The sequence below is a fragment of the Pinus tabuliformis genome, chromosome 1_1, assembly GCF_031772625.1.
Source record: "Pinus tabuliformis cultivar Carrire ecotype Pingquan chromosome 1_1, CPIR1, whole genome shotgun sequence".
NCBI classification, from domain to species: Eukaryota; Viridiplantae; Streptophyta; class Pinopsida; order Pinales; family Pinaceae; genus Pinus; species Pinus tabuliformis.
In genome coordinates this window covers 55021577-55165755 of record NC_142297.1, presented here as the reverse complement: position 1 = coordinate 55165755, position 144179 = coordinate 55021577, and positions in this window count along the sequence as shown.

Sequence of the window (144179 nt, the reverse complement as noted above, 5' to 3'; positions counted from 1 at the left end):
TCGCCTTCGATTTTTAATGAGCCTGAAGTGACAAGTGCTCAGATGGACCTTTTCCATTAAGGAGTCTGAAAAGGAACAAAAGGGACTGCTCTGGAAATCTAGACAGAGGTATTACCAAACCAATCGAAAAACTACAGAATACTTTTTATGGTACAGCATTGAATCTTCCCGAATGCTGTGTTCAGTGCATTGCGATCAATAGGGCAGCAGACACGGCTTCCTATGGATAAATGATAAAGCCTATTGTGGTCTCCCAATATATACTCGACAGTACGTGGGAGCACAAGTCCATATTTGCACTTGTCGTCTCAAAGTGGAGGAATCACCAAACCAACAATGAAAGCGATAGTTACCATGTTTTACGACGCCGGAACACGTCTCTAGCCTAGACTTCTAGATGTTGTACGTTAGGTTACAAAGCATTTTTAGAGTGATGAAATTTATTTTATAGTTGATATTGCTTACAAAATTTTCCTTTCAGGTTCACCGCGTGATGTTGATGTACAATTCCTAAAATGCAATCTAAGATGATAAACATTCGTTTAATATTCTTTTAGCAAATGAAAATTCTAGCTACTAAGGAAAGAGAGATAGCGTTCTTTCAACAAAGAGCAAAGAGCACACACTATATGCACTGTACTAAATCAAACCAATCAAACAGTCTAACTGAAAATGCACATGCATGTATTGTTTTTCAGCTTCCTTAATGTATCTGAAAGTAAGAAAGCTAAGTGCAAATCTGAATTATTTTTAAAGCGACAGCACTTAACAAATTTCTTTTCAAAACGAAGTGAGGGTAAGAGAGACACTTAGCGATTTTGAAATTAAATATTGCTTTTCGACACTTTAAAACTCACAAATTCAAATCATATGAAATAGTAGCTCATATAATCGACTACCAAAACAAGGGGATTGTCTTCTATGGCTGAAAACGACAGCTACGACACTTTAAGATTAAAGAACGACAACTCGATTATGTTACTTTTTGCAAAAGAGAACTGAAAATGACAATAAAATACACTAAAACATTTACAGTTCTTTGCACAATGGAGGAGGAATAATAGCAAGGAAGGGGGTTTCAACAGAGGTGTATTGATTACAGGCAGCAAAACTCTTGAATAGATCTAAAAAGAGTGATCACAGAAACCAAAATTTAGGAACAAGGCATAATCTGATCAGCGCACATGTAACACAGTGAAACTGAAGTGCAGCGCACCTGCTACACTCGGGAAGTGCGATGCATTTGAGATTCACAGAATAGAGAGTGCGATGGACGAAGGACGAGACTTTGAATGGGTTTCGGGTCACAGTTTGCAGTTCAGTTCAGGGGTTTAGGCCGAGCAAATGGTAATCAGTAAATCAATCACAGGGGTAGATACAAAGAGGATGTCAGAGCTACCACAACGGCAATTAGGGAGCTTGTAGATCAATTTTTCAATTCATAAACGAACCCGAAGATTGACTGCAGCAGCATTGATCTACTTTATATTCGTAAAACAAATGCAGTTCGAAGGCTAGCTGGCTTGGCTTTAGGCTCCGTCTGTAAGTTTATAAAGTAAACAAATGTAGATAAAAAAACAACATATTTGCTCCCCAGCGGAGTCACCATTTTGTTATCAGGAAAACTAATGTCTATACAGAACTGCTAGTCCCACTAAGGGTGATAGCTACCTTAGAAACAAACACACTAAGTCTACTTTTGTTTTCCTTTATGAGAGATAGATGAGAGAAGAATAAAGGAGACCAACCTCTATCTTGCGCTCAGTTCCTTACTCGGTTCTTCTCCCTTCTGATAGTCCTTTGCTACTTGCTTCCTTGTATACCTAGCTTCAAATAATACTTGTAGAATCAAGGCAGCATAACACTATACGAGAACATAGATCTATTATCATAAGCAATATAGGATCAGATGTATATTGTTAGGCCCCTATACTACTAGTGTAACCCCTTATTGTTATTAGTACAACACCCTTATTATATTGATGTACCCATGTAGTGCCCATATTGTTACTCTTGTGCCCCATAGAAGCCCACTATTGTTATTATTGTGCCCTTACATTATTATTGTTATGTCGGCTCTGATTATGTTATGCCCCCTTAGACTCCTATATATAGAAAGGAGGTATTTTCATTTGTATCATCCAATAATTGTTCATTTATGTAATGAAAAGGAGGTTTCCCCCTTGAAGAGGCTAAATTCTAAGGCGTTGATCTATCTTTTCTATCTTTTCTTGAGCTGGTTTCATAACATTTGGTATCAGAGCCTTGGATTCTAGGGTTTCACTGCTCCAAACAGGTCATCGTGGCATTTTCGCTATAACTATTTTCTGTGATGTTTCAAAAGTCGCAAAAAAACCCATTTGAGAAGAAATCGCGCTGAACCTCGGATCAGAATTTCAGAGCTTTTCGCGCGATATTTGTGGAGATATGATCTGAGGAAGTTGGTCTTTTTGCAGACTCCTAAATTACATTCAAAACAGGTGACCTGGGGAAAATCGTCATAACTTTCTCTCTGAGCATCAGATTGAAATTTCGTAAAAAGGTATAGAAAGAGGACGGACTGTAGTTTCTTTTATAGATTTTTTAGAACCAAAGGTCGAAAAATTGACACGTGGCACTTCATACAAGTTCACTCTTCTAGAAAGGTCTATAATCAGGTCATCTTGGGAGATTGTGCATAACGCTTTCTTGGATAATCCAATTTGGATCAAACTGGTGGCATTGGAAAGAGGACATAGAGGGCTACTATAGATAGCAATTTTAGAACTTAAATATCCGAAATAACAGAGTTATCGTCGTTTCAAGATCGAGGTCCTAAAATCAAGAAAAAACAAGATGATGAAGTTTAATGGCAAGGATCCGGTAAATTGGATGCTTTAGATGGAGCAATATTTTGATCTACATGGTGTACCATTGTTACAAAAGGTATGTATTGCATCTTCATATTTAGAACCAGATCAATTTTTATGGTATAAAGGGCTTTGTTCTCGTAAACAACTTGTTATGTGGTCAATTCTCACGGAGGACATGATAGCACATTATGAGAATACAAAGAGCAAAACCTTGTTTAGAGCAACAACACAACAATTGGAAAGAGTAAAAGGGCTTTGTGACATATTGGAAAGTAAAATTATGGAAACAAGGAAGTCTACCCCTCACAACTATAAATATGGAAGTGTTGTTTCTCCTAGCCTTCCACAACCTACAAGGGTTACACCACAACAATTGGAAGAAAAAAGAGAAAAAGGACTTTGTTACAATTGTGATAGCAAATGCACTAAAGGTCATAAGTGTGTTGAGAAGAAATTATTTTACATAGAGTATGAAGAGGAGGAAGAAAAGGATCAAGAAATATCAAAGGAAGAGGATATATGCTAGGACCCAATCCAAGAGAAAGAAGAAATGAATCAGACCATATCTTGTAAACTATTGGCAAGAATGACCACTCCTCAAACTCTCAAGATAGAAGGACATATCAAGAAGAAAAAGGTGAAAGAAGTGAAAAATCACATCAAGAAATAAGAAATGAATCCAACCATATATTTCAATTCATTGGTTGGAATTACCACTCCTCAAACTATCAAAATAGAAGGACATATCAAGAAGAAAAGTGTTCAAGAATTGAAAGATCACATCGAGCGTCAAGAAATGGATCCGACCATATCTTGTAAAGGATTGGAAGAAATTACCACTCCTCAAACTCTAAAGATAGAAGGACATATCAAGAAGAAAAAGGTTCAAGCAGTGAAAGATCACATCGAGCATCAACAACAAGTTCTCCAACTTTTAAAGGATAACGTCCCTTCGATGAAAAATCAAATGAAACAACAAATAAATCAACATCATAGTGAAAAATGTTTTGATGTAAGTGATTGGATATTTTTACTACTACATCTAAAGCAAGCTACTTATGAGAAGGAAATGTTGGCAATATTACATGCACTTAAAAAATGGTGACCTTACCGAATGGGAAGACTCTTCAAGGATGAGGATGTGGAAGCATTGTTTTGTGCTATTTTTATTATCCAACCAGATTGGATAAACAAAGCAAGGGATGAATGGAAGAAGGACAAAGAAGTATGGCCACTTATTCAAAAGTTGCAAAAGATTTCAATGCAAACAATATTACCCGAAATTGAAGAGGAAGGAAAAATCATATTGGAACCTGGAGTAGTCACAGAAACAAGAACCTGACAACTACAAAATCGATCAATTTCAGAGTATCTCATCAGGTGGAAGAACTTACCTACTGAAGATTCCACATGGGAGGAAAAGAATTTTATACAGAAGCATCAAGAACTACTCAAGCGTTGAGGACAACACTTTTTGAAGGAGAGGGGCATGTTAGGCCCCTATACTACTAGTGTAACCCCTTATTGTTATTAGTACAACCCCCTTATTATATTGATGTACCCATGTAGTGCCCATATTGTTACTCTTGTGCCCCATAGAAGCCCACTATTCTTATTATTGTGCCCTTACATTATTATTGTTATGTCGGCTATGATTATGTTATGCCCCCTTAGACTCATATATATAGAAAGGAGGTATTTTCATTTGTATCATCCAAGAATTGTTCATTTATGTAATGTAAAGGAGGTTGCCCCCTTGAAGAGGTTGAATTCTAAGGCGTTGATCTATCTTTTCTATCTTTTCTTGAGCTGGTTTCATAACATATATTAACCACATAAATGCATAAAACAACAATTACACAAGCATATGGAGGAAAACTTGAATAGCTTTATTAATAATCTAGAAAGAGAAAAGACGATTACAACCAATTGTTCTGACCTAGCATCATCCTCTCAGCAAGAATCCCTTCTTCACCTCATGAAAAGCTTAGACCACCCAACACTATGATATTGCACCAAGAAACCAACAACACTTCCTTACAAGATACAAAATTCCAACCTCTGGATATTTGGGATGAGGGATCCATATATAGATGTTTGCAAGGGGGGTGAGCCAGCTTTTGAGTTTTGATTAGTGTCTTCTCTCTGATAGTTCTTGATTCCACTTGGAGATTGATGATCTCTTACTCATCCCTAGTCGAATTCAGAGAGCCAAGTGTCACAAGAGAGGTTTCTGGAAGATTCCATGCTCCTCCACCTTGCGGATTGACCTTGCCATTTGTCTCTTCTCGCCCATCACACCTACTAAATGTATTTAGGTGGGATGCAGTGCACTTTGCCTATGGAGCAGGTGAAATGGTCCAGTTTTGACCAGTTCTAAGTGGTTTTTCATGGAGAACTTCTGGGAGAAGATCTAATCAGTGTACCTTGTTCTTTTAGGGGCCAGAACAACACTTTTAGGGAGTTAAGAGCCCTTAGTTTATGGACATTTATGATTTGGGTTGCAGTGCCCAAAATGTTTATAACAATGCCCCATATATCAAATGGGCCAATAGTAATCACTGGGTGTAAGGGTGCTAGTGGGGCGCACTATTTGTGGTTTTAGGTTTGACATTCATGGAATTTTTGAACAACTACAATACAATACTTAAAAATGGAATGCCAGAAATAATCAACTTAGAAGATTTTTTGAGAAGTGGCATATCGTGATATTCAACCACCACATGCCATAGAGTGGTAGTCATTCAATACTCATTCAACCTATTCAAGTGTTAGACATATGTGAAGAACAAATTCAACACCTACTTGGTATAATGTATTACCAAGAATCTGATAGGGGTGAGACTGATGCCGAATGCGGCATCAGTCGGATTGATACAAATCATATCAAAAGGTATGGGTATGAATATAAATGATGACATATCCATACCACAGGTCCAGAGAGCCAATGAGAAACAAAGTTTCATAAGGAATCTTCTAAATAAAATTGGTGGAAGTGTTTGTGGAAGGAAGGGCACAAAGAAATTCGACCAAAACAAGTGATTTCTTTGATTTCGCGGCAGTAAATTCCAAATCAAAGTCTTGTAGGATGAAAATCCATTTAGATTATTTTCCCCCAAGTAATTGATGGGTGAAAATATAAGTCATGGAGTTGTAGTCAGAAATCACTGTGGTTTTTTGTAAAAGAATATAATGATAAAAGCTTTGAACAACATGGATGGCTTCCAAGGCAAGTTTCTCGACATGAGCCTCAGTTTTTAGAGGACCAGTTCGAATGCCTTCTCAAGATGCAACAAAATCCAAAAGGTGAATAGATTCAACACAAAACACACTCTTATGTGGATTAAGATGAATGTTATAATCTCGACAGCGTAGAAAAATGGATCGAAGGTGGTCTAGAAAGTAATGACACTTAGTAAAATGGGTTGGTAAGTCATCAATAACTCATATTTATAACTCAAGGGGACCAACACAAGACAGAGCAGAAGGACCAATAAAGAATCCAAGATCTGTGAATGTACGAAATATAACTCCTACTAATCGAAGATTTGCGATTGTACTAAATTTAACTCTCGAATGACTATATTTATATAATATGCGTATGAATATTGAGCCTCTTTTGAAAAAGATTGGGCAAGTCGACTCAAATAGAAAGTACATAGACTTTATTAAAAAAAATATAATATTATAAATAAATGAAAAGAATTTGCCATTAGAGTTTTTCGTGTGTTTTTTTTTAATTTTCAAAAATTGAAAAATCTATTAAATATAATATAACATAATGCTATAAGAGAATCAATAATATTTTGTGATACTTTTTTTATAGGTGAGAAGTAAGTACTTACTATTTAATAACAATGTTGATATCTATTTTCTCAAATAGCTATAAACTAAGATATATAAGATATAAATCTTGCAAATATGAATAATCGCTGAGACGAGTGAACAATATGACCAAAACCTATCTTGATGCAGCAAAGACCAGTGAACAATATGAAAATAGTAAGAAAAGACATAAAGCTGACCACCAAGTAAATCATACTCAATTTTCTCCAAGGATGAATATCAATAGAACCCACAACCAACCTTAGGTAAATCATACTCAATTTTCTCCAAAGATGAATATCAATAGAAACTAGAATCAATAAGTAAATAGATTCGATAGTCGCAAAAGCTTCTTTAATGGGCAATGTTTTTCATGTCATAATTTTGGGCACAAAGCTACTCAATTTGTTGGTTATAAAACCATCATGACTAGAGAAGCATGAAATCAAATAAATGTAATAGGGATAAAGAGAAGTTCCTCTAATAACTTTTCTCCTCTTGAAAATGAAATAGAATGCTCAATTTGTACCAAATTTGGTCATAAAGAATGTCAATGCAGGAGAAAATTTCGGCAAATACCTCAAAAGGAGAAAACACCATTAAATCCCAAAATATGGAGAAGGAAAGAAACTCAAATAGAAAAATGTGGTATATCCTTGTATGCAGAAGGACAAGAAAATCAGTGGTACATCGATAGTGGATGCTCCAAACATATGACAGGTGACAAAGAGAAACTTCATTCATATATTGCCTTAGAAAAGGGAAAAGAATGTCTCATTTGGAAATGACACTCCAAATATCATAAAAGGTAAAGGTTATGTTTTCTTGAAAGAAAAGGTTAAAGATGGAAATTTTATGTATGTAGATGGTTTAAAGCATAACCTATTGAGTGTCAGTCAAATGTGTGATCAAGAAAATGAAGTGGTGTTTCGATCAAACATAGGTTTTGTTCGTGAGATTGACAAAGTAAAGATTGTGATCAAAGGTACAAGAAGTCCAAACAACTTATACATACTCAAAGGAGGACAACAACAGTGATATCTAAGAAAAAAGGATGAAAACTAGCTATGCCATAGAAGATTGGCACATCTAAGCTTTTCTCAAATAATAAAAACATGCAAATTCAAGGTTGTTCGTGATCTTCCAGATATCAACATCCAAGAAAATAAAATATGCAAACCTTGCCAAATCAGTAAGAAAATTAGAGTTCACTTCACGGTAAAAGAAGAGTTAGCTACTAAGCCCTTGAACTTATCCATACTTATTTATGTGGACCAACAAGTAAAAAGTCACCTCATGGAGAAGAATACTTTATTTTGTTCATTGATTATTTTTCCAAAATGTGTTGGATAGGTCTTCTAAAGCATAAAGATGAAGAATTTGCAAATTTCCATGCCTTCAAAGATTTGGTCGAAAATGAATCGGATCAAAAAATAAAATTCCTTTGATCTGATCGAGGAGGGGAATTTATACTGGATGAATTCTTTGACTTTTGTGAACAACATGGAATAAAAAGGGAATTATCCATTACAAGAACACCTCAGCAAAATGGTGTAGTAGAAAGGATGAACACAACAGTTCAAAAAATGGCTCGAGCCATGCTATATGAATATGGAACTCCTGCAACCTTCTTGGGTGAAGCCGCATTCGCTGCCATGGCTATTCTCAACAAAGAAAATGTTCAGCTAAATAGCACTCAAACTCCACATGAACTTTGGTATGGTAAGACATCTACAGTAAATTACTTTAAAGTTTTTGAAAGAAAATGTTTTATCAAAAGGACTAATGAAAAGCTTGGTAAGTTTGAGCCCAGAGTATATGAAGGGATTCTTCTTGGTTTTTCTTCCAAAAGTAAAGGATATAAATGTTATAGTAAAAGACTTTGGAAAATTGTTGAAAGCATTCATGTTGTAGTTGATAAAGTATGCAGAACTCCAAAATAGATCAAATCAATAGAAGATTATGACAATGAAGAACACGAGGATTACTTTCCCACATCAAATCAAAATTGTTTGAAGAAGAAACCAATGAAGCACCAAAAGTAAATATATTGGTAAAAGAAAAGACTTCGTCCAAGTATGTTCAGTAAAATCATCCAGAAACTCAAATTTTAGGAGAAAGGGAGGCTGGTGTATAGACAAGAAGAGTTATTACAGGGACCTCAAGCTATCTAGCATTACTATCCTCCACCGAACCTAAAAATGTAAATGAAGCATGCAAAGATGAATGTTGGGTCAAGGTCATGGATGAAGAACTTGAGAAAACTGAAAAAAAAAAATGACACTTGGGAATTAGTTCCTAGACTTCATGATAAAAATATTATAGAAACTAAATGGATATTCAAGAACAAGCTGAATGAAAATGGAGAAGTCATTAGAAGCAAGGCTATACTTGTTTGTAAAGGCAATTCTCAACAAGAAGGTATAGATTTTGAAGAAACTTTTGTACCTATTTCCAAACTTGAAGCCATAAGAATGTTTCTTGCTCTTTCCAATTTTCAGAAATTCAAAGTATACCAAATGGATGTAAAATCATCCTTAATGGAGATTTATAGGAATAAGTTTATACTGAACATCTAGAAGGATTCGTTGTTGGAAATGATGAAAAAATTGTATGCAGAAACAAAAAGGATCTCTATGGTCTGAAATAGGCTCCAAGGGCTTGGTATTACCATCTTGACAAAAATTTACACCAACATGGTTTTACAAAAGGTTCTGTAGATAGCAATTTATATACAAAGATTGAAAATGATAAATTGATAATTATTATTGTTTATGTTGATGACATCATTTTTGGTATCAATGAAGAATCCATGAGTCATAATTTTGCTTCAGTAATGCAGCAAGAATTTGAAATGTCCTTGCTTGTTGAACTTACCTATTGTCTTGCTCTACAAGTTTAGCAATCTAAAGAATTTATTTTCTTTCACAAATCAAATATCTCAAGAAGATCTTGAAAGGTATGGAATGGAAGATTCTAAACTTGTATGTACTCCAATGGTAACAGGATGGAGTCTCAGCTCAAATAATGAATTAGTAGTAGTACATCAAATAACTTACAAATCCATGATTGGAAGTCTACTTTATCTATTAGGTAACTGGCCTGACATCATACATGCAGTAGGAATAGTTGGAAGATCCTAAGAAAATCCAAAGGAATCACACCTTCAGGAAGTCAAAATAATTTTCAAATATCTTCAAGGAACTCAAGACTTTGGACTATGGTATCATAGAGATGCAGATCTTACTCTTCATGCATATACATATGAATATTGGGCAGGAAGTGTTGATGATAGAAAAAGCACTAGTGGTGATTGTCGAGCCATAAAAAGGGTCTTTTTCACCTCTAATTACCTCACATTAACTTGTCAATCTAGGAACGATTTGTTATCTCAAAGAGTGTACTCAGTTTGAGGCAGTCATTTGTCAGAGTAATGCTAGTAGTATAGGTCAAGAAAATACAAGAGTAAACAGATGCTTGAAACAAGATCTACTTACAGAAAAATACTTTGAAAACTAAATCATGCACTCGGAAAACTAAGCAATATATCAGTCAATGGTCCAGTAACAATAACTCGTCCCTTTGGAAACTGATGTAACTAAAGGTAATCAAGGAACATATCTTCAATATGGGGACTAGACAACAAATGCCAACACCCACTATAGTTTCAGATCGTTCTGCACACCAAAGCGACAATAACGCAGATAACAGGAAATGGAATAACAACTAAGAAATGTAACAACAACTAAGTCTGATGAACAACAACACCTTAATCTATAGGAACAAGTGCAACAATCTTATCCTACAGAAATCAGATGGAAACCTTTACTTAAAGGATAAATCAGACAACAAATAGAAATGGAACAACAACCAATTACCAATGAAATATAGAACAATGCTTCAAGCCAATTGTGAATATATAGTACGGAAATAAATAACACACACAACACATGAATATATTAAGATAAATAGTAATCTGAGTCTGATACCAAAAATATTGATCTCAGTTAAAAAGGATAGCGATCGCAATTCATAATGGAATAGCAATGTCCTTTAAACAACAATTGTAATGAAGTATAAACCATATATGAATACAGTAATACCAACTTAAGAATATTACAACTTAGTTACTCTACAATTGAACAATAATAACATGTTGTAAAGAACAATAGTGTTATATTAATGACTTAAAGGAAAAACAATACGTTATAAGGTCAGATTGAACAATACAACTTTCCTGTTGTAGAGAACGGTATTGTAAATATAACAGAGCTGTGATATAAAATAACAAAACACACCAGATTACCGATCAAAGTTGATAACAAAAGCCACACACGAACTAAAGACAATGATATAGGAGCAAGTGTTCCACCAGGGCCGGGCCCTTAGCCTCCAGGGACACACCGCTTGAAATTATTCCAGGATCAAAGATGGAACAACAACCAGATTTATATTAAATCATTAAAACAGAGTTAAAGTGGATCACTTATCAATGAGAGTCAATGATCAAAGTTTCAAATACACAGCAAAATTACATAAAAATTAGCAGTCTCCCCCCTAGGCTAGCAGTGCTACCCCTACTTATAACAGCTGAAGTAGAGATATCAAGGATGCGAAAATAGTTAAAGTAGCAATCCCTCAAGATCAAAGGATCCTGAGGGATTCGCCAAGCTGTTAATCCTCAGTTATCTGGTTTTTTTCTTGTGCCGAGTCGATATCTCCTTTTCCTTTCCTTGGCTAAGATGTTCTGATTTAGATTGTCTTGTTTTCCTATGGTTCCCCGCCAAAGGGACAACGGTTAGCTTGGTCTTGTCTTTTCCTTTTGAGTGGAAATCTTTAGTTTTCCCCTTTTCCTACATAAGAAATGGAAATTATTAGCGTTTTCATGCTGCATATAAATCTTATAGATTTGTCATGATTTCCCATTATCTACCTAGTTCATGATGCAAAGATGTTATGACTTCTAAAGAAAATATGACAAAATAGTCAATAAAAACATACCCTCTTCAGTACTCCACAGTAGTGCATTCTATATCAGTTCTAGGTTAGTGTCTTGGTTCAGCAAGAAACAAAGTTCAATTTCTTTATCTATAGTTGAAGCAGAATATGTGGCTGTTGCATCTTACTGCACATAACTACTTTGGATGATGCAAACTATGCAAGACATTCATATCACATGTACTCCACCCATCTCCATCCTATGCGATAATACAAGTTCCATCAATATTTCAAAGAATCAATTCATGCACTCCAAGACCAAGCACATACTCATGAAGTACCATTTCCTATGAGAACAAGTGCATGAAAAAAATGTCAAATTGGAGTATGTTCCCTCCAAAGAATAGGTTGCTGATATATTCCCTAAACCACTACCCAGAGAAACATTTGAATATCTCATACAAAAGTTGGGAGTAGTTGCTGCATCATCCTACTATTAAATCTATTTTTTTAAAAGGAAGGTTATTATACACAGTTTTCATGAAGTATACTCATGTATACACGCGGGTTTCTGTGGACGAAGAAGCGTGTAGGATTTTCTGATAGGAAAAACAATGGGTCAGACTCTGATATGCGTGTTTTGTCTAATATTGATGATTACAGTCTAACGATATGCTTTGTTCATTATTTTTTTTCTGATTGACAAAGATGCCTTGATTAATGACTTGTTAACAATGCTAAGGTAGCACAGGTTCAGGGGGAGAATTAGCCTTCACACAAATCCTGCATTGTTGGAATTATGGTTGCTGAGTCCGTCTATGGCTTCAAATATTTATACCATTTGTTGCTTAAGTCATGTAAAAGTCGAGAGTGTGGTATGACTTCTCATACATTTGAATGAGTCCTATTGGACAAATGATGTAATTTGTATCCCCACTTTACATGGGATGGATGATGTAATATTTATTGTATTTTTGTCATGTATAAACAATTGGTATATCCCCACTTGGTTGGGTGGATAAGTCAAATTTGGTATATCCCCACTTGATTGGGGGATTGATGTATGTATGAGTCATTGGTGATAGGAAGGTCAAACTCACATAGTTGAGTTATAGAGTCATGTTATTCCTTTATAAAATATATTTGTAGACTCTACATGTGCTCATGGGGAGCATGGATGGTATAGTGCATCTCAACTTGTACAAAGGGGCAGTTTAATTAGAGAATTCAGCACGTACCTAGGGGGGGACATGATCAATGTTCATATTTAGCTGTTCAGATATGAAAGTGTTCATTTTGGTCATCCCTTTACCCTTGATATTAAAAGGGGGAGATTATATTGGTTCGCCCTTTGCCCCTAATGTCAAAGGGGGAGAGTATTTTGGTGTTGCTTGTTATCTGTAACAGTTTATACATCTTGCAGTAATCAACACCAACATGGCTACCATCAAGTCCAAAGGGGGAGATTATTAGCATTATGATACATTTGTTGTACTTGATGGAAACCCACTTGTAGTAGAACAACTCACTTGTATATGGTAACTAGATGGATCTACATAACTAGCTGAATCTACAGGAGAGATATCAGATGTGACAGAGTGCATGGCAATTTTGTTTACAGATGTTACAAAATGCAAGGAATTTCAAAGGAATAAGTTTAGAAGTAATGTACAATGGAAAATCACATTATAATAGGTCTATTCAAAGGGAACAAAGTAATGATACAAAAGAATATGATGAAGGAACAAAAGACTACATATCAGAATCAAGAAGTTGAAGAAAAAGGACATTTTCAGGTATGTTAAGTTGTATACGTGGGTTTACTGTACAAAAAGAGTGTGTACATGCATGTCCATAGAACCAAAAGAGCGTATATGTATACACACACTCCCACAGGAAGAAAAGCATGTACATGTTGGAAAACCAAGGTTTTGGCCCGAGGTATTTGGTCCAAGGTTTTCTTCCAAGGTATTTGTTTCAAGGTATTTCATCCGAGGTGTTGACCCTAGGTAATTGGTCCAAGGTATTGATCCTAAGTGGTTTTTGGGATGAGGTATTGATAAAGGATTAAAGTATATAAGGAGGAGAAGATCAAAGGGATAAGGATATAGGTAATGAATATCTTATGAAGTGTTAGATCAAAAGAAAATATGCATGTTATGGGTTTCTGATGCTTTACTTGACCTAGAATAAATATGCACCTGAGCGTTTGATGATGGATGAGATCTAATTAGGATCATAATGAATTATCATTATGTGATATGATAATGGATGGGCTAGATCTGATTGCTAACACATGTTTTATCCTTTATATGTGATGATCTGGGTATGTCTGAAGTTGGGAATTGCAGCAAAGTTATAAGTAAGTATTTACAGATCTATACGTTGGTTCACTTTAGTGAAGGTGTGTATACACTTTGCTTTGGCCCTTCCAAGTAGCTTATGCAAAATAAAAGCTTGATGTTCAAGGATGATTGATCTATCAGATCAGTGTGCTAGTTTATTGTTGTCTGTCAATGAAGTCTTCTTAGATCTAAATATAAATCTGAATGCATACGGAGGTTGGTATGTGATTGATTGATTGTATAAGTGAAAAGAAGTGATCTCTAATGCTGCCTATGTAAAGCTCTGTAAGTTGACAGTAGATGTTCAGTATATTGCTGGTTGGTACAGACTTGATTTAGAAGTTGTATGTTTCAATAGTTTTGAAGGTATAGGCAGGTTTGATTAACATAAGTAGTGTATACATGCAATTTGGGTTCAGCAAAGTAGCGTATACATTCTGATGCATGATTTTTGAGGTTATAGTTGGTTCTGAATGATGATGTAGGTTTTTGGATTCAACACAGTGTTATGGTGTCAGTGATCTGATTGTTTAGATTAACTGAATGCTGGTTGATGTAGTTTAAGTTTAAAAGTTTTGATGGGTCCAGTATGATAATTGGATGAAACATGGCCTTCAGATTGTGGTGTTGTGTTCCAGGAGTATCTAGTCTGAAAATTTATGAAACATTGTCCCTGGTGGAAGAAAGAACGTCGTAGCCTTCTGTAGGTTGGTGCCTACGTACTAGTAAGCACATTAGCTAGTACAAGAGATAGGGAGTTGCAACTCCCTTCTAGTAGAAGCTCGAAAATGAGAGAAGCTTTTAGCCTTCTACGAGTGGGTGCCTACGTATTGGTATGAGTCTACACAGTACAAGACTGTAAACATATTTTATAATTATTAAAAAAAGATAGAGACGACAATAGCAAGTGGTTTTCATCCACATTTGGTTTCCACCTTAAATCTTGGTGTTCAGATGTGTTGCTAATGTGTGATGTTTTATTCTTCTTTTACTGCACTTTCTAATAAGTTACTGATGTACTAGTTTAAGATCAACAAATGATAAATTGTCTAAATCACAAGTTCTCTGGATATACACTGGTTTCTCTAATCACAATTCATGTTCATGGTAGTTCACTTCACTGAAATAGTGTATATAAATCTGTTTGGGAAATAAAATTATTGACCTGATAATACTGATTCACCCTCCCTCTCAGTATTATTTCCAATAGATACGTCCTCAGCCTGGGGTGTTTGGCTTAGAGTTGATCTTGGATCTACCTTACAACTAGCTCAGAAAATAGCAACAAGAAATGTTAAATATAGAAGTGCCAAAAATAGCACTACCATAAATAGCATTTCGGGATACCTTCCTATTTTAGTTAGTCCCTGACCTAAAATAGAAAAGTAAAATTCGAATGATCTTAGAATTTGTTTGTAAAATAATTAATTAATTCACCTTGAGTTAATTGTCTGTAGAAAATCAAACATGAAGTCTATGTGAGGACATGCAATAGTTATCCCATTAATTGAGGAATTTTTCCCTTAGTCAAAGAGATAAGGATGAGTTGTAAGTTGAGTTGTAATTAGTTAGCTCAACTAACTGAGTTAACTCTAGTTAGACTAGTTCAAATAGTTTGTTGAACTAATTGTCAGTTTAGTTAGTTAATGCATGCATGCATGTAATTGTTGCACTTTAGATGTCTAAATATTCTCTCATATTCAATTAAGCTTCCACAGGTTTGTTTTAGAAGTAGATATTGTATTTTGATTTAGTATATTGCATAATCTATTGATCTACAGTGGGAAATTCTACATGGTATCAAAGAAAAGGCGATTAAAGGAGAGAATAGTATACAACAAGGGAGAAGTTTGATGTTTAAGGTTGCTGAATATAGAAATCGAGTTCTTATCACATCTCAATTTTACCAATGGCGTTCAATAGTTTAAGACTCAAGTATGCCCTTGATGGCAACTCGAATTATATTGCCTGCAAGGATCACGTGGAAGCAGTATTAGAGGATAATGGTCCAAATGACTTCATTAATCAAGAAGTCCCCAAGCCAATAGTGGTAATGCTACAGAATTGGCGGAATGGAAGAAATGTGTGGCTAGAGCAAGGAGAATCCTTCTGGAGGGAGTTTGAGACCACATAGTCTCGAGTCTCCATGGGAAGGAGACACCATTTTTGATGTGGAAAACATTGAAAGATCTATATCAGAATAGCAATAAATAGAGTAAGTCGGCACTAAAAGACAAGCTTCAAAAAATCAAGTGTGAAAAGGACGACACAACCTCTACATATTTGAACAAGCTTACCACATGTAGGGATTAGTTTGGATGTTTAGGGATCACGACAACTAATGATGACATGGTGAGTCTTGCACTCCTCAGTCTTCCTAAGAGATAATATAGCTACCAGGACTCGGTAAATGGAAGAGAAAAACTGCGAGATTGGGAATCACTTTGGTCAGATCTGATGCAGTAGGAGATAAGAAGAAGCACCAAAGATGGATCCTCATCAAAGCAAGATGACGAGGAAAATCTAGCCTTAGCCTACCAGTTAGAGGACAATGGTACTCAAAGATCTGAAGTTTGTTGAGCAGAAAGCCATGCAAGTATAACTTGAGAGGGAGCTCAAGTTCATACAGAGGAGGAACTTTCAGTTCCTAAGGAGGAGGAGCCTCAGATTGATGTGGAGTAGCCACATGCAGAGGATCCAGGAGTGAAGACATGCACTCAGGCTGAGTCTTCCAGAGATGGGTGGAAATGCTCAAGGGAAGTTGACAGACTGATGTTTGATGCATGGGAGAATGTGGGGTATCCATCTTCTCACTGCACATAGAAGAGGCCACCCAAGCAGTACATTGTTACATGGCCCTAGTTGGGCAGTGTGTAGAGTTCAAGCCTTCTTCATTTGAGGAAGCAGTGTAGCAACCAGTCTGGGTTGATGCAATGGTAGAAGAGTATGACTCTATCATTCAGAACAGTGTGTGGGATGTTGTCCTAAGACCTCAGGACAAGTCAGTGGTGAGTTCCAGATGGCTTTACAAGGTAAAGCAGGTAGCTGATGGGAGTGTTGCGAAGCATAAGGTGAGGTTTGTTTGCCGTGGTTTTTCACAAGTCAAGACGATCGACTACGATGAGACCTTTGCTCCTGTAATAAAGTACTCATCTATCATATTGATGTTGGCACTATCAGCTCAGATGGGTTGGAAGATCAATCAGATAGACATGAAGACATCATTCCTAAATGGGAAGATTGAGGAGGAGGTGTACAATGAGTAGCTAGAGGGTTTTGAGACCTTCTATCTTGAGTCACATGTGTGCCAACTCAACAGGGCTTTTTATGGGCTGAAGCAAGCACCCCGTGCTTGGTACACCAGGATTGACAACTATTTCACTGGGTTGGGCTTCACCAAGAGTGAAGCAAATGTGAACCTTTACCACATCATGGTGGAAGGTAAGCCATTGATCATTGTTCTTTATGTCAATGATCTGATTTTGACAGGTGATGATCGGTTGGTCCAATCTGGCAAGGAGGACCTTGCAAGAGAGTTTGAAATTAAAGAAATGGGTCTTTTGCACTACTTTCTAGGCATGGAGGTGTGGCAGAAAGATGATGAAGTATTTGTGTCTAAAGGCAAGTATGCCAATGAGATACTGAGGCACTTTCACATGTAGAAGTTCAAGCCCATGTAGACTCCTATAGCTTGGAACTAGAGGAAGGAGGATGCTACCTCAGGTGAGGTAGTAGCTGCTACTCTTTATCAGTAGCTTGTGGGTTCACTTATGTATCTAGTGAACACATGACTAGACTTATACTTTGCGGTGAACCAGCAAAGTCAAGCTATGGTTCAACCTACCAAGTTGTTTTGGAAGGCAGCGAAGCATGTGCTGAGATACCTCAGAGGCACATCTCAGTATGGATTCTGGTGCAGATGGACAAAGGGACAGAAGCTTTACGGCTTCATAGATACAGATTGGATAGCGAGTCCATCAGATCAAAAGAGCACTTCTGGAGGAATCTTCAACCTTGGTTCAGTTGCGGTTTCCTGGTACAACAGGAAACATAGATCAATAACACTTAGCTCAGCAGAGGCTGAACACATGGCTGCTAGTCAGGCTGCATGTGAGGCCATTTGGATGCGGAAGATTCTAGTGGGATTGTTTTGTCATAGGATGGATATAACTGTGATCTACTACGATAATCAGAGTTGTATCAAACTCTTTGAGAATCCAGTTTTTCATGACATGTCCAAGCAAATTGATATCCGGTATCACCATCTTCGATACTGTGTTGTCAAGAGGATCATGTTTTTGTTGTATGTTTTGACCGAGGAACACTATGCAGATATTTTGACTAAGGCATTGTCAAAATGCAAGTTTGAGTTCCACAGAGACAGGATTGGGTTTACTGATAATCCCTTTCTGTTGAGAGGGAGTGTTGAAAATAGCAACAAGAAATGCTAAATATAGAAGTGCTAAAAATAACACTGCGATAAATATCATTTTGAGATACCTTCCTATTTTAGCTAGCCCCTGAACTAAAATAGAGAAGTAAAATTTGAATTTGATCTTAGCACTTGTTTGTAGAATAATTAATTAATTCATCTTGAGATAATTAGTTGTATAAAATTAAACATGAAGTCTATGTGAGGACATGCAATAGTTATCCCATTAATTGAGGAATTTATCCCTTAGTTAAAGAGATAAGGATGAGTTGTAGTTTGAGTTTTAATTAGTTAGCTCAGTTAACTAAGTTAAGTCTAGTTAGATTAGTTCAAATAGTTTGTTGAAATAATTGTGAGTTCAGTTAGTTAATGCATCCGTGCATGTAACTACTGCACTTCAGATAACTAAATATTCTCTCATAAATAAATCATGCATGTCAGTTCAGAAAAAGACCCAGTTGAGATCAGATGATGGGACAATGTACTATCAGTTGTAGGAATATTCCTTGGAGGATATCTCTTGCATGCAGAAGGAATTCATTCCTTGGATATTGCATAGTTATTTTTGGGTTTGGTGAGTGTGTGATGAGGCCAATTCACACAGGTGGTAGCATTGGACCCCAAGAGAAATTGTGCAAGGAAATAGGAGGCTTGGAGGGGTGAGGGAAGGCATATCTATGTCTATTTAGCCTGTGAGATGTATTGTTCCATTGTGCAGAGAGCATGATAGCTTGTGAACTGATTCTTTGTGTAATTTGAACATATTTCCACTTGTATGATAATGCAGAGATCGAGTTTTTTAGCTGAGGCTTTCCCCAGAGTATTATTTTGTGTTCATGTGTGATTATTTCTCATTCTTAGTTATGTGTGTTTATTTGTTCTTGCTCATATTCTATTAAGCTTCCACAAGTTTGTTGCACAATTAGATCTTGTATTTTTCTTTAGTATATTGCATAATCTATTGATCTACAGTGGGAAATTATAACAATTCATGTTCATGCTAGTTCACTTCACTAAAGTAGTGTATATAAATATGTTTGGGAAATAAACTTATTGATCAGATAATACTGATTCACCCCACCTCTCAGTATTATTTCCAGCATATACGTCCTCAGCCTGGGGTCTTTGGCTTGGAATTGATCTCGGATCTTCCTTACAACTAGATCAGAGTATCCGTAGACCAATAGGAATTAAATGTTCATATTTCTTGCCCTTTGTAACTTAAGGAGCAATGCTTCATACTCCGCCACATTGTTGGTCGCCTCAAATTTGAGCTTGAATGAGAGGGGTATCATGCTACCTTCCAGAGATACCAAGAATATTCCAACTCCATTCCCATGTTTTGAGTTTGCTCCGATGAAGTAAAATTTCAATATTTTATTTTTATTTTCTCACAAGTGATTTGATTTCCCTATTAGGTGTGCTGATGTTTCTTCTAAGAAAGCCTCATCCTCTTCTAGGAAGAGATAGGAGATGTCGTTATCCTTCCCATGCACTGGGAAGTTTTATGAGCCTTTAGCCATGGTCACAATTTTCATAAACCTGGATTCTCTGTACAACCTCCTTTTCCCACCTCCAAAAGTGGGAATGGTGACATAAGTCAAGTCTAGCTTGATAGAACCACCCACCTTGGAACCCCAAGATCTGGATAAGAGCATTCCAAAATGAGGAGGTATATTAGCCACCACTATATCCGTTACCAAACTTTTCACTTGGATCTGAGCTAGGCTTGCCACCAAACCATTTATCATTCCTAATCATTTGTCTCTCTTGGAGTCAAAAGAGTATAGGTCCTTGTATGGTCTTGTGATCTCCAAACCCAATTGTTCCATTACTGATAATGGTATGAAGCTGTGTGAGTCCTTGGAATCTAACACGAAATTATGTAACAAAAGGTAACGGATTACCAAAGCCACATAGAAAGGTGTAGTAGAAGGGTCAAACTCTTCCACATGTAGCCTAAAAACAACCATGGGCCTCTCATCTTGGAGGTTCAAACTATCTTGGGTTGGTTCTGAGGTAATTGGATGCATGAATTAAAAATTGGGCTCTGTAATTGGGCTACTTTAGAAGCTCAATCAGAGGAACAATAATTTTTACCTTTTATATCTCCTTCTAGAGGTTGAACATAGGTTGGGCCTGTTCCATCAATATCTCCAAATATGAAGTGTTCCAAGACACATGGCTTTCAAAGCCTTCAACATGTGCAAAAAACACTAGAAAGGCTATACACCCACATGATGCTCGTGACAAAACAAGATTGCTCTAATTTCTTAGACTAATAATCAACGTAGTCTTGTGGATACTCCCACTATGTGCCTCTTGTATCACAGTGGCACCTCATCTATGGTGGCATATTTTGGAAGCCCTTGGGTGATCACATGTAGATTATGCTCCATCTCTACTAAAGGGTCCTCTCCTTCCTCATAACCAACATCTACTATCTGTTGGGCTACTCGTCATGCTATCGGTGGCATGCTAGGCAGTATTTTTAGTACAACATCTACACATGTATCACAAGTTAAGTATCAGCTACACTTTCACAAAATAATTCATAAAACGTAAAAAAATCCAAAAAGAAAAAACAATTTTTATCTACATCAGTTCATTGGGAGATCTGAATCCCATCTTAAATCCATGCTAGCATAAGCATAGTCATGTATGACGAGTAATTGGCAATGCAAGCAAATGAAAAACTATGGAGGGAAATGCATCTGTTGTCCCCCTCCTCCTCGGGGCATGAGTTTGTTCCATTGGACTAACCTCAGATCTTGTGGGGAAGGATCTTCTACCTCCGCCCACCGATACCAAAATAATGGCACACACTCTAAAAAGAAAGTAGTAGTATTGAACCAAAACCAAATTATTTCAAGTTCCCTCACTTACCCTTTGTCACATGCCTTTTCATATTTTCCACTAATACCCCACATGAGTTGAATATTGTTGGAGTAAGACAATCTACTGCATATTGGAATTGTGATTTTGAAGTCTCATGTAGAGCTTGCATCCTAGATATGAAAGATATATTGTATATGGATCATTGTGTCCATACTATGGATTCATGTTTTGATATTAGATATGTATATGTATATATGCATCCTTGATTTGCAGGTCTCTTGACAATGGTTTTTCTCGACCTTGCAAAATCTCATAAAGCATCTCATCCACCAGTCTCTGTTCTACCTTCATGTTTTAAGGGGCATTTGTTACACAGTGTTCTGTCACAACTCTCGCACTACCCTGTGACATACCCTAAAGTGCCTAAAACAAAACCATCATACAATGTACTCATCCGATATACAACTCATATCCTCCCTTACATTCAAGGCTTCACGAAGAGAAGAGCTCAATGAATCAGGACAAATTTCAGAAGGAGAGGACGAAGCAAACTTTGTCAAGAACATCCAACAGGGTTCTGGAAGATTCAAAGGTAAACTACCTTTCAAATGATTTGCTTGTGGAAGAGTTGGTCATTATGTAGCCAAATGTCCTCATAAAGGTAATCTTGATAAAGGTAAGGAATTGGGAAAATGGAATAGAAAACAAAATGCAAGTAGGTGCTTCTAGAATTTCACTATTGGATGCGTTTTCAGGTTTTTAATCAGATTTTGGTTCATCCTAATGACCAAGAAAATACCGCATTTACAACACCATGGGGTACCTTCAAATATGTTAAAATTCCATTTGGACTTAAGAATGCAGGGGCAACCTTTCAACAAGCAATGGACATAGCTTTTGCAAAAGAAATTCACGATTTTCTGGTTGTATATTTAGATGACCTCAATTTTTTTTCTAGATCAGATCAACAACATTTAGATTAGTTGATACAAGTGTTTTTAAAATGCAGAGAGTATGGTATTTCATTAAATCCCAAAAAGTCTTTGTTTGGTCTAGAAGAAGGCAAACTCTTAGGCCATATCATCTCCAAAGATGGAATCAGAATTGATCCTACTAGAATAGAAACTATTCTGCAAATACCCCACCCCAGAAATTTCAAAGAACTTCAAGCTTTCTTAGGGAAGATCAACTTTTTGAGAAGATTCATATCTAATCTGGCTGAATTAATTAGATTGTTGAACAATATGTTAAAAAGGGATTCAAAGGTTAAATAGACAGCAGAAGCCAAACAAGCATTTAAAGAAATTAAAATGGCTTTGACCAAAACACCAGTCCTCACAAGTATAAAGTTTGATAGAGACTTCACAATTTTCTCATTTGCATCAGAACACACTATAGTAGTTGTTTTACTGCAAAAGGATGACCAAGGATGTGAAAAACCCATAGCCTTTTTCACTAAAACACTTAGAGATGCACCTCTGAAATAAAAAATCATGGAAAAGTAGGCTGATGCTCTTGTGAAAGCCATTCAAGAATTTAGAGTCTATATACTATACTCCCATGTAGTAGCTTTTGTACCAAATGTTATTGTTAAAGACATCCTAACTTAGGATGGAATTGAAGGCAAACGAGGTAAATGGATAGCTAAAATATTGGAGTATGACATTGAAATAAAACCTGCAAAGATTATAAAAGGACAGGGATTAGCAAAACTCATTACTGAAACAAACTTTCAAGCCCTGGATATTAATGAACTGGATAACAAACAGGAGATGGTGACTCCACAAATCGGCCAGGCCTTCTTAGAATCACCTTTGTATGCTGATATAATTCATGTATTTTTAAACCTGCAGGCTCCTACAGGGTTATCTAGAACAAAGAAAATGTTTTTAAAGATGAAAGCTTCAAAATTCTGTATTTTAGATGGTGCTCTTCTTTGGAAAAATCATGAATGTATTCTATTGAATTGTTTAATGAAAGAATAAGCTGACAAAGTTCTTAAAGAATTTCATGCAGGGGAATGCGGTGGACACCTGTACTGGAAATCAACTGCAGACAAAAACCTAAGGGTTGGATTCTACCGGCCAACCCTGTTCACTAACGTAAGGAAGTTTGTCACTACCTACCACAAATGCCAGATTTTTTAAGGCAAATGGAAATTGTTACCCTTACCCTTGAGACTAATTGCCACTAAAAAACCCTTTCAACAATGGGGTTTGGACTTCATTAGAGAAATACATCCTCCCTCTTCTCGCCAACACAAATGGATTCTTACTACCACAGACTATTTCACCAAATGGATAGAAGCCATTCCTTCTAGAGAATCCAATGATATAGTGATTATAGGATTCTTAGAAACCAACATCTTTTCTAGATTTGGTTGTCCTCAAAAGATCATAACCGATAATGCTGCTGCCTTCAAGTCCAAGAAAATGATAAATTTCTGCGACAAATACCATATCACTTTAGACCATTCCACAGCCTATTACCCTCAAGGTAATGGTCTAGCTGAATCCTCAAATTAAAGTTTGATCAATATTATTAAGAAATTATTGGAAGAGAACAAGAAAAACAGGCACAAGAAACTCATAAATGCACTATGGGCAGATGGACTTACTACAAAGAGATCTATTGGAACTAGCCCTTATGAGCTAGTTTATGGCATGGAGGCTGTGTTTCTTTCATCTCTAGTATTTTCTGTGATGAAATAACTGCAGGAATATCAGGTGGAACCAAATGAAACTCAAAGAAGAATAAATCAGACCATCCATTTGCAGTGGACCAGATAAGAAGTGCACCAAAGATCCCAAGTGTTAGAAGAAAAATTCAAGAAAATATTTGATAAAAGGACCAAAGAAAAAGACTTCTACCTTGGAGACAAAGTTCTAAGATCAGATTCCAGGAGAGAAGACAAAGGAAAACATGGGATGTTTGACATCCTATGGAAAGGGCCATTCATCATTCAGGGATTGCAAGGGAACAATACTGACTTTCTGAAGAGCTTTGACATATATTTTTGATGCAGCTCAAGCGAGGTAGATTACATAACTAACTCCCCTTCATACTTTTCCCTAATCATTTGCTAATTCCCCCCAAAAGGTATTAAGATTTGCTTAATATCCTTGAACCACTCATTTCATTTCAAAGTGATTGCCTAAGTAAAAATATGCTTTACTTAGGGAATAGTCATATTTCTTATATAAAACCATGTTTCCCTTTTAAAGCCTAAGTTTTAAACCATATGACTTAGCATTGTCACTTTCATTTATTATTTCATATTAACTCTTAACACTATTATATAACTCCCATACTGTATTTCCCAATCCCGTATTATATATAAAAATACAATAAAAATCCCCAAATATTAATATTCTTGCCCTCGGTTAACTATAACCATAGTCACTATATAAAGCAAGGGATTAATAGGTTTATTTGGAACCTATTAATAACCTCCCCGCGCGCTCAAAGGATTAATTAACCCCTCGTTGATTAATAACTAAACCAACCCCGCAACCAATAAAATCACACCCGATACCATTAGAAACCTTGGTTTATTGCACCGAGCCCGCTGCTTAAACTCTCCACCATCTCCACAGTGCGTCTGCTATCTGATCAATCCTTGACCATCCGACGGTCTGCATCCATTTCTTGACCCCCCTAACCACCGTTTTTTAACATGTGGGAACAGGTGGTTTTTCCACCGTACTCCCGCCACGCGTAACGCTCTTGCCATGCTCGGTCCCTCCCTACTCGAAACCACCCAACCCTAAAAGTGGTGCAGGAAAAACCGCTTACGACCGTCCTCCTTTTGACGTCATCCTCTGACATCACCCCTCGCTAACATCATCCGTGCGTCACTGCCACGTCAATTGTCCCGTACTCCCACTAACGTCATCCTCCAGGTTGAATCAAATTTTCCCGCCAAAGCTTCGTTTGTCAAATAAAAAGGGAAAAAGGTAATTTTGTTACATTTTTGCATACAGTGCCCCACGCTATCTTAATTAATAAGGTCGTTTGCGGTCACATTTCCACTACCTGACCAGAAAAAGCTCCATCAACGAGCTCGCAGACTCTGCCAACCGACCATTTTACAGCTTCTTCCTCTACAAACACAGTTGAAACCAAACTGAGGGACTTCTAAGCTCACAGAAAAAAGAAAACGGAGATGTACAGGGATATTTTGTTACCCTAACCAATGAAACACCAGATATATGAATTTCCAGAGAAAATTAGTGCGAAGACATGTTCACGATTTTTTTTTACCAGAACATCAGACAGCGGTGAATAGGAGTCAAAGCACAGTTAAAGAGGATCAGATGAGCATTAAAGTGTATTTGATTGACACTAAAACAAGTCAAAGAGTATCGAACGAGAGTTAAAGTGTATTAGAGCATAATTAAAGACAACATATAAGAATTAAAGACAATCATATCATAATTAATGCATCAATTAAGATAGATAGTCGGCGCAAAGCTACATCAGAAGACAGGTGCAAGATGAACCCTAAAGACCTCCCTCCAGCACAACATTAGTTATCTTTCTCGAGATGCTTCTATGTTGTCTGTAAATTATTTTAGGTTAAAACTAGATATTATCTCTCAACTATTATGAGATATTGTTTGTACATATTTTGTTGTGTAAATACCCCCTCCATGAGAGGATTGGAAAGTCGGTGGTGTGTGAATTTCCTAGACTCTGCTATAATACTGAATATTTTGGAATACAAAGCTGTTGGAACCAACTATTGTTTGGCCTACTAGATGAAGAATTGAAGCAGAGGACATGTCACAGAATTCTTGAATCAACCTCTGGATCAATAAGTCCCCTATATCTTGTGTTTTATAGCTTTTTGGTTTATTATATCATCTGTGTTTCATAGTCTAAATGATAAAGAAAATGGTTAATGTAGAATTTGCGTGACTGTACTCTGTATTCAGTCTTTATTATTCTCTTTGTTTTCTTCAGAATTAGAATAAACAGCGAATTCTTAATTGCTCCTATTTCCTGATTCTTTCATGTTGATTATTTGGTAAAGAATTCTTAACTGCTCCTTATCAGTAATCATTCATTTTCTCTCTTTCAATATGTTGAAGGATTCTTAATTGCCCTTCACCCATTTGAGCCCATTCCTTCTACTTCAAGTCTTTTATTTGTTCTCTATTTGACTACCTTGCACTGTGAAGCCATCCTTTGTTAAGAAACGAAATCTAGAAAGCCATATTCATTGACTCCATAGCCAAATGGACTAAACTATTATGTCTTACTTCACTGTTCTATTGGATCTCACCAGCCAAACTCAAAACAAAACCCTTGAACTTCATAACTAGCCTAATACCTTTAAAAAGAAAAGATAAATCATAAAGAGAGAGCCCTGTCTGGATACAAATTAGCTAGATTTTGTATCTAAAAGATTGGTCTGTGGTTACCTCAGCAGTATTCCCTTTCTTACAACTTTTGGGAAAAACCTAAGTGATAAAAGACTTTTCTAGTTTCATGTGAATAAAACTTTGCATAGACATGCTTCATTAGAAGGCTCTGACAAATATAAAGTCTATAGGTAAACTTAGTCAACAAATTTTAGTTAACCAAACAAAGGAATGAGGAAATGAACACTAAGCACTAAAATGCTAGAGCTTATGTACTTAATAAAAATAGAAGTCTAGATATAAAAGATAAGTAACTTATCAAATTAATATTTGACATATCGACACATTAAAATTGATCACATTAATTACAATCCATCTTACTTTTGGTTCTCATCATATTAATATTAGTTATATTTAACATATTTATCCTGGATGCGAGTGTACACAAAGAGTTACCTAATGGCAATGACACAGGACGACAAATGGCATAGCTACATTGCCACCTGTAACATCGCACATAGAGCAATAAAACATTTCACAATAGTAGTAAATTCCATTCAATGCAGCACCCAAACCAATTCACCAGCTCCATCCCGCCTCGGCTCTGCATCACGGAGCCCTCCGGTAACATTCGACCCACTTCCTCTGTTTCTACTCCTCCACCCTTGAGCTGCAAGTGCCCCTTGGCTGTAGTGGAGCCGAGCACACACACTGCAATAGGCAAGCGATGAAATATTCTCTGTTGCATAGACTTTGTAAAGAGCAACCATTACTCTCAGAGCTTGATCTACAACCTGACTTTCGATTTTGAGCCTTCTAAGCCTTCTACCTTAGAGCTCCGCTCAGTGCTGACCTCTCACAAGTAGTCTCTTCATCCCCACGCCATCATGCCTCGACTGTGATGACAAATGCGTAGCAAGAGGGGTAGCAGCAGAGGGAGACTGCCCCATTCTCCGCCCTCAACAGTCTCCGACTCCTTTTCCCCCTCGTCAAATTATGTATTAGCTCATTATCCTGATACTCACAGTGGTAGAGGTTGCACTCGCGCTGTCCACTCCCAGCCTATGTAAACCTCCATTCCAGTGACTAATGTCCCTTCCATCTCTCGACAATCCAACCATTCTGCCCAATTCATTTACCATTTCTCTCTGAATCGACCACTGATCAAGGCTGCCATCACAGTTACCTTTCAAGAGGAGCCTTCCAACGATGAAGGATGCCCCACTCACGAAATGGAGAAGAGTGATAATGCTCAGGGCAAGCCTTCTGCAGCAGAGCAAAATCGAGAACCTCTAGCGAAGGATGACACGAGCACACTGCCGAAAGGTGTGGATGACCCCAAAGCCTACAGGTGTCTAATTATCGAAGAACACTCGTCAGCACCAAATGACAGCTATTTCAACACGCGTCTTCAGGTTTCAGGTTATCGGCAACTAAGTCTATGGGTTTACTTTTGAATTTTTGAGTAAAATAGTTATTCTTGAAAATGAATTCAATAGAATATTGCACCATGTCCATATGTTGGTTTACCCTGCATGGGCAACAAATTTATTTTGGATTGGACTAGTTTCGCACTTTTGAGCAGCCTTAATTTTGTTTTTGCTGCATTATGCCATGAGCCTTGGCTCAGAACTACAGAGGCCAGAGCCTCCTTGTATCATTTTGTTGCAGTAATAGATCTTAGACTTATTTAGAAAAAATATATATATTTAACATATTTAAAATAATGAGGGTATTCATATTTTCACAAAAATTCTAATTAGTGCACATGACAGAAAACAACCTAGATCCATCTTAACCTAGGATCAATTAAGCACCAAGAGGAATCAAATCCCTCAAGGTGCAAGCCTTTCATCAAGAATCCAAGATTTGTGAATGTACAAAATATGACTCCAACTAATCCAAGATTTGCGAATGTACTAAATATAACTCTCCAACGACTACATATATATAATACACGTATCAAGATTGAGCCTCTTTCGAAAAAAATAGGCCAAGTCGGCTCAGATAGAAAGTACGTAGATTTTATTAGAAAAATATAATATTATAAACAAATGAAAAGAATTTACCCGGTAGAGTTTTTTCGTGTAATTTTCAAAAATTGAAAAATTTGTTGCAGAACATATAATATAATATAATATTATAAGAGAATAAATAATATTTTTGTGATACTCTTTTTTTTTATATAGGTGACAAGTAAGTACTTACTTTTTAATGTTAAGGTTGATATTTGTCTTCTCAAATAGCTCTAAACATAAGACATATAAGATATAAGCCTTGCAAATATGAATAATAACTGAGATCATCATCTCTAACATCTTATTCACAAAATCAAACCTTATCATCTCACAGGGACAACTGTGAGGTTAAAGAAACAAAAATAACTAGACACTTAAACACTCGCCTATGTGGCCTTGTATAAAAGTAATTGGAAATAGAAGATCAAAAAGCATAACCATTCTGCAATCAAGGTGAGGAATCTAAATATGATCTTGCAGCCTAGATGGGTGCTTTCGGGTCCTCTCGCTTTACTTACCTCATTAAAGGAATGCCAAGTCATTGTTCAATCTGTTGAAAATGATTGTTATTGATGTCAAATGTTGTCCAAATCCAAGAGGATACTACATGGTGATCAAATATGAAATTTTGAGACCTTTCCAAAGCTATATGGAACTCTCTCTAATTCCATAAGAATAAGGATATATGAAATATATTTTCAAGATGAACCAACTAAAATACAAGTAGCCCCCATTTGGAAACATTATCTTTAAAGATTTTTTTACTCCAATTACCTAGCTCAAATGGGAGCAAATGATATATTGTTCGAAAGCTTATTCTACGACCTTTCAAATGGTGTAGGGTATGCCTTTTAACTTTCCATAAATGAGCACAAATGAATTTTATAATGTTAATTATACATTGATCCAATTGGACTAGTGAAGTCATCCATAATTTATGAAGATGGACACTGGTTGAAACAAAATATGGCACTTCGACTTACAAATTCTATATTTTAATTAAAAGGACATATATTTTATATATTATTTAATGAGCAAAATATAATTTTATATAATATTCTAAAAACACAAATAAATAATTTTAGATGATAGTATTTTAGGTGACTTGGCAATGACTAAAAAATTCCAAAGGGGATAGTCAATTGCTCATAAAGAGCTTTTCACAAACACATTAAAATATATGGAGGTCAAATCTCAGCAATACAAGATGGTTACAAGGCACTGTGGTGTCGACATACACTAATAGGACTTAATATGATTCTAACCATACTCAACCGGACATAATGGTCACTCATGTTTGATGCTCTGAATAAGCGTAAGTCAATGGTGATGTCACTCAAAAAACTAAGTACAAGTGATACAAGGCCCTCTTGGGGTAAACCAAGAGGTAAGAAGAGGGAGAAGTTTGGGGGGACATGGGTTGTCAACAAGAAAATGAGAAATGCAAGTGATGTTGGCTCTGGTATGAAGACGAATTGGACTCCCATAGTGGAGGAGATGAAATGGCATGGGCACCAAAATGCATAGGGTAATGGTGCTAGAGTGCCCATGTTAAGAAGGCTCTAACACTCGATAGGTGGAAAATGGAAGATATGGATGGGTTGATCCACCTACCAAAGTGTGGGGGTCCCTAAGGAGATATCCATGGAATGATATTAAATTTCAATGAATGGAATGGTGTTAATAATATGTCAATGCCATGGGGAATGGGCCTAAAGGAGATGATATAAATATGAGTAAATAGTGGTTACTCATGAGAAATTATTTACTCATAAGAGTAAATAGTGGTTACTCATGGGATGGATTTCTATTTTTAATATCTGGGGTGATCATCACAGGTTTTCTCGGACCTACGATGATTTCTTCCAAGCCTAAAAGCCCATGCAATATCATCGCGTGTTAATTAAAGATATACACAATGATCCTAAGGTGGAATTTTCTGAAGGAAATCTCTCTTTTGAAGAAAAATGTTTGAGTTTTGATCCATGAAAAAGAATTTAACTTATTTTTAATGATGTTTCGCAGGAGATTTTGGCCAACATAGTCCTATAATGGAAAGAAATAGGCCAAGAAGAAGAAGACTATCAGGTAGCTCAAGTTCCAGAATGTATAAATGCTTTGAGGAACTGTGGATTGCTGAAGTTCTTTGGGACTATAGGACTAAGAGCTAAAATGGATATGTTGCCTTGATTAGTTTACAGGATGCTTATTGGGAAATATTCTTAATTAAATACCAGGAGTTGGAATTGGAAGAAATATACATTTACTTCCTCACTAGATTTTCAAGAAGAGGAGAAAGAATCCAAATCTTTGAATCTCATCTAGGAGGTGAGAGTACCAATACTCTAGTCAGGAGGCATTTCCTAGGTGTTGAGATGACAACTGGTTTGGAGGTAGAGATAGAATCAATCAACAATATTCCCTTGAGAATGATCCTATACACCATATCTTGCATATCTAGGATGCAAGCTCTACATGAGACTTCAAAATCACAATTAAAATATGCAGTAGATTGTCTTACTCCAACAATATTCAACTCGTGTGGGGTATTAGGGGAAAATATGAAAAGGCATGTGACAAAGGGTAAGTGAGGGAACTTGAAATAATTTGGTTTTGGTTCAATACTGCTACTTTCGTTTTAGAGTGTGTGCCATTATTTTTGTATCAGTGGGCAGAGGTAGAAGATCCTTCCCCACAAGATTTGAGGTTAGTCCAATGGAACGAACTCATGCCTCGAGGAGGAGGGGGAGAATAGATGCATTTCCCTCCATAGTTTTTCATTTGGCTGCATCGCCAATTACTCGTCATGCATGACTATGCTTATGGTGGCATGGATTTAAGATGGGATCCAGATCTCCCAATGAACTGATGTAGATAAAAATTGTTTTTTCTTTTTGGATTTTTTCAAATTTTATGAATTCTTTTGTAAAAGTGTAGCTGATACTTAACTTGTGATACATGTGTAGATGTTGGACTAAAAATACTGCCTAGCATGCCACCGATAGCATGACGAGTAGCCCAACAAATAGTAGATGTTGGTTATGAGGAAGGAGAGGACCCTTTAGTAGAGATGGAGCATAATCTACATGTGATCACCAAAGGGCTTCCAAAATATGCCACCATAGACGGGGTGCCATTGCGATACGAGAGGCACATAGTGGGAGTATCCACAAGACTACGTCGATTATTAGTCTAAGCAATTAGAGAAGTCTTGTTTTGTCACGAGCATCACGTGGGCATATAGACTTTCTAGTGTTTTTTGCACATGTTGAAGGATTTGAAAACCATGTGTCTTGGAACACTTCATATTTGGAGATATTGATGTAATTAATCCAACAAACACAATATATATATATATATATATATACATGTTTTATTTTCTACTTATGTGTCCATGTACCATGATGATATGTTTATTTTATAAATGACACAAATGTCTATTAAGAACATAATTTTCAAATGCATCTCTTAATGTATTCAAATTATGTGGAATGTGTTGATATGTGACAAAATCAAAATTTATTTCTAGTAATCGAACACGTAGCTACATACACAAAATTTATGGATTTCTTGTTGAGTAATGATTGTTTAATAGTAACGCAATGATTTGTGAATCTAACTTAATAGCTAAATCTCTAATTCCAAGAGAAACTGCTTCTGACAATAGTTCAATCACTGCATTGTATTCAACAATGTTATTAGTTGTCTATCCGAGAAAAATACCTTATTAATCAACCAACTTGCCATTAGGGGAAAAGAGTGCCCAAGCTACGGAAGACAAGTTCTTTGTGCTATGACAAGCACCATAAACAAAACTAATGTAATGATTTGACAACATCTGAAAACCAAGTGGAACACAAGGTAAGCATAAAAACACATGTCTCCAAATCAAACAAGCACACCAAAAATCAAAAGCACACACAAATGAATTCACACACCAATGTACAAAATGTAATCATACGAATTTCACACGTAACACTTTTTCAAATACAACTGTTGCGAGGCTGTGACAATCCATTTTCTTCATAATCAACTATCTCATAGGAACCCTTTCGTAAGACACGTTTTACGATATATGACACATGCCACATCAATTCGAACTTTCATGCTCCAAACTTATCATTGTCTTGATCATAAAGGAGGACCAGGTCACCTTCAACAAAAGTGTGTGGAGAAACCATTTGATAAAAATGAGATTTGACACATTTCTTTTGGGATTCAATTCATAGCAACAAGTCTCATCAAGCCTCTCAAAATCGAGTAACCACTTCTCTTTAGACTAGGTATTAATAAGAAGTTCAATAGCTAGTTCTAACGAAGGGAGTTAGCATTCAATCGAGAGCGTTACCTCTAAACCATAAACCATCTCAAATGGAGTAAATTGAGTGGTTGTCTTAGTTGAAGTTTGGTAAGCCCAAAGAGTTGAGAAAATAATAAGGTTCCAATCCTTTTCATGCTTCCCAATGGTGCGTTGGAGCATACTAATCAACACTTTATTAACTGCTTCAACTTGCCCATTGGCCTATGGACAGTAAGCAGTCGAGCTATCATGGTGAAGCCCCAATTGAGTAGTTAGCTCTGCCATCATATACTGATGAATATGTGATCCATGGTCAATGAAAATGGCTTTAGGGACACCAAAAATTACTGTGACATGGTTGAATAGGAACTGAGTAGCAGTGATAACGCTAGCATTATATGTCATCATCATCTTGGCCCATTTATTGATGTAGTCGACAACATTGATAATATAGGTATGCCCCCTAGCTGAGCGAGGGTTACATGTCATGAATACTATGCCCCATATATAAAATGGGAAAACAATAATCACTGGGTGTAAGGGTGCTAGTGGGGCGCACTACTTGTGGTTTTAGGTTTGACATTCATGGAATTTGTGAACAACTACAATACAATACTTAAAAATGGAAGGCCAAAAATAATCAGCTTGGAAGATTTACTGAGAAGTGGCATATCATGACATGCAACCACCACATGCCATAGAGTGGTAGTCACTCAATACTCGTTCAACCTATTCAAGTGTTAGACATCTGTGAAGAACAAATTCAACACCTACTTGGTATAATGTATTACCAAGAATCCGATAGGGTTGAGACTGATGCCAAATGTGGCATCAATCAGATTGATACAAAGCATATCAGAAGGTATGGTTATGAATATAAATGATGACATATCCATACCACAGGTCGAGAGAGCCAATGAGAAACAAATTTTCATAACGAATCTTCTAAATAAAATTGGTGGAAGTGTTTGTGGAAGGAAGGGCACAAAGAAATTCGACAAAAACAAGTGATTTCTTTGATTTGGCGACAGTAAATTCAAAATCAAAGTCTTGTAGGATGAAAATCCATTTAGAGTATTTTCCCAGAAGTAATTGATGGGTGAAAATATAAGTCATGGGGTTATAGTAAAAAATCACAGTGGTTTTTTGTAAAAGAATATAATGATGAAAGCTTTGAACAACATGGATGGCCTCCCAGGCAAGTTTATCGACATGAGCCTCAACTTTTAGAGGACTAGTTCGGATGCCTTCTCAAGACACAACAAAATCTAAAAGGTGAATAGTTTCAACGCAAAATACACACTTATGTGGATTAAGATAAATGTTATAATGTTGACAGCATAGAAAAATGGATCGAAGGTGGTCTAGATGGTAATGACACTTAGTAGAATGGGTTGGTAAGTCGTCAATAACTCATATTTATAACTCAAGGGGACCAACACAAGACAGATCAGAAGGACCAATAAAGAATCCAAGATCTCTGAATGTACGAAATATAACTCCTACTAATCGAAGATTTGTGAATGTACTAAATATAACTCTCGAATGACTATATATATATATATATATATATATATATATATATATATATATATATATATATATATATATATATATATATATATATATATATATATATTTATATTTATATATATATATATATATATATATATATATATATATCTATATATATACATATATATATATATATATAGATATATAGATATATAGATATATATATATATATATATATATATATATATATATATATATATATATAGATATATATATATATATATATATATATATATAATATATATATATATATAGAGAGAGAGAGAGAGAGAGAGAGAGAGAGAGAGAGAGATATAATATACGTGTATGAAGATCGAGCCTCTTTTGAAAAAAAATTGGGCAAGTCGACTCAAATAGAAAGTACATAGACTTTATTAAAAAAATATAATATTATAAATAAATGAAAAGAATTTGCCAGTAGAGTTTTTCGTGTGTTTTTTTAATTTTAAAAAATTGAAAAATCTATTGAATATAATATAATATAATGTTATAAGAGAATCAATAATATTTTGTGATACTTTTTTTATATGTGAGAAGTAAGTACTTACTATTTAATAACAATGTTGATATCTATTTTCTCAAATAGCTATAAACCTAAGATATATAGGATATAAGTCTTGCAAATATGAATAATCGTTGAGACCAGTGAACAATATGACAAAACGAAAATATGACCAAAATCTATCTTGATGCAGCAAAGACTAGTGAACAATATGAAAATAGTAAGAAAAGACATAAAGCTGACCACCAAGTAAATCATACTCAGTTTTCTCCAAGGATGAATATCAATAGAACCGACAACCAACCTCAGGTAAATCATACTCAATTTTCTCCAAAGATGAATATCAATAGAATCTACAATCAACAGGTAAATAAATTCGATAGTGGCAGAAACTTCTTTAATGGGCAATGTTTTTCATGTCATAATTTTGGGCACAAAGCTACTCAATGTGTTGGTTACAAAACCATCATGACTAGAGAAGCATGAAATCAAAGAAATTTAATAGGGATAAAGAGAAGTTCCTCTAATAACTTTTCTCCTCTTGAAAATGAAATAAAATTCTCATTTTTACCAAATTTGGTCATAAAGAATCTCAATGCAGGAGAAAATCTCGGCAAATACCTCAAAAGGAGAAAACACCATTAAACCCCAAAATATGGAGAAGGAAAGAATCTCAAACAGAAAAATGTGGTATATCCTTGTATGCAGAAGGACAAGAAAATCAGTGATACATCGATAGTGGATGCTCCAAGTATATGGCAGGTGAAAAAGAGAAACTCCATTCATATATTGCCTTAGAAAAGGAAAAGAATGTCTCATTTGGAAATGACACTCCAACTATCATAAAAGGTAAAGGTTATGTTTTCTTGAAAGAAAAGGTTAAAGATGGAAATGCTATGTATGTAGATGGTTTAAAGCATAACCTGTTGAGTGTCAGTCAAATGTGTGATCAAGAAAATGAAGTGGTGTTTCGATCAAACAGAGGTGTTGTTCATGAGATTGATACAGTAAAGATTGTGATCAAAGGTACAAGAACTCCAAACAACTTATACATACTCAAAGGAGGACAACAACAGTGATATCTACGAAAAAAAGATGAAAACTAGTTGTGGCATAGAAGATTGGCACATCTAAGCTTTTCTCCAATAATAAAAACATGCAAATTCAAGGTTGTTCATGATCTTCCAGATATCAACATCCAAGAAAATAAAATATGCAAACCATGCCAAACCAGTAAGAAAACTAGAGTTCACTTCATGGAAAAAGAAGGGTTACCTACTAAGACCTTGACTTATCCATACTTATTTATGTGGACCAACAAGTAAAAAGTCACCTCGTGGAGACGAATACTTTATTTTGTTCATTGATTATTTTTCCAAAATGTGTTGGATAGGTCTTCTAAAGCATAAAGATGAAGCATTTGCAAATTTCCATGCCTTCAAAGATTTGGTTGAAAATGAATCGGATCGAAAAATAAAATGCCTTAGATCAGATCGAGGAGGGGAATTTATATTGGATGAATTCTTTGACTTCTGTGAACAACATGGAATAAAAAGGGAATTATCCATTGCAAGAACACCTCAGCAAAACAATGTAGTAGAAAGGATGAACACAATAATTCAAAAAATGGCTCGAGCCATGCTATATGAATATGGAACTCCTGCAACCTTCTCGGGTGAAGCCGCATTCGCTGCCATGACTATTCTCAACAAAGAAAATGTTTAGGTAAATAGCACTCAAACTCCACATGAACTTTGTTATGGTAAGACATCTACTGTAAATTACTTTAAAGCTTTTGAAAGAAAATGTTTTATCAAAAGGACTGATGAAAAACTTGGTAAGTTTGAACCCAGATTAGATGAAGGGATTCTTCTTGGTTATTCTTCCAAAAGTAAAGGATATAAATGTTATAATAAAAGACTTCAGAAAATTGTTGAAGGCATTGATGTTGTAGTTGATAAAGTATGCAAAACTCCAAAATAGATAATCAATAGAAGATTATGACAATGAGGAACATGGAGATTACTTTCCCACATCAAATCAAAATTATTTTGAAGAAGAAACCAATGAAGCACCAAAACTAGATATATTGATAGAAGAAAAGACTTCGTCGAGGTATGTTCAGTAAAATCATCCAGAAACTCAAATTTTAGGAGAAAGGGAGGCTGGTGTATAGACAAGAAGAGCTATTACAGGGACCTAAAGCTATCTAGCATTACTATCCTCCACCGAACCTAAAAAGGTAAATGAAGCATGCAAAGATGAATGTTGGGTCAATGCCATGGATGAAGAACTTGAGCAAACTAAAAAAATCACACTTGGGAATTAGTTCCTAGACTTCATGATAAAAATATTATAGAAACTAAATGGATATTCAAGAACAAGCTCAATGAAAATGGAGAAGTCATTAGAAGCAAGGCTAGACATGTTTGTAAAGGATATTCTCAACAAGAAGGTATAGATTTTGAAGAAACTTTTGTACCTATTGCCAAACTTGAAGCCATAAGAATGTTTCTTGCTCTTTCTAATTTTCAGAAATTCAAAGTATACCAAATCGATGTAAAATCATCCTTCTTTAATGGAGATTCATAGGAATAGGTTTGTACTGAACATCTAGAAGGATTCATTCTTGGAAATGATGAAAAACTTTTATGCAGACACAAAAAGGCTCTCTATGGTCTGAAATAGGCTCCAAGGGCTTGGTATTACCATCTTCACAAAAATCCACACCAACATGGTTTTACAAAAGGTTTTGCAGATAGCAATTTATATACAAAGATTAAAAATGATAAATTGATAATTATTATTTTATGTTGATGACATCATTTTTGGTATCAATGAAGAATACATGAGTCATAATTTTGCTTCAGTATTGCCGCGAGAATTTCAAATGTCCTTGCTTGTTGAACTTACCTATTGTCTTGGTCTACAAGTTCAGCAAACTAAAGAATTTATTTTCTTTCACAAATCAAATATCTCAAGAAGATCTTGAAAAGGTACGGAATGGAAGATTCTAAACTTGTATGTACTCCAATGGTAACAGGATGCAGTCTCAGCTCAAATCATGAATCAGTAGCAGTACATCAACTAACTGTTGGCATTATGATGCATGTGTTGTACTTGATGGCAACCCTCTCATAGAAGAACATCTCACTTATGTATAACTGGATGAATCTTCAGAAGAGATGTCAGATGTGACTGATGGAGGACAGCTCAAAGGAATCAGACTCACCTATGTATAACTGGATGAATCTTCAGAAGAGATGTCAGATGTGACTGATGGAGGACAGCTCAACGGAATCAGACTCACCTATGTATAACTGGATGAATCTTCAGAAAAGATGTCAGATGTGACTGATGGAGGATAGCTGAAAGGAATCAGATGATAGTTCTAAGTGTAACAAGTTAGCTTTGCCATCAAGTCCAAAGGGGGAGATTGTTGGCATTATGAGACAAGTGTTGTCCTTGATGGCAAATCACACTGATGACAAATCATAGTGCAGAAGGATAGCAGCAAGGAATTGATGATCAGACTACAAGTATGAAGAGAAAATATATACACGCTGGTTCACTATATACCAAGTCGCGTATACAAGCAGGTTCACTATATACCAAGTCGCGTATACGCAGGTTCACTATATACCAAGTCACGTGTGCACGCAGGTTGGCTTCAGTAAAAGAACATGTATGTGGAAAACTTATCTTTGGTCCGTGGCGGTTATTCCTTGGAAGTTGTGCCTATGGTTTTGGACCATGGTGTCTCGACGGACGTGTTGATCCCTAGTTTTGAAGTTGATGGTATTGGATTTCTATGGTTTTGGCCTGTGGTATTGAGCAAGGCCTAAGGCTATATAAGGAGAAGAAGATCATTAGGCAAATGTATTTGAAAATTCTTGAACATCTGATGAAGTATTAGAGCCAGTATGCAGGTTATGGGTTGATGATGCATTGCTTGATCTGAGCTAAGGAGAGATCTCACCGGTTGATGGAGAACAAGATCTAAGGAGATATCGGGATCAAATGGTTTGAAATGAACTATCTTTATATGGTTGAATATGCTTATTCTAGATCTGCATACTGACGCAAATATTAGTCTATAAGTGTTATAGTATGATTGATGTCTGGTACAACTACAAATTTATAAGAAATAATTTTAGATCTGTACGCGGGTTGTCCTTGGAAAAAGGGCGTATACATGCAGGTTGGGTTCATCCAAGTAGCGTGTACACTGTAAAGCATGATATTTGAAGTTGCAGATGGGACTGATGGTGATTGCAGAGTTCTCTGTCTGCTCTGTGCTCTGGTGACTGTGTTGTTGACAGAGTTTCAGTGTTTCAATGCTTCAGTAATTGATGATGCAGGTTTTACTACAATGGTGATTGTCTTATGGATCCAGTATGAAAATGTATGAAACGTGGTCCCAAGTAGATCGTAGGCCGGCACCTATGTACTGGTAAACATATCAGCCAGTACAAGAGCAAGGGGGTTGTAGCTCCCTTCCAGGAGTAGTTGAAGAACGAGTAAAGGTTGGAGCATTCTGTAGGCAGGCACCTACGTACTAGTAAATGTATCGGCTAGTACAAGAGCTAAGAGGGTTGTAGCCCTCTGCAGGTTGTAGCCTGCGTGGTGGTAAAGGACTGCACCAGTACATTGTAAAAGAACTTTCTTATTAAAGGAAGATAGAAACAAATTGCAGCAGGTGGTTTTCACCCACATTGGGTTTCCACCTTATATCATGGTGTTCATGTGTGTGCCTTATGTGTGATGATCTGTTCTGTTATACTGCACCTGTTTACTGTTAATATGGGTAATAATGTTCTGATGCATTTACTGAAGATAAGCTAACTGAATCATAAGATTACTGCATGTATGCTAGTTGCCCTTAACAAAGTCGCGTGTATACGCTGATATCCTTAACTGAAGCTGCGTGTATGAATCTGAGTATGAAATCGAAAAGTTTTATCTGATTTGATAATACTGATTCACCCCCCCCCCCTCTCAGTATTATTTCCAACACTAACTTACAGATCCATGATTGGAAGTTTGCTTTATCTAATAGGTACCCGACCTGACATCATACATGCAGTAGGAATAGTTGGAAGATTATAAGAAAATCTAAAGGAATCACACCTTCAAGCAGTCAAAATAATTTTCAAATATCTTGAAGGAACTTAGGACTTTGGACTATGGTATCCTAGAGATACAGATCTTACTCTTCATGCATATACAAATGCAGATTGGGTAGGAAGTGTTGATGATAGAAAAAGCACTAGTGGTGGTTGTCAAGCCGTAAAAAGGTTCTTTTTCAGCTCTAATTACCTCACATTAACTTGTCAATCCAAGAATGATTTGTTATCTCAAAGAGTATACTCAGATTGAGGTAGTCATTTGTCAGAGTAATGCTAGTAGTATAGCTCATGAAAATACAAGAGTAAACATATGCTTGAAACAAGATCTACTTACAACAAAATACTTTGAAAACTAAATCATGCACTCGGAAAACTAAGCAATTTATCAGTCAATGGTCCAGTAACAATAACTCATCCCTTTGGAAACTGATGTAAATAAAGGTAATCAAGGAACAGATCTTCAATAGGGGACTACACAAAAAATGCCAACACCCACTACAGTTTCAGATCGTTCTGCACGCCAAAGTGACAATAGCGTAGATAATAGGAAATGGAATAGCAACTAATAAATGTAACAAAAACTAAGTTTGATGAACAACAACACCTTAATCTACAGGAACAAGTGCAGCAATCTTATCCTACAGAAATCAGATGGCAACCTTTACTTAAAGGATAAATCGGACAAAAAATAGAAATGGAACAACAACCAATTACCAATGAAATATAGAACAATGCTTAGAGCCAATTGTGAAAATACAGTAACGAAATAAATAACACACACAACACACGAAGATATTAAGAGAAATAGTAATCTGAGTCTGATACCACAAATATTGATCTCAGTTAAAAAGGATAACGATTGCAATTCATAATGGAACAACAATGTCAATTAAACAACAATTGTAATGAAGTATAAACCATAGATGAATACATCAATACCAACTTAAGAATATTACAACTCGATTACTCTACAATTCTACAACAATAGCATGTTGTAAAGAACAGTAATGTTACATTAATGACTTAAAGGAACAACAATACGTTATAAGGTCAGAATGAACAATACAACTTTCCTGTTGCAGAGAACGATATTGTAAATATAATAGAGCTATGATATAAAATAATGAAACACACCAGATTACCGATCAAAGCTAATAACAAAAGCCACACACGAACTAAATATAATGATATAGGAGCAAGTGTTCCACCAGGGCCGGGCCCTTAGCCTCCAGGGACACACTGCTTGAAATTATTCCAGGATCAAAGATGGAACAACAACCAGATTTATATTAAATCATTAAAACAGAGTTAAAGTGGATCACTTCTCAATGAGAGTCGATGATCAAAGTTTCAAATACAGAGCAAAGTTACATAAAAATTAGCAGACTTCCCCCTAGGCTAGCAGTGCTACCCCTACTTATAACAGCTGAAGCAGAGATATCAAGATGCGAAAATAGTTAAAGTAGCGATCCCTCAAGATCAAAGGATCCTAAGGGATTCGCCAAGCCATTAATCCTTAGTTATCTGGTTGTTTTCTTGCGCCAAGTTGTTAATCCTCAGTTATCTAGTTTTCTTGCGCCAAGCTATTAATCCTCAGTTATCTCCTTTTTCTTTCCTTGGCTGAGATGTTTTAATTTAGATTGTCTTGTTTGCATATGGTTACCCGCCAAAGGGACAACGGTTAGCTTGGCCCTGTCTTTTTCTTTGGAGCGGAAATCTTTAGTTTTTCCCTTTTCCTGCATAAGAAATGCCAATTATTAGCATTTTCATGTTGCATATAAATCTTATAGATTTGTCATTATTTCCCATTATCTACCTAGTTCATGATGCAAATATGTTACGAGTTCTAAAGAAAATACGACAAAATAGTCAATAAAAACATACCTTCTTCAGTACTCCACAGTGGTGCATTCTATATCAGTTCCAGGTTAGTGTCTTGGTTCAGCAAGAAACAAAGTTCAATTTCTTTATCTATAGTTGAAGAAAAATATGTGGTTGTTGCATCTTACTGCACACAACTACTTTGGATGATGCAAACTATGCAAGACATTCCTATCACATGTACTCCACCCATCTCCATCCTATGCGATAATACAAGTGCCATCAATATTTCAAAGAATCAAGTCATGCACTCCAAGACCAAGCACATACTCATCAAGTACCATTTCCTATGAGAACAAGTGCATGAACAAAAGGTAAAATTGGAGTATGTTCCCTCCAAAGAATAGGTTGTTGATATATTCACTAAATCACTGCCCAGAGAAACATTTGAATATCTCAGACAAAAGTTGGGAGTAGTTGATGAATCATCCTGCTATTAAATCTATTTTTTTAAAGGAAGGTTATTATACGCAGTTTTCATGGAGTATACTCACGTATACACGCAGGTTTCTGTGGACGAAGAAGCGTATATGATTTTTTAACAAGAAAAACAATGGGTCGGACTCTGATATGCGTGTTTTTTCTAATGTTGATGATTACAGTCTAACGATATGCTTTGTTCCTTTTTTGTTTCTGACTGAAAAAGATGCCTTGATTAATGACTTGTTAACAATGCACAGGTAGCACAGGTTCAGGGGGAGAATTAGCCTTCACATGACTTCTGCGTTGTTGGAATTATGGTTGTTGAGTCCATCTATGGCTTCATATATTTATACCATTTATTGCCTAAGTCATGTAAAAGTCGAGAGTGTGATATGAATTCTCATACATTTGAATGAGTCCTATTGGAAAAATGATGTAATTTGTATCCCCACTTTACATGGGATTGATGATGTAATATTTATTGTATTTCTGTCATGTATAAACAATTGATATATCTCCACTTGGTTGGGTGGATAAGTCAAATTTGGTATATCCCCACTTGATTGGGGGATTGATGTATGTATGAGTCATTGGTGATAGGAAGGTCAAACTCACATAGTTGAGTTATAGATTCATGTTATTCCTTTATAAAATATATTTGTAGACTCTACATGTGCTCATGGGGAGCATGGACGGTATACTGCATCTCAACTTGTATAAAGGGGGGGTTTAACTAGAGAATTCAGCACGTGCCTAGGGGGGGCATGATCACTGTTCATATTTAGCTGTTCAGGTATGAAAGTATTCATTTTGATCATCCCTTTAGCCTTGATATTAAAAGGGCGAGATTATATTGGTTCACCCTTTGCCCCAAATGTCAAAGGGGGAGAGTATTTTAGTGTTGCTTGTTATCTGTAACAGTTTATACATCTTGCAGTAATCAACACCAACATGGTTACCCTCAAGTCCAAAAGGGGAGATTGTTGGAATTATGATACATTTTTTGTACTTGATGGAAACCCACTTGTAGTAGAACAACTCACATGCATATGGTAACTAGATGAATCTACATAACTAGCTGAATCTACAGGAGAGATATCAGATGTGACGGAGTGCATGGTAATTGTGTTTATAGATGTGACAAAATGCAGGGAATTTCAAAGGAATAAGTTTAGAAGTAATGTACAATGCAAAATCACATTATAATAGGTCTATTCAAAGGGAACAAAGTAATGGTACAAAAGAATATGATGAAGGAACAAAAGACTACATATCAGAATCGAGAAGTTGAAGAAAAAGGACATTTTCAGGTATGTTAAGTTGTATACGTGGGTTTACTATACAAAAAGAGTGTGTACATGCATGTCCATAGAACCAAAAGAGCGTATATGTATACACACACTCCCACAGGAAGAAAAGTGCATACGTGTTGGAAAACCAAGGTTTTGGCCCAAGGTATTTGGTCCAAGGTTTTCATCCAAGGTATTTGTTTCAAGGTATTTCATCCGAGGTATTGACCTTAGGTAATTGGTCCAAGGTATTGATCCTAAGTGGTTTTTGGGCCGAGTTATTGATAAAGGATCAAATTATATAAGGAGGAGAAGATCAAAGGGATAATGATATAGGTAATGAATATCTTTTGAAGTGTTAGATCAAAATAAAATATGCATGTTATGGGTTTCTGATGCTTTACTTGATCTAGAATAAATATGCACCTGAGCATTTGATTAAGGATGAGATCTAATCAGGATCATAATGAATTATCATTATGTGATATGATAATGGATGGGCTAGATCTGATTGCTAACACATGTTTTATCCTTTATATGTGATGATCTAGGTATTTATGAAGTTGGGAATTACGGCGAATTTATAAGTAAGTATTTACATATCTATACGTTGGTTCACTTTGGTGAAGGTGTATATGCACTCTGCTTCGGCTCTTCCAAGTAGCTTATGAAAAATAAAAGCTTGATGTTCAAGGATGATTGATCTATCAAATCAGTGTGCCATTTTATTTTTGTCTGTCAATGAACTATTCTTAGATCTGAATATAAATCTGAATGCATAAGGAGGTTGGTATGTGATTGATTGATTGTATAAGTGAAAAGAAGTGATCTCTATTGCTGCCTATGCAAAGCTATGTAAGTTGACAGTAGATGTTGAGTATATTGCTGGTTGGTACAAACTTGATTCAGAAGTTGTATGTTTGAATAGTTTTGAAGGTATAGGCAGGTTTGATTAACATAAGTAGTGTATACACGCAATTTGGGTTCAGCAAAGTAGCGTATACATTCTGATGCATGATTTTTGAGGTTATAGTTGGTTCTGAATGATGATGCAAGTTTTTGGGTTCAGCACAATGTTCTGGTGTCAGTGATCTGATTGTTTAGATTAATTGAATGTTGGTTGATGTAGTTTAAGTTTAAAAGTCTTGATGGGTCCAGTATGAAAATTGGATGAAACATGGCCTTCAGATTGTGGTGTTGTGTTCCAAGAGTATCTAGTCTGAAAATTTATGAAACGTGGTCCCTAGTGGAAGAAAGAAGGTCGTAGCCTTCTGTAGGTTGGCGCCTACATACTAGTAAGCACATTGGCTAGTACAAGAGCTAGGGAGTTGCAACTCCCTTCTAGTAGAAGCTTGAAAACGAGAGAAGCTTTTAGCCTTCTACGAGTGGGTATCTGCGTACTGGTATGAGTCTACATTGTAAAAGACTGTAAATATATTTTATAATTATTAAAAGAAGACAGAGACGACAATAGCAAGTGGTTTTCACCCACATTTGGTTTCCACCTTAAATCTTGGTGTTCATGTGTGTTGCTAATGTGTGATGATTTATTCTTCTTTTACTGCACTCTCTAATAAGTTACTGATGTACTAGTTTAAGATCAGCACATCATAAATTGTCTAAATCACAAGTTCTCTGGATATACACTGGTTTCTCTAATCACAATTCATGTTCATGGTAGTTCACATAACTGAAGTAATGTATATAAATCTGTTTTGGAAATAAAATTATTGACCTGATAATACTTATTCACCCTCCCTCTCGGTACTATTTCCAATAGATACGTCCTCAGCCTGGGGTGTTTGGCTTGGAATTGATCTTGGATCTACCTTACGACTAGCTCAGAAAATAGCAACAAGAAATGTTAAATATAGAAGTGCCAAAAATAGCACTGCCATAAATAGCATTTTGGGATACCTTCCTATTTTAGTTAGTCCCTGAACTAAAATAGAAAATTAAAATTCGAATGATCTTAGCATTTGTTTGTAAAATAATTAATTAATTCACCTTGAATTAATTGTCTGTAGAAAATCAAACATGAAGTCTATGTGAGGACATGCAATAGTTATCCCGTTAATTGAGGAATTTTTCCCTTAGTTAAAGAGATAAGGATGAGTTGTAATTAGTTAGATCAACTAACTGAGTTAAGTCTAGTTAGACTAGTTCAAATAGTTTGTTGAACTAATTGTGAGTTCGGTTAGTTAATGCATGCATGCATGTAATTGTTGCACTTTAGATATCTAAATATTCTCTCATATTCGATTAAGCTTCCACAAGTTTGTTGTAGAAGTAGATATTGTATTTTGATTTAGTATATTGCATAATCTGTTGATCTACAGTGGGAAATTCTACATGGTATCGGAGCAAAGGCGATCAAAGGAGAGAACAATATACAAGAAGGGAGAAGTTTGATGTTTGAGGTTGCTGAATATAGAAATCGAGTTCTTATCACATCTCAATTTTACCAATGGCGTTCAACGTTTAAGACTCGAGTATGCCCTTGATGGAAACTCGAATTATATAGCCTGCAAGGATCACATGGAAGCAGTATTACAGGATAATGGTCCAAAGGACTTCATTAACCAAGAAGTCCCCAAGCCAACAGTGGCTAATGCTATAGAATTGGCGGAATGGAAGAAATGTGTGGCTAGAGCAAGGAGAATCCTTCTAGAGGGATTTTGAGACCACATAGTCTCGAGTCTCCATGGGAAGCAGACACCATTTTTTATGTGGAAAGCATTGAAAGATCTATATCAGAATAGAAATGAATAGAGTAAGTTGGCACTGAAAGACAAGCTTCGAAAAATCAAGTGCGAAAAGGGCGACACAACCTCTACATATTTGAACAAGCTCACCACATGTAGGGATGAGTTTGGATGTTTAGGGATCATGACAACTAATGATGACATGGTGAGTCTTGCACTCCTCACTCTTCCTAAGAGCTAGGATAGCTACCAAGACTCGGTAAATGGAAGAGAAAAACCGCGAGATTGGGAATGACTTTGGTCAGATCTGATGCAGAAGGAGATAAGAAGAAGCACCAAAGATGGATCCTCATCAAAGCAAGATGACGAGGAAAATCTAACCTTGGCGAGTAAGGTGAGGAAGGGGAAAAGGAAGGTATCCCATTCTAGATCCAATTCTTCCCGTGGTGGGAAGAAGTTTGACAAATCGAAAGTGTGATGCTTTCATTGTCATGAAGTGGACCATTGTGCTACAAATTGTCCACAGAAGAAGTCCAAGAAGGGATCCTCGAAGGGATCTGATGGTGAGGCACTAGCCTCACAATTTGAGTTGGATTTATCTCTTATCGCATGCATGGTTTCATCCATGGTGGGATGTGTGTGGTACCTGGACAGCGGAGCTTCATTCCACATGTTAGGTGACAAGAATCTTTTTAGGACCTTGGAGGAGAAGTATCTCTAGATGTGGATCAAGATGGGCGACGATGGAAAGTATCGTGTTTCAGGTGAAGTTATGGTTGTGTTTCAGAGGGAGCATGGAGCTCCTCTCACCTTGATTGATGTAAAGTATATACCAGGTCTGAAGAAGAATCTTGTGTTCATTGCTATGCTAGAAGATAAAGGCTATGATGTACTAGTCTTTAGTAAAGGAAAGGTATTCTTGAGGAATATCGGCACTAGACAGACCAAGCGATTCAGGATTCAAGTAAAGAATCTCTGCAAGCGAGAGGGAGATGACTGTGCTACATTGAGTTCCAAAGCTGCGATGGTGTAGAGCCAAGATGTGGGCGAGCTATGGCATAGAATATTGGGCCACTTGCACCATGGAGCCCTGAATATCATGCAGGAGATTTCTACCAAACTTCTCAAGGAAAAACTAGAGAAGATGAATACATGCAAAGGTTGTACCTTGGGTAAGTATGCGAAACCTTCCTTTCCAGATCATGACAGTAGAGTTGGAGCAATCCTGGAGCAAGTTCACTTAGATGTTTATGGACCTTTCTCTACAACCTCCACCACTAAAAAAAGGTACTATGTTATTTTATTGATGATTTTTCTCGTAGATGCAGGATCTATTTTATGCAAAAGAAGGATCAGACCTTCTTGAGGTTTTGTCCTTAGCGAAGAAATAATCTGGAAAGAAAATAAAATCCTTGTGTAGCGACAATTGTGAAGAGTATGTCTCCCAATAGATTAAGGACTTATTCACTAGAGAAGGAATTAAACGGGAGTTCACAACACCCCATAACCCACAAAAGAATGGGGTGGCTGAAAGGAAGAATAGATCGATTGTGGGAGCAGATCGAGCGACGTTGCATGACCAAAGCCTACCACTGCATTTTTGGGCTGAGGCATGCAATACACTAGTATACTTGCAGAACAGAATCCCATACAGTATACTGGGAATGAAGACACCTATAGAAGCCTATTCCAGCAAGCGACTAGATGTGAGTCGCTTTTGAATCTTTGAATCATCGGTTTACTACCATGTGACCAAAGATGCCCAGAAGAAGCTAGACCCAACAGCTGAGTTGGGAATACTTGTGGGGTACACTGATACACCCCACAACTATCAGGTGTACCTACCTACCAGTTAGAGGACAATGGTACTTAGAGATCTGAAGTTCGCTGAGCAGAAATCCATGCAAGTATAACTTGAGAGGGAGCTCAAGTTCATACAGAGGAGGAACTTTCAGTTCCTAAGGAGGAGGAGCCTTAGATTGATGTGGAGTAGCCGCATGCAGAGGATCCAGGAGTGGAGACATCCACTCATGCTGAGTCTTCCACAGATGGGCGGAAATGCTCAAGGGAAGTTGAAAGGTTGATGTTGGATGCACGAGAGAATGTGGGGTAACCATCTTCTCAGTGCATATAGAGGAGGCCACCCAAGCGGTACAATGTTACATGGACCTAGTTGGGGAGTGTGTCGAGTTCGAGCCTTATTCATTTGAGGAAGCAGTGTAGCAACCAGTCTGGGTTGATGCAATGGTAGAGGAGTATGACTCTATCATTCTGAACAGTGTGTGTGATGTTGTCCTAAGACCTCAAGACAAGTCAGTGGTGAGTTCTAGATGGCTTTACAAGGTAAAACATGCAGCTGCTGGGAGTGTTGAGAAACATAAGGTGAGGTTTGTTTATCGTGGTTTCTCACAGGTCAAGACGACTGACTACGATGAGACCTTTGCTCTTGTAATAAGGTGCTCATCTATCATATTGATGTTGGCACTATCAGCTCAGATGGGTTGGAAGATCCGTCAGATAGACATGAAGACAACATTCCTAAATGGGAAGATTGAGGAGGAGGTGTACATTGAGTAGCTAGAGGGTTTTGAGACCTTCGATCCTGAGTCACATGTGTGCCGACTCAACATGGATTTTTATGGGCTAAAGCAAGCACCCCATGCCTGGTACACCAGGATCGACAACTATTTCACTAGGTTGGGCTTAATCAAGAGTGAAGGAAATGCAAACGTTAACCACATCATGGTGGAAGGTAAGCCATTGATCATTTTTCCTTATGTCGATGATCTGATTTTGACAGGTGATGATCGGTTGATCCAGTCTGACAAGGAGGACCTTGTAAGAGAGTTCGAAATTAAAGACATGGGTCTTTTGCACTACTTTCTAGGCATGGAGGTGTGGAAGAAAGATGATGAAGTATTTGTGTCTAAAGGAAAGTATGCCAATGAGATACTCAGGCACTTTCACATGTAGAGTGCAAGCCGAAGCAGAATCCTATAGCTAGGAACTACAAGAAGGAGGATGCTACCTCAGGTGAGGTAGTAGCTGCTACTCTTTATCAGCAGCTTGTGGGTTCACTGATGTATCTGGTGAACACATGACTAGACTACTTTGCGGTGAACCAACAAAGTCAAGCTATGGTTCAACCTACCAAGTTGTTTTGGAAGGCAACGAAGCATGTGATGAGATACCTCAAAGGCACATCTCAGTATGGATTGTGGTACAGATGGACAAAGGGAGTGAAGCTTTAGGGATTCACAGATGCAGATTGGATGGGGAGTCCATCACATCGGAAGAGCACTTCTGGAAGAATCTTCAACCTTGTTCCAGCTGCAGTTTCCAGGTACAACATGAAACAGAGATCAATTGCACTTATCTCAGCAGAGGTTGAACACATGGCTGCTATTCAGGCTGCATGTGAGGCCATTTGGATGCGGAAGATTCTAGTGGGATTGTTTGGTCATAGGATGGATACAATTGTGATCTACTAGGATAATAAGAGTTGTATCAAACTCTTTGAGAATCCAATTTTTCATGACATGTCCAAGCACATTGATATCTGGTATCACCATCTTCAATACTGTGTGGTCAAGAGGATCATGTTGTTGCTTTTTGTTTTGACCGAGGAACAGGATGCAGATATTTTGACTAAGGCATTGTCAAAATCCAAGTTTGAGTTCCACAAAGACAGGATTGGTGTTACTAATAATCCCTTTCTACTTGAGAGGGAGTGTTGAAAATAACAACAAGAAATGCTAAATATATAAGTGCTAAAAATAACACTGCGATAAATATCATTTCGAGATACCTTCCTATTTTAGCTAGTCCCTGAACTAAAATAGAGAAGTAAAATTTGAATTTGATCTTAGCACCTGTTTGTAGAATAATTAATTAATTCATCTTGAGTTAATTAGTTGTATAAAATCAAACATGAAGCCTATGTGAGGACATGCAATAGTTATCCCATTAATTGAGGAATTTGTCCCTTAGTTAAAGAGATAAAGATGAGTTGTAATTAGTTAGCTCAGTTAACTGAGTTAAGTCTAGTTAGATTAGTTCAAATAGTTTGTGGAACTAATTGTGAGTTCAGTTAGTTAATGCATGCATGCATGTAACTACTGCACTTCAGATAACTAAATATTCTCTCATAAATAAATCATGCATGTCAATTTAGAAAAAGACCCAGTTGAGATCAGATGATGGGACAATGTACTATCAGTTGTAGGAATATTCCTTGGAGGATATCTCTTGCATGCAGAAGGAATTCATTCCTTGGAGATTGCATAGTTATATTTGGGTTTGGTGAGTGTGTTATGAGGCCAATTCACACAGGTGGCAGCATTGGACCCCAAGAGAAACTGCGCAAGGAAATATGAGGCTTGGAGGGGTGAGGAAAGGCATATTTGTGTCTATTCAGCCTGTGAGATGTATTGTTCCATTGTGCAAAGAGCAGGATAGCTTTTGAACGTATTCTTTGTGTAATTTGAACATATTTCCACTTGTATGATAATGCAGAGATTGAGGTTTTTAGTTGAGGCTTTCCCCAGAGTATTTTTTTGTGTTCATGTGTGATTGATTTCTCATTCTTAGTTATATGTGTTCTATTTTTTCTTGCTCATATTCGATTAAGCTTCCGCAAGTTTGTTGTAGAAGTAGATCTTGTATTTTTCTTTAGTATATTGTATAATCTGTTGATCTACAATGGGGAATTCTAAAAATTCGTGTTCATGCTAGTTCACTTCACTAAAGTAGTGTATATAAATATGTTTGGGAAATAAAATTATTGATCTAATAATACTGATTCACCCCCCCTAGTATTATTTCCAACAGATACGTCCTCAGCCTCAGGTCTTTGGCTTGGAATTGATCTCGGATCTTCCTTACGACTAGCTCAGAGTATCCGTAGACCGATAGGAATTAAATGTTAATATTTCTTTCCCTTTTTAACTCAAGGAGAAATTCCTCATACTCCACCACATTGTTGGTCGCCTTAAATTCGAGCTTGAATGAGAGGGGTATCATGCTACCTTCCAGAGATACCAAGAATATTCCAACTCCATTCCCATCTTTTGAGTTTTCTCCAACGAAGTAAAATTTCAATATTTTATTTTCATTTGCTCACAAGTGATTTGATTTCCCTATTAGGTGTGCTGATGTTTCCTCTAAGAAAGCCTCATCCTCTTCTAGGAAGAGATAGGAGATGTCGTTATTCTTCCCATGCACTGGGAAGTTTTATGAGCCTTTAACCATGGTCACAATTTTCATAAACCTGGATTCTCTTTACAACCTCCTTTTCTCACCTTGATCCGGATTTAAACAGGAAAGCAACAAATTATAGAGATAACCATATACACAAAGATGCAGCGGAAATAATACTTCATTTCATTAATGGAAAATACTGAAATATGCTTACAAACAGAAATGGAAATAAACTAGCTAGGGCGATGGTAACTTATCTCTGAGAAGAGATGTGATGGCTACGTGCCTCTGAATTGTGTTACAATGAGGCTCGAAGTCCTATTTATTGTTGAGAAACAATGGAAAAACCCTTAACATTCCAAAACCTAACCCTAGGAGATGAAACGCCAGACTGTGGGCCCCGTTTGGGGGTAAGTTGGTACATCAACTTCCCGGGGTCGTAACTTTGGCATATGATCTCCATTTGACGCGTACAATAGCTCATTAGAAATATCTATCCGAGCACTATCATTGTTGGAACGGGCAACACCAGTCCATTCCATGGACTCGTGTTGCCCCTGGATTCCCCAAAAAACGTCGTTTAGGGCCTCAAAACGGCTCCGGAAGTTCAGGACCCGAAAAACTGCTAAAAATAGTATTTTGTGCTACAATTAAGGAAACTGAAAATGCTGAGAAAGACAATGGTGGGGGTCCAGGTGGACTTGGCAGGTGGCCACCAATCTCCACCTGGATCACACCTCCAAAAGTGGGAATGGTGACATAAGTGAGGTCTAGCTTGATAGAGCCACCCACCTTGGAACCCCAAGATCTGGATAAGATAATTCCAAAATGAGGAGGTATATTAGCCACCACTATATCCATTACCAAACTTTCCACTTGGATCGGAGCTAGGCTTACCACCAAACCATTTATCATTCCTAATCACTTGACTCTCTTGGAGTCAAAAGAGTATAGGTCCTTGTATGGTCTTGTGATCTCCAAACCCAACTGTTCCATTACTAATAATGGTATGAAGCTGTGTGAGTCCTTGGAATCCGACATGAAATTATGTAACAAAAGGTCACGGATTACCAAAGCCACATAGAAAGGCGTAGTAGAAGGGTCAAACTCTTCCACATGTGGCCTAAAAACAACCATGGGCCTCTCATCTTCGAGGTTCAAACTATCTTGGGTTGGTGCTGAGGTGACTGGATGCATGAATTGAGAATTGGGCTCTGTAATTAGGCTACTTTAGAAGCTCAATCAAAGGAACAAGAATTTTTACCTTTTCCATCTCCTTCTAGAGATTGAACGTTGGTTGGGCCTTTTCTATGTCTCCTGGCTCTACTATTTCTCCCTTCCCACTTATAGTTTTATGAAAAACATGTTCCTCCTTTTCTGTGTCTCCCTTAGGACCATTTCTTTCCTTATCTACACAAACTCTTGTCTTGGGTGGGTCAAGATGGAGCTTACCTTTCCCCTTGTCTGGTGCTGTAGGAACCACTTCGGGAGAAGCTTCCCCTTGTTGTTCTCATTCTCTCATCCTCTTCTTTGAATATCTTAGATTATACTTATGTTGGGGTTGTGCTTACATGAACTCTGTAAACTATTTGCAATAATAATCCATATCTTCCCCATCGCCTGATGCCACTCCATCATGACTAGCCTCCTAGTGAGCCATATTCTCATGTTCTTCTTCGGAAAAAGAGTAATGCATATTTCCCTGCATCTCCTCTGTATCCAATGATTTTTCATCGGGACCATCTTCCAAGTATAAAGGATGATGGATCTGATCAAGTTGATCGTTTCTTTCCCTTGGAAGTTGTTGCAGTGGAGACCTTCTATATTGTGCGTTATAGCCTCGATTGTTTCCCTGATCATTTTGTCAGGAGAGTTTCTTGTTATCAATTTCCAACTTTCCAAACTTTTGTGATCGACTCCTTATCAGTCTATCTAGATTGCCCCACTTCAGTTCCCATGACTCTCTATCTTTACTAGATGAGGATGCCTCCTCTTTCCCTCTTTTGGATTTAGTAGGGTCTTGCTTTACCCTTGACTTCCCAGCCGAGGCCCAATTTACTTCTACTTCGAGAGCATCGATCTGAAGTTGTTCCAAAGTGAGATACTTATTATCCCTTAGGGAAAAACCAACATCAGACTCAAAGGCTCCCAATAAAACCACACGAGCTGCAACTGGAGGGGGACTTATGTTAGCTAGCAGGTTCTTGTACTGCTTATCGACTATTTTGATAAATTCTAAAGTATCCTCCTTTAGTATTTTTCTTATGGCATTGAACTCAATGAGGAGGTACACATGATTCCTCTTTTCCTCCCATTTCTAGGTGAAAGCATTTTCCAGCTCCTCCCAGGTAGTGATCGATGCATTTGGTAGGCCTTTGAACCACGTTCTCACCTCTCCATTAAGGGACTGTACAAAACGTCTCATGACTACATCCAACTATTCAACATTTATGATCTTATCAAAAGAACCGATGGTTTCAATGTGAATTTGTGTCATGTTATCATCTTCCCCATTGAACCTAGGAAGATGATTTAGGTAGTCCTGGGGCATTGCACTTAGATTGAGGTAAATTAAGAGGAGCATATTTATTTAGCGAAAATCCTGGAAGAGCCATCTAGAATAGTGTAAGGGGGTTAAAATTTGGTTGAGGAACTAGGGTCAATACCATAGTGTTTGGATGGGAAAGAGGGTATGTCAGGGCCTTTGGAGTAAGTCCCAAATAATGAGCAGCAACAGCCTGAGAACGAGATGAGGGAACTTGAAAGGTTGGTGAGATGGTAAAATACTCACGAGGAGTTTTTCTCTTTCCAGATTTTCTTGGAAGTTATTTTTTCATCATCATATACAAATGGGGCTTTCTACTGGGATGTACTTGACTGAGTATGAAGCCTTTTGAAAGTCAGGTTTATGAATGAAATCAAAATGGACTTCGCTCACCTACACAAAGGGTGCTCAATTTGTTGTATCATAGGCGAAAGATCCTTCAATTAGCTCCCCGACAACGATGCAAAAAGATGTTGTAGCTCCCAAAGCCAACCTTGGATTTATTACAAGACCAATTCCTTGGCACATCTTTATTTGCTATAGATACATATATTGATAGGAGCTAGGTTGGTTCATTTATCCAAAGAAATAACACATGGATTTCTGGTACTTCTTCACACGTTCAGATCTCAGAAATATGCGTACAAATAATGGAGGCTAAGTATTTGAAGGGCTTACAACTTAATAATATTTTGCAAGGCTAATGAGAGAGGACAAAGAGAAGGAGCAACCCATCACATAGAGCAAAGGCTTTAATAATTCTACACTTAACACATAGAGTTTGAGGCATTACATATTTATATACTTATTTGAGTTACAACAAAAAATACTAGATGAAGGAGGAGCTTAATGCTATGATTCAGGGGTTTTCAATATAAATATATGATTTCAATAGTGCACACGGGTATATGCATCAACAATATTGAAACAACTGAATCTGTGATATCATTACAAGCACTTGCATTCACATGTCAATACAAATAAATCTATGAGCAAGATTGAAATATTTCTAGTAGCTGTAATTGCAGGAATACATAGAAGAAATATGAACACAAAATGGGTTTTAACAAACGGAACACATACAGTAATTCTTGAAGAGGGAATCACCACCATTTCCTTGATATTTTGAAAATTCTATGTTACAAAGAGATACAGTCTGAAAAAAACATGTAGTGTTTTATATAGAATTTATGAAACTTTTCTAAGTATTGCTTTCCCCTATTTATTGAGAGAGAGGAGAAAGAACATTCATTACAAAAAAATATCTATTTTCTAGATTTAGTTTTTGGGTTGAGCGGCTATATCATTCATAAATTCTATGTAGCCTAAAAATATTACAGAATTAAATGCCTCCTTGGAAAGAAGGCAAATTTGTTGGCATTATGACACAGATGTGGCACTATGACATAGGTTTTGTCCTTGATGGCAACTCACTCAGATGACAGATCATAGTTCAAGCTCATAGAATGAAATAAAAATAGGTATACGTAGGTTCCCCTTGACCAAGCCGCGTATACATGCAGGTTCATAGACCAAAAGGCATGTATGCATATACACGCACTTTCACGCAAGGAAAAGCATGTACATGTTGTAAAACTTCGTTTTGTTCCGTGGTATTTGGTCCTTGGTATCTTGACCCATGGTATTGGTCCAATTTATCTTGTCCAAAGTGTTGACCCCAGGTATTTGGTCCAATGTATTGATTCTAAGTGGTTTTGGACTATGGTATTGAGTAAGGCCTAAGACTATAAAAGGAGGAGGAGATCATTAGGCAAAGGAACTTATGTATTGAATATCTAATGAAGAGAATGATCTAGAATATTGGTCATTGGGTTATGGTGCATAGCTGGATCTAAGTCAAGGAGGAACCTAAGCGCTTGAAGAAGTATAAGTTCTATTGATGGGTCAAGATCATAAGGCTTGAAGAGAAGTATCTTTATGTGGTTTTTCTCTTTTGTCTGAATAATTGGCGCATGTCATAATCTATAAATCTGATGATCTAGGTATAACTATTGTCTTAATAGTTGTAAAGGTTAAATAATCTTTTACATATATGTACATAGGTTCATTATAGAAGAGGCACGTATACATGCTGGTTTGGCATTTCAAAACAACGTATATGCAGGTTCACCTTGCGAAGAATGTGTATGCACGTAGGTTCGGCACAACGAAGTAGCATACACCTCATAAAAATATGTTTTAGCTACTTCTGTTTGTTGTTGTAGTGCTTTGGCTTCTGGTTACTGTTACTCTATTCTAGTGAGAGCATTCAGAGAAGTGATTCTTTGATTCAGTTTTGGTTGATGCAACGGAGATTGATTAATGCAGATATATTTTGATGTTTTATTGATGTCATTTATGGGTCCAGTCTGAAAATATTATGAAACATGGTCCCTGGAAGAAAGTAGAAGGTTGTAGCCTTCTGTAGGTCAGCACCTACATACTAGTAAACACATCAGCTAGTACAACAGCTAAGGGGGTTGAAGCTCCCTTCCAAGAGAAGCTAGAGAACGAGAGAAGGTTGTAGCCTTCTACAAGTAGAAGCATGCATACTGGTATAAGACTGCACAAGTACAAAATTTGTAAAAGGAATTTTCTTATTAAGAAAGTTAGAGATGATTACAGCAGGTGGTTTTCACCCACATTGGATTTCCACCTTATATCTTGGGTTGATGTGTTGATTTACTATTATGCTTACTAAATTTGGTTACTGTTTATATTGGTCTAACACCCAGATTAAAGATCAACTAACTAAATTATAAGTTTGCAAGGTATACGCTGGTTGCTCTATACACAGTTGCGTATACACGCAAGTTGCATTAACAGAAGTAGCATATATAAATCTATTTATGGAAATGAAATATTTTTAAATTTCTATTACCATTTCAACGCCCCTCCCCCACCTCTCAGTATTATTTACAACAATTGGTATCAGAGCAGGTCCTTTAGGAGAAGCTTGATCACTTGAAGGAATATCTATCATCATGCGCAACTATGAAAGAGAGGGATCCATTAGACCACCAATCTTTGATGGGAGAAACTTCGTCTATTGGAAGGTAAGAACCACAGCCTATCTCCAATCTCTTGGAACAGATGTTGGGGAAACCATGGAACGAGGACATACATTTCCATCAGCAATTCTTATAGATATGGTAGATAAAAAGCAGTATGAAAAAAATGCCAAGGCTGTCAATACACTATTTGGGAGTTTGTCACAATCCGAATTTGTAAAGGTTATGTAGCTCAAAATTGCCAAAGAAATATGGGACAAGATATTTCTAAGCTATGAAGGAAAAAATCAGGTAAAACGTGCAAAACTACAAACTCTTAGAATTCAATATGAAACTCTCAAAATGTACAATGATGAAAGTATAGCTCATTACTTCCTACATATAGATGATATTGTTAATCGCATGAAAAACTTGGGTGAAGAGATAAAAGAGGTTACTTTAGTTGAAAAGGTTTTAAGATCCTTGTCTTCTAAGTTTGAATCGAAAGTTTCTACCATAGAAGAAAAGTAGGATCTTTAGAGTATGACTATGACACAACTGCACAGAATCCTAACTATTGTTGAAATGAGAAAAGGAGGTCCATTAGATATGAGAGAAGTTACATTCAAGGCTTCATGAAGAGAAGATCTCAATGAATCAGGACAAATTTCAGAAGGAGAGGAAGAAGCAAACTTTGTCAAGAACCTTCAACTGGGTTCTGGAAGATTCAAAGGTAAACTACCTTTCAAATGATTTTCTTGTGGAAGAGTTGGTCATTATGCAGCCAAATGTACCCATAGAGATAATATTGATAAAGGTAAGGAACTGGCAAAATGGAATAGAAAACACAATGTAAGTAAGAAGAGCTACTATACGCATGAAGATAGAGATGGTTTATCAAATAGTGATGAGAATGAATATGGTAATGATTATAGTATTTTGATGACTTTTGAAGATGATAATTTTTTGGATTCTTTAGATGAAGATGGTCTCTATGACGAAATCTCTAAACTTGAAATCTATTTAGAATAAAAGAGTATGATTATAGATACTGTGACATTCCAAATTGCTAAAAGGGAAAAACACAATGAAAAGTTAGAATGTGAAATTGTGGGTCTAAAAACATCCTAGAAGAGACTATTAAAGTTGTATTGTCGAACCTACTCCAACAAAAAACCAAAAACATACCTATAAATTGGCTTCTGAAAGGATACGTTACGCCAGATCACATCCTGACCCTAATTCCCCACCCGTGTTTGAAAATCCTAATTGGATTCCTAGGATTTTTAGAATTCAAGAGAGCCAAGGAAATTTTGCTAGTTCACACTTTGACAGACATTTGCAGAACTCCTTTCAATCTGAAATTACCTATGAAATAACACCAAACCTTTCTGTGATTATTTCAGCTTCTCCAAGTTCACCATCAGCACCTCAAGTCATCCTTTCCACTCCTCCATCTTCAACTCACATTTCCATTGCTATCCCTACTCCTCCAGTTGTCACATCTACTTCTGCAACCATGGTAAACCAATATACTCCCCTAAACTTACCTTCCAATCCAGGGGCTATGCCTGAAGATTATCAAAGTAAAATCCCTTCTTTTGAATGTACTGGCACTTACATAGATCAAAAACATACCAATAAAATGACCAACTATTTTGAAAGTTATGAGATTGATGATGATGATGTTAGAATGAAAGTATTTTTCCAAAGTTAACTGGAGATGATAGAACCTGGTTTAGAGCCCTCCCTACAAACAGTATCAATGACCCACAAGCTCTTTATCAGACCTTCTTGAATAGATGGGAAAAGATGAAATATCCTCTCCACATTTTATCAGAGTATGAGAACCTAAGAAGAGGCACACAAGAAACTGTGCAAGATTACTGTACCAGATTCAATATCTAAAATACTATTCCTCAAAATCTCAGACCTCCCCCAGATTTGGCCTTGATCAAATTCCCTGATGCATTTGACTCTGATATGGCATACCAACTTAGGGAAAGAGCTCCTCGAAACTTAGAAGAGATGCAGAGTATAGCTGTTAGTGTTGAAGCCAACCTGATATCTAAACGAGCTAGAGCCAGAGCTGAAAGAAAAACACCTTTCAAAGAAGAACCTTGTACATTTGAAAAGAAATTAGATGTTATTATTAAAGGAATGGATAGACTTGGAGACAGAGTAGAAAAAATCGAGAGAAAATACCCTTGGGATGGCCAACCAAGCAATACTAGGAGAAATCCAAGTTTCAGGAAGAACCAAAATCCTAACACTGGAAAGACAGGGCCTCACCAAAATATCAGGCCCCCATTTCAAGAAAATTATGTTGAAGCCTCAACTTCTGATGGACCAAAATAAGACACTCAAATTAATCTCATGGGACTCAACAATGAACAACAAGTTTTCTTGACCCAAGATGATCAAGAAGCCCACATTGTGAAACAATTCCAGACTCAGTTAGGTGAATCATTTGACTTTAGGGAGGGATATGATACAACCATTTATGAAGTCCACAAACAATACAATCTGAGGAGCAGAATGATAGATGTCCTTGAAAATAGAAAACAGAAAGATACCAAGCAGCCTAACAAAGGTAAGATCAATACCCCACCTGTACATATTCTTGCTAGAATAGTGCCTAACCCTAACAACCCAATTGTTGAAGACATGTTAGACAATCAGCCACATAACAGAAAACCTTCCACTATTATTCCTACTAAAGAAAAAGAAGAATAGCCTCTAGAACATGATTTGGAAAAAATTCCAGCCCATAAACCCACTACTGATGAAGAGAAAAACACAAAAAATTCAGTTGTCCGAAATATAAGAACTCAGACCGAGAAACATTTCAATCTTGAGACAAAAGTAGGAAAACTAAAGATAGCTATTCAATTATCAGAATTAGCTAAACATGATGTCTACAGAAGTCAAATTAGAAGATCACTCAAAATTTCCATGAATGAAGATTCAGTAAATGTTTTTGATGACTAGCCTGAACTGATATTTAGCCCTGAAGTAAATGGAAAAACAGTAGAGGGAGAAGTGCCTCCTTTCTATTTAGGTTTGAACATACATGATAAAATACTTCATAATGCCATGTTTGATTCTGGTACTTCCCATAACTTAATGCATAAATATGTAATGGAGAAGCTTGACCTTGACATCACTAGGCCATTTAAAGATATTTTCTCTTTTGATTCAATTCAGGTCAAATGTTTGGGACTAATCAAAGATTTATGTGTGTCACTAGTCTAATATCCTACCAAAACCATCTTAATGGACATAGTAGTAGCTGATATTCCACCAAAGTATGGCATGCTATTATCTAGATCTTGGGGTGCAAAGATTCAAGGATCTCTAGAGTTAGAAATGTCTTACTGTTGTGGGGAAAAATGCCTATGCAGGACGATCCTATCCACCTAAGGTGTGACAGTGCCTTAGCAACAAACAGAGACAGCTATTCTAGTATTCTTCCTTTATGAATTAAGAATGAAGAGAAATAGATGGACTAACCGGTGTCTTCCGTTTGTCCCTCGATCCAGTTTCTCTTCTCTTCGGGTGTTCACAGCTACTTGCCTTCTCGCTCGCCCAGCTTCAACAGGTTCCTGCAAGATCACAAGAGAACAGCTACTTGCGACAAGAGAAGAACACTACACAAAGACAGATATTCACATTCATAACTGATTCAGGATTAGAAATAAACCAAATACACTAATGCAATCATACATCAAAGATACATCAGTATATAGGAGAAACCAAGATAGATTTATTGACGAATAACAAGGTTCAGGAAGAGATACAACCCAGAGGGCTCCAATCCAGCATCTCCTTCCCAGCAGAATGGAATTCCTATCTTCACCTCCCGCAAACCAACAACAATTCTTTGCAATAACAAAATTCCAGCCTCTAGATATCATGGAGGAGAGATCCATATATAGATGTTTGGAGAGAGGATGAGTCAGCTTGAGATCTGACTAGTGTCCTCTCCCTCTGTCAGTTCTTGATTCCACTTGGAGGTTCTTGCTTCCACTTGGAGATTTGGAACCTCTTACTCATCACCAGTCGAATTCCCTGAGGCAAGTGTCATTTTGGAAGCTTCCTAGGTTTTGACACCTTGAGAAATGAGCTTTCCACATGTCCACTCTCGCTCAGTGCAGGTAGCCAGTGTTGGCTTTGACATTCAGCGCAGGTAGCGAGTGGAGCCATTGACATTCAGCGCAGACAGCCAGTGGAGCCATTGACATGATCCTGAATTGACTTGTTTTTGAGCAGTTTCTGGTGGAGAACTTCTGTGATTTTTTGTGGTTTGTTAGCCTTGTTCCTCTATGGGTAGGAACAACATGTTTAGGGACTTTGGATCCCTTAGATTATGGACATTTCATGCTCAATGCTGTAAGGCACAAAAATGTCTATAACAGTTTCCCCCTAAAGTATGAGGCCATTTATCGAGTGAAATGCTTTATCCAGGATGGTCCGAAGTTCATCCAATGCTGGGAGGAGACCTGTAATAAGATACAATACAATAAATTATTTTTCATACTGCTTTCATGATCTCGCTGAGGCGGGCATTCCCATGCTCAGCTTTATAAATTAATTTTTTGTACATAGAACAGATAATCGTCTGATGGTAGACCGATAATTTTGGTGAAATTATCATCCTTTGAGTAGGATGATCATCTGCTGCAATGATGTACATGTCAAATGTCTTTATCTTTCCTGAATATATATCGCAGCCCGGATGGATGAAACTAGATCCGGGGTCTTCAAACTCGTTCGATCTTCACTCTAAGTACAAGTCGATCCATGTGAGAATTGTTCTGAAGTCGAACATGGAAAGACATCGCTTGATTACCGGTCAATGAGGTAAACCGTTAACAAGCGCGAGAGGAATCACCGATAATGCTAATGACCCTCAAGGTACTGCAGTACAATTCACGTGGTGTGAATAAAGGACTTGGCGTCGAACACCACACAAAATCTTCTCGTCGAAGGTCATTGATGTATACCTGTCGCCGGAAGTGAGAAACTTGCCATTAAGGCATGCAAGCTTCAAAGTACTGAAGGGGTTGTTCCTAGATCAACTTCTTGGATAATGAGCTGATGTCGACAAGAAGCGATCTATCAAAGGAGGGCCTTAATGAATCCCACATCAGTGACGCGGAACGGAGCTAATGATTTTGATGGAGGTGAAAATGATCTGTGACATATGATTCAGGGTGGCGGTCATGAACGGATGAAGGATAATGTATGGCAGTGGATGGGACACGGTTGACTCTTTCTGAACGACTTCTCTTGAACATATGGCGACACTGATGCGATGGATCGGTAGCATTAACCCAATTATGGATGGTATGGCGAGACCATGGTGATGTGACCTGTGAATGAAACAACCCAACCCGATTGTGGTACGGAGGAAAAGTGTCATGTTCAAGAGCGACTTACTACCATCAAAGTTTTCTTGAGTTTCTCCCAATCTTTCCCCAGTCATTGCTCACCAGTACCTCTTTATTTTTGTCAAGCTTGAGGAGGATAACATATGCTTGTTCTATAACCTGCCCTTCGGGCAAGCCCATCGCTATGTTTTAACGAGCCTAGCGATAGTGAAACTCATTCTCGTCTAAAGACAAGTTTGTCGCTATTTAGTGATTTTAACGAGTCTAACGACAAAGATAACTCGGTCCTTTTCATTTTTAGAGAGTCTGAAAAGGTACATAAAGTTAACTCCGAAAGTCGTTTTTCGTCATCTAATCCCTTTAGTCAGAAAAAGTATAAAACAATACAGAAGGGATGAGTTTTCGATAGTTTTAACGAGCCGAACAAACAAGCGCTCGATCGTTTTGTGCAATAATCCCTCAGGTCCAAAAAGATTAAAATCTAGAGGAGGGATAGCACTTCCTGTCCCTTTAACGAGCTGGAAGGCCAAGGACTCGACAATCTTTTCATATTTTACGAGTCAGTTGAAAAGAGCTTAAAGAAGACTCGTCTTTTGAGGAACGAGTGATAAACAGGGTTAGCAGCTGATTCCAGGTACAGGTTGGAATTTTCCAATCACAGCAGTGCCACAAGGATGGCTAGGTGAAATCACTCTTCGCAGCTGTTCCTCAAAATGGGTAAACAATCATATGGAGGTGAACGATCGGCCAAATGAAAAGTGGAGGTGACGGTGCAAACATGACCAATGCTTTAATGGCTGATAAGGTTACATTCACAGTGGTTATTTACCAGGTAGTGCTTATGTTTATTTTTAACGAGCATGAAGTCCGCGTTAAAACTGCTCGGATCTTGCGTTTATTTTTTAACGAGCATGAACTTTGTGCTAAAACTGCTCGTTTATACCAGTCATATGATAAGAGTGTCTCATTGAGATTCTATTTTTTATGGAGCTTCATCTCATGAAGCTATGCCCCGCACCTTTCATTATGCAAGTTCGAAAACGACTAATCCTACGATTTTAAAGGGTTAGAAGTCCTAAAAATTTAAAAAAATAAATAGTCGCCCCTTGCTTGCACTCCAAAAGGTTTGCATGCCCCCAGGCATAAAACAGAGTTTCAAGGTTACCTCTTCTTCTTTTCCGTCAAAACATTTGTTTTAACGAGAGAGGCTTACCTCTTTCAGGTTACCCAAAGATTGTTTCGTTCACGGAGCAAACAAAACACTTCTTCGGCAATGTCTACCGAAATAGAAAAAGGTGAGCAACGTAGCCCGCCAACTCACATAACTTTGACAAAAGAATCTTATTCTAGAACAACCCTCTTCCTAGATGGATGGGGTATGGACTAGTCATATTCTCCCGCAGAAACCTACCCTATACCCAAAGTTTTCCTGCCGAAGCAGACCAGGATGCATGCCCCCTGGGTTCCAGTCATATCCTCCCGGATTACTCGCGCTCATCAGGAGGACGAACCGTGGGTTGAGACACTTCTTGCGTGAATAGACCATTTAGGGATGGTATATGACTATTTGCGATGTGTGATCCGGGAAACGAAAGTTGGTCCACGAGCTTGACCATTCTTCCTTCATGCGGAAAACACATTACTCTAAAGAGTGAGGAGACGAGGGCCCCCATGCAATATATATAGTCTCGTCCAAGGAGTAGGTTATAATCCAAGGGTCCTTGAACGACCATCACATTCATTTGAACAGTCTTCCCTTTCAATGTTATGGGCACATTGGGGAGGATCCCTAAAGGTCGACTGGTTCCTTTATCAAAGCCTAATAGATTTCTCATTTCAGGCAAAAGCGTTGGCGAACCAAGCGCTTTCCAAGCAATAGAGGAAAGGATACTCACAGATGCCCCTTCATCAATGATAGTGCCAGCCATTACCATTTTGCATATTTGATGAACGATAATTCTGAATGGTATACTGGCTGGCAACCGGGGTCTTCCTAGTTGGTTCCAATCGAACGACACAACTAGGTTGCTTGGTGGTGGGACCGAATAGACGGCCGGATATCGCTCTGATGAACTTCCTTCCTGCGATAAAGGAATGGTGGCATTGCCCCCTTGTTCATCATAGTCCGTGTTGATGAAGACAATTTGGACGATGTCGTCTTTATTCTCCTCTGTGATGGTATCATTCGAAGATACAGCCTCTGAAGGCAATACCGGGTCAACTGCCACCTCAACCTTTTGACTTTTTTCAGGTATGGATTCAGACGGTTCATCTCCAATGATAGGTGCTTCGGCTGACCACCTGAGCGGGCCAGCCGGGTTCTCAACTAGCGAAGGACTTGGCAAGAGTTTTTGATATCCAGGAGGAAGTTGCGCTCGTAAAATCGGGCGATCTTCCAGAACTCTTTTTCCCTCGTCTAAGAAGGGACAACGGTGGATGGCATGATCGCCTTCACACAGTCTGCAGGGAAATTTAGCTTTCCCTCTCTGTCCTGGGGTTTCACTCCCACTAGTTGACGGTGAGCAGTCAACATGGCTATTAGAGGTCGACGCTACTGAATTGTGCAAACGGGGGGACTAGTCCCTTAGTATCCGAGGGATACAGGGAAAATCTCTGTGGAAGTGGTCTCCCTTGCATATGACACATGGCGATTTAGGCCTAGTGAGTGCTGTGTGTGGATTTTTGTCAGATGACGCTTGTTTGCCCCCAGTCGCCTTTGGCTCCTTCTTCTTCTTCTCTTTCTTCTTCTTCTCCTTCTTCTCCTTAGGAACTCGGTTTTTTGTTCTACCAGTTCTGTCAAGCGAAGAGGAAGGAGGAGAGGAGGAATTATATGAAGTCGAAGGCTGGTGGGCAACTCTGGTCTGGTCTAACTGTTGACTCGACTGTTCAGGAATGGTGGTGTTCTGAACGACATTGGTTGAAAAGAGCCAGACTGGTAGGCCAATTGTCAGTCCTGGAAGCGACAATGTGGCCATGTGGGGCGCACCAACATCTCCCCAAGAGGAGAAGGGACTAGGATTTCCACCAAGGGGAATTCCTTGGTTGGTGTGCTCCATCTTTTCAACCTAAAGATCAACGCGGGAATAAAGGGTGATTGTTCCGTTTAAAATAAATTGTTAACGACGCTTTATACACAACTTTATTTTTCACTTTTAAAGAGTCGAGAAAAAGCTAAAGATGACTCTAGTCTCCTTCGATGTTTTAACGAGCCCGAAGTGACAAATGCTCGGATGGACTTTTTCTGTTATAGAGTCTGAAAAAGGCCAAAAGAAACTGCTCTGGAGTTCTAGGTAGAGGGTGTGCCAAACTTTTCGCAAAACCGTAGAATACTTTTTAAGGTACGGGCGGTCGATCTTCCTGAATGCTATGTTTAGCGCATTGCGATCAGTAGGGCGGCTGACACGACTTCCTAAGGATAAAGGTTATATTCCTATAGGGGTCTCCAAATATATACGCGATGGTACATGGGAGCACAATCCGTACTGTCGCTATCGTCCCTCAGGAGGAATCACCCACCTTCCACGAGATCGACAGTCACCAGGCTTAACGACGCCGGAACACGTCTCTAGCCTAGACCTCTATGTTGTGCGTTATGTTGCAAAGCGTTGTTAGGTTCATTCAGTTTATTTTAAGTTGATCTTTTTAGAAGTTTTCCTTTCTGGATCACCATGAGATGTATTGATACAATTCCTAAATGCAGTCTAAGATGATAAGCAAGCTTTATATCTTTTCAACTTTGAAAATCCTAGATACTAAGGGAAACGAAAGACACCATCTTTTCTCAAAGAGCACTCAGCACACTCTAATGCACTTTTACTAAATCAAGCATGCAAACTATCAAAATGCAAATGCACAATGCAGGTGTTTGTTTTCCGCTTTCTTAGTATTGATGCCTACAAAGAAAGTTTTTTGTACAACTTTGAATTTGCTTTTAAATGACAAGTACAAACAAGTTTACTTTTTCGAAATCAACAAGGGTAGAAGAGATTACAACACTTTGCGACTTTCGAAATGAACACTTGTTTCGACACTTAAAAGAGACAAACTCAAACCAATAAGCAAAAGCAAATGTATAATCAACTGCAAACAGCCAATGAACTCTCTTCTAAGATCACAATCAACAGATCTGAATCAAGGGCTACAGGATGATTATTTCGCTCATGCAAAGGAAAACTGTAAATGATGCCACAAACACATAAAAACACTCACAATCTTTTTGTACAAAAGGAGGTGGAATTTAAGTAGAGAAAAGGAGCTATCAGACTGGTACCTATGCTGGTTACAGGCTGCAAAAAACAGAGATCAAAACAGGGCAACAGAGAGCAGAGAACCCCAGCTGCACAAGGAAAAACTGGTTCAGCGCAACCTCAACACTGTGGTTTTGACATTCAGCACAGGTAGTCTTCAAGGGACCTGCGTTGAAATGTAGAATGCCTTCACAGTGGTCGCGTTGAAGGAGAAACTCTCGTTTCTCATTGGGTTATGGGTCACAGATTGCTAATTAATCAACGGTTTCAGGCCAAATCAAAACCACAAGCAAGGTACAATCAAAGGGATGCTTTGAGGGGGTACTAAGATCTATCACAAAGGATCATCAAATCATTTTCGAGTCCATTGTTCAGATCATAGACAAATCCAGTGATTGGATCAAGGCAGCAACTGTCTACTTTGCAACTGAGAATAGCAGAAGCAGTTCGATTGTTGCTATTGAGTCTATGAAACAAACAATGATAGAAACAAAAATAAAATGACTAAAACAAATCTCCCCACTGGAGTCGCCAATTTGTTGTGGGGAAAAATGACTATGCAGGACGATCCTATCCACCTAAGGTGTGACAGTGCCTTAGCAACAAACAGAGACAGCTATTCTAGTATTCTTCCTTTATGAATTAATAATGAAGAGAAATAGATGGACTAACCGATGTCTTCCATTTGTCCCTCGATCCAGTTTCTCTTATCTTCGGGTGTTCACAGCTACTTGCCTTCTCGCTCGCCCAGCTTCAACAGATTCCTGCAAGATCACAAGAGAACAACTACTTGCGACAAGAGAAGAACACTACACAAAGACAGATATTCACATTCATAATTGATTCAGGATTAGAAATAAACCAAATACACTAATGAAATCATACATCAAAGATACATCAGTATATAGGAGAAACCAAGATAGCTTTATTGATGAATAACAAGGTTCAGGAAGAGATACAACCCAGAGGGCTCCAATCCAGCATCTCCTTCCCAGCAGAATGGAATTCCTATCTTCACCTCCCTTCAAAGCATTAAGTACCCAATGATTCCAGTCTCAAACCAACAACAATTCTTTGCAATAACAAAATTCCAGCCTCTAGATCTCATGGAGGAGAGATCCATATATAGATGTTTGGATAGAGGATGAGTCAGCTTGAGATCTGACTAGTGTCCTCTCCCTCTGTTAGTTCTTGATTCCACTTGGAGGTTCTTGCTTCCACTTGGAGATTTGGAACCTCTTACTCATCACCAGTCGAATTCCCTGAGGCAAGTGTCATTTTGGAAGCTTCCCGGGTTTTGACACCTTGAGAAATGAGCTTGCCACATGTCCACTCTCGCTCAGCGCAGGTAGCCAGTGTTGGCTTTGACATTCAGCGCAAGTAGCCAGTGGAACCATTGACATTCAGCGCAGACAGCCAGTGGAGCCATTGACATGATCCTGAATTGACTTGTTTTTGAGCAGTTTCTGGTGGAGAACTTCTGTGAATTGCAGTGGTTTGTTAGCCTTGTTCCTCTAGGGGTAGGAACAACATGTTTAGGAACTTTGGATCCCTTAGATTATGGACATTTCATGCTCAATGCTGTAAGGCACAAAAATGTCTATAACACTTACGCTACTATTTCAGTGTTTGGCCAACCCAAGAGACTATACAGAGAAACCTTAATGAAGTACATAGTAAGTAGTCAAGAGAAACCTCAAAATTTCCGTATCTACTTAGTACATTCAGACATGGATTATTTTATCCTTTACAATGCTGAAATTGATACCCCACATAAAATAAAAGTGCTAGTAGCTCAAACAAAAAAAATTGCAAATGAGAATTCTAGTGTTCGAATCCAAGAAATTTCTCAACATCACAAAACATCAGATAAACGAGAAGTAACTAAAACCATATTTTCCTCTTAAACAGATCCATGAAGCTGCAGATACTAATTATAAGCAGGAAATCCTTTGGTACTTATAATTTGATGGTTTTGTGAACAAATTAGGAGTAGGAGCAAGAGTCTGGGTGCACAATCTTGAAAACAATCATGCTAAAGGCCATGCCTATAGGTTAAACTTTAGGTGCACTAATAATATGGCTGAATATAAATCTCTGTTGCTAGGTCTTAAACTGGTCAAGAAATTGGGAGCAACTAGAGTGTCAATCCTAGGAGATTTGGATTTAATCATCCAACAAATAAAAGCGAATTTCTTGACAAATGATCCCAGATTGAGAGAGTATAGAGGAACAACCATAGAGATCCTCAACACATTTTTGGAAACTCAATTTTCCAAAATTCTTAGAAAACATAACTTGCAAGCTCACAGGCTAGCAATGTTCACCAGCACCTGTAAATTACCATTTGAACCAAATCATCAATTCACAGCTGAAATTAGACACAGGCCAGCTATACCTGATAATGTAAAGAACTCGCAAGCGTTTGAAAGTGATAACCATATCAACAATTTTTTAACCCTAGAAGAGGAATTTTCCAGCACTAACGCAGATGGAGGTACATTTATAGAGTTTGATCTAGAAAATCATATGGAAACAAAGATTTCAATAGAAAACACAATTCAAATGCTTTATCCAACAAAATTTACCAAAGAGGAAATACAGGATCTTAAAGAAACAGATGTTGATGAGATTATTGAAGGAGAATCTAAAATTATCAATTTGAAAGACAATAATTTGCCTAAAGGATTAACTCCTTTGGAAGATCTCTTTGATTTCAATGATATTCTAAAGAATCCCCAAATGGAACTTCCAAAAGCAAACATTGAAGACTAAAACATAGGAACTGAACAGAACCCAAAAATGGTAAAATTATCAAAATATTTCCCCCCTAATCAAAAGCTTAAATATGTTGAACTGATCAAAGAATTCCAAATTTTTTTTGCCTGGAGCTATGAAGACCTGAAGTCTTATCACACCTCTGTAATTCAACATACAATACCCCTCAAGGAAAATCAAAAACCATTCAAACAAAAGCTCTGAAGAATCAACCCATTACTTCTTCCTTTAATTGAAAAAGAAATCAAACAAATGCACGATGCAGGGATAATCGCTCCAATCAGATTTTCAGAGTGGGTATCTAATTTAGTGCCTACAAGGAAGAAAACAGGAGATATTAGATTATGTGTTGACTTAAGAAATCCAAACAAGGTTTCTTTGAAGGATAACTACTCTTTACCTAAGATGGATCATATTTTAAAAAGAGTAGTAAGTGCTTCTATAATTTCACTTTTGGATGGGTTTTCGGGTTTTAATTAGATTTTAATCAGATTTTGGTTCATCCTGATGACCAAGAAAAGACTGCATTTACAACAGAATGGGGTACCTTCAAATATGTTAAAATTACATTCGGACTTAAGAATGCAAGGGCAACCTTTCAACGAGCAATGGACATAGCTTTTGCAAAAGAAATTAACGATTTTCTGGTTGTATATTTAGATGACCTCACTGTGTTTTCTAGATCAGATCAACAACATTTAGATCAGTTGAGACAAGTGTTTTTAAATTGTAGAGAGTATGGTATTTCATTAAATCCCAAAAAGTCTTTGTTTGGTCTAGAAGAACGCAAACTCTTAGGTCATATCATCTCCAAAGATGGCATCAGAATTGATCCTACTAGAATAGAAACTATTATGCAAATACCCCACCCGAAAAATGTCAAAGAACTTCAAGCTTTCTTAGGGAAGATCAACTTTTTGAGAAGATTCATATCTAATCTAGCTGAATTAATTAGATTTTTGAACAATATGTTAAAAAAGGATTCAAAGGTTAAATGGACAGTAGAAGCCAAACAAGCATTTGAAGAAATTAAAATGGCTTTGACCAGAACACTAGTCCTCACACGTCCAAAATTTGATAGAGACTTCATAATTTTCTCATTTGCATCAGAACACACTATAGTAGTTGTTTTACTGCAAAAGGATGACCAAAGATGTGAAAAACCCATAGCCTTTTTCAATAAAGCACTTAGAGATGCACCTCTGAAATACAAAATCATGGAAAAGCAGGTTGATGCTCTTTTGAAAGCCATTCAAGAATTTAGAGTCTATATACTCTACACCCATGTAGTAGCTTTTGTACCAAATGTTGTTGTTAAAGACATCCTAACTCAGGATGGAATTGAAGGCAAACGAGGTAAATGGATAGCTAAAATATTGGAGTATGATATTGAAATAAAACCTGTAAAGATTATAAAAGGACAGGGATTAGCAAAACTCATTACTGAAACAAACTTTCAAGTCGTGGATATTAATGAACTGGATAACGAACAGGAGATGGTGACTACACAAATCAGCCAGGCCTTCTGAGAATCACCTTTGTATGCTGATATAATTCATGTATTTTTAAACCTGCAGGCTCCTACAGGGTTATCCAAAACAAAGAAAAGGTTTTTAAAGATGAAAGCTTCAAAATTATGTATTTTATATGGTGCTCTTTTTGGGAAAAATCATGAATGTATTCTATTGAATTGTTTAATAAAAGAATAAGCTGACAAAGTTCTCAGATAATTTCATGCAGGGGACTGCGGTGGACACCTATACTGGAAATCAACTGTAGACAAAAACCGAAGGGCTGGATTCTACTGGCCAACCCTATTCGCTGATGTAAGGAAGTTTGTCACTTCTTGCCACAAATGCCAGATTTTTGAAGGAAAAAGGAAACTGTTACCCTTACCCTTGAGACCAATTGCCACTGAAAAACCCTTTCAATAATGGGGTTTGGACTTCATTAGAGAAATACATCCTCCCTCTTCTGGCCAACACAAATGGATTCTTACTACCACAGACTATTTCAACAAATGGATAGAAGCAAATGATATAGTGATTATAGGATTCTTAGAAACCAACATCTTGTCTAGATTTGGTTGTCCTCAAAAGATCATAACCGATAATGTTGTTGCCTTCAAGTCCAAGAAACTGATAAATTTCTGCGGCAAATACCATATCACTTTAGACCATTCCATAGCCTATTACCCTCAAGGTAATGGTCTAGCTAAATCCTCAAATAAAAGTTTGATCAATATTATTAAGAAATTATTAGAAGAGAACAAGAAAAACTAGCACAAGAAACTCATAAATTCTCTATGGGCAGATGGATTTACTACAAAGAGATCTATTGGAACTAGCCCTTATGAGCTAGTTTATGGCATGGAGGCTGTGTTTCTTTCATCTCTAGGAGTTCCTGTGATGAAATAACTGCAAGAAGATCAGGTGGAACCAAATGACATTCAAAGAAGAATAAATAAGACCATCCATTTGCAGCGGACCAGAGAAGAAGTGCACCAATGATCCCAAGTGTTAGAAGAAAAACTCAAGAAAATATTTGATAAAAGGACCAAAGAAAAATACTTCTACCTTGGAGAAAAAGTTCTAAGAACGGATTCCAGGAGAGAAGACAAAGGAAAACATGTGAAGTTTGAATTCCTGTGGAAAGGGCCATTCATCATTTAGGCATTGCAAGGGAACAATACTTACTTTCTGAAGAGCCTAGACATATATTTTTGATGCAGCTCAAGCGAGGTAGATTACATAACTAACTCCCCTTCATACTTTTCCCTAATCATTTGCTAATTTCCCACCAAAAGGTATTAAGATATACTTAGTATCCTTGAACCGCTCATTCCGTTTCAAAGTGATTGCGTAAGTAAAAATATGTTTTACTTAGGGAATAGTCATATTTCTCATATAAAACCATGTTTCCCTTTTAAAGCCTAATTTTTAAACCATATGACTTAGCGCTGTCACTTTCATTTATTATTTCATATTAACTCTTAACACTATTATATAACTCCCATACTGTATTTCCCAATCCCGTATTATATATAAAAATACATTAAAAATCCCCAAATATTAATATTCCTTCCCCACGGTTAACTATAACAATAGTCACTATATAAAGAAAGGGATTAACAGGTTTATTTGGAACCTATTAATAACCTCCTCACTGCGTGCTCAATGGGTTAATTAACCACTCATTGATTAATAACTAAACCAACCCCGCAACCAATAAAATCACGCTCGATACCATTAAAAACCTTGTTTATTGCGTCGAACCTGCTCCTCAAACTCCCCGCCATCTCCACAGTGCATCCACCGTCCGATCAATCCTTGACCATCCGATGGTCTGCATTCATTTCTTGACCCCCCTAACCACTGTTGTTTAACTCGCGGGAACTGGTGGTTTTGCCGCCATACTCTCGCCACGTGTCATGCTCTTGCCATGTTCGGTCCATCCCCACCCAAAACCGCCCAACCCTAAAAGAGGTGTGGGAAAAACCGCTTACCACCGTCCTCCTTCTAACATCATCCTCTGACATCACCCCTCGCTAACGTCATCCATCCGTCAATGCCACGTCATCTATCCCGTACTCCCAATAACGTCATCCTCCCGGTTGAATGAAATTTTCCTGCTAAAGCTTCGTTTGTCAAATAAAAATGAAAAAAGGTCATTTTGTTACATTTTTGCATAGAGTACCCTGCGCTATCTTATAGAATAAAGTCATTTGAGGTCGCATTTCCACTACCTGACCAGAAAAATCTCCATCAACAAGCTCGCAGACTCTGCCGACCTGCCATTTTTTAGCTTCTTCCTCTACAAACATAGTTGAAACCAAACCAAGGGACTTATGAGCTCACAGAAAAAAGAAAACAGAGATATACAGGGATATTTTGTTACCCTAACCAATGAAACATCAGATATATAAATTTCCAGAGAAAAGCAGTGCAAAGACATGTTCACAATTTTGTTTTACCAAAACATCAGACAGCGGTGAACAAGAGTTCTTGAACCTACTAACTATTGTTTTACTAACTATTGTTTGGCCTACTGGATGAAGAATTGAAGCATAGGACATGTCACAGAATTCTTGAATCAACCTCCGGATCAATAAGTCCCCTATATCTTGTGTTTTATAGTTTTTTGGTTTATTATATCATCTGTGTTTCATAGTCTAAATGATAAAGAAAATGGTTAATGCATAATTTACGTGACTGTACTTTGTATTCAATATTTATTATTCTCTGTGTTTTCTTCATAATTAGAATAAACAATGAATTCTTAATTGCTTCTATTTCCTGATTCTTTCATGTTGATTATTTGGTAAAGAATTCTTAACTATTCCTTATCAGTAATCATTCATTTTCCCTTTTTCAATATGTTGAATGATTCTTAATTGCCCTTCACCCATTTGAGCCCATTCCTTCTGCTTCAAGTCTTTTATTTTTCTTTGTTTGACTACCTTTCTCTGTGAAGCCATCCTCTGTTAAGATACGGAATCTAGAAAGCCATCCTCATTGTCTCCATAGCCCAATGGACTGAACTATTATGTCTTACTTCACTATTCTATTGGATCTCACCACCCAAACTCAAAACAAAACCCTTGAACTTCATAACTAGCCCAATACCTTCAAAAAACAAAGCTAAACTATAAAGAGAGAGCCCTCTCTGGATACAGATTGGCTAGATTTTGTATCTAAAAGGTTGGTCTGTGGTTACCTCAAGAGTATTCCCTTTCTTACAACTTTTGGGAAAAACCTAAGTGATAACAAACTTTTCCACTTTCATGTGAATAAAAATTTGCATAGACATGCTTCATTAGAAGGATCTAACAAATATAAAACCTATAGGTAAACTTAGTCAACAAATTTTAGTTAACCAAACAAAGGAATGAGGAAATGAACATTAAGCACTAAAATGCTAGAGCTTATGTACTTAATAAAAATAGAAGTCTAGATATAAAAGATAAGTAACTTATCAAATTAGTATTTGACATATCAACACATTAAAATTGATCACATTAATTACAATCCATCTTAATTTTGGATCCCATCATATTAATATTAGTTATGTTTAACATATTTATCCTGGATGTGAGTGTACACAAAGAGTGACCTGATGGCAACGGCACGGGATGACAAATGGCATAGCTACATGACCACCTATAACATTGCACATAGAGCAATAAAACGTCTCACAACAGTAGTAAATTCCATTCAATGTGGCACCCAAACCAATTCACCAGCACCATCCTGTCTCAGCTCTGCATCATGGAGCCCTCCGGTAAAATTCAACCCACTTCCTTTGTTTCTACTCCTCCACCTCTACTCTGCAAGTGCCCCCTGGCTGTAGTGGAGTCAAGCACACACACTGCAACAAGCAAGCGATGCAATATTCTTTGCTGCATAGACTTTGGAAAGGGAAACCATTACTCTCAGAGCTTGATCTACAACCTGACTTTCGATTTTGAGCCTTCTGAGCCTTCTACCTTAGAGCTCCACTCAGTGCTGACCTCTCACATGTAGTCTCTTCATCCCCACGCCATAATGCCTTGACTGCGCTAATAAACGCGTAGTAGCAGAGGAAGACTACCCCGTTCTCCACCCTCAACAGTCTTGGACTCCTCTTCCCCCTCGTCAAATTATGTCTTAGCTCATTATCCTGATACTCACAGTGGCAGAGGCTGCATTCGCACTGTCTTCCAGTTACTAATATCCCTTCCAGCTCTCAGCAATCCAACCATTCTTCCCAATTCATTTACCATTTCTCTCTGAATCGACCACTCATCAAGGCTACCATCACAGTTACCTTTCAAGAGGAGCCTTCCAATGACGAAGGATGCCCCACTCGCGAAATGGAGAAGAGTGATAATGCTCAGGGCAAGCCTTCTACAGCAGAGAAAAATCAAGAACCTCTGGCGAAGGATGACATGAGCACACTACCGAAAGGCGAGGGCGACCCCAAAGCCTATAGGTGTCCAGTTATTGAAGAACACCCATCAACACCAAATGACAACTAATTCACCACACGTCTTCAGGTTTCAGGTTATCGGCAACCAAGTCTATGGGTTTACTTTTGAATTTTTGAGCAAAATAGTTAGTCTTGAAAATGAATTCCATAGAATATTGCACCATGTCCATATGTTGGTTTCCCCTACGTGGGCAGCAAATTTATTTTGGATTGGACTGGTTTCGCACTTCTGAGCAACCTTAATTTTGTTTTTGCTACATTATGCCATGAACCTTGGCTTAGAACTATAGAGGCTAGAGCCTCCTTGTATCATTTTGTTACAGTAATAGATCTTAGAATTATTTAGAAAAAAATATATAAACAATGTAAACTTTGAAACAGGAACTATAAACTCAAAACGGGAACTCTGGCCAAAAAACCCCAAAAAAACATCAAAAACAGTGCTAAAAACGAAAAGTGTGTATACTGGAACGATGTTTTTTTTTTAGGTGTCAATTTTGAACGTGTTTTAAAAATGGCAGTGACTACGAAATTTACTACGAAATTTTCGTGCAAAATATAGCTTCAAAACGAAAGTGATGATACTGGAATAATGATTTTTTTTTTAAGGTCAATTTTCAAACTTTTTAAAAAATGCTAATAAAACCAATTTTTTATGTCTCAAACAAAGTTAATTTTTAAGGAAAAAACACATTAATGCTTCTGGTAGAATATCATTTTTCTTTCCTAAGTATAAATTTAACATGTTTTCAACCACAATATGCTAGATACAAAAGAAATTGAAATTTTTTCAACTGTAAAATTAAAAAACCATGACATTATGAACAAATTATATCACTGAATGAATTCAAAAGTCTTTATTTGTATACTGAATAAAACAAACATTATATCTCTAATTTGATATTGCATTGTAGATATTTAAACAATAAAATTTATCATACTTAAGACATAATACAACAACATAAAAATGCTTCATAACTTATCGTTTATCATGATTAATCATAACATATAACCCATGAGGTGTAGATTAGTTTGTTTATATGAGATTTAATCCTCATCGAGTCTCAGTTTCAAATCTCATGAGGATGGGTTGAGGGTGGAGCCAATTGTGGGGGTCACATTGTCCCAAAGGGCGCTAGGCTCAATCATTATCGCACAATCCTAGTAACGACATCCCATTGTTAGGCATAGCATCCCTCAATCCAACATATGGGTTGGCCTCTATTAGGAAAACCATTCTTTCATCCAACATATGGGTTGGCCCTAACTTAGACACTACCCATTATGTTAACAAAAAAAAAAAAAAAAAAACATATAAAACAAACTTGATTGAGGTGGACCTCTTATAATGGTCAAAAACCATTGAAAAGTCAATACAAATATTTTCAACCAATAGCCTATGAAATTTGTTAACGTTTTCAATATGAATACTCAATGAAATACACCTCGTCTAAACTACAAGATTTGTTTTTGCCAACTGTGAAGTTGCTCCTTTATTTAAAGGAATTTCAATTGTGAAGTTGCTCCTTATTTAAAGGAATTTTTTTGTCAATAAAAAACTTTATTGATAAGAAAGAAAAGAATTAACACCTCACTCAAGCACAATTTCAAATCTCATGAGGATGGGTTGAGGGCGGAGCCAATTGTGGGGGTTACATTGTCCCAAAATGCGCGAGGCTCAATCATTTTTGCACAATCCTAGTAACAACATCCCATTCTTAGGCATATCATCCCTCAATCCAACATATGGGTTGGTCTCTATTAGGAAAATCATTCTTCCATCCAACATATGGGTTGACCCTAGTCGAGGCACTACCCATTATGTTAAAAAATAAAAAAACTTGATTTAGATGGACCTCTTATAATGGTCAAAAAGTCAAAAACCATAGAAAAGTCAATACAAATATTTTCAATCAATACCCTATGAAATTTGTTAGCGTTGTCAATATGAATACCTTATGAAATATGACACGTCTAAACTACAATACCCTATCAAATATGACACGTCTAAACTGCAACATTTCTTTTTCCTGAATTGTGAAGTTGCTCCTTTATTTAAAGGAATTTGTTTGTCAATAAAAAACTTTATTGATAAGAAAGAAATAAATTAACACATTAAAACAAGCACCCTAACCACAAAATTGTTCATCCTTTACCTATATTATAAGATTCCAAGTGTCTACATGTATTTTTCTATTCTGCTAAATAAATCTATTTATGTTGAGTCTAACTCTTGCTTAACTATTTATGTTGAGTCTAACTCTTGCTTGACTTAAATATTTCTTCGGCTCTTTTACTTTAAAAGAATCTTTTATTTATTAAAAAGAGAGTTCTTTTATCTATTAAAAATTATTAATAAAAATAAATTAAATTAACATACAACCTCAAAGTTGTTCATTCTTATTTTAAGTATTTGCATATAAATTTTCTATTCCTTTGTATTAGTCGAATACTCTCAGCTTGTCTTTGATGATAAAGTAGTCATTGAGAAACATTCCTAATATTTAAAGGTTAATTCTCATTACATATGCAAAGACTAATTCTCATTAACTTTAATACATATCTTGATGATCTATACCATCAAGCCAGGTAACTTAGGAAGGAAAGAGACCACAGCGAAGTGAAGGCGAGGTCCAAGGATCGATTCAACCCACCACGATGGTCTTCTCATTGTCTTCATTCAGGTTTTGCTCCGCCCAGCGGTGCTGCAGGTGTAGGATTGTTCCCAGTTCCTTATACTAAATCGACTTAAAATAAATGAATGAAGGGTTTCAAATGATGCAGAGAGGAATTCACTGTAACCTGAATGACAGTAAAGCGATGCACGGTAATTCATTTTAATTTGCGGATTTTTGGTAGCACCGACCAAAACAATGTAATATTTCATGAGGGTTTTAAATTTTTAGGTTTTGGGCATATCTCTTGCTTGGGATATTCAGTGACTTATTTGAATTCTTATGTGGACATAATTTTTGTGTGAGATTTGGGCATTTATTGCGTAAGTTTTTTGCGATTATAAATTCTTCACAGATATCATTAAATGATAACTGATTCAAATATATATATATATATATATATATATAAAAGATATCAACAGAATAAAAAGGATATAAAACCAATATGCATAAGCTGGTGATAAAGCAGATAAAACTATACATATATACCTATTAAAGGAAGGAAAGGATATATACTTATTAAAGGAAAGGAAAAAGGGCGCTATTATATAGAAAAGTTCAACCCCTTCCCTCGTGTGAAATCATAGCCGGAGTCTTTGAAATCGATCTCCTGTAAGGGCTTATCTCTGCTATGGAATCAATGGGCGAACCACCGATGTAGATTTAAGAAACAAAACTACAAAAGAGTCGCATAGCGGCCTGCAAATGAACGTTGGGGCGAAAACACATCAGTCATTCTCAATGTGGAAAAATGAGATGATACAGGACCAAACCCTTTTACATTCAACTTTCGAGGGATACACCCATAATATAATTCAGGTTTCAATGAAGGGTTGCATACGATTTTGACAGGCCCATGGAAGGCTGTAAATGTGAATGTGCACTGGCAGTGAAATACTCGTAAGAGGAGGTTCAAAAGAAAAGACCAACCTGAAGAAATGTCGAACTTTAGATTAGTCTGTTGGACATTAAAATAAACACCGCGCTTACAGGAAAAGGCCTTGGAGAATAACTTTTATGAAAATGGAACTATTATGCACTGCCGTTGTAGAAACCCAGAACAAAAAACCCACCATAGTTTCTTGAAGGAAGAGGGAAAGCGCCCCTTCTATATATCTATCTGGCCCTCCAGCAAAATCTCCCCTAACGCCTGAACATACGAAGAACCTTGAGCCCAGGCGAGATGGCTTACTGGCTCCACATCCATTGAGATAAACCCCTCACAGTGCGAGGGTATCAACTACAACAGGGCCGCCATGGCATTTCCCCAGATTCCAAGCAACCTCCTTCATTGCCGAAGCATAGGAAGCCAAGCGTTTGGCATACATAATATCGACCAAAAACTCCAGAAACAAATGAGGAACGACAAGTGGGGCCAGGCTTATCTCTGCTATATCTCAATTGATTGGCAAGCCCTCCTCCCCATACTACAGTCCTCAACACTGCAACGATGGCAAAGGCCAAAAACCCTCTTTTCTTCCTGCTCTGGAAGCTGGAATCAAGAACATACCCAATTGCCACAGATCTGAACATCTGTGTGCCTCAGAAAAACACATTGTTCAACCCTCTGGTCCTCACCGTAAAAAGTTTTTCATTGACATTATCGAATTGATAAGTGTAAAAGAAGATGCTGGTCCATGAATCAGGGACGAGCAGTAGCATTTTCCAGTTGCCACCCTGTAATCCCTGAGTGTGAACGAGATGCGAGAAAGCCACCCCCGGGCCGCCCTGCCCTGCCCTACCGGCGGCGGGTCGATTCCGGGAATCGACTCGCCGCCGGTTGGGCGGGGCGGGCGGCCCGGGAGTGGAGCTGCACGTGCGCAGTGCCACTCCCGGACCGCCCCGCCCCGCCCCGCCCGACCGGTGGCGGGTCGATTCCGGGAATCGACCCACCGTCGGTCGGCGGGGTGGGGTGGCCCGGGGGTGGGGTGGATTATGAAACACATGAAAAAAATCTGGACCTTCTTCCCTTCCGCGATCTTGATAATCAGTTTATCATATTTGTTTGAGGTTTCATTTCTGTGCTTGTTTTTAAATTTGTGTTGGTTGTGTTGGATACCTATACCAATAGGTTTCATATTTCATTATTGGCAAGAGAAAGTCCAAATATGCTCTGCTTTGAGTTCACAAAGATCCCATATTTCCTAGAGAACAAGAAGGTGTGTAAAGTGTTTCAATGTTGATGACCTTATTTCAATTTTGATGGATGATCCGACAGTTTAATCCGGATCATGCCATGTGTTCAATTTTATGCTATAGACTAGAGAAAGAAGTTTGTCCAAACAGCTGAATCTTGGTAGACAACTAGTTTAGGTAGAGAAGAAAAGGTTCCCAACAGCTTAATCTGGGACCTTGGAAGAGACAAGGGTAGAAGTAGATAGAAAAAGCAAAAGAAAAAGCCAAAGAAAAGAAAAGGCAAGTAAGGGTTTGCAAGTCCAAATGCACCCTCCAAGAAGAAATAAAAATGCTAGGTAAGTAGTTGGGTAGGTAGTTGGGGTTGCAGAAAGGTTATCCCTATCATTGCAAGAATGGTGATGATGGGCAGCAAGGCAAAAGATCACAGCAAGAAGCATGACTAATTTCCCTCACTCCCCTCCAATTTCATTTCTAACATTCCCCATCAGCTTATATTCATGGAAAATACTAAGGTTTCATGGTGGTTCTTAATCTTTAAAAAGCCACATTTCTTGTCTAAAGATCTTTTCATTTTGATCTACTCTTAAAACCAAGTTTGTTTCATATAAACTTAATGGTTTCTCCCTCCACTTACCCCCTCCTCCATACTAACACTAACCCTACTATATAAATCCCTTATATCACCTTTTTCCCTAATATTACTAACACCAAGGTGTATAAATCCCAAAATCTTATAAATACCCACCCCCTTGGCATTATAGCCAATAAAGTCTCGAGTCAGGGATCAAATGACACCAGGTCATGTTGATGAACCTATGCCAACTACCCCTTCCCCTTCATGAGCTAATTCCTCTATTTTTACCCCTTTTGCACATAAAAAACCCCTAAAAAGCCCTAAATCCCCTCCTTCACCCGCTTCAAAGAACAAAAACTATAAAAACCCTCTTTCCGCTCTATAACCAAAGTTGGCGCATATAATTTGTTTTTGGAAATACATTGGAAATGCATGCAAAACACCTATTTTTATGCCCCCGCCCGCTTCCGTATACGCTACCCATGTCACCTCCCCGATGACCGTTGGATCAGGCCCTCCAGATCCGACGGCCCTGATCGCATCGGAGTCCTTCCGACGTCCGACAGTTATGTGTACTATCCCCCTATCATATCAGACATATGACCACCGTCCGATCAACCTCTGCAGATCTGACGATCACCATGACGTCGGAGCTCATCCGATGCCCGAAACTTATCTCCCGACGTCCGTATTTTGAGGACGTCACTCCGCTGCCACGCGCCCTCATCACAATGCGTCGGAGGTACGACTGACAGATACCGCCCCCGTACAGGAAGTGGTGTGATACGAAACCACTGTCGGTTTCCGGTTTCCCCATCCCGCCTGATCACGTCATCGCCGCGTCAGCAAACTGTCATCGCTCCGTCACCCAGGTACGCTGTCTCGTCATTCTCTTGCCCTGCCATTTGTCCACCTGTCCTGCCATCTCACTGCCCCTGTGGACCAACCAGACCCCGCCACGTCACCCGATGACGTCAGCATGACGTCATCCGACCTTGACCCCACCAATGACGTCATGCTGACGTCAGCACGGATTCGCGCCAAAAGCACCAAAAGGTCTATTTTAGCCAAAAATTCGTGTTTTTTGCCATTTTTGTGCATTCGTCGTCGTTTTGTTCTGCATGCAAAACTACGTCTAAACCTGCACCAGCCGCGGAAAAGAGTTTCCTGACCACCAGAACGTCAATTTCTTCAGCGCCAACAAGCTCTGCCCGATCCAAATCTACAGGTATTCCTCATTTGAGCTCTGAAACTCCATTTTCGCTGCATTTCGCATGTCAATGAGTAACAGACCTTAAGACTCCAAATTCACCGTTAAATGCCACCCAATTGACATATTAAACTGAACCAGAGCTGTCACTGAGCTTCTGTCGAGCCAATATATATAATTCAAAAGAAAACTGTCACTGGTTCGCGCAATCGTGAACCCGTTACCTGCAGGAGATAAATACACCACAAAAGAGTATCCTCTGAACATTTCCGCCACCCACCTAATCACTCAGAGGCAGTATTTCAACTGCTACAGCCTTACTTCCACCTTTCACTTACAAAATCATCATTCTCTGCAAAGAAACCTTGTTGGTGTTACTCTGCATAGTAACACAGTCCTTGAACAAGCAGAAATCCTAAACAAGAGTCATGGACCCCCCTGTAGCTCCTATAGCCCTCAATGTGGCTCCCCTGAATGTCCCTAATAGAACATTGGACACCAGAGCATTAGCAGACTTGGACTACAAGATATCAGAGGAGATGTTCAGCAGAAGCAGGTTCCATTTGCAAATCCTAAATGAAATAAAGATCAAACATGAGAGGGGGACAGACATCCTGGGAATTTGGGATTCATTCCTCCCAATATTCAAGCTTCCTCAGGTTAATCAATTCCCTGAGCTTGTACACTTAGTTGCTGACCACTATGATGCATCCCAGAGGGCAGTGCTGGACTCTTCAGGCTCAATTCTGTTCCTCATTACCCCTGAAGCCATCAGGGAGATGTTGCAGTTCCAGACAGATCAAAAGTTGGTCCCTCTGTCATTAGCTGATTTAATAGTACAGGGAGCCAGAACCACAGAGGCCCAAATTACTAAGATCAACCAGTTGTTCATCAAGGCTGACACTCTACAAATTCCTCCTATCAACTGTGTTTACCTCAACCAATTGGGCCTAGACCTGGTTGACATGATCAGTCCCATCCTGGGATATGATTCAATAGAACATGTGGATGAAACAGTTATACAAATGATGCTTATGTTTTCCCCAGGAAAGAAGCCAATCCACTATGATTATGCCACATACATATCAGATAAGATGCATGAGCAATTGATGAATTTATCAAGAGAAAGGGTATTCAGATACACCTCTTACCTATATCATCTGCTCCTATACTTCCAGCATGATAAGTTCTCCTTCCCAAAGAAGAGAGTAGATGCACAGGGCAATCTGAGATCAGTAGTGTATTGGACATCCGTTTTTCACATCGTAAGCTGCTCTCCATACACCTACTGCGAGTTTATTGATCTTTTCATCCATCCAGCCTTGACTCTACTGTTGGGTTCACCTCCTCCCAGATTGACAGATGAAATGCAAAGACTCCTGCATTTATCAAAAGTATACAGTATTGGGGATTGGTATTTCTACCAACACCACACCGTCATTAGAATATATGGGTGTGAGTTGCCCCCATTTAGACTACCCAGATTTGTGCCTATGAGGCTATTTGCCTTAGAATACTTCAAGCAGTTTGGCTTTGTGGATATGTTCCACTTCTCGGGCAGAGGTAAAAAGGCACAGCTAAAGGTCAAAAGTCAACTTGGCCATTTCCTCTATAATGAAAGGGATGAAGGGTGGAAGGAAGCAGATTCAATATTGGGGGGATTTGGTCTCAAATACAGTTTCATATGGAAACCCTATGACCCCAACAACTTCATCACAATGAGGAGACTCAAATACAAATTATCTGCTTATGGTCATTATAGCCTTCCTCACTTAGAAAAATATGCCAACCAAAGCAAGTGGAAAAGAGGAACTTTAGAAGAAAATGTGACTCAAGAAGAGCTTAATCAAAGAGCTCTAAACAACCAAAAGAAGATGGCTGATCTTGAGTTTTATGCACAGGTCCCCTCACTGCCAAGTACACAAATTGGAGTAGCAGCCTCCTCTTCAACCACCCCACAGCAAACTACAAGAGTTGTTGAAAAGATATTAGAGAAGGGAAAAGAAAAGGAGATGGAGGCAGAGAAAGAGATGGAGCAGGAACAACAGCAGCAAGCAGAAGGGCTGCAGCAAGGGCAGCAAGAAGAATCAGGACAGCAAGAGCAACAACATCAAGAAGAACAAGGGCAGGAGCAGTCTGCCCAGCGAAAGAAAACAGTGGAGACTCCTCAGACCACTGAAAGAACAGTGCCTACAAGACAAGACACCACCTTTGATGCCTCGGTCCTCCAAACCCCTCAAAAGGAGGATACATTTGTCTTTAGAAAAAGGGACAGAGAGACTCCCTTGACATCCTCTATAGACCAGGGAGAGAAAAGGCAGAGACTCAATGATTTTCCAGAGGAGGATATAGCAATAAGAGAGGCATTGGGCATGGGCCCACCCAGCAGAGAAGCCTCAGCAAGTTCCTTCCAGCAGGAACAGGACAGGACTATGGAAGGGGAGGTCAGCTCCTCCAGCCAGCAGAAAGAAGGACAAGTAAGCATCAAGCAGAAGTTTATAATCACTTGCTAAACATTAAGAGGAGGAGTGATCCTATCAAAGTACAACTGTATAATCACTTGCTAAACATGGCGCCTTCCAATCAGCAGAGACTTATGTCTGCTTTTGATGTAAGTGAAGGCAAATTGACAATGAGTCACTTTATGCCTACAGCACTCCGGCCACAATCCACTGCTGACTACCTTAGGACCAACCTAAAGGTACTTGCCAAAGACATACACCCTATGGACAAAATTGAGCTGCATAAGCAAACTGGAGAAATGGTGTATGCTTCATTGGCCGACAAGACTTTGGACAATTACAAATTAACAAGCAGTCTGAATGCCACAGCTTCCCAGCTAGAACTAGAGAGGGCCTCTTCTCAGGCCAAAGACAACAGGATAAGATCCCTGGAGGAAATTATTATAGAAATTCGGCACAATCCCAATGACATCAAAGGGATACAAGAGATCCTGAAACTTAGAGATGCTGACATGGCTGCAATGAGAAAGAAGATCAAAATTCCAGCCACTATCCATCCACAGACTGATGAGGTAGCAAAGCAAAAGGTATGAGCAGGATTTTACTGCCCTGCTAATTTCCATTTACAAAGAGCTTTTGAAGGCACAAGAAAAATTGGGGCAATATGAAGCTGCACAAGCACCTCCACAAGCATCATCAAAACAAGCACAAGAAGGGCAGACATCTCAGCCCTCTCCTCAAGTCATCAATCTTGAGGAGACTGTTCCCACTACTGTGCCTCCACCTCAGCAGGCTGAACAAACAGCCACATCTACTTCAGCAGCACCCATCAGCACAGATCAGAGCCTAGACATGCAGAAGCTAAAGAATGAAATACAAGTTTTGGAAGCCCAGATGACAGAACTGAATGAAACCAAGGAACAGCTGGCCAAGGTAAATGAAAGGCATGATAAGACAAAAAGAGAAGTGGGAGAGAAGGCCAGGGAAATCAAAGCCCTTAAGGACAAAATCAAAGAGCTTGAGAATGAGCTCAAGCTAGATAAAATCATAGCTGAGATCAGAGCAATGATATGGTCCAATATTGGTAAATCCATCAACAACCAATGGCAATACATTGAGACAATCCATGAGCAACTAGAGCTCATTCCAAAGGCACAGAGGGAAATCCGAACATCAAGGGCCTTATTGGGAAATATGCCTGAAATTGCTACAAGAATGATCAATGTGCTCAATCACAAAACAAGTTCTCAGTTGACCACTATGGGAATTGCAAATAGAACTGAGACTATTCAAATGATCAAGAGGGTTCTTACTCTTAGAAATCTGGTACAGACATTGGACAGAAGAACCCAGGATATGCAAACAGAGGTAAACAGGTTCATGGAGAGATTCCAGGTATTACAGAATAGAGGACTCCCTAGCTTACTAAACAGCGGAGGGAAATTATTCACCCATGAACAGTATGCTAAAAGAGTGAATGTTTTTGCCACAGCACAGGTCAATGAGAAGGCCAGCACTTCAGAAGACATAGGGCCTATTACAGGGCAGATTTTCTATGGTAAGATAGAAAATCTATTTCATATTATGAATGAAATAAATCACTTGTTTGATGTGGCCCCAAATTTTTTCAAATATACTGAAGCAGAAGAGACAATGGAGGCCATCCTCAGGCATCAGCTCCCTACACAGGAATGGTGGACAGATGCAATCCAGAGAATATTGTAAACAATAAGCTGTTCACCAACTTCTGTTTTTTGCAAATTATGATGAAAAGAACAGTCAACAGAGTCAGCAGGCATCACAGATCAGAGCTGAGCCAACTCAGCGGATGTAGAGGCCAACAAAGCAGAAAAAGAGAACCACAGCTGGCAAACCCGAGAACGCACTGCGCAGCCAAAAGTGAATGCGTATCTCTAGAATCAACACAGAGTAATATAACCGACTCAGTGACTCTTAAAAGTCAAAACAATCCCCTGACAGACATAAAGGGCATTTACGCTGCATTTAACATTGTAATAACTTCTTGCCTACTTTCTGAGCACTACTGAAGATATTTTCTCTCTCTCAGATGACTCAATACCTGAGATATTTTGTATACATATTTCTATATAAACCCCTTCACATGTGATAGCAAGGGTTGTTGTGAATTTCTCCTGAAAAGTCTCTTATGTTGTAATTGTTTTCTGAAAGCTAATAAAGGAAGCAATGGAATTTCACGGATGTTTGAGGTGTTGAAGATGTTTTGTGCCTGTTCATGACTGCTGGATCCCTGCGTATCTTATCATGCAATAAGTCTCTGTAACTTTTTCCATGTTCAATTTGTTTTGTTATAGGTCCATATACGCTATCTGATTTCCCATTTTAAGCAACAGAGAAAAAGAATAACTCCTAGGATTTGCTAATTGAGCACCCTGAGTTCAGTCTATGTTGTTTATTAAGTGTTTTCTTCAGATGTAATCTATATAAAGTGTGATTCTTAAGCTGCTGCACTTTCAGAATACATCTTTCATATTGGCCACTGACACAGGAATTCAGACTTTGCTCCTGTGCTCTGCGTTCATTTTCATTTCACCAACATAACAGAAAATTCTTAACAGATTTCTGCTGGTTGACACATATCATCACTCAAGTTTAAATTTGTCTGTTAAATACACAACAGGCCTTGCAGTTAGAACAGTACTCAACATTCAAGATCACCTCACAGCATTTAGACTCCATTGCCCAATGGAAACTCACCATCAAAGTATTACATCATAAGAACTGAAAGAGATCCTTCAACCAAAACACAAACAAAACCTGAGCATCATAGCTAGCCTAAAAACACAACTATAACAAAGATAAATCATAAAGAGAGAGCCCTCTCTGGTTGCAGTTAGGCTAGGAACTGTAACCCAAAGATTGGTTAGTGGTTACCCCGGCCGTATTCCCTTGGGAGTCATAGGGAACAACCTGGGTGCTAACAGGTTGCATCAACAATCCTTCGTACTTTGAGTGGTAGCATTTTCCAGTTGACACCCTGTAATCCCTGAGTGTGAACGAGATGCGATAAGGCCACCCCTGGGCCGCCCCACCCTGCCCGACCGGTGGCGGGTCGATTCCGGGAATCGACCCGCCGCCGGTCGGGTGGGGCGAGGCGGCCCGGGGTGGCGCTGCGCGCGGCAGCGCCACCCCCGTGCCGCCCCGCCCCGCCCCGCCCCACAGGCGGCGGGTCGATTCCAGGAATCGACCCACCGCCGGTCGGCGGGGCGGGGCGGCCTGGGGTGGGGTGGATTATGAAACACAAAAAAAAATCTAGACCTGCTTCCCTTCCACGATCTTGATAATCAGTTTATCATATTTGTTTGAGGTTTCATTGATGTGCCTGTTTTTAAATTTGTGTTGGTTGCATCAACAATCCTCCGTACTTTGAGTGTCTCTATTGGATTCGACTCCCAGAATCCATTAATTTAGGTGTAAAATGAATTGAACTGTTGATACAAATTTCAACCTGTCGACCTAGGATCGAACACTGCATTCACGTATCAGCTCTAGATCACGAGAGCGATCCAACTACTTGAGAGGCTATCCGCTCCCCTCCTTGATTTTGATAACTAGTTTATCGTATTCTTTTGAGGTTTTCTTTGTGCGTTGGTTTTTAAATTTTCGTTGGTTGTATCAACCATCCTATGTACTTTGAGCGTCTCTATTGGGTTCGGCAAGAATAAACTCGTTTTTCCATGGTGGCCTTATAATTTGACAAGAAGTAATAACAAGCTCTATCCGATATAATATTCAAGTAGTTAATCATCGATATGAAATTCTCCACAGATTTCTATGAGGTTAATCATTTTTCACATATAGATTATGAAAAAAAACCAGGCCTCAAAAGATTGTTGGGGCTTGAACTTATACCCTGCCTTTGCCTTTCCAATATTATTCCTCCAGGTGCCTCCGCATTATGTTTGCATTTCTTGCTAATTACAAGCATGGAGCTATGGATGGGTGAAATGTATGCGCCTATACCATGGAAAATATCTTCAACAATATTAGCACAAGTTTCAAAACCATAAATGTAAATTTAAGCTCATGTGTTTGGAACATGGCTCGAATTAACACCATTTTGCGGGTTTCACAAACACATACTGTTATAATTTGAAGTCATTTTGATTTGAATTTTATCCCAACATTTACAACGTTTTCTTATCAAATATACGTTGTATTTTGCCAAGTGTACTTTATTTAAATTATTTTACGTTTGAATATGATGAAAAGAATAGAATAATTTATCAATTCTATATTAAATTAGAGTAAATCTTAAGATCAAAAAGAACATTAGGAATATCAAAAGCAATTTTTAATTAATATTTTTAATGTTTGTTAGTCATTTTGGTTGAAATTATATTTAACTCGTGATATGCAACTTTTCATACATCTGATAATTCTAAACGAAATCAAAATTAATTCAAATATATCAAACATGTATGATCACCTTTTTTAAGTGTCTCTTTTAAAGATTACATGATTACAAATGATATAAAATACCTTTTCCTTTTTAAGGTAGGAGGGGCGGGGGGGTCAGGGGCGGGTAAGGGTAGGGCGCGAGTAGGGTGTAAGGGGGGGATGGGGGGGGATTGGGTAGGGGTAGGGCACGGGGGTAGGGCTGGGTGGGGGCTAGGGAAGGGTACGGTTGGGCGGGGGTTGGTGGGGTGGGCACAGTGGCGAGGGGCGGTCGCGGGGAGGGGTTGGGGGGTGTAGGGGGTTTGGGGCATGGTGGGGGGGCGGTGTGACGCCCTCGAGTCTCGGGCAGGCGTGCACGATGGGCGGGCGGGAGTTGATATACTCAGCGCATTGTCGGATTCTGCCAGAGTACTGTCACGTGGCAGAAGTAGACAATAGAGCTCAGGTTGGAGTTGCGTAGGTCTACCAGAGGACAACGCGTGGACAGAGGTATACAATACGACTGCGCAGGTTTTTCTAAGGGTTGGGACGCTCAGGCAATAGCGCAGAAGTGTATACGTGTCGGGTTTTGAGTTAATGAAGCTAGACAGCAAGGCGGATATGTTATAATAGACAACCGGCCGAGCGTTATTCCAGACTGTTACGTGATAGTAGGAATACAGAACAGCGGTTGGATGTGTCGGGTTATGAAAGCGTCGAACGCTTGAATAAACGACACGAAGATTTATACAGCAGATTTCAAGAAGGATACGTGGCAGTAAGATACGGATTGTGCAGGTTGGTCTAGCGCAGATCTACAGAATACTGACACGTGTTATGGCATGAGCCTGCAGATTGTGTATGCAGGTTTATAGCCTCGGCTTTATACACGGGTTGTACAGAATCGATCTGTGAAGGTGTATAGTCGTATATGTAAAAAGGCGGTTGGCCTGTTATGTATTACTACTAAGTGTGGCCGTGGTTTTGCCCGGCACACTTGCTGTGTTGTATTTCTGAAACAAACATAATAAATATTATTGGGGCAGACTCGTTTTGGGAGTTGTCCCTCCCATACATGTGAAAGTTGCAGTTGCTGTTTTGGTTTAAATGTATTTGAATATGTTAGATATGGTATAATGAAGAATGAAGTTTAAAGTATTTATGTGTTAATAATTGAAGCTGGTATATTGGATTAAAAGACTCGGTTATATTAGTTAACGGTTTAGGCGTAGTCCATAAACGCTTACTTAGTTAAAAGTGGGCGTTCGGTGGTGCCGCACCCCGCCAAAAGAGAAAAAAAAGATTGGGGGCGTGACAGCGGGGGTTTGGGGGGATGGAGGGGGACGGGGGCGGACGGCGAGGGGGGATGGGGCGCGGGAGTGTGGGGGGACGGTAGGGGGTAGGGTGAGGGAAGGGGAGGGGGGCCGGGGAGGGGGGGAAGCTTAGGAAGCTTCGTTCAAATAGAAAATTCAGCTGAAAACAAACATCTAGCGTGGCATGCAAAGGATGTACCACGAAGAAATATAGAGTTGGCGAGCGAAACAAAGAGAAAACACAGATTTGATGGATGCAGGGAGTACAATAACTTGGTAATCATATCGAGGGATTTGTCATCATCATCATTTTCGGAGATTGGATCAGGCGTGTTAATTTAATTATTAATGTGTAGTGAATCCAAGCAAGAGATCTCTCGTGAGAGGAATAAGTTAATGGGGCCGGGGCTTCAATGTAGTCGTCAGGGGGTTGTGGGGGGTGCATGGGTAGGGGCTCGCCCATACTTGCCTAATTGTTCACTTAGCCTCATTATCCCTTACCTGACCTCCCGCTCGCCCATCGACCCGCCTGCCCGTTGGAGGTGGCTGGGAAATTCTTATTATACAAATAAAAAATTTATGGTATATTTTTGTTGTTAATTTAAGTTAATATGTTTTTTTATTTACTAATTTATTTGCTTTTTTTTAGGAAAATGGCATCAAGGAAAATTTTTGTGAATCTTTCTGGACCAAAGAGTCTTAAAGGTGTATCTTCAAAAAACATTGGTGAACGAACTCCACCTGAGCTCATGCCTACAAATATTTCAAGTGCTTTAAGTGATAAGAAGCTAATCTCAGATTGGAAAAGTTCAAAAGAGGTGAAATTTCCATCAAGGGTCTGGTATGTGAAAGAAAGAGAGAGCACAACTGTGATTTTCGCATTGATTTTTATGTTAATTATTATTTTTTGAAAAAAAAAGTTGTTATTATTATTTTTTTGACATGAAATTCATAAAAAAAACTATTATTTGACCATTTTTAGTTAATATTTTTGTATAAAAATTGTGATTTTGACATGTTAATTCTAGCAAAAAATTATCAAAATGTTTAGTTTTTTTGTTATTTTTATGTTAAAAATGGTTATTTTTATGTCCACTGTTAAAAAATGTTGTTTTTTAGAAACAATTATTTCATGTGGATTGAAAAATTAATTAAGGATGTATAAATATGTAGATTATCTAAAATTCAAACTATCGACTTTCTAATTTAAAAACGCAAAACAATAAAAACCCCCCTAAAAAAAAAAAAAATAAGATAGAGAACAAGAAAATATGAATAAAATGACGACTTCAAAAACTATCAAATTTAGAAAATAATTTTTTACATTTGACACACTAGAAAATTAAAAGTCAAAAAATAGATCTTTTAAAAAAAGGGTGTGATGCAGAATACTCACTTTTTAAAATCAACATGAAAATCACTACCATTCTAAAACTTGATTGCATCCTTGAACATGAAAAAAAGTAAAAGTTCCAAAAACCATGTTCTAAAAAAAACATGTGTATTCTGCATCAACACTTTTGAAAATCGGGTCATTTTTTTGCTACCTCTACGAAACGGGTAACAGTATCAGTTCCCGTTTCAAAGTTTACATTGTTTATATTTAACATATTTAAAATAATGAGGGTATTGATATGTTCAAAAAAATTTTAATTAGTGCACATGACAGAAAACAACCTAGATCCATCTTAACCTAGGATCCATTCAACACCAAGAGGAATCAAATCCCTCAAGGTGCAAGCCTTTCAACAAGTTTTGCACTAAAAAATGAGGTTTGAACCTCTAGAGATTTGACCCCTTTAATCAAGATGGTTCTAGCCTAGTTAGGTTAGGATGAGTCTAGGATAGTTGGGAAACAAAATCACTTATTTGAAATTCTCATGAATACAAAAAATAATTTACACAATACTTCGTAGATTCATTTGTTTTCAATTTTAACTATATGAATAAGTTTTAATCTTATGCTCATTCCATAAACACAAGTTAATGAAGGGTATTTGATGATTAAGAACGGTGGTTAAACAATGATTAAAATAGTAATAATATTAATATATAAAATAAATTGTGAAAGGAATAAAATTAAAATAGGTACTTTAGTAAATAACATAAAATTTTCCATGTGATGAAATTAATCTCCTCTATTTCTTCTAACTCTTGTCTAAATTCTTATCTCTGAATCAAGTAAGGAAAACATAAAAATATTGGTAATATTAAAAATATTATTGCTTCCAAATTTAAGAAAAACAGTCCATCTTATACTTACATTCTAATTAGTTTTCATTCTATATTAACAAAACTATAATTTTAAACTACTACTCAAATTTTAGTTCACACATGAAATTAAGATATTAAAAAATTCTCATTAATTTATTATCTTCTTATACATATGAAAATGTTTATAAATCTTAATAAAATTTAATAATTTTCATAATTATCATCTTAAAAAAAAATTAATTCTAAAAATATTTTAGAAAAATATTATAAATTTATTTTTATTAATTATTTTAAATATTATATACTTATCTTAGTTTTCTCCCCACAAAATTATAAATTTTGAAAAGACAAAACAACCCGTACCAAATTATAAATTTGGAAAAGGCAAAACAACCATTAATCATTAAATTCATAAAGACAAATTTTGAACGTCAAAATTCTAAATATCTAAACACACATTTTACTCTAAATACACCACTACGAAATTGTTTCACTAGATTTTGATCGGTGGATTTGGTTCAGCTGCTATAGCTCCATAATTGGCGGCCTCATAAGTGGGATGTGTATTCTAACACCATGTAAGACATATAAGATATAAGTTTTGCAAGACATATAAGATATAAGTCTTGCAAGACATATAAGATATAAGTCTTGCAAATATGAATAATCAATGAGATCATCATTTCTAACATCTTCTTCCCAAAACCAAAAACCTTATCATCTCAGTGTGAGGTTAAACAAACAAAAATAACTACACACTTAAACACTCGCCTATATGGCCTTGTATAAGATCAAAAGGCATAACCATTTTGCGGAGGAATCTAAATATGATCTTGCAACCTAGGTGGGTGCTTTCGGGTCCTCTCACTTTACTTACCTCATTCAAGGAATGACAAGTCATTGTTCAATCTCTTGGAAATGATTGTTATTGATGTCAAATGTTGTCCAAATCCAAGATGATACTACATAGTGATCAAATATGAAATTCTAAGACCTTTCCAATGTTATATGGAACTCTCTCTAATTCCATAAGAATAAGGATATATGAAATATATTTTCAAGATGAACCAACTAATATACAAGAAGCCCCCATTTTGAAACCTTATCTTTAAATATATTTTTACTCCAGTTACCTAGCTCAAATGGGAGCATAAGATATATGGTTCGAAAGCTTATTCTAATACATTTCAAATGGTATAGGGTATGCCTTTTAACTTTCCATAGACGAGCAAAAACGAATTTTATAATGTTCATTATATATTCATCCAATTGGACCAGTGAAGTCATCCATAATTTATGAAGATGGACATGGGTTGAAACAAAATATGGCACTTCGACTTACAAATTCTATCTTTTAATTAAAAGGACATATATTTTATATATTATTTAATGAGAAAAATATAATTTTATATAATATTATAAAGACACAAATAAATAATTTTAGATGACATTGGTAATGACTGAAAAAGTTCCAAAGGGGATAGTCAATTACTCATAAAGAGCTTTTCACAAACACATTAAAATATATGGAGGTCAAACCTCAGCAATACAAGATGGGTACAAGGCACTGTGGTGTCGACATACACTAATAGGACTCAATATGATTCTATCCATACTCAACCAGACATAATGGTCACTCATGTTTGATGCTCTGAATAAGCGTAATTCAATGGTGATGTCACTCACAAAACTAAGTACAAGTGCTACAAGGCCCTCTTAGGGTAAACCAAGAGGTAAGAAGAGGGATAAGTTTGGGGGGACATGGGTTTCCAAGAAGAAAATGAGAAATGCAAGTGATGTTGGCTCTAGTATGAAGACAAATTGGACTCCTGTAGTGGAGGAGATGAAATAGCATGGTCACCAAAATGTATACGGTAATGGTGATAACGTGCCCATATGAAGAAGGCTCTAACACTAGATGGAAAATGGAAGATATTGAAATGTTGATCCACCTACCCAAGTGTGGGGGTCCCTAAGGAGATATCCATGGAATGATATTAAATTGCTATGAATGGAATGGTGTTACTAATATGTCAATTCCATGGGAAATGGGCCTAAAGGAGATGATATAAATAAGAGTAAATAATGGTTACTCATGGAGAAATTTGGTAAAAAGACAACAAGTGAAAATACAAGCCGGTGTTCAAGTGCAAGATAAAATTGGAAGAAATTTGATTTAAATAGAATTAGATTTGACATATCATGGAAAAAAAGGCTTCCAGATGAATTGTTAAATCAATGACCTTAATGCTTCATGGAAAGATGTTTCTTGGTGAAGAATCAAAGCTAAAAAGGATCAGGGGATGAACTTGTAGAGGCGGCCTAGAGTCACCCCCCCACAAAGTCAAACATGGAGGACTAGATGGTAGGTGAGTCATCACATAGAGTAAAATGTTTCAATGTAAGATATTGATCATCAACTATATGTAGTGTGTAGATGGTTCACCAGAGAGGTTAGTCGAAAAAAAATATTGAAGAAAGAATAGGATAAGCATCCTTAGAACTTTGGGCCCTACGGCGAAATCAGATAATAGTCGAAAGGAAAAATAAGCTAGAGGAGACATGATCAAGGTGGATATTGGTGACCACCCATCTATTCCACTTGGACCCCCAACAATGTATGTTTCAGTTTTCTAGTTTCCTTAATTGTAGCACAATTTACTATTTTTGGCAGTTTTTTAGTTCCTAAACTTATGGAGCCTTTTTTAGGCCCTAAACGATGTTTTTAGGGGAATCAAAGAGTCCACAAAAGCCTGAAATGGACCTGCCAATATATTTTCAACATTTTCCCAAATTGACCTGCCGATTTATCTTAATTAGTGGGACTAGCAATCTAAGTGACAAGCTACTAGACACTTTCCTCAGTTACAATTGAAAAGGGAGATGAAGAAAGTGACCTACCTCACTCTTATGCTATAACATCCTCTTTCGTTGAAGACCTTGAATAAATTTCGTCATGGGCTCGGTCTTGCTGTTTATAGTGTTTAAACACCCGCACAAGAGATCAAGAAATAATAAGGGATGCAAATACAAATAGCATATTCGAAAGTAATCTACTTAACAGATCAAGAAGTGTTAAGATAAATGATACATAACCATACACATCTCTGGAAAATGAACCAGTTGTACTATATTAATAGAAAATAATGGGAAGCATACAACCAAGCCTTGATGTTGATAGGCTCTCCTTTAATGGATGTCCAAGTACGAGCTTAAGCTCTCCAAGTCAAATGAGAATAATATAGGCACAATCTCAGCACAAGGGTGCAAATAGCCAAAGACAAACCATTTGGGAATGGGAAAAGATGAATATGTAGGCAGGGAAAGGGAGATAGGATCTCACCAAAGATAGGACAAGGCCCTCATCTCAAGGAAGTATCTCATTTGGATAAGACGAAAAGGCCAAGTTGAGAGAACTCGACATCATCCATGATGAAAAACCTCCATCTCATCGCTTTGGAAGCTTCTCATCCTCTTTAGAAAAATTTCCTTTTAGGGATCATCGTGGGTATGCAAGTAAACAGAGCGATGGCATCATATGGCTAGTATAGTGAAACTAGCCACCATCTCGACTTTCATTACCAAAAGAGAGATGATTGTAAAATTAGGGTTTGAGAGCCATTCCCTTCAAAGGAAGCTCAAGGCATTTTCCAATCAAAGCAATAGGAAGGATATGAGTTGTATATCGGATGAGTACATTGTATGATCGTTGTGTTTTAGGCACTTTAGGGTATGTCATAGGGCAGTGCGAGAGTTGTGACAGAACACTGTGTAACAAATGCCCCTTAAAACATGAAGGCAGAACAGGGAGTGATGGATGAGATGCTTGTTGGCCGCTCTAATTGTTTTCACAATTCGAGCTCCACATAAATTGTCAACCCGAGAAGGTCTTTTTATTCCAAAGGTAATAGCGCACTGGATATGCTCAATTTCAAAAGCAGTTCAATGTTGTAGTAAAAGAAAGTCACACACAATTGTTAAATTCAGCAATCTATCAATTCACAGTCTATTTAATTAAAGTTGAAGTCAATTAACTTATAGCAGACACGATTTCTCTGTTACAGCAAAGGGAAATAATTGTATAAGAAAAGAAATCATTCAACTATAGCAGGAACAGGACCCTATTCCTTGGTGGGAACTTCAGCACCTGCTGCCTGGCACTAATCACCCTGCAAAATAAGTAACTTTAAGAGGTCAAGACCCTATTCCCAGGAACACGAATCTTCAGCACTTGACCTCTCGTTTCCAATCACACTGCAAGTAAAAGAAGGCAATCAATGGGAGCAAGACCCTATCCCTCTGTACAGGGATCTTCAGCACATGCTCTCATCATCCACTCATGCAATCAGTACATGTAGCGCTAAGAAACAGAGTATCACAAACCATGTAACTAGTGTTTCAGCAACAGAATTAAATACAATGCAAATACATAAGAAATAAACAACTACAGGAATGAAGGGGTGGATCTTGTGAGGAAGGCAGGCCCTTTCCTTCTCACAAGATTCCCCAAGAGAAAGAATTAAACGAGAATGCTCAAAACAGATCTTTATTCATCTGTCAAGAAACTGGTACATACAAAAAGGAGACTAGCTCCTGTCTCACACAATGCTGTTCTCAAAATTACAGTTCGATCCCCTCTAATGATGATGTCTCCTCTTTTTAAAGAGGAGACATCATTTACAATTTTACACAAGAGCGGATATCTCGATTCTGTTCAAAACAAGACTACTCTGTTCTTCTTTAAAAAGAGATATTGTTACAACCGAGACAACAGTCATGCTATCTTTACAATAATTCAGGTAACCGTATCCTTGGCCTGCTGCTATTATCCACAAAAAGTTCTTCAGAATCGCAAATTACGCATAACGGAATTTGCGTGTTGTGTCGGCTGTTTCAGCAGCTGAGTTAACTGTTTCAGCATCGGGACCAGCTGTTTCAGCAACGGGACCAGTTGTTTCAGCAACGGGACCAGCTGTTTCAGCAACGTAGTCGGTTGTTCCCGCAACTCAGTCAGCTGTTTCAGCTACAGCCGCTCGTTCTCATCAAGGCATATAACTTTATCTGCGATCTTCAACTTATGTTAGCAACAATGCACTTCAATAGTTGATGAAATATAAGAGTATTATGGAATTAAATGTAAGACAGATTAACCATATAATAAAGAGAAGGTTTCCATATACCTTAGGATATAGTGAATGAAAAAGACATTGAAGCTTATGGTTTTGAGAGTAAAATGATATCAAAATATATAGCAAAATGGTACATATTGGAGTCCTAACATCCCCCCCAGCTAAAAATGTTGCATGTCCTCAGGCAACCCCTTCGTCTGAATCAGAGTCTGAGTACTGGGACTGGCAATGCAAATTACTCAAGCAGTAGCTGGAGAAAGTGGCGTCTGTAGGAGCTCGGAATCCGCTGTTGGTCTGCAACTGTTGCCATGCCGAGGCTTCCTCTTCGTCAGTCAACAGGTAATGATTTTGATATTTTTCTGAAGGCAGCCATAAGATTGGAAAACGGAAATGATACCCAATCCAGTTGACTCCACAATGCCGAATGCAATCAATATACTTAGGGACTCTATACAATGCAGCGTGAAAATTGAGAGGGTTAAAAGGATGATAGTCCTGTCTTTCCTTATCAGATTGCTGCCAAAAGAGATCATTGGCCTTTAGTGCAGCAGGACCCTTCATTCGAATATGCTCTTGACAATTAAAAAGGATTGAAGCCTGTAATTGCTCTATGTGCTCGCTCATACCTGGCTTCTGCAAGAATTCATAGTACTGTGCTATAAACATGGCTGGGCTTACCGGCTCTGGCCTAATCCACAGGAGTTTATTTTCCTCATTATGACTGCTTGTATTGAACGCAGTCTGCCAAGTGAGCTGATTAGACAAAAATGAAGCAAATGCCCTAATTTGTATATCACCTGCAATTGGAATAAGATTAATTCTTCTTTCTTCAGGCATGGCTTCATTATGAAGGTAGAGTTCGCACAGCAGATGTTGGTCGCTTTCAGGGGCCTCCTTGAAGGTCTCAACAAACTTTTCTGAAGTCAATACTTCATGTGGTCTACCATGTGCTATTGATTTAATTTGAAAATAAGCTAGTCGTTCAGCAAGAAAAAGAGCGTAGTTTACAGAAGGTTTACGTGTAACCATCAACTTCCGCACCAATGAAAACATCAGGGCTATCCGTTCCTTAGACTGTCTGGCTTCCTTCTTATATTCCCTGTGCTCTTGCAGTAATTGCTCCAAGTTCTCCCAGTTAGTGTATACATAGTTTTGCCATTGCAACTTATGCTGTTGTAATACTATATCCTGTTTCTCAGCATGTTCCTTCTTCCATCTGTTGAATTGTTCCAATGGGTCCCATAGCCGAGTCTGTGTCTGTTTAACAGAAGTAGTAGGTTTGGACACTATTCCCTCTGTCTGTATGGCTGCCTCAGAGGGAATGCATTGGGGCATTATTTCTTCTGTCGGGATACTTGCACCAGTAGTGTGCTGAGGCAGTGTCTCTTCTGCCGAAATAGCTGTATCAGTAGTAGTGTGCTCTGGCGATGTTTCCTCAGCTGGAATATCTGAATCAATAATCATGTGCTCTGGCAATGTTTCTTCTTCTGGCATATCTGAATCAATAGTCATATGCTCTGGCAATGTTTCTTCTGCTGGAATATCTGAATCAATAGTGGTGTGCTCTGGCAGTGTTTCTTCTTCCCGGATTGCTGCATCAGTCCCCAAAGGATGAGATATCTCTTGTTCGATTTCCTCTTCTTCTTCTTGCATCATAGGAGGTCCTACTGGTTCTTGTGGAGCAGTGGGGCATTCCTCTTGTGTTCCCTCTGTCATAATTGTCTCAGGGAGTGAAATTTCAACTACTTTATAGCCTGAATTCTGATAAATGGTGCCACACTCTTTGCACATATATTCTATACATGTCTCCCTGTTTTGCATTGAGGCTACTTGTGCTAATGTATGGATATTGAGTTCTTTTTCAAAAGCCTCTCAAGCCATGGCTAACTCAGCTTTGTAGGCTTCTATTTCAGACTTCAGGAACTCATTTTCCTGCAGTAGAGATGCCATCGTATGTGGGCCTTGTATGCTAGTTGTTTCTGCTGGAATATTTTGCTGGTGCACAGTGGTAGCTGGTTGTTGCACCACAATGGGTGCCTCTTGTGTTTCATCCATCGTGCCAGGAATGGATTCTTGTTCTTCAGTAACTAATGCTGGTACCACAGTGGGTGGTTCTTGTGTTTCATCCACCGGGTTAGGGATGGATTCCTGTGTTTCGGTCTCCAGTTCTGGTACCACAGTGGGTGGTTCTTGTGTTTCATCCACCGGGTTAGGAATGGATTCCTGTACTTCAATCTCCAATTCTGGTATTTCAATCTCGAGTTCTGGTATTTCCATCTCCAGTTCTGGTATTTCAGTCTCTAGTTCTGGCATTTCAGTCTCTGGGCATTTCCCACTATCATCTTGCTTGTTGTGTTCCTGTGCCTCAGTGACTGGTTCTTGTGGGACAGTCACTGGGCATTCTTCAGTATTGATCTGTTCTGTAAATTCTTCTGCCTCAGTGACTGGTTCTTGTGGAACAGTCACTTGGCATTTTTCACTAACAACCTGCTCTGTAAATTCTTCTGCCTCAGTGACTGGTTCTTGTGGAACAGTCACTGGGCATTCTTCACTAACAACTTGCTCTGTAAATTCTTCTGCCTCAGTGACTGGTTCTTGTGGAACAGTCACTGGGCATTCTTCACTAACAACCTGCTCTGTAAATTCTTCTGCCTCAGTGACTGGTTCTTGTGGAACAGTCACTGGGCATTTCCCATTATCGACCTGCTTGGTGTATTCTTCTTTCTCAGTGACTGGTTCTTGTGTTACAGTCGTTGGGCAAGTGACTGGTTCTTGTGGAGCAGTCACTCCTTGATCCATAACCAATGTCGTATTATCCCGAGGCACTGATTTTTGTGTGACAGTGTCTTCGGACGAAGCCGGCTGGGGAGTTCGGGATGGGGATAAGGGTTTCAATACAATAGTGGCAGGGTTAGGGAAAATGGAAGTAGATTCTGCCTCAACAGTCTTTGTCCTCTTTCTTTTTGGTAGGAAGGCAGCAAAATCGCTGCCTTTCCTTTTTCTTGAACGGGAGTGCTTTTTCTTCAGGACAGGGTTTTGCGGAGAGGTAGGAATTTTGGATGTGGACCTTGTCCGTCGTCTAGAACTTGTGACTGCTGGGGTTTTCCTTTTTTTCTTAATGGGTGAAGAAGGGGGTGTTGGAGAATCGTCACTAGGGACAGGAATAGTAGAGGGTGTTAGCTCTGCTAACTGAGGCGAGCTCGGGGTTGGGTTGACGGGAGAATTCAGGGTTTCCTCCTGTTGTTCTTTATGAGGATTTTCAGACAATTGGGACGTTTTCTCTTGTTGAGGAGTTTCGGGTGGGGCTTGCAAAGGGGCTTCAGGTGGTTGGGGAATTTCTGGTGGGGCTTGCAGAGGGACTTCAGGTGGGGCCTGCAAAGGAATTTCAGGTAGGGCCTGCAGAGGGGGATTTTGCTGAGCAAAACCCCTCTGTATTAACAGCTGACATAAGCGATGATGGGTAAGGGATGTCATTGGAGATTTGGCTTGCTTACAATAATACGACATATTTTTAATACAACCAAGCAGATAATAAGGGATATTAACCAATCTTCCATTTCTCAAATGATTCAGCAAAACAAAGTCGTGATTGTACACTACCTGATAACGCCCTTCGCATGTGAGGTAGTGTTTGACGAATTCTGCCACTGATGGCCATGGTTGAGGAAGTGAATGCAGACTGACCCCGCGGCCTCTAGGTTCCACTTGCTCGTCCGGGCGCAAAAAGTCTTGCTGCGCGTTAAGAACGACTGTCTTCCTGCTAAACCAGCGAATGCCCTCAGCTGGCAACCCTGATACCTGAACTATGTCATCCTCTGTCACTGAAATTCGAACCCCTCGGACCACTGAGAAATTGCCCTCAAAGTTCTGTGCGAATTCTAATACTTCTTCTGCGTTAAAATCTCCTAACCTTTCAAAATATGCTGTCCACCCTGCTTGTTGGAAGATCTGATATGCTTCAGGAAAGAGCTGTAGAAGACTTATGGAGCCGGGCTCATTTCTAATGGCCGCCTTTCCCATGGCTAAAGCTCTGAGTTTTTCCGCAGAGGCACAATTCAGTACTCTCAGACCCTGATCAGACTTAGTTGTTGCAACAATGGCTGCGTAGTCTATATGACGGCAAAAATGGATATGATAACAGGCGGCAGGTTGGTGCATGCGAAATAATCATTCCATTTTTGGAATTCCCCCCCCCTACGTATGGTATAATAATGATTGGACGTGGGGAGATATGCAATCATTATGAAATGAAATCCTCTCTTTTAATATGATTTAACCGAATTACATTACAACCATATACCTTATACTTTACCTTTAATTAATAATTCGAAGTGTCGGTTGCAATAGCCTTGAATGATCATAGAAGGGTCTGTGTAATTGATTCTGGTATATTGCAAATAATTTTCACCAAAAGGATCTGAAGTATGGTCGTGAAGGACCAGAAAGCTTATATGTCGTCAAAGAGAGATGTTGCTTTGATAATAACAAGTTGCTGAGACTGATGTTTGAGCAACTGACAAATGAACGATACATTGCTGAAGCAGGTGTTTCATCAATCGGGGGAAATTGATAATGTATTGCTGAAACAGGTGTTTCAGCAATGGGTAGAATCAATGATATGTTGCGGAAACAGGTATTTCAGCAACGGAAAAAGTTGGTGTTACGTTGCTGAAACAGGTGTTTCGGAAACGGGAAAAATTGGTGTTACGTTGCTGAAACAGGTGTTTCAGAAACGGGAAAAATTGGTGTTACGTTGTCGAAACAGGAGTTTTAGCAATGGGAAAAATTGGTGTTCCGTTGCTGAAACAGGTGTTTCAGCAACGGGAAAAATTGGTGTTACGTTGCTGAAACAGGTGTTTCAGCAACGGGAAAAATCAGAAAATTGTGATAACTGACTTAGGTCTGTGAATGATAAGGGTTTATTTCAACAGTAAGGGATGGGTAACACAGACTGAAGGAAGATATTTAGGGAGTGGTGGGAATGATAGAAATAATGGAGGGATATTACTTTAGGGAAGAGGATAAAATGATGGGCGGAAGCTTCTTGATTTAAAGCTTCAGATCTTCTCATGATGAATCTGTCCTCCTTATTGCCTTTCCAGAATCTGCAAAATTCAATTGTAACATGCCAATCCTTGACAGGGATTATTAGTGCTAAATGTAATCTACTACTAAAAATATAGTGCAGAAAATTAAGTGCTGTGAGGAGCAGAAGACTCCCCTGGAAAAAGATAATGAATATCAGTCATGCAAGCAGTCTTGAAATCTTCTTTAGAAACAGGGCGCTCGTATAAACGGAGCCTATGGCCATTGACTAGTAGAGGTGTTTTAGCATCATCAATTGTTACAAGTCTTACCGTTCCGTTTGGAAAGACATCTTCTACTTCATACAGTCCAACCCAACGTGTACGTAGCTTTCCCTGAAAATTTTCGAACCGAGAATCATACAGCAAGGCCCAATTACCTTTTTGGAACTGCTTGTGTTTGATAATTTTGTCATGCCATTTCATCCTTTGTTGCTGAATCATGTTTGTTTGGTGAATGGCATCCAATCTCTTTTCATCCAACTCCAAAAGTTGCTGCAATCTAGCTGTCTGCACATCATTCAAATCAAGATTAACAGCTAAGGCAGTCTTTAAAGTTTTCATTTCAAATTCCACAGGAAAAATAGCATTTTTACCATAAACCAATTCATAGGGAGAAAAACCGGTAGTGTTTCTCCAAGTAGTCCTGTAAGCCCATAATGCCTCAGGGAGCCTTTCGGACCAATCCTTTCGGTTGTCCTTCACTGTTTTAGTTAGAATGGCCTCTAAAACTTTGTTTGTGCTTTCCACCTGCCCATTGGCCTGGGGGTGGTATGGTGTGGTCATTCTATGTTGAATATGATATTTGTGAAGAGTATATTTAAAACCATGAGAATTGAATGGAGGTCCTCCATCAGTAACTAGCTCTCTGGGGATTCCAAATCTAGTGAAAATATCTTCAAACAAGAAGGACAAAACAGCCTCTTCATTGGCTCTAATAAGTGCTTTGGCTTCCACCCACTTAGTCATATAGTCTGTGCAGACTAATATATAGGTTCTTTGATTGGATGGAGGGTTAATGGGTCCTATGAAGTCCAAGGCCCATCTTTCAAATGGTTCAGAAACTACCTGGGGGTTTAGTGGCATTTGGTCTCTATGATTGGGTTGACCCATTCTCTGGCAGCTATCACAAGCCCTTACATACTTCTTTGCATCCTTGAATAGTGAGGGCCAATAGTAACCCATCCTCAGAATTTTATGCGCTGTTCTTTTATCAGCAAAATGGCCTCCACAAGGGCCATCATGACAAGCTTTCAGTATGTCATATACTTCATCTTCTCTAATGCATCTTCGAATCTCCTGATCAAGCCCAGTATAGAAGAGACATCCGCTGATCCAGCTATACCTGGCACTTTGTTGAACAATTCTTCTCTTTTCCCTATATGACAGGTATGCTGGTAGTTTTCCTGCAACCAAGTAGTTAGCAATATCTGCATACCATGGAGAATGAGCAGAAACTGCAAACAAATATTCATCAGGAAAACTATCATCCACTGGAATATCATTATCAGTTTTTAACCGTGAAAGAAAATCAGCCACCACATTTTCTTTACCAGGCCGATCTATAATTGTAATATCAAATTCCTGCAATAGTAATAGCCATCTGGTAACTCTAGCATTTGTAACAGATTTGTTCATTAAGTATTTAATAGCTGAATGATCAGTGTGCACAAACGTAGGATAACCAGTAATATAGTGTCTGAATTTATTAATGGCATAGATTACCGCAAGGAACTCTTTCTCGGTAACTGTATAGTTAAGCTCAGCAGAGGTCATGTTCTTACTGATAAAGTATATAGCATAAGGAAGATGATTTTCCTCTTGTCCCAGGACTGCTCCAATAGCACTGTCTGAAGCATCAGAGGATATGTGAAATGGAAGATTCCAGTCAGGCCCCCTCAAAATAGGAGCAGTAGACAGCTGATGCTTCAATTCTTCAAAAGCTTTTTGACAAGAACTAGTCCACTTGAATTCAGCATTTTTCATAAGCAATACAAACAATGGAGAAGCTATTTTAGAGAAATCTTTAATAAATCTCCTATAATAACCAGCATGTCCTAAAAAACTTCTTACATCAGTTTGAGTTTTAGGAACAGAAAGATTCTGAATGACTAATATTTTAGATGGATCTACCTGAATACCTAGAGATGAAATAAAATGTCCAAGCACTATTCCCTCACTCATCATCATGCGGCATTTTTCGGTAATTAAGGAAAGGTGGGCTTGAATACATCTTTTTAGTACTTTCTCAAGGTTTTGTAATCCCTCTTCAAAAGACACACCATAGGGGGTAAAATCATCCATAAATATTTCCATACAGTCATTCAGCATATCTGAGAAAATTCCTATAACAGCTCTTTGAAAGGTTGCTGGTGCATTGCATAATCCAAATGGGAGAACTCTATAGGTGAAAGTTCCCCAAGGACTGGTGAAAGTGGTCTTGTCTTGATCCTGGGGTGCAATTTTTATCTGATTATAACCACTGAATCCATCTAGAAAAGAGAAGAATTTCTTCCCTGCAAGACTGTCCAACACCTGATCAATGAAAGGTAAGGGAAAGTGATCCTTTTGGGTAGCTTTGTTTAAAGCTCTATAGTCAACACATACCCTCCATTTCCCGTTTTTCTTAGGAACAATTACTAACGGGGAAACCCATTCACTGTCAGATATGGGGTATATAAACCCTGCATTAAGCAATTTTTGAAGTTCTTCTTTAACAATTTCTCGTAAATTAGGATTCATCCGTCTTTGGGGTTGACAAACAGGTCGGCATCCTTCTTTAATGTAAATTCTATGAGTACATAATTCAGAAGAAATACCTTTCATGTCCGTGTAATCCCAGGCAAATGCCTCCTTATATTTGTGTAATAACTTCATTAGCTGCTCTGTTTCAGTGTCTGTTAAATCAGGATTTATGTTTAATGTCTTACCGGGTTCAATTTCAACTGTTACGCTCTTAGATGGGATCGTGTTTAAAGTTTGAGATGAATCTTCAGGTTCAATCTTTTCTTGTATATCAGTTTCAAAAATTGCAGTTAATTGATTGTGTGTTTCAGCAATAACAGAAGAAGGTTCACAAATAAAATTATTGATTATTTCATCTTCTGTATTGTCTTTAAGAGTTAAAGCTTGTCCTATAGTTAGAATCGGCTGAACAGCATTATCATCATAATCCATCCATATAGAATCTTCGTTATTAACTACTGGCGTAGCGTGAGGATAAAGAGTTAACTGCTTTGTTTCATAACCATTAGAAATTGTCATTGAACCAGATCTACAACTTATAAATGCATCAGCTGTGGCCAACCATGGCCTTCCTAGAATTAAGGGGTGTCCCCCCAGCTTTGTTTTAGTTTGCAATACAACAAAATCAGCTGGATATTTCTAGGATTCAACTGAAATGAGCAGGTCTTCAACAACCCCTTCTGGCTTAATTGTGGAACGGTCAGCTAACTCTAAAATGGTGGGTGTATCTCTGATTGTGTTATTCAGCTGTAACAATTGTGAAGTTTCCAAAGTCATTATATTAATTGCTGCACCTAAATCTACCAAAACTCGGGGGATTACTGCTTTACCAATCTGAACTGTAACGGTAGGATGGCCAGGATCACCATATTTTACAGGAGGGGTTTTTCCGGACATTAATGCAGACAAGTCTCCCATCACATGTACTGTAAGGGGATCCTTGGTTTTCCTACCAGGTTTCTTCACACAAATATCCCTTAATGTTTTGGCATAAATTGGTACATCTTTTAATGCTTGTAAAAGTGGAATCTTAATATACAAATTTTGCAATTCCCCCATAAAATTAAAAGCAGGTGTTTCAGCTGTTTTGGTTAAAACCAAACGCTCGGGGAATGGAGGTTCTGTTAATTCAGCATTTTTGTTAGAAGGTGGTTGAGCTTCTTTTTGCTTTTCGGTTTCATTTTTATCTGAATCAGTTATATCATCAATAATAGCCTCTACTACTCTTCCAGATCTCAAGTGAATATCATTACATTGCATAGTAGGGGATATAGACTGATTCTGAATTTCAATAACTTGCACAGCTTTATTGTTGGGGTTAGGATTTGGTTGCGCGGGTAGTTGGGGTCTCATTTGGTTGTTTGGTGGGGCATTTGATGGCAGAGAGAGTGATTGTTGGAATTGAGGCATCTGATTTGGGTATGGAAGTGATTGATTATTCCAACTTGGGTTCCAAGGATTGAAAGGAGGTGGTTGCTGTGGAGGCCAAGGAGTCCACATTGAAGGATCAACAAAGGGAGGGTTTTGCATTTGCATGGGTGGGAAACTCATTTGATTGAAAAGTGGATATTGCATTTGGTTGAAGGGGGGGTAGCCTGTTTGGCCAAAAGCAGAATAATTGTTCCAACGATTAAATGGCATACCAGAATTCGTACCTTGCCCTTTAGGTTGCCACTGTCTTCTTTGAGTTAGTAGGTAGACTGCTTCAGCTTCTTCCTCTGTTGGCTGCATCGCTGCTTTTATCCCCGGTAGAGATGGACATTGTTCTGTCTCATGATCTTTCTCACAAAGGGTGCAAACTGGTACTTTATCTCTTGGGCACTCCCTTAGTGGATGTTTATCTCTACATTTCGGGCAGTAGACAGCCAGAGTTGCTTCTGCCTCAGCCTGCTTCTTCTTAACCTGCAAAGTGTCAATCTGCGAAGCAAAAGAACTTAGCATTTCGGTTTTAAATTCTTCAAGCAAATTACCTATCTCTGCTCTTGTTGCTCCTCCATTGGCTGATTTCTGTACCCTTGAATAGGTGGAATCTCTTATTCTGTTTCTTGCAGCTCCCCTAGAACATCTTTTAGCAAGTTCACAAATCTCATCATATGATTCTTTAGATATATCTCCCTTAGCAAGCATATTTAACATATTTAAACAATCATCCCTTAACCCTCTAAGTAATATTGTTTTGCGAATTTCCTTACATATATCTGGATGATCGGATCTCTGTATGTTGTATTGCAATCTTTCGATGTAGTCCTCCAAGCTTTCATCCGATTTTTGTGCCATATTGAATAATTCATCCTTCTTCTCTCTTGTCCGGTAGTAGTCCTGATATTTAAGCAGAAATTTTTGTTTCATTTGCTCCCATGTTGTGATTACCTGGCTCCCAAGGCTCATGAACCATCTCAAGGCATTCCCTTTTAAGGTGGCTGGAAACAGTTTCAACTTTTGAGCATTAGTAACATAATCATAGCTTCTGCATAAAATATCAAATTCAAAAAGAAACTCGTCAGGATCCTCAGTAGATAAACCATGAAAGTTAGGTAGGGCAGACAATGGGATATTTTTCATTGTTCCTGCAGGAAGATCACTGATGGGAAATCCCAAGGTAGAAAGAGAATTTTCATCCCTTCTCTCTTCTTCAGGACCTGTACGTCCTCCTCCAAAGAGGAAATTATCATTGTTATCTTCCATTGTTGGTCCTCCTACTGCACTTTCTCGATCGTCAGAATCCTCTATTGGTTCTTCAATATTTCCTACCGGTCGTCCAGCGCTTTCTACTATCTCCTCGATATGTTCTTCTATTCTGCTACTTTCCTCTGACTCTTCAGCGCTGACTGCTGGTTCTTCTGTATTTTCAGGACCCACAACTTCTTCTGTTCTGTAATCTGACTGAGGGGAACGCTGAAGTTTTGACTTCCGAGAGCTCAATCTTTGTGATGATTCAGCCTTTGATACAATTTCGTCAATAAACGTTTTTCGTCCTCCCCAGCCCTTGCCACCTGCGCGGTTATTTTTCTTCTGGTTTCCTCGTCCTCTCATACAATCTGCACATTAGGAAAAATAGATAAATGCTTTTTTGAAATCTATAATTACCTTCCCCGGCAACGGCGCCAAAATGTTGGCCGCTCTAATTGTTTTCACAATTCGAGCTCCACATAAATTGTCAACCCGAGAAGGTCTTTTTATTCCAAAGGTAATAGCGCACTGGATATGCTCAATTTCAAAAGCAGTTCAATGTTGTAGTAAAAGAAAGTCACACACAATTGTTAAATTCAGCAATCTATCAATTCACAGTCTATTTAATTAAAGCTGAAGTCAATTAACTTATAGCAGACACGATTTCTCTGTTATAGCAAAGGGAAATAATTGTATAAGAAAAGAAATCATTCAACTATAGCAGGAACAGGACCCTATTCCTTGGTGGGAACTTCAGCACCTGCTGCCTGGCACTAATCACCCTGCAAAATAAGTAACTTTAAGAGGTCAAGACCCTATTCCCAGGAACACGAATCTTCAGCACTTGACCTCTCGTTTCCAATCACACTGCAAGTAAAAGAAGGCAATCAATGGGAGCAAGACCCTATCCCTCTGTACAGGGATCTTCAGCACATGCTCTCATCATCCACTCGTGCAATCAGTACATGTAGCGCTAAGAAACAGAGTATCACAAACCATGTAACTAGTGTTTCAGCAACAGAATTAAATACAATGCAAATACATAAGAAATAAACAACTACAGGAATGAAGGGGTGGATCTTATGAGGAAGGCAGGCCCTTTCCTTCTCACAAGATTCCCCAAGAGAAAGAATTAAACGAGAATGCTCAAAACAGATCTTTATTCATCTGTCAAGAAACTGGTACATACAAAAAGGAGACTAGCTCCTGTCTCACACAATGCTGTTCTCAAAATTACAGTTCGATCCCCTCTAATGATGATGTCTCCTCTTTTTAAAGAGGAGACATCATTTACAATTTTACACAAGAGCGGATATCTCGATTCTGTTCAAAACAAGACTACTCTGTTCTTCTTTAAAAAGAGATACTGTTACAACCGAGACAACAGTCATGCTATCTTTACAATAATTCAGGTAACCATATCCTTGGCCTGCTGCTATTATCCACAAAAAGTTCTTCAGAATCGCAAATTACGCATAACGGAATTTGCGTGCTGTGTCGGCTGTTTCAGCAGCTGAGTTAACTGTTTCAGCATCGAGACCAGCTGTTTCAGCAACGGGACCAGCTGTTTCAGCAACGGGACCAGCTGTTTCAGCAACGGGACCAGCTGTTTCAGCAACATAGTCGGCTGTTCCCGCAACTCAGTCAGCTGTTTCAGATAAAGCCGCTCGTTCTCATCAAGGCATATAACTTTATCTGCGATCTTCAACTTATGTTAGCAACAATGCACTTCAATAGTTGATAAAATATAAGAGTATTATGGAATTAAATGTAAGACAGATTAACCATATAATAAAGAGAAGGTTTCCATATACCTTAGGATATAGTGAATGAAAAAGACATTGAAGCTTATGGTTTTGAGAGTAAAATGATATCAAAATATATAGCAAAATGGTACATATTGGAGTCCTAACAATGCTTTATGAGATTTTGCAAGGACGCGAAAAACCACTATCAAGAGACCTGCAAATCAAGGACACGTATATACATATACATATCTAATATCAAAACATGAATCCATAGTATGGACATAAATATCCATATAGAAAAGATTCGCAGCATGGGCGAAACAATCTGAATAAGAAGCATCATCTATAAATCTAAGATCCAAGGAATGGACGCAGCCTCCCGGTATAGAAGGATCGTAAAAAATATAAAGTCCCACTGTATAGTCACAACCATCCATATAGAAGAAACATGTGTACAATCATGAACATAACTCTACGCAGCCTGGGTCATATTAGACAAAACTCAGGGTCTTGCATTCCATCCCAACCTGATTAATGTATGAATTTTAACATGTGAATGAATGTGTCAAAGTCGAACATGCTAGAAAAGTACTTGATTACCAGCCAATGATGTGGACCGCTAACAGGCACGAGAGAAACCACCAGTAATGATAATTTCCCTCAAGATATGAAACTATAATCATGAATGCGAAAAATGATGCCAAAGTTGAACACTTGTGGAATCACCCAATCGAAAGACAATGATGAAAACCTATAGTCGGATGCAAATAACTTGTCATTAAGGCATGCAAGATCTAAGGTACTGAAATAAGGTCTCTAAATCATCTTCCTGGATAATGTGCTGAAGTCGATAGGAAGTGACCCATCAAAGGAGGGCCATGATGAGTCCCCCATCATCGACATGAAACGAGGAGTAAAATGGAATGAAATGAATAGGATCCAAGAATATAACAAAAGGTCAGGCAATGTATAGGTAATAAACTGCATACAAGACTTCTCTTGAACATCGACGACACAACTCTGGAGTGAGGCAACATTTGACTCAATCATAAGACTAAGGGTCATGATGATGGAATGGAAAAGTCAGATGAGAGGTAAAATAGATCACCCAAACCCGAGACGACAAGTCACTGAGTGGGGATATCTCAAACCCAACACGAGAAGCATGAGAGTGTCATGTTAAAGAGTGACATGATGCTTATACAAGACATGTTTCACTTTCATTTTTCCCCACTATTCCTAGTGAGTACCCCATTATTTTTTATCACAGGCTTGAAGCGGATGGCATATGCTTGTCATATACGTTCATTCTTTGAATGAATCCATCCTAGTAAGTTTTACGAGTCCTAGGAAGGAGAAACTCGGTCTCATCATGATGACGAGTCTTTCACCATAAGGTTTTTTAATGAGTCCGATGGAATAATAACTCAGTATATTTTTCACATTTGGAGAGTTTGGAAAAGAGACGAAAAAGAAAACTCCATCGTATCCATTTTTATAATTTGTCTCTCGAATCCAAAAAGGTAGAAAACAATATTTGGGAGAACCTCTTAACCATGTCGAACAAAGTGTACCTTTTTCGTAAATAGTCAATATCTGCTCGAAAAAGGGGTAAACTTATATTGATACAACATCAATTCCTTTAATTTAAAAAGTTTGGAAAGATAGGTACTTGACGATCTTCTGATGTTTCTAGAGTCAGAAAAGAGCTTAAAGATGACTCCAAAGGGGTTCATTTTTCGTTTGTTTTTAATGACTCTTAAAAAGAGATAAAACAAAACTCATTGAATCTATTGGGTCCCTATAATATTAGTGATTACCCCATTACTATTGTAGTTATACCCCTTATTTATATTTTTGTGCCCCTATTACCCCCATGTTGTTATTTCTGTGCCCCATAGAATCCCTCTTTTTTATTTTTGTGGCTTTATATTATTATTGTTAGCTCGGCTGGATTATATTGTGACTCCTTAGACTCCTATATATAAAAAGGAGGTTTTGTCATTTGTATCATCCAAGAATTGTTCATTTATGTAATGTAAAGGAGGTTTCCCCCTCAAAGAGGCTGAATTCTAAGGCATGGATCTATCTTTTCTATCTTTTCTTGAGCTGGTTCCATAACATTTGGTACTAGAGCTTTAGATTCTAGGTTTTCGCTGCTCCAAACAGGTCATCGTGGAATTTTCGCTGTAACCTTTTTCTATGACATTTCAGAAGTCACAAAAAAAAATGCATTTGAGAAGAAATCGCGCTGAACCTTGGGTCCAAATTTCAGATCTTTTCGCGTTATATTTGCGGAGATATGATCTGAGGAAGTTGGTCCTTTTGCAGACTCCTGAATTAGATTCTAAACAGGTGACCGGGGGAAAATCGTCATAACTTCCTCTCTGAAGATCAGATTGAAATTTCATAAGAAGGTATAGAAAGAGGACAGGCTGTAGTTTCTTATATGCATTTTTCAGATCCATAGGTCGAAATAGTGACTTGTGGCACGTCATACAAGTTTGATCTACTTAACTAGTCTAAAATCAAGTCACTGTGGCAGGTTTCGCATAACTCTTCCTTGGAGAATCCAATTTGGGTCAGACTTGTGGCATTGGAAAGAGGACGCAGAACTCAACAGCTACGAAATTGATCAATTTCAGAGGATCTTATCAAGTGGAAGAACGTATCCGCTGAAGATTCCACATGGGAGGATGAGAATTTTATGCAGAAGTATCTGGAACTACTCAAGCGTTGAGGACAACACTTTTTTGAAGGAGAGGGGCATGTTGGGTCCCTATAATATTAGTGATTACCCCATTACTATTGTAGTTATACCCCTTATTTATATTGTTGTACCCCTATTACCCCCATGTTGTTATTTCTGTGCCCCATAGAATCCCTCTTTTGTTATTTTTGTGGCTTTACATTATTATTGTTAGGTCGGCTGGATTATATTGTGACTCCTTAGTCTCCTATATATAGAAAGGAGGTTTTGTCATTTGTATCATCCAAGAATTTTTCATTTATGTAATGCAAAGGAGGTTTCCCCCTCGAAGAGGCTGAATTCTAAGGCGTGGATCTATCTTTTCTATCTTTTCTTGAGCTGGTTTCATAATAGAATCTGTAAAAAGACAATCACTGTATCCACCAACTATATCCACCAAAAGTAGCTATAACTGCACAAAGCGAATCACCCATCACTGATATTGAGGAAAAATAATAAACTATTAGTAAAATAATGGCAAAAATGAAATTAAAACTTATAAATAGACCATAAGTAAAATCATTTTTACCATTTCACTGAAGTAAGTTTGAGAGTGCATTTTTTCCCTACTTTCCTCAATTTTTAGGCAATCAGTGTGGGAGATCGAGAGCATCATTCCTCAAACCATTTGTAGCAGGTAAGAGCTCTACCTCTTCTCTTGCAATTCATTATATTTTAATGAATTTTCATCAGATTTTTGCCTTCGAGAGGGATGGATTTCTATTTTTAATAGTTGGGGCGATCATCACGGGTTTTCTCATCGGACCTACGATGATCGCCTCCAAGCCTGAAGGCCCACACAATATCATCGGGTGTTAATTAAAAATAGGCGCAATGATCCTGAGGTGGAATTTTCTGAAGGAAATCTCTCTTTTGAAGAAAAATATTTGAGTTTTGATCCATGAAAAAGAATTTAACTTATGTTTAATGATTTTTGCAGGAGAATTTGGCCAATGTAATCCTAGAATGGAATGAAATAGGCCAAGAAGAGGAAGACCATTAGGTAGCCCAAGTTCCAGAATGTATAAATGCTTTGAGGAAGTGTGGATTGCTGAAGTTCTTTGGGACTATAGGACTAAGAGATAAAATGGAATTGTTGCCTTACTTGATTAGTTTACGGGGTGCTTATTAGGAAATACTCATAATTAAAGACCATGAGTTGGAATTGGAAGAAGTATACATTTACTTCCTCACGTGATTTTCAAGAAGAAGAGAAAGAATCCAACTCTTCAGATCTCATCTAGGAGGTGAGAGTACCTGTACTCTAGTCAGGAGGCATTTCCTGGGTGCTGAGATGACAACCGGTTTGGAGGTAGAGATAGAAACAATCAACAATATTCCCTTGAGAATGATCCTATACACCATATCTTGCATATCAAGGATGCAAGCTCTACATGAGACTTCAAAATCACAATTCCAATATGCAGTAGATTGTCTTACTCCAACAATATTCAACTCGTGTGGGGTATTAGTGGAAAATATGAAAAGGCACGTGACAACGGGTAAGTGAGGGAACTTGAAATAATTTGGTTTTGGTTCAATACTACTACTTTCTTTTTAGAGTGTGTGCCATTATTTTGGTATCAGTGTGCAGAGGTAGAAGATCCTTCTCCACAAGATCTGAGGTTAGTCCAATGGAACGAACTCATGCCCTGAGGAGGAGGGGGACAGCAGATGCATTTCCCTCCATAGTTTTTCATTTGGTTGCATCACCAATTACTCGTCATGCATGACTATGCTTATGCTGGCACGGATTTAAGATGTGATCCAAATCTCCCAATGGACTGATGTAGGTAAAACTTGTTTTTTCTTTTTGGATTTTTCCAAGTTTTATGAATTCTTTTCTAAAAGTGTAGCTAAGACTTAACTTGTGATACATGTGGAGATGTTGGACCAAAACGACTACCTAGCATGCCGCCGATAGCACGACGAGTAGCCCAACAGATAGTAGATATTGGTTATGAGGAAGGAGAGGACCCTTTAGTAGAGATGGAGCGTAATCTACATGTGATCACCCAAGGGCTTACAAAATATGCCACCATAGATGAGGTGCCACTCCAATACCAGAGGCACACAGTGGGAGTATCCACAAGACTACGTCGATTATTAGTCTAAGCAATTAGAGCAGTCTTTTTTTGTCACGAGCATCATGTGGGCGTATAGCCTTTCTAGTGTTTTTTTCACATGTTGAAGGCTTTGAAAGCTATGTGTATTGGAACACTTCATATTTGGAGATATTGATGTAATTAATCAAACAGACGTTGTATATATATATATATATATATATATATATATATATATATATATATATATATATATATATATATATATATATATATATATATATATATATTTATATATATATATATATGTATGTATGTATGTATGTATGTATGTATGTATATAAATATATGTGTGTATGTATATATATATATCCATATATATATATATATATCCATATATATATATATATATATACATACAAATATATATATATATATATATATATATATATATATATATATATATATATATATATATATATATATATATATATATATATATACATACATATGTATATATATATACATAGCCTTTCTAGTGTTTTTTGCACATGTTGAAGGCTTTGAAAGCCATGTGTCTTGGAACACTTCATATTTGGAGATATTGATGTAATTAATCAAACAGACGTGGTATATATATATATATATATATATATATATATATATATATATATATACATGTTTTATTTTCTACTTATGTCCATGTACCATGATGATATGGTTACTTTATAAATGACACAAATGTCAATTAAGAAGATAATTTTATAATGCATTTGTTAATGTATTCAAATTATGTGGAATGTGTTGATATGTGATAAAATCAAAATTTATTCCCAGTGATCGAACACGTAGGTACATATACAAAATTTATGGATTTCTTGTTGAGTAATGATTGTTTAATCGTAACACAATGAGTTGTGAATCTAACTTAATAGCTAAATCTCTAATCCCAAGAGAAACTGCTTCTGACAATAGTTCAATCACTGCATTGTATTCAACAATGTTATTAGTTGTTTATCCCAGAAAAATACGTTATAAATCAACCAAATTGCCATTAGGGGAAAAGAGTGCCCAAGCTATGGAAGACAAGTTCTTTGTGCTATGACAAGCACCATCAACAAAAATAATGTAATGATTTGACAACATCTACAAACCAAGTGGAACACAAGGTAAGCATAAAAACACATGTCTCCAAATCAAACAAGCACACCAAAAATCAAAAGCACACACCAATGTACAAAAAGTAATGACACGAATTTCACACGTAACACTTTTTCAAATACAACTGTTTTGGGGTTGTGACAATCCATTTTCTTCTTAATCAACTATCTCATAGGCACCCTTTTGTAAGACACGTTTTACAATATATGACCCATGCCACATCAGTTCGAACTTTCATGCTCCAAACTTATCATTGTCTTGATCATAAAGGAGGACCAAGTCACCTTCAGCAAAAGTGCGTGGAGAAACCGTTTAATCAAAATGAGCTTTGACACATTTCATTTGGGATTCAATTCATAGCAATACGACAGGTCTCATCAAGCCTCTCAACATAGAGTAACCAATTCTCTTTAGACTAGGTATTAAGAAGAAGTTCAATAGCTAGTTCTAACGAAGGGAGTTAGCATTCAATCAAGAGCGTTACCTATAAAACATAAACCATCTCAAATGGAGTAAATTGAGTGGTTGTCTTAGCTGAAGTTTGGTAAGCCCAAAGAGCTGAGAAAATAATAAGGTTCCAATCCTTTTCATGCTTCCCAATAGTGCGTTGGAGCATACTAATCAACACTTTATTAACTGCTTCGACTTGCCCATTGGCCTATTGACAGTAAGTAGTCGAGCTATCATGGTGAAGGCCCAATTGAGTAGTCAGATCTGCCGTCATGTACTAATGAAAATGTGATCCATGGTCAATGACAATGGCTTGAGGGACACCAAAAATGACTATGACATGGTTGAATACGAACTGAGTAGCAGTGATAACATTAGCATTATATGTCAGCATCGTCTTGGCCCATTTAGTGATGTAGTCGACGACAATGATAATATAGGTATGCCCCTCAGCTGAGCGAAGGTTACATTTCATGAAGTCTACACCCCATATATCGAATGGGCCAACAGTAATCACTAGGTGTAAGGGTGCTAGTGGGGTGCACTATTTGTGGTTTTAGGTTTGACATTCATGGAATTTTTGAACAACTACAATACAATACTTAAAAATGGAATGCCAGAAATAATCGGCTCGGAAGATTTTCTGAGAAGTGGCATATCGTGACATGCGACCACCACATGCCATAGAGTGGTAGTCATTCAATACTCGTTCAACCTATTCAAGTGTTAGACATCTGTGAAGAACAAATTCAACACCTACTTGGTATAATGTATTACCAACAATCCGATAGGGTTGAGACTGATGTCGAATGCGGCATCAATCAGATTGATACAAATCATATCAGAAGGTATGGGTATGAATATAAACAATGACATATCCATACCACAAGTTGAGAGAGCCAATGAGAACAAAGTTTCATAAGGAATATTTTAAATCAAATTGGTGGAAGTGTTTGTGGAAGGAAGGGCACAAAGGAATTTGACAAAAACAAGTGATTTCTTTGATTTGGCGGCAGTAAATTCCAAATCAAAGTCTTGTAGGATGAAAATTCTTTTAGAGTATTTTACCCCAAGTAATTGATGGGTGAAAATATAAGTCATGGGGTTGTAGTCAAAAATCATCGTGGTTTTTTGTAAGAGAATATAATGATGAAAGCTTTGAACAACATGGATGGCTTCCAAGGCATGTTTCTCGACAGGAGCCTCAAATTTTAGATGACCAGTTCGGATGCCTTCTCAAGGCACAACAAAATCCAAAAGGTGAATAGATTCAACGCAAAATACACACTTATGTGGATTAAGACGAATGTTATAAAGTCGACAGCGTAGAAAAATGGATCGAAGGTGGTCTAGATGGTAATGACACTTAGTAGAATGGGTTGGTAAGTCGTCAATAACTCATATTTATAACTCAAGGGGATCAACACAAGACAGAGTAGAAGGACCAATAAAGAATCCAAGATCTGTGAATGTACGAAATATAACTCCTACTAATTGAAGATTTGCGAATGTACTAAATATAACTCTCGAATGACTATATATATATATATATATATATATATATATATATATATATAATACGCGTATGAAGATTGAGCCTCTTTTGAAAAACAATTGGGCAAGTCAACTCAGATAGAAAGTACATAGACTTTATTAAAAAAATATAATATTATAAATAAATGAAAAGAATTTGCCAATAGAATTTTTCGTGTGTTTTTTTTAATTTTCAAAAATTGAAAAATCTATTGAATATAATATAACATAATGTTATAAGAGAATCAATAATATTTTGTGATACTTTATTTATAGGTGAGAAGTAAGTACTTACTATTTAATAACAATGTTGATATCTATTTTCTCAAATGGCTATAAACCTAAGATATATAAGATATAAGTCTTGCAAATATGAATAATCGCTGAGACCAGTGAACAATATGACAAAATGACAATATGACCAAAATATATCTTGATGCAGCAAAGACCAATTTACAATGTGAAAATAGTAAGAAAAGACATAAAGCTGACCACCAAGTAAATCATACTCAATTTTCTCCAAGGATGAATATCAATAGAACCAACAACCAACCTCAAGTAAATCATACTCAATTTTCTCCAAAGATGAATATCAATAGAAACTACAATCAATAGGTAAATAGATTCGATAGTCGCAGAAACTTCTTTAATGGGCAATGTTTTTCATGTCATAATTTTGGGCACAAAGCTACTCAATGTGTTAGTTACAAAACCATCATGACTAGAGAAGCATGAAATCAAAGAAATGTAATAGGGATAAAGAGAAGTTCCTCTAATAACTTTTCTCCTCTTGAAAATGAAATAGAATGCTCAATTTGTACCAAATTTGGTCATAAAGAATCTCAATGCAAGAGTAAATTTCAGCAAATACCTCAAAAGGAGAAAACACCATTAAATCCCAAAATATGGAGAAGGAAAGAATCTCAAACAGAAAAATGTGGTATATGTTATAGACATTTTTGTGCCTCGCAACATGGAGCATGAAATGTCAATAATTACAGGGATCCTCAGTCCCTAAACATGTTGTTTTTACCCCTAAAAGAGCAAGGTCATCAAATCACAGCACTTCCAATCAGTTCCCCACCTGAAAACACTTCAAAACAGGCTATTTTTGGATCATGTCAGCTGCTCCACTGAGCTTTTGCGCTGGAATGCAACTGTTCCTCCTTGTACCTGCGCTGGAAGTCAAGATTAATGAAGGCTACCTGCGCTGGGCGAGATTGGCCAAGTGGCACAGTCATTCTGCAAGGTGTCAACTGCCCAGGAAGCTTCCAAACTGACACTTGGTTCATGAGATTCGCCCTGTGATGAGTAAGAGGTACTTGATCACCATGTGTAAGCAAGGATCTCCAAGTGGACTCAAGAACTGAAGATTAACTGAAGAGGGAGAGGACACAAGGCAGCTTCATGTCAGTCTCAAGCTGACTCATCCTCTCTTCTTCTATCCTATATATAGAGCTCTTCTATGAGGTCTAAGGAGGCTGGAATTTTGTGTAAAGCAAGGGGGTGCTGTTGGTTTACAGTTAGAGCTATTGGGTGATTGTTTTACTAGAGGTCAAGAGGAGAGTTGGATTGGAGCCATCAATGGTTGTAACCTTCTCAGAACCCTGTTACTTCTATCAATAAAGTTTTGCATGTTCTCCTATATACTTGTATTGCATTGATGTATTGTATTTACTTGTATATTTGATTCACTCTAATCCATGCATCAGTTATGAGTACATGTATCTTGTAGTTTCCTCTCTTCTTTTGTGCAGGATCTGTGTGTAGCTGCACCGGCAAAGAGACCAAAGAGCTGGGAACAAGAGACAAAGAGAGAGGATAAGGATCGACTAAGCGAAAGACACAAGGTTGGTTAATCTTTTCTTCCTTCTCTCTGTACTTTCATAAAGGAAAATATCAAAGCTTTACTTTCAGTTGTTGCTAAATACTGTCACCTTTAGAGTAGGGATAGGGTCATCCGCGTCGGATACTTTTCGCGAGTCGTAGTACGCGGAATTTGTCCTCCGCAGCCTGGGCCATTTTTGATCCAAGCGGCGAGTTAGTGAGTTTCAGAGGTGTGTGTATTGGACAGTCAACAAACAATATCGCTGAGTATAGTGCGTTGATTGAACTCCTCTCTGATACCATCGCTCATGGTATACGCCGACTAATTGTTAGGCTAGACTCACAACTTGTGATACTACAACTCACCGGTATATATTCAGTCCGCAATCCAGCTATTTATCGTATGTTTCTAAGAGTTAAGATTTTGGAAAGAGAGTTTGATTCAATTCAATACCAGCATATTTCCAGAAACTTGAACACATTAACAGATTCATTAGCAAACTATGTATTAGACAGACATTTACAACATATATAAAAAGAGATGCATCGGTGCTATGCAAGTGGATCACAAATAAACTGAAATAAACTCCGAAAATCAAAATATATAAAGCTGTTTATAGTTTGTACATAATGTGCTGTAATCAAAACAAAATTGGTCATATGACCTAGAACTCAAAAGATGCTAGGGGGCACCCTAGCCTAGTGGTGCTCATGAAAGTACGTCACGGTATGTGCGATCATGCGCAAGAGACGAGTCCATCGTCTAGGCACGCCAATAGTGTGCCGCTGCAACTGTAAAGGTAACTCGTCAATCTGTACATCCGGAAGACCACGAGTAAGGCTCTCAACCTGCTCCTGCACAGCTGCAAGTATCTCAGTATCACCAAGGTCGCGAATAACAACTCTCCTAGCAGGATCTGCTGCTGGGGCAGCAACTGGCGATCGTGGACGAGCTACTGGACGAACAGGACCAACATCTGCATGCACCCAAGAGTTTGATCAGTTTTGAACAGTAAACATCGTGAATAAAAACAATAAACAGTGATATGGTCATAGATTTTACCAATAGCGCCCCATTGCTCGCCATCCGGAAGCACCAAGTCCGGATCACCTCGGTAGTCCATACCCATGTATGGATACTCAGAAAATGCCATCTCCTGACGCTCGAACCACCTAAAGAAGGACTCAGTGAAAGTAATATGAGGTTTACCAGCATGCCGGGACATATGGTCAACCCACCTCTGCATGCGTGGCTCAGTCGGAGAAGGAAAATCAAGCATGATGTACTGAGGTTGCATCAATGGGATTTTCTCCAAGACAAAGGCAGTCAGAATAGAACCAAATCCAAAGTTCTTCAGCCCCCCGTCCTTTACCTTGGTCAATTGACTTTTCATCTGAACAAGTACTGCATCACACCAGTTAAACACTTTCGGTTGGAGACACTCCAAGGCGTGCTGCATATAAGATCTGTTGGCAACATGTAAAGCTGCGCTACCGGCCATCCTACCAATGGTAAACAGAATGGACCTGAGAGACCTGTCAGTGATGTCACGGATATTGATCTTGCCGTCTTTGCTCGGCTGTGAACCTTCCCGGCAATACTGACGAATGTAATCTCTGGTGGAATTAGTCCCTCGGACCGTACCTGACAAAGAAATGGGGGCACCCCGCCTTGACAACCCAATCAAGAAGTACATGTCCTCTATGGTCAAGGGGATGGACTTCCCCCTAATCTGGAATACTTGGTTAATATGATCCCAAGCATCAAGCATATACTGCAGTAAAGAAATCTGTGCTCGCATGCTAGAGATACGGAAGAACTTTAGCAGGCCACAGTTCCGAAGCGCGTTCACCGTGACTGGGTCATGGAGTGCAACCATGTCCTCTGCTTCATGTTCTCGTTCTCGCCATGTAAGGGACATTTTGTTCAAAGTTCCCTGCAAGCAAACAAGAGAAGGAGTAAGTTCCTCATTTTGATGAAAAACTGGCGAAAAAATCATCAAAAAACACATGCAAGATCAGTTTTTCTAAGCCCAGCGCAGGCAGAGAGGCTTCCCCTTGCGCTGAGAGTCAGTCTTCCATAAGGCTGCCTGAAATACAGCGCAATTTTCGAAAGGGGAACCTGCGCTGATGCCAGGGCGCCCTGATGAAACCCCTGGGGCTCAGAAACCCTGAAAAACATGCATGAAACTGAAAAAGGAAACCATGAAAGTGAAGGGCTAAGGTTTAGCTCCTACCTGGTCCAAACGGCGCCGAAAATCGTCCACAGAATCTCCCGGAATCAGCTGGTGAAAATCAAGGAAGAAGAGGCACCTCCAGAGCTCCAACAAGCAAAATGCAAATGAAATGGTAAATGAGAGGTAAAAACCCCTTTTTATGAGTTTTTACACAGTTTAAAGTTAAATATTAGGGTTATAATCTCGTTTTCATGCAAATATTGTCCATTTGTAACAAAATTTGTTGCAGCAATTGAAGATGAAGTACTACATTTGAAAAGAGAAAAGCTAGTAAAAGTAAAAAATTAAATTTGACCATGAATCAAGCAGTTTTACCACAGAATTTATGCTCGTTAAAAAATAGAAAAGTGTGAGCAAAGTTTTTCCACCAAAGTTCAAGCTCATTAAAGAATGAACCTATCTCGGTAAATAACAATTGCGATCGTAAATTTATCAGCCTTAAAAGCCTTGGTCGTGTTTTCATCCATCACCTCCATTTCATTTGGCCGGTCGTTCACCCCCATATGTGTGTTTACCCTTTTTGAGGAACAGCTGCGAAGAGTGATTTCACCTAGCCATCCTTGTGACACTACCGTGATTGGAAAATTCCAATTTGTACCTGGAATCAGTTGCTATCCCTGTTTATCACTCGTTCCTCAAAAGACGAGTCTTCTTTGAGCTCTTTTCACTGACTCGTAAAATATGAAAAGTTTGCCGAGTTTTGGCCTTCCAGCTCATTAAACGACCGGAACGCTATCCCTCCTCTAGATTTTAATCTTTTTGGACCTGAGGGATTATTGCACAAAAAGATCGAGCGCTTGTCTTGTTCGGCTCGTAAAAGTACCGAATAGCCATCCCTTCTGTATTGTTTTATACTTTCTTGGACTTAAGGGATTAGATGACGAAAAAGGAATCATGGAGTTGACTTTCTGTACCTTTTCAGACTCTCTAAAAATGAAAAGGACCGAGTTTTCCTTGTCGTTAGACTCGTTAAAATGATTAAATAGCGACAAACTTGTCTTTAGACGAGAACGAGTTTCCCTATCGCTAGGCTCGTTAAATCATAGCGATAGGCTTGCCCGAAGGGAAGGTTATAGAACAAGCATATGTTATCCTCCTCAAGCTTGACAAAAATAAAGAGGTACTGGTTAGAAATGACTGGGGAAAAATTGGGAGAACATCAAAGTTTAATGGTAGCAAGTCACTCTTGAACATGACACTTTTCCTCCATACCACATCGGGTTGGGTTGTTTCATTCACCGGTCTCATCGCCATGGTCCTCGCCAAACCATCCACATTTGGGGTAATGCTACCGATCCATCGCATCAGTGTCGTTATATGTTCAAGAGGGGTCATTCTGAAAGTGTCAACCGTGTCCCATCCACTGCCATACATTATCCTTCATCCATTCATAATCACCACCCTGAATCATATGTCACAGTTTGTTTTCACCTCCACTAAAATCATTAGCTCCGTTCCATGTCATTGATGTGGGATTCATTAAGGCCCTCCTTTGACGGATCGCTTCTTGTCGACTTCAGCTCATTATCCAAGAAGTTGATCTAGGAACACCCCCATCAGTACTTTGAAGCTTGCATGCCTCAATCTCAAGTTTCTCACTTCCGGCGATAGGTATACATCAATGACCTTCGACCAGAAGATTTTGCGTGGCGTTCGACGCCAAGTCCTTTATTCACGACACGTGAATTGTACTGCAGTACCTTGAGGGTCATCGTCATTATTGGTGATTCCTCTTGCGCTTGTTAACGGTTTTCATTATTGACCGGTAATCAAGCGATGTCTTTCCATGTTCGACTTCAGCGAAATTCTCACATGGATCGACTTGTACTTAGAGTGAAGATTGAACGAGTTTGAAGACCCCGGATCTAGTTTCATCCATCTGGGCTGCGATATATATTCAGGAAATATAAAAGCATTTGCCATGTACATCATTGCAGCAGATGATCATCCTATTCAAAGGATGATAATTTCAGCAGAAAATTATCAGTCTACCTTCAGACGATCGTCTGTCATATGTACCAAAATGTATTTATAAAAGCTGAGCATGGGAATGCCCGCCTCAGCTAGATCACGAAAATAGAATGAAAATTAATGTATTGTAATGTATTGTATTACAGGGCGCCTCCTCAGCACTGGAATGAACTTCGGACCCTCTAGATAAAGCATTTCACCCGATAAACGGCCTCATACTTTAGGGGGCAACTGTTATAGACATTTTTGTTCCTCGCAACATGGAGCATGAAATGTCAATAATTACAGGGATCCTCAGTCCCTAAACATGTTGTTCTTACCCCTAAAAGAGCAAGGTCATCAAATCACAACACTTCCAATCAGTTCCCCAACTGAAAACACTTCAAAACAGGCTATTTTTGGATCATGTCGGCTGCTCCACTGAGCTTCTGCGCTGGAATGCAACTGTTCCTCCTTGTACTTGCGCTGGAAGTCAAGATTAATGAAGGCTACCTGCGCTGGGCGAGATTGGCCAAGTGGCACAGTCATTCTGCAAGGTGTCAACTGCCCAGGAAGCTTCCAAACTGACACTTGGTTCATGAGATTTGCCCTGTGATGAGTAAGAGGTACTTGATCACCATGTGTAAGCAAGGATCTCCAAGTGGACTCAAGAACTGAAGATTAACTGAAGAGGGAGAGGACACAAGGCAGCTTCATGTCAGTCTCAAGCTGACTCATACTCTCTTCTTCTATCCTATATATAGAGCTCTTCTATGAGGTCTAAGGAGGCTGGAATTTTGTGTAAAGCAAGGGGGTGCTATTGGTTTACAGTTAGAGCTATTGGGTGATTGTTTTACTAGAGGTGAAGAGGAGAGTTCTTGCTGCTGGGGAGGTGCTGCTGGATTGGAGCCATCAATGGTTGTAACCTTCTCAGAACCCTGTTACTTCTATCAATAAAGTTTTGCATGTTCTCCTATATACTTGTATTGCATTGATGTATTGTATTTACTTGTATATTTGATTCACTCTAATCCATGCATCAGTTATGAGTACATGTATCTTGTAGTTTCCTCTCTTCTTTTGTGCAGGATCTGTGTGTAGCTGGACCGGCAAAGAGAGCAAAGAGCTGGGAACAAGAGACAAAGAGAGAGGATAAGGATCGACTAAGTGAAAGACACCAGGTTGGTTAATCTTTTCTTCCTTCTCTCTGTACTTTCATAAAGGAAAATATCAAAGCTTTACTTTCAGTTGTTGCTAAAGACTGTCACCTTTAGAGTAGGGATAGGGTCATCCGCGTCGGATACTTTTCCCCACAACAGTATATCCTTGTATGCAGAAAGACAAGAAAATCAGTGGTACATCAATAGTGGATGCTCCAAACATATGACAGGTGACAAAGAGAAACTTCATTCATATATTGCCTTAGAAAAGGAAAAGAATGTCTCATTTGGAAATGACACTCCAACTATCATAAAAGGTAAAGGTTATGTTTTCTTGAAATAAAAGGTTAAAGATGGAAATGTTATGTATGTAGATGGTTTAAAGCATAACCTGTTGAGTGTCAGTCAAATGTGTGATCAAGAAAATGAAGTGGTGTTTCGATCAAACAAATGTGTTGTTCGTGTGCTCGATACAGTAAAGATTGCGATCGAAGGTACAAGAACTCCAAACAACTTATACATACTCAAAGGAGGACTAAGACAGTGATATCTAAGAAGAAAAGATGAAAAATAGCTGTGGCATAGAAGATTTGCACATCTAAGCTTTGCTCAAATAATAAAAACCTGCAAATTCAAGGTTGTTTGTGATCTTCTAGATATCAACATCCAAGAAAATAAAATATGCAAACCATGCCAAATCGGTAAGGAGACTAGAGTTCACTTCATGGAAAAAGAAGGGTTAGCTACTAAGCTGTTGAACTTATCCATACTTATTTATTTGGACCAACAAGTAAAAAGTCACCTCATGGAGAAGAATACTTTATTTTTTTCAATGATTATTTTTCCAAAATGTGTTGGATAGGTCTTCTAAAGCATAAATATGAAGCATTTGCAAATTTCCATGACTTCAAAGATTTGGTTGAAAATGAATCGGATCAAAAAATAAAATGCCTTAGATCTGATCGAGGAGGGGAATTTATATTGGATGAATTCTTCGACTTCTGTGAACAACATGGAATAAAAAGGGAATTATCCATTGCAAGAACACCTCAGCAAAATGATGTAGTAGAAAGGATGAACACAACAGCTCAAAAAATGGCTCGAGCCATGCTATATGAATATGGAACTCCTGCAACCTTCTCGGGTGAAGCCGCATTCGCTACCATGACTATTGTCAACAAAGAAAATGTTCAGGTAAATAGCACTCAAACTCCACATGAACTTTGGTATGGTAAGACATCTACTGTAAATTACTTTAAAGTTTTTGAAAGAAAATGTTTTATCAAAAGGACTGATGAAAAACTTGGTAAGTTTGAACCCAGAGTAGATGAAGGGATTCTTCTTGGTTATTCTTCAAAAAATAAAGGATATAAATGTTATAATAAAATACTTTGGAAAATTGTTGTAAGCATTGATGTTGTAGTTGATAAAGTATGCAGAACTCCAAAATAGATAAAATCAAAAGAAGATTATAACAATGAGGAACACGGGGATTACTTTCCCACATCAAATCAAAATTATTTTGAAGAAGAAACCAATGAAGCACCAAATGTAGATATATTGGTAGAAGAAAAGACTTTGTCCAGGTATGTTCAGTAAAATCATCCAGAAACTCAAATTTTAGGAGAAAGGGAGGCTGGTGTATAGACAAGAAGAGCTATTACAGGGACCTCAATCTATCTAGCATTACTATCCTCCACTGAACCTAAAAATGTAAATGAAGCATGCAAATATGAATGTTGGGTTAAGGCCATGGATGAAGAACTTGAGCAAACTGAAAAAACTGACACTTGGGAATTAGTTCCTAGACTTCATGATAAAAATATTATAGAAACTAAATGGATATTCAAGAAAAAGTTGAATGAAAATGGAGACGTCATTAGAAGCAAGGCTAGACTTGTTTGTAAAGGCTATTCTCAACAAGAAGGTATAGATTTTGAAGAAACTTTTAAACCTGTTCACAAACTTGAATCCATAAGAATGTTTCTTGCTCTTTCCAATTTTCAGAAATTCAAAGTATACCAAATGGATGTAAAATCATCCTTCCTTAATGGAGATTTATAGGAATAAGTTTATACTAAACGTCTAGAAGGATTCATTCTTGGAAATGATGAAAAACTTGTATGTAGAAACAAAAAGGCTCTCTATGGTCTGAAATAGGCTCCAAGGGCTTGTTTTTACCATCTTGACAAAAATCTACACCAACATGGTTTTACAAAAGGTTCCGCAGATAGCAATTTATATACAAAGATTGAAAATGATAAATTGATAATTATTATTGTTTATGTTGATGACATCATTTTTGGTATCAATGAAGAATCCATGAGTCATAATTTTGCTTCAGTAATGCAGCAAGAATTTGAAATGTCCTTGCTTGTTGAACTTACCTATTGGCTTGGTCTACAAGTTCAGCAAACTAAAGAATTTATTTTCTTTCACAAATCAAATATCTCAAGAAGATATTGAAAAAGATATGAAATGGAAGATTCTAAACTTGTATGTACTCCAATGGTAACATGATGCAGTCTCAGCTCAAATCATGAATCAGTAGCAATACATCAACTAACTTACAGATCCATGATTGGAAGTCTGTTTTATCTAATAGGTACCCGACACGACATCATACATGTAGTAGGAATAGTTGGAAGATTCTAAGAAAATCCAAAGGAATCACACCTTCAGGTAGTCAAAATAATTTTCAAATATCTTCAAGGAACTCAGGACTTTGGACTATGGTATCCTAGAGATGCAGATCTTACTCTTCATGCATATACAGATGTAGATTGGGCAGGAAGTCTTGATGATAGATAAAGCACTAGTGGTGGTTGTCTAGCCGTAAAAAGGGTCTTTTTCACCTCTAATTACCTCACATTAACTTGTCAATCCAGGAATGATTTGTTATCTCAAAGAGTGTACTCAGTTTGAGGCGGTCATTTGTTAGAGTAATGCTAGTAGTATAGCTCAAGAAAATACAAGAGTAAACAGATGCTTGAAACAAGATCTACTTACAGCAAAATACTTTGAAAAATAAATCATGCACTCGGAAAACTAAGCAATTTATCATTAAATGGTCCAGTAACAATAACTCATATCTTTGGAAACTGATGTAACTAAAGGTAATCAAGGAACAGATCTTCAATATGGGGACTACACAACAAATGCCAACACCCACTACAGTTTCAGATCATTCTACACACCAAAGCAACAATAACGTAGATAACAGGAAATGGAATAGCAACTAAGAAATGTAACAACAACTAAGTCTGATGAACAACAACACCTTAATCTACAGGAACAAATGCAGCAATCTTATCCTACAGAAATCAGATGGCAACCTTTACTTAAAGGATAAATCGGAAAATAAATAGAAATGGAACAGCAACCAATTACCAATGAAATATAGAACAACACTTAGATCCAATTGTGAACATGCAGTACCAAAATAAATAACACACACAACACATGAAGATATTAAGAGAAATAGTAATCTGAGTCTGATACAACAAATATTGATCTCAGTTAAAAAGGATAATGATCACAATTCATAATGGAACAACAATGTCAATTAAACAACAATTGTAATGAAGTATAAACCACATATGAATACAGTAATACCAACTTAAGAATATTACAACTCGGTTACTCTACAATTGAACAATAATAACATGTTGTAAAGAACAGTAATGTTACATTAATGACTTAAAGGAACAACAATATGTTATAAGGTCAGAATGAACTAACACACCAGATTACCGATCAACGTTGATAAAAAAAACCATGCATGAACTAAAGATAATGATATAGGAGCAAGTGTTCCACCAGGGCCGGGCCCTTAGCCTCCAGGGACACACCGCTTGAAATTATTGAAGGATCAAAGATGGAACAACAACCAGATTTATATTAAATCATTAAAATAGAGTTAAAGTGGATCACTTCTCAACGAGAGTCGATGATCAAAGTTTCAAATACAGAGGAAAGTTACATAAAAATTAGCAGTCTCCCCCCTAGGCTAGCAGTGCTACCCCTACTTATAATAGTTGAAGCAGACATATCAAGGATGCGAAAATAGTTAAAGTAGCAATCCCTCAAGATCAAAGGATCCTGAGGGATTCGCGAGGCTATTAATCCTCAGTTATCTGGTTGTTTTCTTGCACCGAGTCGATATCTCCTTTTCCTTTCCTTGGAAAAGATGTTTTAATTTAAATTGTATTGTTTGTATATGGTTCCCCACCAAAGGGACAGTGGTTAGCTCGGCCCTGTTTTTTTCTTTGGAGCGGAAATCTTTAGTTTTTACCTTTTCCTACATAAGAAATGGCAATTATTAGCATTTTCATGTTGCATATAAATCTTATAGTGTCATGATTTCCCATTATCTACCTAGTTCATGATGCAAAGATGTTACGAGTTCTAAAGAAAAGGTGACAAAATAGTCAATAAAAACATACCTTCTTCAATACTCCACAGTGGTGCATTCTATATCAGTTCCAAGTTAGTGTCTTGGTTCAACAAGAAACAAAGTTCAATTTCTTTATCTATAGTTGAAGCAGAATATGTGGCTGTTGCATCTTACTGCACACAACTACTTTGGATGATGTAAACTATGCAAGACATTCATGTCACATGTACTCCACCATCACCATCCTATGCGATAATAAAAGTGCCATCAATATTTCAAAGAATCAAGTCATGCACTCCAAGACCAAGCATATACTCATCAAGTAACATATCCTACGAGAACAGGTGCATGAACAAAAGGTCAATATGGAGTATGTTCCCTCCAAAGAATAGGTTGTTGATATATTCACTAAACCACTGCCCAGAGAAACATTTGAATATCTCAGACAAAAGTTGGGAGTAGTTGCTGCATCATCCTACTATTAAATCTATTTTTTTTAAAGGAATGTTATTATAAGTAGTTTTCATGAAGTATACTCAGGTATACACGCGGGTTTCTACGGACGAAGAAACGTATATGATTTTCTGATAGGAAAAACAATGGGTCAGACTCTGATATGCATGTTTTGTATAATGTTGATGATTACAGTCTAACGATATGCTTTGTTCATTATATTTTTTCTGACTGACAAAGATGCCTTGATTAATGACTTGTTAACAATGCACAGGTAGCACAGGTTCAGGGGGAGAATTAGCCTTCACACGAATTATGCATTGTTGGAATTATGGTTGCTGAGTCCATCTATGGCTTCATATATTTATACCATTCCTTGCTTAAGTCATGTAAAAGTCGACAGTGTGATATGACTTCTCATACATTTGAATGAGTCCTATTCGACAAATGATGTAATTTGTATCAACACTTTACATGGGATGGATGATGTAATATTTATTGTATTTCTATCATGTATAAGCAATTGGTATATCCCCACTTGGTTGGGTGGATAAGTCAAATTTGGTATATCCCCACTTGATTGGGGGATTGATGTATGTATGAGTCATTGGTGATAGGAAGGTCAAACTCACATAGTTGAGTTATAAAGTCATGTTATTCCTTTATAAAATATATTTGTAGACTCTACATGTGCTCATGGGGAGCATGGATGGTATAGTGCATCTCAACTTGTACAAAGGGGGAGTTTAATTAGAGAATTCAGCACGTGCCTAGGGGGAGCATGATCAATTTTCATATTTAGCTGTTCATATATGAAAGTATTCATTTTGGTCATCCCTTTACCCTTGATATTAAAAGGGGGAGATTATATTGGTTTGCCCTTTGCCCCTGATGTCAAAGGGGGAGATTATTTTGGTGTTGCTTGTTATCTGTAACAGTTTATACATCTTGCAGTAATCAACACCAACATGGTTACCATCAAGTCCAAAGGGGGAGATTGTTGGCATTATGATTCATTTTTTGTACTTGATGGAAACCCAATTGTAGTAGAACAACTCACTTGTATATGGTAACTAGATGAATCTACATAACTAGCTGAATCTACAGGAGAGATATCAGATGTGACAGAGTGCATGGCAAGTGTGTTTACAGATGTGATAAAATGCAGGGAATTTCAAAGGAATAAGTTTAGAAGTAATGTACAATGGAAAATCACATTATAATAGGTCTATTCAAAGGGAACAAAGTAATGGTACAAAAGAATATGATGAAGGAACAAAAGACTACATATCAGAATCAAGAAGTTGAAGAAAAAGGACATTCTCAGGTATGTTAAGTTGTATACGGGGTTTAATGTACAAAAAGAGTGTGTACATGCATGTCCATAGAACCAAAAGAGCGTATATGTATACATGCATTCCCACAGGAAGAAAAGCACGTACATGTTGGAAAACCAAGGTTTTGGCCCCAGGTATTTGGTGCAGGGTTTTCATCGAAGGTATTTGTTTCAAGGTATTTCATCCGAGGTATTGACCCTAGGTAATTGGTCCAAGGTATTGATCCTAAGTGGTTTTTTGGCCGAGGTATTGATACAGGATCAAATTATATAAGGAGGAGAAGATCAAAGGGATAGGGATATAGGTAATGAATATCTTATGAAGTGTTAGATCAAAAGAAAATATGCATGTTATGGGTTTCTGATGCTTTACTTGATCTAGACTAAATATGCACCTGAGCGTTTGATGATGGATGAGATCTAATCAGGATCATAATGAATTATCATTATGTGATATGATAATGGATGGGCTAGATCTGATTGCTAACACATGTTTTATCCTTTATATGTGATGATTTGGGTATGCCTGAAGTTGGGAATTGCGGCGAAGTTATAAGTAAGTATTTGCAGATCTATACATTGGTTCACTTTGGTGAAGGTGTGTATAGACTCTACTTCGACTCTTCCAAGTAGCTTATGCAAAATAAAAGCTTGATGTTCAAGGATGATTGATCTATTAGATCAGTGTGCTATTTTATTGTTGTCTGTCAATGAAGTCTTCTTAGATCTGAATATAAATATGAATGCATAAGGAGGTTGGTAAGTGACTGATTGATTGTATAATTGAAAAGAAGTGATCTTTATTGCTACCTATGTCAAGCTCTGTAAGTTGACAGTAGATGTTTAGTATATTGCTAGTCGGTATAGACTTGATTTAGAAGTTGTATGTTTCAATAGTTTTGAAGGTATAAGCAGGTTTGATTAACATTAGTATTGTATACACGCAATTTGGGTTCAGAAAAGTAGCGTATACATTATGATGCATGATTTTTGAGGTTATAGTTGGTTTTGAATGATGATGCATGTTTCTGGGTTCAACACAGTGTTCTGGTGTTAATGATCAGATTGTTTAGATTAATTGAATGTTGGTTGATGTAGTTTAAGTTTAAAAGTTTTGATGGGTCCAGTATGAAAATTGGATGAAACATGGCCTTCAAATTGTGGTGTTGTGTTCCAGGAGTATCTAGTCTGAAAATTTATGAAACGTGGTCCCTGGTGGAAGAAAGAAGGTCGTAGCCTTCTGTAGGTTGGTGCCTACGTACTAGTAAGCACATTGGCTAGTACAAGAGCTAGGGAGTTGCAACTCACTTCTAGTAGAAGCTCGAAAATGAGAGAAGCTTTTAGCCTTCTACGAGTGGGTGCCTGCGTAGTGGTATGAGTCTACATAGTACAAGATTGTAAACATATTTTATAATTATTAAAAGAAGACATAGACGACAATAGCAAGTGTTTTTCAACCACATTTCGTTTCCAGCTGAAATCTTGGTGTTCATTTGTGTTGCTAATGTGTGATGATTTATTCTTCTTTTACTGCACCTTCTAATAAGTTACTGATGTACTAGTTTAAGATCAACACATGATAAATTGTCTAAATTACAAGTTCTCTGGATATACACTGGATTCTCTAATCACAATTCATGTTCATGGTAGTTCACTTCACTGAAGTAGTGTATATAAATCTGTTGGGGAAACAAAATTATTGACCTGATAATATTGATTCACCCTCCCTCTTGGTACTATTTCCAACAGATATGTCCTCGGCCTTGGGTGTTTGGCTTGGAATTGATCTTGGATCTACCTTACAACTAGCTCAGAAAATAGCAACAAGAAATGTTAAATATAGAAGTTCCAAAAATAGCACTGCCACAAATAGCATTTCGGGATACCTTCCTATTTTAGTTAGTCCCTGAACTAAAATAGAAAAGTAAAATTCGAATGATCTTAGAATTTGTTTGTAAAATAATTAATTAATTCACCTTGAGTTAATTGTTTGTAGAAAATCAAACATGAAGTCTATGTGAGGGCATGACATAGTTATCTCGTTAATTGAGGAATTTTTCCCTTAGTTAAAGAGATAAGGATGAGTTGTAATTAGTTAGCTCAACTAACTGAGTTAAGTCTAGTTAGACTAGTTCAAATAGTTTGTTGAACTAATTGTGAGTTCAGTTAGTTAATGCATGCATGCATGTAATTGTTGCACTTTAGATATCTAAATATTCTCTCATATTCGATTAAGCTTCCACAACTTTGTTGTAGAAGTAGATCTTATATTTTGATTTAGTATATTGCATAATCTGTTGATCTACAGTGGGAAATTCTACACAGTACTGGAGCAAAGGCGATCAAAGGAGAGAACAGTATACAAGAAGGGAGAAGTTTGATGTTTGAGGTTGCTGAATATAGAAATCAAGTTCTTATAACATCTCAATTTTACCAATGACGTTCAACGGTTTAAGACTTGAGTATGCCCTTGATAGCAGCTTGAATTGTACAGCCTGCAACGATCACATGGAAGCAGTATTAGAGGATAATGGTCCAATGGACTTCATTAATCAAGAAGTCCCCAAGACAACAGTGGCTAATGCTACAGAATTGGCGAAATGGAAGAAATGTGTGGCTAGAGCAAGGAGAATCCTTCTGGAGGGAGTTTGAGACCACATAGTCTCGAGTCTCCATGGGAAGGAGACACGATTTTTGATGTGGAAAACATTGAAAGATCTATATTAGAATAGCAATGAATAGAGTAAGTTGGCACTGAAAGACAAGATTCGAAAAATCAAGTGTGAAACGGGCGACACAACCTCTACATATTTGAACAAGCTCACCACATGTAGGGATGAGTTTGGATGTTTAGGGATCATGAAAACTAATGATGACATGGTGAGTCTTGCACTCCTCAGTCTTCCTAAGAGCTAGCATAGCTACCAAGACTCGGTAAATGGAAGAGAAAAACTACCAGATTGGGAATGACTTTGGTCAGATCTGATGCAGGATGAGATAAGAAGAAGCACCAGAGATGGATCCTCATCAAAGCAAGATGACAAGGAAAATCTAGCCTTAGCGAGTAAGGCAAGGAAGGGGAAAGGGAAGGCATCCCATTCTAGATCCAACTCTTCCCATGGTGGGAAGAAGTTTGACAAATCGAAAGTGTGATGCTTTCATTGTCATGAAGTGGACTATTATGCTACAAAATTTCCACAGATGAAATCCAAGAAGGGATCCTCGAAGGGATCTGATGGTGAGGCACTGGCCTCACAATTTGAGTTGGATTTATCTCTTATCGCATGCATGGTTTCATCCATGGTGGGATGTGTGTGGTACCTGGACAGTGGGGCTTCATTCCACATGTCAGGTGACAAGAATCTTTTCAGGACCTTGGAGGAGAAGGATATCTAGATGTGGATCGAGATGGGTGATGATGGAAAGTATCGTGTTTCAGGTGAAGTTATGGTTGTGTTTCAAAGGAAGCATGGAGTTCCTCTCACCTTGATTGATGTAAAGTATATACCAGGTCTAAAGAAGAAACTTGTGTTCATTGCTATGCTAGAAGATAAAGGCTATGATGTATTCTTTACTAAAGGAAAGGTATTCTTGAGGAATATCGGCACTGGATAGACCAAGCGAATCAGGATTTGAGTAAAGAATCTCTACAAGCGAGAGGGAGATGACTATGCTACATTGAGTTCCAAAGTTGAGATGGTGTAGATCCAAGATGTGGGCGAGCTATGGCATAGAATATTGGGCCACTTGCACCATGGAGCCCTGAATATCATGTAGCAGATTTCTCCCAGACTTCCCAAGGAAAAACTAGAGCAGATGAATACATTCAAAGGTTGTACCTTGGGTAGGTATGTGAAATCTTCCTTTCTGGATCGAGTCAGTAGAGTTGGATAAATCCTGGAGCAAGTTCACTTAGATGTTTATGGACCTTTCTCTACGGCCTCCACCACTAAAAAAAGGTACTATGTTATTTTTATTGATGATTTTTCTCGTAGATGCAGGATCTATTTTATGCAAAAGGAGGATCAGACCTTCTTGAGTTTTTGTGAGTTTAAAGCGTTGGCGGAGAAATAATCTAGAAAGAAAATAAAATCCTTGTGTAGCAATAATGGTGAAGAGTATGTCTCCCAATAGATTAAGGACTTATGCACTAGAGAAGGAATTAAACGGGAGTTCACAACACCCCATAACCCACAACAGAATGGGGTGGCCGAAAGGAAGAACAGATCGATTGTGGGAGCCGCTCGAGCAATGTTGCATGACCGAAACCTACCACTGCATTTGTGGGCTGAGGCATGCAATACAACAATATACTTATAGAATAGAAGCCTGCACAGTATAGAATGAAGACACCTATGGAAGCCTATTCCAGGAAGTGACCAGATGTGAGTCACTTTCGAATCTTTGGATCATCGGTTTACTACCATGTGACCAAATATGCCCAGAAGAAGCTAGAACCAACAACTGAGTTGGGAATACTTGTGGGGTACACTGATACACCCCACAACTATCAGGTGTACCTGCCTACCAGTTAGAGGACAATGGTACTCAGAGATTTGAAGTTCGCTGAGCAGAAATCCATGCAAGTATAACTTGAGAGGGAGCTCAAGTTCATACAGAGGAGGAAATTTCAGTCCCTAAGGAGGAGGACCCTTAGATTGATGTGGAGTAGCCACATGCAGAGGATCCAGGAGTGGAGACATCAACTCATGCAGATGGGCGGAAATGCTCAAGGGAAGTTGAAAGGTTGATGATGATGCACGGGAGAATGTGGGGTAACCATCTTCTCAGTGCAGACAGAGGAGGCCACCCAAGCGGTACACTGTTACATGGCCCTAGTGTTGGCATTATGGCACAGGTATGGCACTTTGGTACAGGTGTTGTCGTTGATGGCAACTCACTTTGGTGACAGATCTCAGTTCAGGCTTTCAGAATGAAGGAAATGTCATATACGCAAGTTCAGCTAGACAAAGTCGCGTATACATGCGGGTTGGATGTTTTGAAGGCGCATATGCGTATACACGCACTTTCATGCAAAATAAAATGCGTATATGTTGAAAATATTACCCTTGGTCCATGGCAGTTAGTCGTTGGTAATTGAACTTATGGTTTTGGACCATGGTATCTCGTCAGACGTGTTGATCCCAAGTATTGAGCCTATGGTATTGTGTTACTATGGTTTTGGACCGTGGTATTGAGAAAGGCCTAAGACTATAAAAGGAGGAAGGAGATCATTTGGAAAGGCATCCTTTTTGAATCAATCGAATATCCAACAGTGCTAGATCTAGAATATTGATGATTGGGTTATGGTGCAGATCTAGATCTGAATGAAGGTGGAACCTGAGTGCAAGAAGGATAAGGTCTATTGATGGATCAAAATCTCAAGGCTTGAACATTGGTATCTTTGTATAATATTGATCTATTATAGGTGGCGCACTCTTGATCTATAATCTGGGTTAACTAATGACTAAATGTTTAAAAGAATAAATTATCCTTTATAGATCTGTACGCAGGTTCAGTGAAGTGCGGGTGCGTATACACGCTGTTTTTGTGAAAAAAGTAGCGTATACGCAGGTTGGTCTTGGTACAGAGGCATATACACGCAGGTTTCTGAATGTTTAAGTAGCGTACATCTATTGACTTATGTTCTAGCTGTTTCTATTTTATTGCTACAGTGTTCTGGGTTCAGAATTGGTGTTTGATTACAGTTACTGTGTTCTAGGTACAGCGGTCAGAGAAGTGTTTATTTGATTCAGTTTTTGATTGGTGAAAAGGAGTTTGGTTGATGCACAAATTCTTGATGTTTGATTGATTTTATATGTGGATCAAGTCTGAAAATTAATGAAACGTGGTCCCTGAAAGCAAAGAGAAGGTTGCAGCCTTCTGCAGGTAGGAGCTTACGTACTAGTATCTCAAGCTAGTACAAGAACTTAGGGGGTTGGAGCTCCCTTCTAGGAATGCTGGAGAACGAGAGAGTGTTGTATCTCTCTGCAGGTTGCATCCTGCATACTGGTAAAGACTGCACTAATACAAAACATTGTAAAGAGAAGTTTCTAATTAAAAAGAAGATAGAGACGAATTGCAGCAGGGGGTTTTCACCCACATTGGGTTTCCTCCTTATATATTGTGTTCTTGTGTGTGACTGTCTTCTGCTCTCTTTCACTTGTTCTGGTACTATTTATATGCTTCTGATTCACAGATTAATAACTGACATCTGAAAAATAATTCAAACTATAAGTCTGCTTTATATACGCGGGTTTCGTTTTCTGTATTTGCATATATACGCAGTTTTTATTAATTGAAGTAGCGTATATTATCTGGAGTTGAAAAAGAAATTAATTGTCTTGATAATACTGATTCACCCCCCCTCTCAGTATTATTTCCAACAATTGGAATCAGAGGAGGTCCTTTATAGAAGCTTGATCGCTTGAAGGAAGATCGTTCATCATGAGCAACTACGAGAGGGAAGCATCAATCAGGCCACTGATTTTTGATGGGACAAACTTCGTATATTGGAAGGTAAGAGTTACTGCCTATCTTATATCTCTTGGTACAGATGTCCGGGATATCATAGATACAGGGTACACTTTTGCTTCAGCTACTCCTACAGATTCGGCTGAGAAGAAGAAATATGAAACAAATGCTAAAGTAGTCAATACTCTGTTGGGATGCTTATCTCAATCAGAATTCGTGAAGGTTATGCAATATAAATCTGCAAAAGAAATATGGGAAAAGATTGTTTTGAGCTAAAAAGGAGATGAATAGGTAAAATGAGCAAAACTTCAAACCCTCAGGGTTCAGTATGAAAATCTCAGAATGTATAATGATGAAAGTGTGGCTAACTATTTCCTTCGGGTAGATGAGATTGTTAATTGCATGAAAAACTTGGGTGAAGAAATAAAAGAGGTTGTTGTGGTTGAAAAAGTTCTAAGATCATTGTCCCTAAGTTTGAATCTAAAGTATCTACAATAGAAGAAAAGGAGAATCTACGAACTCTTACCATGTATCAGCTACACATAATTTTAACTACTTATGAAATGAGGAAAGGAGGACCTTCAGACAGGAGAGAAGCAGCTTTCAAGGCATCAAGCAAAGGAGACTACTATGAGTTAGGACATGCATCAGAAGAAGAAGAAGAATCAAATTTTGTCAAGAATCTTCAATGGGGTACTGGAAGATTCAGAGGTAAGTTACCCTTCAAATGCTTTGCTTGCGAGAGAGTCGGTCACTATGCTGCAAAATTTCCTCATAAAGATAAAGGGAAGGAACCTGTTAGATGGAACAAGAAACAGAATCCAAATAAGAAAATCTATTACACTCATGAAGATAGTGATGGACTTTCAAATAGTGATGAGGATGAACGAGGTAATGAGTATAAACTTTTAATGGCTTTTGAAGATGATGACTACATGGATGCTATAGATATAGAAGAGATGACTAATCTATAAATTTGCTTAGAAGACAAAAATGCGATTATTGATTCTCTGCAATGTCAACTGGCGGAGGGAAAAACATCTTGAAAAATTGGAACGTGAAATTGTTGGTCTTAGAAAGGAGATTGAGAAAACGAAAGCTATTAATCTTAAATTTGTTAAAGGATCTGAAACTCTAGATGAGATTATCAATGTGCAACGTTCTTCACTAATCAAAACGGGTCTGGGATATATTGGAGAAACATCTCAAGCATCCACCTCCAAAAGTTATCTTGATGTAGCAAGGAGGAGGGAGCAAAGGCCTAATAGAAATCATCAGGTAAATTAGGGACAGTTTACCTCAAGAACGAACAAAGACTATCAAGAAAATCGGGAGCAAGCTACCTTAAGGACAAACAGAAGCTACAATCAGCCACAGGTAAAATCTTCCCAATTTGCCTCAAGAATGGATGTCAGTAGAAACTACAATAGGTTGGATGATAGATTTGATAATTGCAAGAGTTTCTTCAATGGCCAATGTTTCTCTTGCCATAACTTTGGTCACAAAGCAGCTCAATGTGTTGCCTATAAGACAATCATGACTAGAGAAGCTCAAAAACAAAGGAATATGACTTGAATCATGAAAAGGACTTATAACAATTTTTCGGCCCTTGAAAATGAAGTTGAATGTTCTATCTGTAATAACTTTGGTCATGAAGATTCTGAATGCAGGAGCAGGTGTTGGAAGACAACTTAGAAAGAATAAACCTCAAGTGCCAGAACATGGAGAATGAAGGAACCACAACCTGAAAGATGTGGGATAACTTTTTATGCAGGACAGGAAAATCTATGGTATATCGACAGCAGATGTTTGAAGCATATGACAGGGGATAAAGAAAAACTTGAATCATATACTGCATTAGAAAAGGGAAAGAAGGTTTCTTTTGGAAACGATACCCTTGCAGCCATAAAAGGAAAAGGCACTGCTCAGTTGAAAGAAAAGGTCAAAGCTAGAAATGTTTTGTATGTTGATGGCTTGAAGCATAATCTACTGAGTGTTAGTCAGATGTGAAATCAAGGAACCGAGGTAATATTTTGATCAAATGGATGTAGTGTTCGTGATCTTGACACAGGAAAAACAGTGATCAAAGGCAGAAGAACTCCTAATAATCTATACATATTTGAAGAAGGACAACAACAATGCTATTTGAGCAAGAATGATGAACACTAGTTATGGCACCGGAGGTTGGGGCATCTAAGGTTTTCACAAATAAGGAAAGCATGCAAATACCAGGCAGTTCATGGTCTTCCAGATATGAAAATTTTAGACAACACCATATGAAAATCATATCAGTTTGGTAAGAAAACCAAAACTAACTTTCGTGAGAAGGAAGGATCAGCTAGAAGGCCTCTTGAGCTAGTCCATACATATCTATGTGGTCCATTTAGGACAAGGTCACCTCGAGGAGAAGAATACTTGATATTATTCATTGACGACTTCTCCAGGTTTGTTTGGTTAGGACTTATGAAGCACAAATACGAGGCATTCAAAAAATTCAAATCCTCCAAAGCCTTGGCTGAAAATGAATCAAGTTAAAAAATTAAGTGCCTAAGGTCCGACAGAGGTGGCGAGTTTACCTCAAATGAATTTTTCAATTTCTGTCAAGAACATGGAATAAGAAGGGAATTCTCTACAGCTAGGACTCCTCAGCAAAATGGAGTGGTGGAAAGGATGAACAGAACAGTCCAACAAATTGCTCGTGCTATGCTTGATGAGTCTGGAACTCCCGCAACCTTCTGGGGTGAAGCTGCATATGTTGTGGTTATTATTCTCAACAAAACAAATGTCTGAGTGAACAACACTCAAACTCCTGATGAGCTTTGGTATGGTGAGACTCCTTCGGTAAAGCATTTCAAAATTTTTGGAAGCAAATGCTATATTAAGAATACTGATGAACAACTTGGAAAACTTGAACCTAGAGCAGATGAAGGCATTCTCCTTGGTTATTCTCCCCATATCAAAGCTTATATGTGTTAGAATAAAATAATTGGAAGAATTGTTGACAACATTGATGTAGTGGTTGATGAAAAAGGATACATCCCTAGGCAAGTAAATCATGAGAATATCAAAGAGGATGAAGACTACTCTCCAAATCAGACAAATGATGAAGAAGAACCTCAAGAGGCACCAAAGGAACAAATAAGGATAGAAGAGAAGACTCCATCTAGGTACGTTCAAAAGAATCATCTATAATCTCAGATTTTGGGGCAGAAAGAAGCAGGCGTATAAACAAGAAGAACAATTGCAGAACCTTCAAGCTATTTGGCATTACTCTCCTCCAATGAACCACAAAATGTAAGAGAGGCATGCAAAGATGAATGTTGGGTCAAGGATATGGATGAAGAACTTGAGCAAATCGAAAAGAACAACACTTGGGAGTTGGTTCCTAGACCAAAATATAAGAATGTCCTAGGGACAAAATGGATCTTCAAAAATAAGTTGAATGAAAATGGGGAAGCAATTAGAAACAAGGCAAGACTGGTTTGTAAGGGTTATACTCAACAAGAAGGAATAGACTTTGAAGAAACTTTTGCTCCCGTTGCTAGACTTGAGGCCATCTGAATTTTCCTTGCTCTCTCAAGCTTTCAGAAGTTCAAAGTATTTCAAATGGACGTGAAGTCAGTCTTTCTGAATGGAGACCTAGAAGAAGAAGTATACATCGAGCAACCAGATGGTTTCATTCTTGGGAATGATCCAAATATTGTATGCAGACTAAAAAAGGCTCTATATGGTCTTAAACAAGCTCCAAGGGCTTGGTACTACCATTTAGACAAATATCTTCATCAACAAGGTTTTTCAAAAGGATTAGCAGATAGCAATCTTTATATAAAAATTGAAAATGACAAAGTGCTAATACTTGTTGTGTATGTAGATGACATTATCTTTGGCAGCAACGAAGAGGCTATGAGTCAAAGCTTTGCCTTGGTGATGCAGAAAGAATTCGAAATGTCTTTGCTTGGAGAACTGACATACTTTCTTGGATTGCAAATCCAACAAATGAAGGCGGTATCTTCTTATCTCAAACCAAGTACCTCAAGTAGATTCTGAAGAAGTATGGCATGGAAGATTCGAAACCAGTATGTACCCCTATGGTTACAGGATGCAGTCTCAGTGCAAATGATGAATCAACAGCAGTACATCAACTAACCTATAGATATATGATTGGAAGTCTACTTTATTTGACAGGTATCCGACCAGACATCATGCATGCAGTGGGAATAGTTGGAAGATTTCAGACAAATCCAAAGGAAACTCATCTTCAAGCAGTAAAGAGAATCTTCAAGTATATTCAAGGCACTCAAAACTATGGCTTATGGTATCCTAGAGATACAGATCTCACTCTTCATGCCTATACAGATGTAGATTGGGCCGGAACGTGGATGACAAAAAAAGCACAAGTGGTGGAGCATTCTTTATGGGATCCAGATTAGTATCTTGGTTCAGCAAGAAACAAAGTTCGATTGCTTTATCTACAGCTGAATCGGAATATGTGGCTGCTGCATCTTGTTGCACTCAACTACTTTGGATGATGCAAACCATGTAGGACTTGAAAATCAATTGTACTCCACCTATCTCCATCTTATGTGATAATACAAGTGCAATCAGTGTTTCAAAGAATCCAATCATGCATTCAAAAACCAAGCACATACCAATCAAGTATCACTTTCTCTGGGAACAAGTGTTGGAACAAAAGGTCAAGTTGGAGTATGTTCCATCTAAGGAACAAGTTGCTGATATTCTCACCAAACCACTGCCCATGGAGACATTTGAATACCTCAGACAGAAGCTGGGAGTAGTTGATGCTTCATCTTGTTGTTGAAGCTTGTCTGTTTCAAAGAAAAAGTTGGTGTATGCGATTTGGATGAGGGGCATCCGCGTACATACGCTGATTTATGCAGGTGTAGTCGCGTATATGGAGTCCTGAAGAAAATCAGCAAGGACAAACTCTGGATGAAGAGAGTCTGATATGGGTCTGACAGAGACCATCTGGCACAGGTTCAGGGGTAGCAGATAATCTTCTAATAATGCATTGTTGGAACTACCTTAGAAGCTCTTGGTTCAAGTACTCAAGCAGTTTTGGTTCAGGTGGATTAGATGCAGAAAGAAGAACAGAAGGAGAACTTGGTTGCTGATTTGAATGGTGATTGAAAAATGATGTTGCTATCAGTTATTGGTGTCTTTCATAAGTATTGCTCTAGATATTTTGTCTCTATGTCATGTATCTCTTTTATGGTGTCAAGGTCATGTAACGGAGATGTAATTTATTTGGTTGTCATATGTTCTGATGTATCCCCACTTGGTTGGGTGGATGATCCCCACTTGGTTGGGTGATAGATGTATGTATTGAGTCTTTTGGTGATAGGAAGGTCATTTATGATATGTAAGTCATGGTTCTTTTTACAGAACATATTCTTGCAGATCTTGCCTACAGTCAGGGGGAGCATGTTTAGCACAGCGGAGCAGAGATATCAGCATGTACTCAGGGGGAGCACAGCCCTTTGCCCTTGATGACAAATGGGGAGAATAAGGATCTTGGGTTGCCATCAAGTCCAAAGGGGGAGATTGTTGGCATTATGGCACAGGTGTGGTGCTTTGGTACAGGTTTTGTCCTTGATGGCAACTCACTTTGGTGACAGATCTCAGTTCAAGCTTTCAGAATGAAGGAAATGTCATATATGCAGGTTCAGTTAGACAAAGTAGTGTATACACGCGGGTTGGATTTTTTGAAGGCCCGTATGCGTATACATGCACTTTCATGAAAAATAAAGCGCGCATATGTTGAAAAAATTACCCTTGGTCCATGGCAGTTAGCCCTTGGTAATTGAACTTATGGTTTTGGACCATGGTGTCTCGTCAGACGTGTTGATCCCAAGTATTGAGCCTGTGGTATTGTGTTACTATGGTTTTGGACTGTGGTATTGAGAAAGGCCTAAGACTATAAAAGGAGGAAGGAGATCATTTGGCAAGGCATCCCTTTTTAATCAATTGAATATCTAATAGTGCTAGATCTGGAATATTGATGATTGGGTTATGGTGCAGATCTAGATCTGAATGAAGGTGGAACCTGAGCGCAAGAAGGATAAGGTCTATTGATGGATCAAAATCTCAAGGCTTGAACATTGGTATCTATGTATAATATTGATCTGTTATAAGTGGCGCACTCTTGATTTATAATATGGGTTAACTAATGACTGAATGTTTAAAAGAATAAATTATCCTTTATAGATCTGTACGCAGGTTCAGTGAAGTGCAGGTGCGTATACACACTGTTTTTGTGAAACAAAGTAGTGTACATATACACACATGCGTATACACACAGGTTTCTGAACGTTGAAGTAGCGTACATATATTTACTTATGTTCTAGCTGCTTATGTTTTATTGTTGCAATGTTCTAGGTTCAGAATTGGTGTTTGATTACAGTTACTGTGTTCTGGGTACAGTGGTCAGAGAAGTGTTTATTTGATTCAGTTTTTGAT